Source organism: Thermobia domestica, chromosome 16 (genome assembly GCF_964235325.1).
Source record: "Thermobia domestica chromosome 16, izTheDome1.hap1.1, whole genome shotgun sequence".
NCBI lineage: Eukaryota > Metazoa > Arthropoda > Insecta > Zygentoma > Lepismatidae > Thermobia > Thermobia domestica.
The window spans coordinates 93,381,988-93,513,013 of record NC_137469.1 but is presented as its reverse complement, the minus strand read 5'-3'; the positions used below and the strand labels follow the sequence as shown (position 1 = coordinate 93,513,013).

At 35.1% G+C, this 131,026-nt stretch overlaps 2 protein-coding genes across 5 annotated transcripts in view; both read left to right on the top strand.

The window, feature by feature from the left end:
- The first annotated feature begins 23,623 nt into the window (after window positions 1-23,623).
- LOC145673246 (uncharacterized) lies at window positions 23,624-94,525 on the top strand. Of its 4 annotated transcripts, XR_014128736.1 has the most exons (6): window positions 24,050-24,199; window positions 51,835-52,685; window positions 72,248-72,480; window positions 78,881-79,116; window positions 84,052-84,152; window positions 91,152-91,287. XR_014128736.1 is itself a non-coding variant. In XM_081742758.1 (5 exons), the coding sequence occupies exons 2-5, from the start codon at window positions 51,880-51,882 to the stop codon at window positions 91,389-91,391; spliced, it is 1,515 nt and encodes a 504-aa protein (XP_081598884.1). In that variant the 5' UTR covers window positions 23,624-23,763; window positions 51,835-51,879; the 3' UTR covers window positions 91,392-94,525. The 4 variants fall into 4 exon arrangements, 3 of the variants coding, with proteins under 3 accessions (XP_081598884.1, XP_081598883.1, XP_081598885.1); XM_081742758.1 differs by lacking the exons at window positions 24,050-24,199; window positions 84,052-84,152 and adding an exon at window positions 23,624-23,763 and having other exon boundaries at window positions 91,152-94,525; XM_081742757.1 differs by lacking the exon at window positions 84,052-84,152 and having other exon boundaries at window positions 91,152-94,525.
- Window positions 94,526-126,583: 32,058 nt separating this feature from the next.
- The window catches only part of Ns1 (Nucleostemin 1), a 68,568-nt gene continuing 64,125 nt past the window's right edge, over window positions 126,584-131,026 (top strand). Inside the window, exon 1 of the mRNA XM_081742756.1 lies at window positions 126,584-126,663. The gene's annotated coding sequence lies outside the window, so the exon portion shown is untranslated. The remainder of the gene's footprint in view (window positions 126,664-131,026) is intronic.

The following is a 131,026-nucleotide window of genomic DNA, read 5'->3' as shown; positions in this document are numbered from 1 at the left end:
TTAATAATGTTTATTGTTGATAAAATACATCGAAATGCCGTTCTTTTTTTTGGGGGGGGGGGGGAAGGGGGGTCATACAAACCCCACGAGAGGCATTTATTGAAATCAGAAGTATCTTTGGTATCTATTTATGTATAAATGGGTCAGAGCCAAAGTGGACTCAAATAATTCTTATTTTTATTCACTTTTCTTATTGATATGCAAATTAAGTCGTATTTCTTTAACTTGGACTAAATTAGTTCTTCTGCACTTGAAGTATTTTGAAATTGTCCACATGTAATTCTGTATAATGGTTTCACTTGTGCAAATGTTTATCTTTTTGTCCGTCTTAAATGATTCTTGACAATTATATTAACAAGTAGGCCTATGTAAAGATCAGTACAACGTATTATTATCAGGAGCCCTTCCTGAATACGTCGGCAGACGTATCGTATTTGTGGCCAATTAGTCCCGGTTTCGAGTTCAAGTGGAGGACAATTTCTCTCGGATGTAAGCGGTTTGAATTCCGCTTTAAGCTTATGGGATCCCTTCCAGCATAACCTGGTTGTTGTATAGTAACACCAAAGCGAAACAAACTTATTTCTGTCCATATGTGATACAAATACATAGAGCAAATTATTTAAACCAAAAAAAAAAAAAGTTTAAATCAAAAAAGAACTTTTTTTTCTCAATAAAAACCATGGTTTTTGCCAACCCTATTATTTATGTACATACATCCCACTACATGTTAGCATTGATGATGGGAATGTGTTGTATGTTTAGCGACAGTTTTGGAACGATCAGAACAGCTATACCTTGTACTCAAGTTGACTGAGAACAGTCTCTGGATTTTTTTTTTTTTTTTTTTTTTTTTTTTACTTTACTTTACTTTACTTTACTTTTACTTGAGATATGAGCTAGTAGGTGCATCGTGTAAACACATTATATGCGCACTGGTGTTTAAATTATACGAATAACTTTTTGCGTAATTATTTGTTACTTCAATATTTACTTTTTAAAAATTCTCATTGTAACAGTTTGTGTAGCTCATACACCCTCTGGTTCCTTTGGACTATAGAAAGTGAGTGTGTGTTATATAATACTAATTGACGTGTACAAGAGATTACCTGGATAACGAAGTTATAATTATACAGTTTTTGTATACGAAGTATTTCTAATCTTAACTTTCAACCTATTTTTCTACTTCAGCTCATAATTTCGACTGCGACAAAACTCTTTCTGAAACTGGCAACCTTACTCCAGCTCTAAAAGTCAAGATAAGTAGGCTAGAACCTGACTTCGGGCAAAATACACATAATGTAGTAATACCTAATCTTTGCGCATATATGGTAAGAAGATTTCAATTAAGTCAAAGAAGCCTGATGTAATTGAAATAATAACTAATGGAAAGATTGTTTCGGAGGGAAATAGGAAACTGAAAAGAGAAAATCAGGAACGGAAGTTATCGAATGTGCAATTGGGACAATAAAAAAGCGGATTTAACAGGGTGGAAGTAATTATGTGAAAGCGGCTGAAAGAGAAATGTAATAAAAGAATTTGCAGATGTGAACTTATCATTGTCAGTTTTAAGGGGGAGATCTCATTGTATTACCAGCATGTACGGCGACAATGTAAAAGTGGATGAAAATAAGAAATAATACTGTACAAAGAAAAGGGTTGCAATGCTTAATTGTAACGAGACATTTCAATGCTGTTGTGAAAGAAAGGAAGATAATATAATATCGCTACGGAGAAACGAATGAGAAGAATTCTGGTAAAGTTCTGTAACTCACTAATAAATATGAACACTAGAGTTGTAAAGAAGTGCGCCGAAATTGTCTGCAATTTTTTTTCACAGAAAGAAAAGATTCTTTTTATTTCTTTCTTTGTTCAAGTAACATATGGTTATTATTACTATTAGTGCAGGAGCCATACTACTGACGACTGTTGCACGGAAGTGTATAGAGAATTTCTCTTCAAAACTTGTTTCCTATGTGTCTAAGAATAGTTTTTTAGCTTGGGTACGCATTTCTGGTATGGGGAGGTTTCTTCCAATATGGCCGACCAGCCAAAGTGTAACGTTGGTGGAAAATAGCCTTTTTTCCGAAACTATTGCTTTTAGCACAAACTTTCAAAGGACAAAAATTGATCAGCATATTATTTTAAATTAGATACGCCAGTGTTTACATGAATTACATAAAGTTTTATATTGACAATGAATATAATTCATTTTTTAACCATTAATTAAACTTGGTAAGAAAACTAAGTATGTGAGATTAATTATTTGATTTATTTTATGTTTTAGGATTTCAGAAAGCTACATCTGTAAAAAGACGAATAAAGATTATAAAAAAGTATAACATACTCCACCACCAAAGCGACAGAAGAAAATCAGTCGTTTTGAAATATGTTACATGTAAGACCCTATTTCATGTCTGTAGTGCATAGGCAATTCATGGAACATGCAAATCTAAACCTTTAATAACACATTTGAACCACGTTGGTTTATGCAGTAGCTATGACACTGTTCAAAGAATATGTCATACTTTTGTAGCAAGAGTGTGGAACTAACGATGGATCTCTGTGTCACATTGTCAACACACTTAGCCAGAGGTATTACGTTTCGAGCAGCCATGGATAACTTTCACCTTCAAGAGAATACAAAATCAGGCATTGGTAGTTACCATGACACAGTTCTAGTACTATTTCAGAATGTACATCATCATAATACAGTAATTCAGAGCTTAGATTTGAATAGTCTTACATTTGGTACACACAACAAAAACTGAATGATATTTTAAGCTGTTAAAAGCTCGTGCTATTTAACAACCCTAAAGTAAGAGAGAAAACTGATTATAATTTATGTCCAGTAACTGCTCCAGGGACGAAAACATCAGTTTCAAATAGATTTTACATGGTAAATGGCATGATTTTTATCAAATTATTATTTATCTACTAGCAGTTTCTGAGGTAATTGCTTTACCCTCGTGGAGCGTTTTGTTCACTTAGTACTAAAAAGTTGTTCTAAAAACTATTCAGCATCTGTTCCCATTCTCCCTTTTCCAGCCACTAATCAAGCATCTATATATACAACCATGATAAATTTTCAGGACTTTTTGATACAGGAAAATCAAGAGTGTGGAACTCTGTGGAGTGACAAAGGAGTATTATCATTTGGCCAAGGAACTACAGTTGTAGTTCCCTAATAAGTTTGAAAATATATTTTTTGGACTGGGTTAATTTCATATAACTAAAATCATAATAACCTATCTTGGACTATATCTCAAATATAGTGAACTATTTGAAGCATTAGTGGAGACTGAAGTATTTGGTCCTAAAGTGGTCAAAAGTGCAATACAAGGTAATCATTACTATAGAGGAGTTCGTGGCATGAACATAATAGTAGGAGCTGTACAACGAATCCAGTTTCAACAGTTTTTTATGAAATCTGATAAGAGGCCACCAGAGTAAAGAAAAGCCAAAAATTATTGATGTGAAAGTGGAAACATCTAATGCTGAGAGCAAAGTTGATATTTCAAGATATCGTGGCTCTCAATTAATAAACTTTTAACATTTGAGCTAACACCAGCGTCATTCTTCATGGCCAAAAATAGCAACCTGATAAAATCAAACAAAACAGAATTAGTAAAGGAGCTTGAAATAAAATTAAAAACCACACTCCATGTCATCCAAACACATCCTGCATAGTATTTGATTTTATGGTTCATGCTCACTGCATAGCTGCTACTGTTGTAAATTCAATGAAAAGCTTTGGCAATTTAGCTGAGAGTATGCTAAAGAAAATAATTTACCTCTCAAATCATCCAAAAGGGATGATATTGTCTTTTATATTTACAAAGATGATAGTATAAAAGCTGTAAAAAGATTGAGACGAATTAAAAAGGACCCAATTAACATAACAATTTCAAGCAGTGCTACACCTTTACCTAAAGACATGGTTGCATTTTGTGCCTCAATTCAAACCAAAACACAATTTCAACAGTTCTGTAGAATATTTTATTCAATAAAAGAACAGACCTTCAAGTAAAATAGTTTATTTTAGAGGTATGGATGGAGAACAAGCTCACAAATTAGAAGAAAGCAATGCGATAGAACATTTCAGTGTAGTACCCTCCAAGAAGCCGATGAAAGAATATTTCTTCACATAAATCATATTGCAAGTATCGTTGAGAGTGTGTTAATAGCAATATTAGACACAGATGTGTTTGTGCTGTTTATTATTTTCATAAGGAGTTTCAACCGAATGGCGTAAACGCATTTTTGGACCTTTATTGGGAAAGGGCAATGTACAAGGTATATCCCAGTATACGATTTATGTCAACTGTTTCAATACAAGTTATTGAAGTATTACTTGCGATTCGTTCCAGGCCGGTAGCCAGCCTAAAAATGAAAGGGGGCTGGTAGAAGTTGGGGGCCCCGACCCACCATATCACTATATTACAGTTCATTTGTAAGCCTACCGTAAAATGTTTAGGGAGCAAGCAAAAATTTAGGGGGCGGGCCGGTTCCCCTAGACCTTCCCCCGTGGATATGGTTCTGATTCGTTCTCTGAGTGGACCAGTAAATTTGGTACAAAACAAGCAGCTTTAAAGCTGGCAGATGACTAAAGACTTCGGAAAAGATTAAACATCAAGCTCAATAACTGAAAATGCTGAAGAGTTTTTAACAAGGATGTTGTCTAAAGACTTTAGGAAAATGGATGACTTAAGAGTCACAAAATACCATCGATTGTAAACTTTAGATTTCACAAAGCTTCCACCATTATCATCTAATACGGCATTACATATCGAGAGGGCGTATTTACAAGCTAACTGATGGTACGGTCTCTTAACTGATCTACGTGGTATACATAATCTTATTGAATATGGATATGTGGAATTTGAAACAGGATATATTTCTCAAATTACCGCACAACACCTTTATTCTGACTTCCCTCACATTTCTACTTGTCAGAAGAATGTAATAGTGTGTTCCAGATTCTGTAATCCTGAACTTTCAATTTGCCACAATGAGTGGAATTAGCCTCTGTTATATTATATATAGAGATTAGACCTCATTAATAACCATTTACTGCTTCTAGTTTTTAATAGGTTTAATTATAGAGATGCAAAAAAGCCGGCTTTTTTGAATCGATGGTTTTTTGCACATAAAAAGCCGGCTTTTTTGGGAAAAAAACGAGAATTTTGGAAATTTTGGCTTTTTTCATTTTCATGATTTTTCTGTTTAAATAGCTTTCTTATAGCATACTCTAAAGTTAAATAAGATTTCATGACCTGAATGCCATATTTCGCTCTGGAATTCATCATGATGGTGGATGGAGCACATGAGCACATGGTTTATGAATTAAAGTAAACATAAAGTACGTAGTATTTGAGGGCAATTTTAGAAGCTGTTTAACCTTATTTTAACTTCTGAATCATCGACATTTTTTCTTCTCTAGATCATTTCTTTTTAGTTATCCGTGTTTCATATCTTGGAGCTTAGAACCCTAGCTTCTAGCACATAATTAAACTTATGTTTTTCAATATATCCATCAGAGCGTACTTCCACATTTCCGTTATACTGTAGCTGTGCAATGATTTAACAATAATCTTCCGGACACAACCTTGAATACCATTTGATAGAAATAATCAGTATCGGATTTAGAAAAATATTTGGGAGGGTCTTTTTCTGAATAATGTTTGTTTTTTCTAAAAATTCCTTTTATTTAAGAGGAGTTTAAGTTTATGAGTACAGGCATAACAAATATTTCGTTTCGTTTGTATATTCAGCTATAATCTTTCAGATACAACCTTGAAGACCATTTTATACTGATAATCAGTGGCGGATTTAGAAAAGTGTTTTGGGAGGGGCTTTTTTATTAATGCTTAGTTTTTCTAAAAATTCCTTTATTTTATTTGAAGACAGCTTGAAGTTTATGAGTAAAGGCAAAACTAATATTTAGTTTGTTTTAGAAATTCTGTAATTTCGGGGTAGAGGCTTCAATCCGAAAGACATCCTCACCCCTAACCCTCTTTGCAAATCGGGGGCGCGGTGGCTCAGTGGTAGAGCGTTCACCTCTGGTGCTTGGGGTCCCGGGTTCGATCCCAGCCTCCGCCAAGTGAACTTTGTGGTGGACAAACACCGTGCTCGTGGGTTTTCTCGGAGTTCTCCCGTTTCCTCCCACTTTCTTCATTCCACCATTTCACTCATCTCTCATCATCACCGTCTCCTTTAGCCTAACCGGCATAACCGTGGGACGTAAAACTTAAAGATTTCATTTCATTTTTCCTCTTTGCAAATCCATCACTGCTGGTAATTACTAATAACAAAGATTTAAAAACGATTAAAAAGGAAGTCGGCCAGGACACACAGTACACGCACTATCTCTACATTCACAGATGGGATTAAGAAAACTTTTGTCAAAATGGTCGAATGCAGGGTTGAATCCCAGACTTCACGATAGAAGCGCAAAAGCTAACCACTCACTTATGTTTGTTGTGCTTAACTTAAATGTATTCTCTCTCTCTTTCTCTATGGCCACAAAAGCTCTCCATTGACTTCTGTCCTTATCCAATTCAATCCAGTTTCTACTCTGTATTCCTATTTCTGCTATACCCATCTTAATATTGTCCTCCCATCTTGGCCTAGGTTTTCCTAATGGACGTTTCCCGATTGGATTTCCAGTTAAAACTTTGAAAGCGTTCCTACTTTCTTCTATTATGGCTACATGACCTGCCCACCTGAGCCTCCTAGACTTGATGACTCTAACGATGTTTGGTAAACCGTATAAATTATGTAGTTCCTCCTTATGAAGTTTCCGCCATTCCCCATTCCCGTTCCTCTTGGGTCCAAATATTCGTCTCAGAATTTTATTCTCAAATAATTTCAGTCTGCGTGTTTCCCTCAGCGTAAGCGACCATGTTTCACAACCATAAAGCATAACAGGCATGATTATCATTTTATATATTTTAAGCTTTAAATTCCTTGACAGAATTCGCGACAACAACATATTTTGAACTGAATAATAACAAGAATTTCCTGATTTCAATCGACATTTAATTTCTTTGTGGGTATGATTTTGGTCTGGTAATACTGATTCAAGATATTTGAAAGTATCCACTGTGTCGAAAGTATTAATTGATATTTTAACGCACTCATAATTTGCCATATTACGATCCTTGTGAACTTCCTTGTATTTCGATTTCTCTGCATTTACTCATATCCCTGCAAGCGTTTAATAAAGCCTCTGCATTTCTTTCGATTGTTCTCCTATTAGATTTACATCATCAGCATACACCATAACCTGGTGAACACCGTTCAACTCTAGGCCGTGATTCCTATCTTTGATTTTTCTTATAGCGTACTCCGGAACAAAGTTGAATAATAACGGCAATAACGCATATCGTTGTTTCAGGCCAATCTCGACGTAGAAGCTCGCGTGGATTCATTTAAACACTTTGTAAATCTAGCTTTTTCGGTATTCCAAATTCTGTAAGAATGTTGTACAATGTTTCCCCCTAACCGAGTTGTAACATTAAGCCTTTCTAAAATCAATAAACAGTCGATGTACTGTGTAATATATTCCCATTTCTTTTCGAGTATTTGTCGAATGGTAAATAACTGATCGATTTCGACTAAATACACACTGATAATCTCCAATAATTTCATCTGCGTATGGGGTCAGTCTTATTAATAGAATGTTGAGAAATGCCTCGATAATTATTACAATCAATTTTGTCTCCTTTCTTGTGAATTGGAACAGTGATTGATTCTTCCACTCTTTTTAAATGTATTCCATAGTTTTTTTTTGGTAAAAAAAAAGTTTCGTAACGATATGTTGAATTTTCTAGTTAAAAATTCAGAAACCTTCAGACTGGGTAAACCGTGATGGTGGTTATATATTCTACAGCCTAGGAACCATACGCTGAGATAAACCGTCTATTACGTATATGATCCATGAACAGAAAATTCGATACTTTCCCGATTCTGAACAAGCTTAAGGAACAGTCAGTGCATTACAGAATTTAGAGCTTTACCGATTTTGCGGATCCGAAGCACCTGATAGGTGGTAACAGATTATTACGTTTGTGATTAATCAGTGAATTTTTTTTTTTCGAAATATTCATACAATGTATATGAAAGTTAAAACTTAACTGAAAAATTTTGAAGAATGTACAGAGCTACCCGAAACGAAGCTCTTGAAGTGCATATTTCTCTCATGTTTTTTTTTTTCCTTCAAAAAGAGGGTGTGTGATATTTTGAAGTAAAAATACTACATACAATTTTGCTAGTTATTTATGTATCATTTTTAAGTACTTATTGTATATAAGAGGCTAAAATATTATTACATATATTGGTTAATCCTTTGGAATTCATAACGTAAAAATGTTAAGAATTTTTTTAAAAAAATCTTTTTGAAATTCATGGTTTATTTTCGAGGTTTCATATTATTATCTGCATCAACCATTAATTAAATGAGTTTTTTGTTGTAGAGAAGCGAAACAAAGTCTGCATTATCAGTTTAAAGCAAAATTTTCAAAAAAGCCCAAAATTTCCGAAGCAAAAAAGCGAAGCAGAAAAAACCGAGTTTTTTTCCAAAAAAGCCGGTTTTTTCCCGAGCCCTTGCATTTCTACTTAATTATAATCATTCCTACGTTTAAGATTGTGTAAGTTATCAAAATGTATATTTTATCTTAGTAATGTTGCAAAGAATGAAGTGTCTTCATTAATAAAGCTTTTTATAATTTTTAAAACTATTTCTTCCTTTTAAAACTGCACATTATCCAAAAATATGTACTGATTAATTTTGGTACTTTGGAAATTTGAGCTAAAAGCAATAGTTTCGGAGATATAGGATATTTTTCACCAACGTTAAACATTAGCTGGCCGTTTTGGGAGAAACATGCCCATACCAGAAACGCGTACCCAAGCTAAAAACTATCCTTAAGCATATAGGAAACAAGTTTTGAAGAGAAATTCTCTATACACCTCCGTGCAACAGGCGTCAGTAGTATGGCTCCTAGACTATATTTTACCATGCGTGTGGCTAGTATCTGTGAAATACAGGACCTCTAAAACAGAAAAAAAATAAGAAAGTTATGTTTCTTTACTACACCATCATTCATGTAATCTAGACGATTTCTTTATCTTTCATTATATACATAAAATGTGCTTCTGATTCCTGCAGTGTTAGTCAACTAGTTTTTTATTTATTTATTTTTTTTTTTGTTTCTTCAGTGATGTAACTCCAGCATTTCATCTTATATACACTATGTGATCAAAAGTATCCGGACACCTGGCTGAAAATGACTTACAAGTTCATGGCGCCCTCCATCGGTACTGCTGGAATTCAATATGGTGTTGACCCACTCTTAGCCTTGATGACAGCTTCCACTCTCGCAGGCATACTTTCGATCAGGTGCTGGAAGGTTTCTTGGGAAATGGCAGCCCATTCTTCACGGAGTGCTGAACTGAGGAGAGGTATCGATGTAGATCGGTGAGGCCTGGCACGGAATCGGCGTTCCAAAACATTCCAAAGGTGTTCTATAGGACAAGTCAGGACTCTGTGCAGGCCAGTCCATAAGCCGTGCTGCAATCATCATCCCCGAATTGCTCTTCAATAGTGGGAAGCAAAAGGGTGCTTAAAACATCAATGTAGGCCTGTGCTGTGAGTGTGCCACACAAAACAACAAGGGGTGCAAGCCCCCCTCCAAGAAAAACAAGACTACATCATAACATCACCACCTCCGAATTTTAATGTTGGCAATACAGACGCTGACAGATGACGTTCACCGGGCATTCGCCATACCCACACCCATCGGATCGTCACATTGTGTACCGTGGTTTATCACGCCACACGTTTTTCCATTGTTCACTCGTCCAATGTTTACGCTCCTTACACCAAGCGAGGCGTCGTTTGGCATTTACCTGTGTGATGTGTGGCTTATGAGCAGCCGCTCAACCATTAAATCCAAGTTTTCTCACTTCACACCTAACTGTCATAGTACATGGAGTGGATCCTGATGCAGTTTAGAATTCCTGTGTGATGGTCTCGATAGATGTCTGCCTATTACACTTTACGACCCTCTTCAACTGTCAGCGGTCTCTGCCAGTCAACAGACGAGGTCGGCCTGTACGCTTTTGTGTCGTACGTGTCTCTTCACGTTTCCACTTCACTATCACATCAGACACAGTAAACCTAGGGATGTTTAGGAGAGTGGAAATCTCGCGTACAGACTTCTGATAAAAGTGACACCCAATCACCTGATCACGTTCGAAGTCCGTGAGTTCCGCGGAACGCCCCATTCTGCTTTCTCCTAATATCTAATGACTACTGAGGTCGCTGATAATGAGTACCTGGCAGTAGGTGGCAACACAATGCACCTAATATGAAAAACGTATGTTTTGCGGGATGTCCGGATACTTTTGATCACATAGTGTATATTTTGTAGAATAATGATGTGATGACGGTGGTCAATATGTTACTAGCCACAACTTGAGGCAAAAGTAAAGACAACTCAGTGAGATGATCTTCAGCTTCCAACCCTTAAGTCCCGAGAAAAAGAAAAGGCAAAGAAGAAAACAGAGGCTATGGGGTACTACTACTTGTCTACAAGATGTCAAAGAAATTAGACCGAGTTATTGCCTATCTTTTGGGACAGGCGAAGTAGAATTGGAAGTTGTTCAACCATCCAGTGTGAAACGAATTGGTCAGAACAGTGTTCCACAACCAGTGTGCCGCGCCAAGGTGAAAGATGTGACGCAACTTTGACCAATAGTAATTAATTATCGAGTTTATTAGTATCTTACTCCAGTTACTCCAGGAACCATAAAGATGGTGATCAGAAAAATGGAAACACCTGTAGTTGGCAACACGTGAGATCTATGGGTTGGCAGTGGTGTCGTGGCGCCCATAGTGCCGGACCGCTGGTGGTGGTGTGTTAGGTCGGTCTCCATACTACGTCAGGCGCAGTGGAACAGCAGTGTCCAGTGGCTGCAGCAGACGGAGGTAGTGTAAAATGGGAGACCTCTCAGATTTTTCAAAGAGGGCAAATTGTTGGTGCGCGGTTATGTGGAGTGTGTGTGACGGCAGTGGCTACTGTATTAGGTGTGTCGCGTGGGACAGTGTCGAAGGTGATGACGGCCTACACAACACACAGGAAAACCACATCGGGGAAGCGGAACAGTGGGCGGAAGAAAATCACGAGTGACAGGTCACGCCGGGTATTCAAGCGCATTGTCACGCAGAACCGTTGTGCCACTGCGGAGCAAGTGACGGAGGAACTCAATCAGCACCTCCCCCACCCTGTTTCGACAATCACAGTCCGCCGCGAATTACATGACATGAACTTACGGGGTCGTGTTGCACGGGCCAAACCGCTCATCAGGGGCCATAACGCTTTTGCACGCCGCAAATGGTGCCGCGACCATGCAACTTGGACCGTTGAGGACTGGAAACGTGTGATATGGTCGGATGAGTCATACTTCACCCTATTCCCTACCACGGGCCGTGTTTATGTGTGAAGAACGCCCAAAGAAGCTTATGATCTGCAGTGTCTCCGTCCAACTGTGAAACATGGCGTCGCCTCGGTGATGCTGTGGGCCGCCATATCATAGTTTCCATTAGGTCCTGTGGTCACACTTAGCGAACGAATCACTGCCAACGATTATGTCGAAATTTTAGGAGACCACTTGCATCCTATAGTCCGGATGTTGTTCCCAGACAATGACGCCATCTTCCAGGATGATAATGCACCCATTCACACAGCTGGCGTTGTTGCAGCGTGGTTTGAGGAACATCGGGATGAAGTTCAACACCTCCCCTGGCCCGCCCAATCCCCAGATCTCAACATAATTGAACATCTGTGGTCCGTCTTGGAAACACGACTCCGGCGACGATTTCCACCTCCAGCCTCTCTCACAGAACTGGCCGATGCCCTGCACGAGGAATGGTGTAAAATTCCACTTGCTACCATTCACGACCTCTATGCCTCCATCCCACGTCGCATCAAGGCTGTTCTGAAGGCGAAAGGTGGCCCGACACCATATTAATCTGGTAAGTTGCAATTTCGTTCAGGTGTTTCCATTTTTCTGATCACCATCTATATGTTTGCACGTTATTTCATTATCTTACGTATTTTATTCTCTGTACAGTATTGTCGTTGGTTGTCGGAAGAGAACAAAAAAACATTCGCAACTACTATAGTATGTGTTTCGAATAGAGTAGGAAGCTAGTTATAAGACAGCCAAACTCGTTATAAAAACCAAAAAACCACATACAATGTTGTTAATTTCTTCTTGTAAAAAGATGGTGAAAATAAGTTATAGGTTCAGAAACTGTTAGTGAAATTTAAAAAAATAGGCTCTTGCTGACATAATCAGTCTCCGAGTTAGTTTTCAACTACATATTTGAGTGAACTGGGCCTCTTCACCTAGACTGACATCAAAATCAAAAAAGGAAGCACTCGATTTCGTGCTAAAGAACTGAGACTTGAATTGTGAATGATTTCTCAGCGATCACACCCTCCTGTGTGCACTCAAGTATGCACAAGTAGTACATTGAAAGTATCTTTTTGGGGATGTGATAGATCGTACAAGAGGAGAATTCCATAGTGAAATATGTAGGAAGCTGAAGATACGTCACGGATTAGATTAAGATACTCGCAGGTACTTGCAAAAAAATAAGTTGTAATAGGCAAATTTCTATTGGTGCTACATGCACTTCACTAAACTTAATTCCAAGAAAGGAAGAACGCATACATATGACAGCCTCCACAAAATACAATACGTTAATAGATTGAAATATGTTATGTTTTGGTAAAATAAATAAATAGAAAAACTGAAGATTTCCACTCAAGTTGATGCCTTAAGCATGTGAATATCCTGTTGCTGCATATGTTTTAAGCCTCTACAGTTTCTGATAATGGATACACGATCAAGTATCCGAAATACTTCCTTAGAAGTACAAAAAAGGTTAGTAATATTTTATTAGAATGAAAATAAATTATATATGATGAAAAGGCAATCCTCAGTCAAAACGAAGAGGTCAGAATCACAACCTCGCAAATTTTCTTATGGTTATACACTGAATTTCTTTACAAAATCTAGAAGAAATTTTAACAGTAATTATTTTATTTTATTTTATTTTTTTTTTAAAAAAGTATGTGTACGTTAAATTATAGCCGATAAACGTGTACATTTTTCATCCAGTGGCATACGTAGAAATTCCTCAAAGGGAGAGGTTCAAGCTCTGAAATTAATATAAATGAAGCTGTTTGCATACATACCTTACGCAAAAATAAGCATTTACCATAGTAAGATCTTGCTGGGGGAAGTAAAAATCTGAAGCCCTATTCTCATCTCGGTGATTTGTTTATGTAAGTCAATGTGTCATCGTAGTTACATAGTTACACTATCCGCACTACAAATAATAGAGTGAATTGCAGAGTTATCGACGCAGCGATACGGAGTGGGTATGATATAATATTTTAGATTAAAGGAAAAGATAATAGAGAGTTTGAGTCTACTAATGAAATGTTATATATACGTGTATAATTCAAATAAAATAAACTGGAAAAGGTTCTGGGAAATCATAAAACTGCTTCAAACAGGAGACAATATTGCTTTTAAAAGAGAAGGAACTACAGAGAACTGAAGCAACAATATCAGAAGACGAAAGAACTGAAAGAAAACAGTTTGAAATCATATTTGATAGACAACTAAGGATTGGACAAATGACGTAATAAGCCAGAGTTCACAAACTATTGCCTCTTTCCACTTTTAGATGAAAATTTTACCAAAGGATGGCAAATCACAATAAAATACATCATTGAAAGATACTACACGGCGATCCACGAAATGACAACGAAGAACAGAAAAAGATGAGAACACAAATGGAAAACTTACCAAGTGACGATCAAGAAATTGAGACAGTAAAAAATTAAGTGGTAGATCCTTACGTAAAAACGTTTAATATATATATATATTTACAAATTCCCTTTAGGTAACAATGATATGTAAAGAGTGAAAGTGTGTGAGTGAGTCGGACTTTGATTTACTTCACGGGTGCGCTAACTACTACGCCACGTCGTCTATCTCCAGACCAGCCATAAGTATACAGAATAAGTTTGCGTTCCTGTGGGCGACATTGCAAAGTGTTTTCACTTTAGCATAGTTCTTACTTCTGTTTTTAAAATTACTTTTCGAGATCAGTTTCAGGAAAAAAGAAAAAACACGAAAAATGCATTTTTACAAATTAAAATATTATGAATATCTCAAACCTTTTTGCAAACATTATTTTGCCATTCTTTGATGAGACAACTGGACTAGGGCCCCAGCTGGAGCCTCACTTAGAGGGCCCTGTCTTCCCTTCCCATGTAGCATATACGAGGGCCATGCCGAAAGTTTCAGCAGCGCAATAATCTAACATCACAGCAACATTTTGTTTATTGCATTCGACACACTTGATATTTTGTGACTTTCAGCCATCAATGGCAACAATGGGTCTGTGATAGCATGGTGAGATAAGAGAGATAAGGAAGCGCGCGTGACCCATTGTCTAGTTAGCCATGGAGCTGTCAAGACGTGACTTTCACCCTATGGTTTCCTACGATTACAAGAAGGGCTTAACCGTGGAGCAGTGCCTTGAAACTTTGGGGAATCTGCTCCTTCGCGGGCCAGTGTTGGAAATTGGTTTCGGAAATTTAAAAGGGGACGTACGTCACTTGAAGATGAACCTCGTTCCGGATGGTCAAACACTGCAGTGACTCCCGAAAACATCGAAGCTGAGGCAAATGGTGAAAGATGATCCCCATGTATCTTTCCTGGAGATCGAAGCGACTCTCAACATTGGGTCAACAGCAGCGCAGACAATTATGCACGAACACTTGGGTCTCAGGAAAAGGTGTTCTCGTTGGGTCCCCCATTTACTCATGGAAAGGGAAAAAGAGGGTAGGGTGGAATAGTGAGAATTCATGTTGAATAAATTCAACAAAGGGGCAAGTCGTGATGTTTACAACATCGTCACGGGTGACGAAACGTGGATTTATCATTATGATCCACTTACCAAGCAGCAGTCGCAAATGTGGTGCTTCGAGAATGGTCACGTCTTTTTTCTCACGGAAGGGACATGTTGCAACTGTTGTACTTGACAATCGGCGTACGGTGAATACTGAGTGGTACTCAACAGTTTGTCTTCCCAATGTATTCAAGAAACGGAAGGCCCAACATCCAAGATCAAAACTCGGCCATCTTCTGTTGCATCATGATAATGCAAGTGTCCACAGTGCTGCAAGAACTGTAGACTTTTTGAACCAGGAAGGAGTCAGAGTGCTGCCACATCCACCCTATTCGCCGGACTAGGTCAAAGTGAAGGAACACTTGCGTGGACATCGCTTTTCATCGCATGATGATGCGATTGGTGCTTATTTGGAGTATGTGGACAATATAGACGAAAGTGTGTGGAATAAACAGTTTTCTAAGTGGTTTAAAAGGATGAAAAAGTGTATTCGTGTCCGTGGAGAGTACTTTGAAAAACTGTAAATATTTTGTTTCAGTTCGATGCTTCTTGTGGTCAGAGCTAAAAACTTTCGTAGAGGCCTCATAAAGCTGTCAACTTCATTTACACGTGATAATGGGACTCCAGGGTTGGAACCTGTTCTGTTTCTTTATGGTGTTGCAATAACTTGTCAAACGACTAACAGAAAGCCGAAGCAGGATTTTATAAAAGTCAGTCTCATGGGGCCCCAATACACATTTAGTCAAATTGCTGGGGCTCCATTCTTCATATTGTTAAAATATATCCTTACGAGGCCACAAACAGGACTTTATAATACTATTAGTTTCATTCCAATAATGGGACCCCAAGACTACATTCAATGCTGGAACCATCGAACTCTGGGAATGGAACAAACTAAAAGGAGAACTATGCTCCAAATAGCAGACATGTTTTATCTTACTTTCCATATTATTCAATGTCCATTATTATATATATACACCGGTATTTAGAGAGGGCCCCGACAGGGATTCCTGCCCTGGCCACTCCGAGCCTGACTATTACATAAAAATATTTCACGTAACGTATGAAACAAAACAATTTGTCCCCATTCTCACACACAATTTCAAATTGAGATATTCAAGATCAGCTACTGTCAGGCAGTGGAATAGTAACGGAAATTTTAACTAATGTGGTAGTACCAATCTTAGATTTTATTTTCAAGTTCAATCTGATTCTCATTTTAAGTTTATGAAATAAGAAAATACGGAAATTAGTTTACTTGTAAATAGTTGTATTTGAAGAATTAGATCACTATGTAAATTCTGCTATACAATCATGTCTGTGAATTTGTCTTATGCGCTTACGACAGCTTGACGTACATAATTGAACTCATTACGAAAAGCTAGCACAGACATGCTTCTTTCTTTCTAAATTCCGAAATTTGTTCTGGAACTTCTGGAACCCGAACTCGGAATACTTTCATTACTGCACGTGGCTTTACATCACATCCACGAGCTTTCTGATTAGAAACCTCAGCAAAGATCCTGATATAAAAGATTAGGTAATTTCAAGAAAGGGGAGTTCCGACAGATCTGAGTGTTCATGCAGTTTAGGTAGTTCGTGGAGTTGGTTCACATCTTCATGGACATAATGACTCCTTTCAAGTTTAACACCGCCGAAAGAGTGGGTATTCAGCATAACCACTATATGATTAGTAAAGGACTACTAGTCATCAGTACTCTGTCTCCGAGGTAATAATTCACCAACAAGAACTACATCAAGGTCGGAGCTGAGCAATGGAAAGCATGGAAATGGAAGTTTCATCCTCATCAGAACTTACCAGGTATGTGTCAGAGAAACCTGTTTGTGCTAGACTTTCCAATTGCATAAGAAAATTCATTAACAGACACATAAATTCAAATTCAAAATTAACTTTATTAAAATTCTTTTTAAGTTTGATTTATGAGATTTAATTATTGTACCTCTCGCTATACACCCCAAAATTAGAACCTAGAATTAGAACAATCTCTTATATCAACACTAATATTCACTTATTATGTGGGAAATCTAATTAAATTGTTATATTCCAGGAATGCTGTCGGCAACCAATCTTCCAGACATAATAAGGATTTTTGGTTTCTCAAATATTTTATTCAACTTAGTCCTTTATACCACAAAAAATAATAAAGTCGTCAGTCGAAGCTCTTCATTATTGTCCGGCTGTCAAGGGCAATAGGATTGGTTGGATAAATCATTCCAGGAATATAATAACCCGATTAGGATTCGAAGGGCACTCAATAGGTATCTTAGTTAATCTTAACAAAATGTGCCAGATTGTATCTGTGCTAAAGTAAGTCAGATTATTATTATTATTATTTTGTTTACCTGTTGTGCCGGTTTAATATATTTCATCAAGTTTGCAGGTGAAATATATGGAGGAGGGAATGTTCAGTAACTTATCTACTGGGGGGGGGGGGGGTCTTCAATGCAAGAGTATTTAGCATACACTTGCAGCCAGGTACATGTCTTGGCATCCAACAGAGAAAATTACAAATCAGTCGACTTGAATTGAGAATGGCAAGTGTAGAGTAATGCGTCAATAAAAACACACACACAAAACCAATGAGATTCGGAGCGTCGGTTCGTGATAAAATCCATCACAAGCAAAGAGAAGAAGCCTAAACAAATTAGAGAGCAACTATGCGCTCTATATAATGATGCTTTACCTTTACGCTACCAAGTGAAGTTTCGTGCCAAGCAATTTAATTGGAGGAAGAAATAGATTGAAGAAGATACATTGAGAGCGACCTCTCGAGACATTTTTAAAGGAAATCTGACAAAAGGTGGAGGCAATTATTATTATTATTATTATTTGCCTTGCACTGAGATGATTCCACGGGCACATCTCAGTGTTGTCATTTAATAGCGTACTGTCGGCATGTAAATGAAAAGAGGTTAATGTAAGAAATATTTCAAAAAGTTTGGAGACATTATTCAAAGTTTTTTTTTTCTTAAACCTAGTTTAAGGAATATGTAGTGATGGAGCTCCAGCAATGTTAGATTCGCAGTCTGGATTTATAAATCTGGCAAAGGACAAAAGTACTACAATTATTGGTTCACACTACTTAATTCATTGGCAAACCTTGGCTGCAAAAACGTTACCAGAAAACCTGAAGCAGGCATTAACACTGGCTATTAAAGATGTTAATTTTATAAGGTCAAGTGCTCTGAATACTCGTCTCTTTGAGGTTTTGTGTGACGATCTCAGTGAATAACATAAAACTTAACTTTTCCATACCGAAGTTCGTTGCTTGTCGAAAGGTAGTATGTTTAAGTAGGCTGTACGAACTTAAGTCTGAAGTGGAAATATTCCTCCTACGTGTAGGAAAAGATGAACTTTATACTTCTTTTACTGATGACATATTTGAATTTTTCTTTCGTATCTTCTGGATTTTTTTTGAAATATTAAATAAATCTCTAACTCCAAGATAGAAACACAAACATATCTACTAACCTCTTATGAGCTTTCATGGAAAAGGTCCTGCTATGAAAACGCCGTCTGAACGTTACTACGCCCAACCTTTTATCTTTTCCTCAATTAAATGAACTTATTTACAATAAGGAGTGTGATTTAACCATGTGGAGAGACAATATCAAGTTCAGTCTATGATGAATTCAAGCCATGTTTTCTTGATTTATGTGAAGAAGATGGCAGTGCAAGTTAGGAAGAACACTTTTCATCATTGATGTGGATTTACTTCCACATGAAATTCAGGGCGAAGCAATTGAATTGAAATGAGATTCAGGTGCCAAACAACCCTTTCATTCATGTAAAATATAATTCAGTCAACGTCTTAGGAACAATTTTGTAATTGTTTGCTGCCTCTTTATCCAAGGACAGCAAAAGAAGCCTTAAAAGTTCTCGACAACTGACCTCTGTGAATTAGGGTTTTCGACGTTGAGCACAATAAAATCATCAAAGTATCGCAACTGTTTGGAAGTAGAAAGTGATCCCAGGTGTGCTCTTTCGAACTACTCACAGAATATTACGAAACCTGTGTTGGAAAAGCAGTGTCAGCCATCATATTAAGTTATTCCTTTACCTTTACCTTATAAGTTTTCGAACTCCACCTTATACAATGAAGTAACATTTTGTACTCATTTTTTTATAATTTTGTATTTAAAAAAAAGTTTTTAATAAATTAGAAATCTTGAATAAGAATAGGGATGACAAAATATCAAAAGTATAGCGTTTTGAAATTTGCTGAAGTTAAAGTGTAAATGCTTATTACAAGTTCTGTTGTATTCATATTTTATTTTTGTCAGAGCTTGCGTCCCTTGCTCGCTCTCACGCCCCTACGATGGGAACTACCACTCCATACTGTCAATCCCGAAAATTTTGCCTCAATCGAAAATCAACTTCTTACCACGGATTTTAAGGAGCCAATACCATTCGTGAACTTATATGCAATAGACTTACAGGTAAACTTATATGTTTGCTTTTTGACTCAGTGGAAAAAGAAAAAAAAGTCTAATTAGAGCTTCAGCATTTAACTTAAGAGATATATGAATTATAAACAGCGGTTTCTGTTCTGTCCCAGCGTGTTTCCCTTGGGCTAAAGGAGAGACGGATGATTAAATGATTATAAAATTAAATTTTCTGCGTCCCACACTTGTAAGACACTCGCCACTCCGAGATCACGCACTACTTTAAGTGTATCATATACTTAAGAAAAGCACGCACAGAGTATACGCGATAATCATAGTACTAAAAACATTGATAGTATGGACGGTGTAGATTAGTGTTGTGGAAAATAGATCTATAAAAGGTGTATAAATAAAATGAGCATAAGTAGTAATTCGGGATTCGCAAAAAAATAACCTGGAAGGAGTAAGACACTCGGAACGAGGCAGTTACTCATTTTTGTAGTGGATGACTCATATTTATATATAAAGTATAGGCTTTTATTTATACAGTGATTACGAAGAGTGCTTACATGTGTGGCGTACCCTCAGTGACACTCGCCTATCTCAGCTCACACTTTCCACCAAGTCACAAAACAAATCTTGTATATATGTTTCCAGTAAAAATGAACAGTAGACATACAGGGAGCTTGGACCTATACTATAGATCTCTATACACTTCGTGGGCAGACGCCAATAAAACAAGAATGGTGAATGCATTGCGAAGTAATTTAGTGAAGTGGCTTAATTTTAATTATTATTACATGGAGGCACTCGAATTCTAAATCTACACGGAAATTAATATGTGGAAAAAACAGATCATTATCTGCAAGGACTGGCCAAGTTTACTTTACTTTATAAAATATAAATTATATCTTCGTTAATTTTCTGGAAAGAACCGCCTTGCAACAAGTGCTCGGGAAATTCCCGTAATTGAACGCACAAAGCATCGGAAGTGGGCTTCAACAATAAAACCATTTATTTTACTGGAAAATATTTATGTCGTATAACACATTTTGAAACATTTATCTTATATATATGAATTATATTTTTGTTTTAAATTAATATATTTGATGTTCATATTTGGCGAACATCACTGTGGCCGATTTTTTCTGGGGGTCAAGCATTAATACGTGTATTTCGGCCCCCTAGAAAAAGTTGTTTTACTAATTCTTGGGCCCCCTCTTTCTATCTTTCTCTTACTCTTTATGAGCCCTCCGAAGCCTGTGGACCCTCCCGCACGGCAAGGTCTGTGAGACCGTTAGGTACGCCCATGGGGCCGTTCCACACATAACAAATTAATTAAGGAGACAATATTGACAAATTTCAAAGCCATACGAATAAATATTATTTCTAGGGCCCCTAATAGTATACTTTTTTTTTTTTTACTAAGATGGGCCCATGACTCATTTTTGTTTTACTTACTTTTTGTGTGCTGTTCTGTTTATGTAATGTAGTGAACCTGTCTGATGCTTAATTTATAAATTCATGATCGTATCGTATATGGAGTAATAAAATTTTGTCTTAAAGTGCCCCCCCCCCCCCCCGAACGTCGGGGAGCTTCCTTGGGGACAGTTTCCGCCTGCCTACTTCCCCCACAAGTTCCGGCCCAGCACTGAGGCTACTGCGATGATTCGATCTACATTTGCTCGTTTGTCTGCCTGTATCATACATACTACACGACTTTCGGTCTTTTAAGTTTGCAGGGTACAAGCACGAGATACTAATTCCCTGTAGAGATTTTGGCAGCATACCAACGTAAAATTTCAAAATGGGTGCCATTTTTTTCAAAATAGCAAGTATCCACGCTACAAAGCACAATTTACGGTCTTTTAGTTGAAATTTTTAGAGTACGAGCACGAGACTAAATTAGCTGTATACATTTTGGCGACCAACGTAAAATTTCAAAATGGCGGCCATTTGAAAAAACAGTAGTGAATACAAAATTGTTGCAAGCTGTGACAATGATAATCTTGAAATATAAATCATATTTTAACAATTTGACCCAAAAGACACTGAAATATTAAAATAAATAAATAAATAAATAAACCCGAAAAAACCCGTATGGGCCCAGGTGGGTTGGGCTTTTTAAAAAAAACCCGGGTTTTTTCAAACCCTGACGACAATGTATTTCTGTAGTGTACAGAAACTGTAATTTCTGTTTAGAAGTGAAACGTTACTAGTATGAAAGCATGACAAGTGCTATCGAAATTTGAATGACTGGCAAAACCCACGTTTCCACAACCCTTGTTTAGCTTATACCCACCGTCACTGACGCGTTCCATGGCTCCGCGCGGCCCACCAGCTTCACCCAGCCCTGATTCGGTTAGACAGCATTCCTGCTTTTTTAGTGTCCACCTAGCACACGTTGCTTTGTTTTTTTACACTGTAGTTTTTAAGCCCCTAACCTGACGTAACTTAATCTAATGCAACTAAATATAACCGAATGCAGTATATTTTGTTACTTTTTTTTCAAATTGGTCCGGTGATACAGCACTAATGCCCTAATTTTAGCCGACGAGTATTTCTTCCTTAGTGAAGGAAAGCTGTAGGCTTATTTTAAATTTACAAGTGTAGGGTTACTCGTGTAAAACCATTATATGTGCTGTCGGACCTCGTATCACTGTGGAAATCAACATACAAGTCTAACCTACCCTACTCTACTAACATAGTAGGCTATGCCTTTCTCCAGTTTAATTTAATGTACTGTACCGTAGCACACGTTGGTTCATGTTTTGTATATGAACAATCGTTCTCGTGCTGTTCTATTGTAAATGTATATAATTATGTTAAATTTACGGAAGAAATATAGAATGTTATGTCCTGATGTCACAAGAACACGAAATCAACAATAGTTACAGGTCTATTGCCTACTGTGTATATGTTTTTTTATTATTACACATACTTATGAACTGGCGATCTAACCTCTAACATCCCTATGAATGTTTTAAGAGGTAATGTGCCCTCACTAGGTTAGTTACATTTCTTGCTTTTAGCGTCACATAAAGGTTGGTTCGTGGTCTTTTGTTTAGTCTATATTCGTTAACGCGCATACCCACCTTCTCTAGCGCGCCTGCTGTCTACGGACACACCCCTACAAATTTTACTTTGCCCTAACTCGGCAAAAGTAAGGCTATATATACACCAATAAAATATGGCAGTAAGCTAGTTTTCATGGTATATCAGTTTGCACGCGTATTATCTATCTGACCGCAATCATTTTCGCATGCGTCAATAAGTGCATAAAGTTTCAGGTGAATGTTCTACAGCCAGGAAATCGAAAGATTTTTTTCATTATTATTTGACATTATTCTCAATCTGCATGTTATTTTAAAAGTACGTGCCGGTATTAATAAAATTGGTTCTTGTATTTCGCACTTTTGGTGTTTACATGCCGTAAGTGTCTATTAAATAATGATGTGCAAGGATTATTTTACACTACATGATTATTTTACAGTTTCACTGACACAAAGAACCAATTGGATTCTAGCGAATATTCTATCGAGTTATATATTTCATAATTATTACATATTTGACGAATTTTGTAATGCTAGGCTATATTTAATTTGCTTGAAATGTCCATTTATTTTTTTAAACAACTTCACAGTAATCTCCTCCTCACAGCCACCTTTCCTTGCCCGATATCACACAATTATTGAGGATGATCGAGTAATGATTAAAAATTCCGGTTTGCCCCTCCCCCCGCAAACTTATTTTAAGATTAAATTAAAATAAATTGTAATTCTGTATTGCTTTCGTGTGTTACACCATATTTATAATAACTTTTAATAATTTTAATCACAGAAATATAGCGTGTAATTTATATTAATTAATTTTATATTTTGTGAGTTCGCGCTTGCGATGTTCGGCCATTCATTTTATTTAGGCTTAATATGTATATTATTATCTCTCCCTATAATCCAAATTACGCCAACTACAAGTAAGTTTCAAAGGATAGCCTTGCACCACTCACGCCATTTATTTGTAATTTTTGTTGACAATTTACTTACTGCTATTTCAACTCACACCTACGCATTCATTTCCCGCTCAGTTCAAAGCTTCCCTTCGTCAAGGGAATAATGGCATATTCCAAAATTATATTTTTGCCGCTAAAATATGAGTTAGGCTCTATAAAGCAACACATAAGCTATAATTTGCACATCTAGAAAATATTAAAATTACATAGTACACAAAAAATATTTAAGAAAAAATAAATTTATAATCCATGCATTTTGTTGCGATTTTCTCGTTTTCAATGTCTTCAAGTTGGGCGCCATCTTGACGAATGGAAGGACGGGGTGTGTGTGTGTGCGATATTGGAGGTAAATACTCTGTTTACACAATGCAAAACAACATCTTGTCAAAATAGATGTATGAAACATTGTTTTCATCAATGTAGAATATATTGTTATTTCATGATAAAACGTTGTTTTGAATCTATTGGAATAAATAAAAAGAGAAACTAAGATATACAATAAAACATTACTACCATGTGCAGATTTTCGATTTAAACATGGCCTCGAATCCATGTTTTCTTCCGTCCAATCAGGTTAGGCCTTGCAGATCATGTGCTTCCCCTCAGCCAATCAGAAATTTTAAATTTCAAATTTAGTCTGCCTTTGTCCGGGGGCCACAACGTAAGGTTTCGTTCATGCGATATTTGAACGTGCTGTGTTGTGCTTAATATTATTAAATATAAATGGTGGAAACGAGTGATATTTTAGGATAATATATCAGGCCCACGTAAAAAAATATTTGGTAAGTACTAATCATAATATGTGTTAAAAACAAGGAATGTTTAATTGAAGATACGAACAAAATTAATGTGGAAGTACGATTGTGTATCGGGATGGTTTTAGTCGTTGAAGTGCAGGGAATTTAAATCTTCGGTTTTTTAAGTAAGAAGATTTAATAGGCATAACTTACTTTGTGCATCATTTAGTTTATGTAGGTATGAACTCAGGAAAAGCTAAGTATAAACGAACCTTTGGGTTCCTATACAAATTATTCGTACGGACAATGAAATATAAGAATCAAGATTTTTGTCTCCGCGGGCTCTGAAGAATTGAAGTACTCAAAGGTTGCCGTGGAAGAAGCCGTAACTATGGCAACCGTGCCATTGTAATAAAGATAATGAAGTGCGATTTTTATTATATTTTTCTATATTGTAGATTTATTAGATTATTTTTTCAGATAACTGCGTAATGCAACTGTAGGAGTTGACAATAACAGTTTGTGTTAAATGAAAGTGGTGAATGCAACAAATATGTAGGTTTGCTGTCAGGCATGTGCTTTGGATTTCATTTTCCCGCACTAGTGATGTAAAGACCAAGAGCCAATTCGTTGCCGTATCTGAAGTCGGCCTATGAGTAAAATGTGAACGCCTACTGCAAATGTTAAATTTGTTTATTTTGCGAATGGGATTTCGCGCGATATGTTTGTTGATACTTAAAATCTTTTCTTCTCTAAGCGAAGTCTTACCGAACTGACAACATGAAGTTGTAATAGATGCAATTATATGATATTTTTGTGGAACTTGCGGAAATTATACTGTAATATACAAAGCTAATATAAATGTTATTAATGAAACTTGCATTAATATTTCCGGTTATCGTATTATTATAGGGGTTCGTAATGTTTGCAAATTATTTAAGATATATAATCATGTACTGATATTTCCTCGATATTTTACTTCAAAATATTGATCACAAAGATGTTTTTAATTCGAGATTTTATGAGCATATTTTGTAAATTATTACTAAAAGAAATGCCAAAATGGAATTAACAAATTAAATCAGTTACAACGATGTTGTCTTTGTATAGACAAGGAATTTGGAATATAATTTCGGAAGATTTGGGGAGGAATGATGTTAAATTTGAAATGCCAGGAATTTGCGAAATTTCGTTTAGGAAGTACTAGCAGCGTTCACCCCGCTTCGCTGCGGTCACCCCGGAACGCAATAAACTTTGTTACTTAGATAATTTTTACTTTTTCGCTTTCAAGTGATATGATAAAAACCATAGAAGATTGCAGTAAATCTTAACATTATATCGCCTGTCATTTATGTTAACCCGCCCCGCTTCGCTGCGGTCATCCCGGTGCTGGCATATTGTAAAAGTGTCTGTAAAAATAAGCAAATCAATTAAAAAATTTTAAACAGAAGATTCAAGCTATTTTCCGCTGTATATCGCCTGTCATTTATGTTAACCCGCCGAGTGACACGGTCATGCGGGTTGCATATAAATACGTTTGTTTTTACCTATGATGAACTAATAACAAAGGATTTGTACGTTATGGACACTTGAATGGTCAATTATCTCAAGACACTGGTAATTAAAAATTAAAGTGATATGATAAAAACCATCTAGGGTCCAAATCCTAATAACCCCCCAAAAATGAAAGAAATTGGTTCAGCCGTATTAGCGTGATGAGCGGACAAAGGATTTTGTACGTTCTCTTTTATATATATAGATAGATTAGTAAACATGTAGGCCTAATAGTTCATTGACTTGCATTCATGTTTCTAATTATTATAGAATGTGTTGGATATATGTATTAGAGGATTTAGATAAGTAGTATTTTTTTAATTAATTAATTACTGGGGCCACTGTGGCTCAGTGGTAATGCGCTCACCTCATGTGCAGGGTTCTTTGTTCTATCCCAGGCCGAGACTCCAAACAATATCGTGTCCATTGTCTCGGGTCTTCTCACAATCACACACCTTTAATTCAGTTTCATAAATCATTCGTTTCCCTTAGCCAATAAGGTACAAGTGGGATGGAAACCTGAAAGATTAAGTTAAAAAAAAAAAAAAAAGAAAAGAAAAGGTAAATAACTGTGTTACGGAGATTCTGATGGGAAATTCGATTTCAATTTAATGAGAGTTTATATTAACTAACACTTTTCTTCGGTTACTGGTTCATTCATCATGTTATAATCAATTTTTTCATTACTACAGCGAAAGCTCGCCACTTTTTTAATTGCTTTAATATGTGATTAGAATAAAGATTACCATAAAGTTATACAGTAGGCTAAGCCGGATTATTTATGGTAGGTACTATTCGACAAATTATTTAGGTTTCCATCTCAATTTCATATAGGCCAGAAGAGTAGGTACTGGGTTTATGATTATAATACCGAGCTCATATTTCTGCACAACGTAAAATATAATGATATTCCTTTAATAGCAATTTGTTGTATTAGGCTGTTGGGGAGCATACAGAAAACCTTTGATATCACGATGGTATTTCCATTGAAGATAGGTTTTCATATGCAATTGTCAATGAGGTTTTCATATGCAATTGTCAATGATGATGGACCGTTTTGCATTAACTACGTAGTAGAGGAGTCAACTAGTATGATGATATGGGTTATTGATAAAGAGTATTGTAGTTGCATCCCAGATTACATGAGCTAGTGGCGTACAGTATCGTGTTTGTGAGTTTTCTAGGGATTTTCCCCGTTACCCACAATGTTCCATCAACTCGTTTATTATCATATATTCTTAAATCGTCCCTCTCCTTTTAAGCTAGAAGACGTTAAATTAATTAGAAAACCGAGGGACGTTGAATTAATTTTTAATGTTTGTTTTGTTTTCAAGACTTGTCTGTACCGGGTTCAAGTACATTCAGGAAGCGGGTTTTGTATATTGTCGTTTCATTATTCATTCCTTCGATTGTGCTTTAAGCAAAAAGGGAGAAATGTGAAACGTAAAGTTTAAAAATACAATATGATACTGTTTTGCAACCTTCGTAACCTAAGAGAGAATAAAAAGTTTCTCGTAGCATCGTCAAGCCTCCGTAACAAAGTTCTGAATTCTTCAGCCACAGAGTTAACATTAATACCTTACATAGGTACTCTTCTCTATGTTATGTTATTACACATATTTACTAATAGGTTATTCATAACTTAAAAATAACCAATTAAAAACAGTAAATTATGCATACATAGATTGAATTACTGTGTAAGTAGAATCTAGCATTAGCTTGTGATATATTAACCACAGCTAAAGAAGGGTGTTCGAGGGACGTTCTCCTCTGGTCCCTGGTTAGATCCCAGCTCCCGCCAAGTGAGTTCTGTGCTAGAGAAATTGCACCATTATCATCTTTAGCCACAGTGTATAATTGTAACAAACCAAAATAGTTGGGGGAAGGTGGTACCATTAGATGTAATCTCTGGTTCGATACCAAGCCATGTGAATTGTGGTGGACAACATCGTGGATTTTTTTTTTTTTTTTTTCAGATTTCTTTCAAAATAATTTAATTTCGGTAATAATCATCCGTCTCTTTTGTCGTATAGGGCGTAATCGTCATACGTAAAAACTCATTTACGGTTAATAATGTTTTTCTATAATTTATATATTTACAAGATTTATTTTCGTATTTAGCTGAATTGCAAGTTTATCTGTGTTAGATAACACATTTCTTTTCAAGATTTTTATTCATTCAGTAATCGATGTTTGCAAAAATGTTGGAGTAGCAGAACGTGCCTGTTAGACAGTTGCAATTACAACCGATGGTAGGGTTGGGAATTCTACCGGTACTTGATGTAGACCTATGTTGATGTGATAATTTCATCTTACAATCCATATACAATCTGCAGGGATGCAACAGCGCTAGCATAATTGACTGCGAACCTTTAAGTCATTCGGGAAGGAAACACGTATCGTAAGTCAAATAGAATGAAATAATACAGCACGTCATTATCGTGGAAGATGAAAGTTATATGGTTGCCTTTTCTTAACCCTTTTAAGTTTTTTCGGTCGTTTTCGACTGATATTGTACTGTCTTAAAGATTCGATTAAAAGAGAACTAAGAATGCTATTTAGTTCCGGTATTTTTTTTATTTTCCAAGACAGGAGGCATTCAAGAAAGCCTTGGAAGGGTCTATACGCTTCCGAACGTCAGAACATAGAGTGGTATGACGTCATCATTTTTTTTATATATATATATATATATATATAACTGAGGTCTAACTGCAACATTTTTTGGTGAGCTTCTTTTTAATCCTAGAATCCTAACATTTTCCATAAACAATCAGTGGACCCATTAGTTTTTATGATAATTTTTTCGGATCTCTTCGTCAACATAGAAGGGGGGTTCAGATGGACAAAAGGGTAAAATAGGGATATTTTTTTTATACCAAAAATCCCACTTTCTCGATTTTTGCTTCGCTCGGCTACATGATAGAGACATTTGAGTGGTACTTTCTGAAAGCCTACTCGATACAGAAGAGGAAAATATTTTTCCCGCCCTTAGTATTGAAGATAGGAGATTGGTATTTGGCACAAGTAATTAGTACCATAAGTAATATTTTTTAAAGTGATTTCCGCGCCAGAGGGTCCCCAAAACGGGAAAAAAGGGATTTTTTCTGCAAAAATTCCTATTTTACTCACTTGTAACCTCCTTAGGAACGTCCTAGGGACATGCGGGTGATACCATCTAAAGGCCTACTCTATTCTAAAGAGAACGACGTATGTATCATCATCCTACGATGATTAGGGAAGTGTCAGGAAATTTTTGAAGTTTGTATAGTATCCTTGGGAAATTTCGGAAATATTCGCAGAAGAGGAAAATATTTTTCCCGCCCTTAGTATTGAAGATAGAAGATTGGTATGTGGCACAAGTAATTAACACCATAAGTAATATTTTTAAAGTGATTTTCAGATCTCTATGTTAATCCAGGGCCGCGCCAGAGGGCCCCAAAACTGGGAAAAGGGATTTTTCTGCAAAAATCCCTATTTTACTCAATTTTCCCTCCTCAGGGACATGAGGGTAATACAATCTGGAAGCCTCCTCTATGCTGAAGAGAATGGTGTATGAATCGTGATCCTACGATAATTAGGGACGTGTCAAGAAATTTTTAAAATTTATATAGGGTATTCTGGGACATTCTGGGAATATTCGCAGAAGAGGAAAATATTTTTCCCGTCCTTAGTGTTGAAGATAGGAGATTGGTATTTGGCACGAGCAATTAGTACACTACGTAGTATTTTTGAAAGTGATTTCTGGATCTCTATGTTTACCCAGGGCCGCGCTAGAGGGCTCCAAACCGGGAGAAATGGGATTTTTTCAGCAAAGATTCCTATTTTCCTCAATTTTTCCCTCCTTAGAGATATCCGAGGGACATGCGGGTGATACCATTTGAAAGGCTACTCCATTCTGAACAAAAAGACGTATGAACCATAATTTTACGATCATTAGGGACGTGTCAGAATTTTTTTTTAAATTTGTAGGGTGCATTTTAGGGACTTTTTGGGCATTTTTTTGATGCTGTCTCAACATGGGTAAAAAATTTTCTCGCCCTTACTATTCAAGACAGGAAATTCGAAAATGAATTGGCAAAAAAATCCCAATTTTCCCTCAAATAATTCCCTTCTGGTACATCATAGGGATATGTAAGGGATACCGTTTGAAAGGCTGTTCCATTCTGAGAAAAACAAGGTATGAACCATGATCCTAGGGTAAATAGGGATGACACTGTCGCTGCTTATCTGAGACTCAAGAAAAACGCCGAAAAAGGCAAGAATTTAAAAGGGTTAAAGAACACCAAATATCCTCTGAATGATATCGAGTGATTGCTGTGGAGGCGGGAATGTTTAAAACGGCATAGTATGTTAGAGAATGTATACACAGGAACGGAAAGCGTTTTTGAATCAATAAGGAAAAACTCTTAGCCGAATCATTTTCCCTCTCTTGGCGATGACAAAATAATGAATTATGGTTTATTTTCGTTGCCCGTATGCTTAGAATGAAGAGTAGATATGTATGTACCTACTTATATGCAATCTGAGAATTAGAGTACAACTTTATAAACTAGAGATAAAAAGTTACGTTTGGCAAGTGAGAGTTATCGAAGCAGCCTTAATTTTCTTGAAAGCAAAAACAGCGAATATACGCTGTATTCTTTTGTTGGTCCTATTTATTTATAGTATCCACACCGTGCATCAAATATGTATTTAATAACAAGTATAATAAAAATCTGTATAATAAAAAAAAAAATGGATTTATTGATCAGTAGCAATAAGTAGATGGGTAAAAATACATTGGAAATGTAATTAAATCAACCTTTTATGGAACCTTTTATATAAGATTCAGAAAGGTTTTCCGTTCCAGTGTAGACAAGTTCCTTTTTCACCCTTACCTATTAAGCATGGGTTCCACTGAAGATAGGTTCAATTATATACAAGTTTTTATGTTTTAATGTACCTCCTTTATTTTGTGTGGGCCATTAAATTAATAGGATAATAATTATATATATATATATACAAAATAAGCAAGTATATATAATCAAGAACTGTTGGTACATTTCAGTATTCACAGAAATGTTTCGAACAATCGAATATTATAATTAAAAGCCTGGTAATATTTCGGAAAGGCTGGTTTTGTTATCGGACCATTGAATGTACTATTTTTTTTTTCAATATTTCTGAAGGAAAACTGCTTGACTATGTAGCCTACATATTATGAACATATTTAGATAATTTCCCCAACGTTTTTGCTTTTTCGTATTCATAAGGATAAATAATATGCTTTGTTGATATATATATATATATATATATATATATTTGATTTGCTTTCAACAATAAGAAAAAGAAGTGTGGAGCATTCGAACCCAATCTTGACAAGTTCAGCAGAGTTCCATTGGACACGCTAGTATCAAGATAACACTTCAAATTTAGAGAAAAGTGTTAAGTATCTTAGGACTGCATAATATATCTTATTTACAAAAGGGGTGAGACTATAGAGCTGTAACCGAGGTTTCGTGTTGCCGAATAAATAGATACGTTTCTAAGTTTCATCAAACTTCTCGTTTAGTCAGACTTTACTAGGCTTTTATTTTTACCTCATTTTTAAAGGACGTTGGAAAATAAGTAAAAATCAATTATAATAAATGACCTTAAAAACTTGTATACTTAAACCAACTCGTGAGTTTTTGTGTAGTTGATTATTTGCGTTGTGTCCTGGTTTCGATTTGGAGGTACATTTCAGTACGGAGGCTACATGAGACTTGGACGTACAGCATGATGTGGAATCCGAGCCACATGAGGTTTTACTGGAAATTGAACTTAGGTCTTTCGCAATGAGAGTATGTAACAACCATATAGCTATGCAGGAACTGTGTCTGAAGTTAGAATGATCTGTCTGATTAAAGGCAATGATACATTGCTGAAACTATAACCTATATAATTAGTGCGTTGATTCCTGTGAGACTTAGAATGAAGATAGATAGTAATGGAGTGTTTACTTGTCATATCATGAGATAGGTTGAATTCAGTTAACGTTGGAGGCTCGGTTGTTTATCTCTGAAAGGTTGAGGTGTTAGTCTGCTAGCTACGGGTGACTATACTAGAGACCGAATCAATGAAACCAGGAAGCCCTTAGTTTATATATCACGGAAGAGAGTACTGAAACATGGAAAGGTACTATCTGTGGTATCTGAAATCCAAAATCTCGACGTGTGCATAAAAATGTCAGTTTGAAAGATATCCTTTAGCGTAATGTAAATAGGAGGTTCTTACAATTTGTTTAACTTAATAAACGGATAGGAAAAAAAAAAAAAACTAAGAAATCCACTTAATGGAAATAAACGTAAAGATTTCGATAAAGTTAAAATAGCTATTTCCATTGATAAGTCTGTGACTTTTATGAGGTGCACCCTGGTCGCAAATAAGCTTAGGATTTCAGTTGTCTTCTTTGTTACACTATTGTTGACATTTAACAGCATTTTAAAACGGTATGAGTGTTTAGTATGTGGAATTAAAAAGAAAAAAAAAAGAAAAGTACTTTCTTTAGTTTTAACGTTCCATGATTATGGGATCATGTTGTCCACAGAAATCCCACTTGATACGAGCTGGGATCGAAGGAATGAGTTTCGTGTACTGTCTAAGTACTATCTTCTGTGAGGAAGACTATTAAGGAAACCAAAGCTTGCAAAATATTATGAACGGATTGCTCCTACTCATTGGATGGTGCAAAAATAGTTTACTGAATTCGAACACGAACTATGCTGAATGTTCCGGAATAAAAGCAGACCACATCTGAGGATGTCAATTAGGTTTGAAGAATTTTCAAATTTTTGCTTAAGGCACAAATTCTTGGGTTTCTGAGGAAGTGGTGATTAAAGTTCATGATATTATGTTGAAAGATCAGAATGAAGACATGCGAGATAGCTGAGATAATTAAAGAGCACTGTTGAACGTGATTTTAACGTTTTTTATAAATACTTAGATAGCCTATAAGGAAATTGTCTGCAAGATGGTTGTTGCAATTGCTTAAAAAAGCGGAGCTCCTCCGTGGCTAAGCGGTTAGCTTACGCGCCTTTGGCGTGGGAGGCCCGGGTTCGATTCCCGGCGGGAGCTCATGTGGTTCGGATTCCATGTTAATCAGTAGGTCCACGTCTCATATAGCCTCGCTGCTGAACGGGACGTTAAACTCAAAATCAACTCAACTCAATTGCTTAAAAAAGTGGAATCACGTGAAGATTTCGGAACAGTGTTTGAACATTTGGAAGTGACCTACATGAGTTTTAGGGCTGTTATGTCGCTGTTAATAAAACTTGCATGCATTACTACGTCCCACAAGGGAAAGAGCAGATTTTGAGAATAGTAGATTTCAACAGAACTGCTTTAGAAAGCATGTTCTGTTCCATCGTCTGTTAAAAATATAGCTTCTTTATATAATAGATATAGAGATAGATAGATAGATATATTCATGGCATCGTTTTCGTCAACTACTTTCGAGAACGGTCAAACTGCTACGGGCCAGTAGTATTCCCTATGTAGCGAAGAAGAAAATAATCCTTTACCAATATAGTGCCATGGCGAAAATAGTGAAATTACTCTACGAACTCTTATTTCGTCCACCATATTCTGGCCTCTTCCGCCTTATTCGTGTAATGTGGTAACATTGATAGAAACTCCTATTTTGCAGCATTTCACACACATTATTATTTTGAAAGCATAAAATAAAAAAGAAATATATATATATTGGGCAAAGTATATGGAGCTAAATTGAGACTTGTCGAAAATAATTTATTTTCAGAACGTAAAGCAATTCTTTCATATCAAAGTCATGTACGTATCACTTGCATTTCGTATATAATTCTTTCCCTGTACGTACTAGATTCAGAATTTGTTCACGGGGACATTATGCGCTTCCCTATATTAATCCTTTCGGACTCGGGTCATTTTTGCATTTTCCTACATTTTCAGTTAGTGACTTATTGCTCAAAAATATTTACCCAATTGATATAGTTAAGGCTTTGTTTTTTAGGAGAGGGATATGGCTTTTTTGTGTGTAAGTTACATTGCAGTGTTGCCAACGGGAGGGAAATGTGGGGGTGAAAATTTGCAAAAAAAAAAAAATCCCTAACCGAATTTCAAGATCTTTTGTAGCTGACACCACTGTTGCCACATAGATCCAAGTCACCTTTTAAAAAAATGTTTGGTGTGTTGACAAGGTACAGTGAAAACCTGAAGTCGCTGGCTGCCATTCAAAGAGAGAGAGAGAAAAATCTTTTATCATACACATGAAATTTTAACACTTTTTGCTCCTCAGAAGCAGAAGGCAACAGATATGTCGAGGCTACAGCTTCCCTGATTATCCTATTGAAACTTTTTATGGAGCGTTCTGTAGGCCAAAGAGGAGACTATCAGGTATTGATACGTTTGTTCCAATGTAGCCAGCAAGAGAAATAATAGAGGGGAGGTAAAGGGAAATTTTTTGCCTGAGAAAACTGCCACCAGACAGATGCAAGCTATCTGAAGATAAATCTTTGTAGCCCACTAATATATCCTACAACTATCATGGCGATGTTTAACAAAGTAAGCATGAATTTTTAAAAAGAAAATATCTCATTCTATCTCAGAAATTCACAATTTTCTTACCAATTACAGAACATGGTTTATTATAAACATCAACTGTACTGTACTTCCCCTATTTCTCCTGGAGAAACCTATGGTGCGTTGTGTAGGCTAAGGACGAGGCTTTCAGACAATGGTACGTTTGTTCGAATGTAGCCAACAAGAGGGAAATAGACAAAAAAAGGATTTTTTCCAAAGTTTTCCCCTAAAATCGGAAAAAATTTTCTGTAGCTAGCAACACTGCTACCAGACAAACGCAAACTATCTTAAAATAAACATTGGTACACTACTAACATATCCTATAAGTATCATGGCGATATTTAAGAAACAAAGCTTCTAATTAAAAAAAAGAATAGATCACGGTAAGCAGAAAAGTAGGGGAAAACTAGAAACAAGGGTTAGAACCTAAGTATGAATTTTTCGTGCGCCCCTCAATTATCCCATTGTAAGGATATGTACTCGCTTCTGTTCACCAAGGACCAATGTTCGACTGGCGTAAGTTGACTTGCGCTTCGACGTATAGGTACGGATTTATAAACAAAAATTTTCAGTTTTTTTTTTTTTTTTTTGCCCAAATTTAGGGAAATTTTAATTTCCTAGTTGGCAACACAGCGCGGTCCGGTCCAATTGATGCCAACAATTAGGTATCCCTCCGAGGAGATATCTCTACAACGAAGAAAGTTATAGAGGAAAAGAAAGTTCGAACATTCTCGAATGTTTGACTTTGGACTGAAATTTGAGAAGAAAATTCGACACCCACAAGAAAAAGAGAATAATATGATAAAATATTAACCATATTTGCTCAGATATATATATATATCCCGATATGTTAATTAGTAACCACGCAGGAGCGGATTTAAAAAGTGAGACACCTGTATGTGCCACTTTGCCCACATGGGTCCGAAAGGGTTAAATGAATGTTAATGTCTGGTAAGTGAATATATATATATATATATATATATATATATATATATATATATATATATATATATATATATATATATATATATATATAATGTTCTACGTCCTTACGCAACACTAGTTATGAAGGACAGTTGCAGCTAGCAACGTGAGCTCGTACGGCCGGGAATTGAATCCAGTGCAGTTGCCAGGTCCGAAAACGAACATTCAAGATTAACCCTCACTATGTAGACACTTGCACAGTGTCTTCTGTCTTGCCTCTGAGAGAATTGGATTATAGGAGCTATAATAGCTCTTTGGATACGATATATATAATTCTAAGTTTTATATAAGCAGAGCTTGAAAAATCTTGCTTGCAAATATTAGCCAGACCGAATGGTGCACATCCTGTTTCATCTGGATTGATCGGACTCTACTCGCCAAATGTAAAAAGTACTTGCTACTGGCGAGTGGATTTCTCAAGCTTTGTATATATGAAAGTATGACATTTAAAGGAATTGATTAGCTTCTTCAGTTTTAATGGTGATCCTTACATTAGTTTCTATTTCGTTTTTCATACTTATTTTATTATTGTCCTTAATCGTTTCTTCTTGTCTTCTGAATATACAGTATTTTTTCTACCTATCCTAATAGTTGATTTGTAGTTCCCCGTGTCGGCTAGCCGTTTTTCTTTATTCCATTTTATACACTTCCATGTCCTTTAGTTTCATTGCGTTATCGTAATTTCTATTACTTTTCCACAATACATGTATGATTTCCAGTTGTTTTACATTTCATGAGTATGCCCCTGTAGACTGAAGAAGACGAAGTAAATTATTTAATAATAATTAAAAAGGGACCGCAGTGGCTCAGTGGTAGTGCGTTCACCTCTAGTGCATGGAGTTTCTGGTTCGATCCCTCTTTGCATCAGGTGGGCTTTATGGTGGACAAATACAATGTATGTGGGTTTTCTCTGCGTTCTTCATTTCACCACTTCATTCATTCTCATTATTAGTGTCTCCGTAGGCTATAGAGCATAACCCTGAACTTAAATAATTAGTGAAATTAATTGTGAGAGTCCAGAGGAAACTCAACGAACACAATGTTGTCCACCACAAACTAACATAACCTGGGATTGAATCAGGGATTCCTCCCACCAGAGATGAGTGCTGTGTAATTGTTAGTGTCCCCCCCCCCCAATTACTCCATAAGAACAATTTCATGTATAGAATTACAAATGCAAAGGGTTAACGTTAGCCACTGACAAACAGAACACACTCTCTTTGTTATAGGGTTTTTTGGTTTTGGTTCTTGCTTTTTATTTCCTGTTCATACTTCATATTTTTACTTGTAATAGAATACTCATGAATCCAAAAATTAAATACCCATTCTACGTTTTTGCTTCCAATTTCCTTGGGTCTAGTTAGGTTCTGCTGATTTTGTCGATTTAGAAAGATAAACTGTGATGTCCCGTTTTTTACATATTCATTTTATTGTACTGTCCCATTATTATGCTTGGAGAGTAAAGGAAACTGCGATGATGATGATGATGAACGACACACACATGGTATTTTTCCACCACAGAGCCCATTTAATAATAGCTGGAATTGGAATTTTTAATTTTCAAACATTCTAATATGTTCTGTAGTGAATTTTTCAAATTTTTGGCTATATATTTGTATTGAAGACTTCCAGGAATAACTTCCTACGTATTTTATTGAGAAGTTCTTTACTTGTATCAACTATGTGTTTGATATAATAAGTATACATCTTCGTTGCAGTCCAAATGAAGATAAGGAAATCGAACTCGGTGCGCTTGGCAGCTACACCTTAAAGACAGCGTACAACCTCAGAGATTTACGTTGGTGTATATATCATACTGTTACTAATTATTTCTTTGAGGTAGCTCAGTATAAAAAAAAAGTTTTGTAATTATGAATAAAAGACAAATATCTATTTATTGTACAAATTAAGTGCACATTTATTTTTTATAACCCAGTACTGATGCAAATGCGTCCTGATAATAATTGTTACGTACTTCTCTTACATAAATTTAGTGTTTTCATATCCAACTTATTTAATGGTGTTAATGCAGGGCATTCTTTTAATTTTGAAAAGCATTGTATATATATATATATATAGTTTTAAAATCCTCTTATCTTGTAGATAGTGTTGAAGCCATATTTTGCTATATGGGCAGAATGATACTTGTCTTGAACGTTTAGTTTTGACAGAAAAAATGCATTATACCCTTGCATCACGTACTTGAAATTATATTTTACTACATTGATTCCCAAGGTGATTTGTCTTTTGTCCACTGATTAGAGAAAACACACTTTCAATTGCTGCAGTACTGGTTGGAATTGAAAAAAATAAAAATGAATTTTAAGAAGTTCACTGAATGTTTACTATTATTACTTATGAAAAACTCTCACCACCGATCGTCAGGAATTAAATTTTGATGTGCACGAGATATACTTACCGAACGAGGGCGACAGTATACGCGATCTTAAATGTATATTATATGGTTAATTACTCAACTGTTTTAAGGATTTGTCGTGTAATATTTTTTAAGACAAAATGCAAAACAAATATAAATCTGATTAATGCTAGACAATTCAAAAGTTTAATGCTTGTCGGACGGATGCGACACTATCTTTATTCAAGTAGCGTTTGCAGGGTATGATCTCGTTAAAATATTATTCTAAGACATTGAAACTTTCATTTAAAGCATTGCAGTTGTATGTTGAACATTTATATCTAATATTCCCAACATTCCTAGAATGAGCATTGAGTTCTTTCTGTTATTATTCTGGGAATAAACAAAATATTATTCATTATAGTTGAACAGAGACCATCATTGTATTGGACATATTGTGTGATATTCTCTCCAGAGTTATCATTGTTACGCCCCATTGTATTTAACGTTACTTTATGCTTATTTTCTGTATCCGAGTTGCACGGATCGATTTGCTCCTTCAATTTTTAGTTGTGCGAAGTATGACGAACAAAACAAAGAGATAAAAGGGGAAACTCGTTTGAGAGTACGCAGTGTTGTGGCGCAGATAAGTGTACACTAGTGACATCTAGTGACCTATATGGTGAACGCTAGGTGGGCTGTCTCGTGCAGTATAGTAGCGACATTTGTGTTACCAGCATCGCAATGAGGAGAGAGGCAGCATCCGTTTCTCTTGAACGATCTAAACGCAATGAAATGGGAATAAGTAATAAAACGTTTTTTCAAGTGACTCGAGAGACAAGGAGATGCAATCTATTTAGTTTATTATGAATCCAGAAATTTATGAGTATCTCAAATGTTATTTGATGAATGCTTCACTGTTAATTAAAAGGAAGCATTCTATACGTACTCCTGAAGGTTTCAAGGGTAACTTATGCCAGAAATATAGAAACAACACAACTACAATTTGCCAGTATTTTTATTTTTTATTTATTTTTTTATTTTTATTTTTTTTTTGTTTTACAATCAGTTATATGGAACTTAGGTTCATTTGAACGCGAACTTCGAACATGTCTGCGTCAAATTAAATTGTACTCTTTGTCACCCATGATTGACCAAAGAAAACCACTATGCCATAAACAAGTTTCTCAAACTGTGGTCCGCGAACCACAAATAGTTCTCGAAATCTATCTTTGTTGTTCTCTAGTGTGGACGTTGGTCAAAAAAACCTGGGGAAAATCGTATTCCGTATCACACAAGTAGTTGAGAATGTCAATTTAGAAATTACGTAAGCAAGCATATTTCATTTTCTCAGAGGTGATGTTTTTTCTACTCTATAAAATATTCTTGGTAGCCTTAATTTATTTATTTAAAAAATATGTATTTTCTTGTGTTAATTCCAACATAAAATTAAGAAAATTTTAATATTGATTTAAGAACATTACTATACTAGTTTTAACATACGCTAGAAAGATTGTAAAAATAATAATTTGGCTTTCGAAGGGGACAGGAGAGTTATGGTCTGTAGAACATTAACCCTTTTGGGACCGAGTGACCAAAAAAGTGTCACAAGGGTGTGATAATTCTCTGCTGTATGAACGTTAAGGTATCGAGATGATTTTTTTCTATGCCAAATATGATTGGACCATAGTTTATCCTCATGATACTTTTTCTGCGTGTCGAATTTCCACTTTTTTCCACATAGCTTTCTTCGTTTTAGAGAGATCTACTTAGGACTTGCCAGATACATACCTCGTATGAATACCTAATTGTTTGATTCTAATCGGACCATCCTGCGATCAGTCTTGCCAACTAGAGAAATTGAAATTTCCTATTTTTGGTTGAAAAGTTAGAAATTTTCGAAATTTTTCTTAAATCCGTACCTATACGTACGAACGCAGGCCAACTTAGGCCAGTCTAACGTCAGTCCTTACTGAACAACAGCAAGTACAGATCGTTACCATTGAGCCCCATAGCAGAACATGCCGCGAGGAAAAAAAAAAGTAGCAAACAGAAAAGTATAATAACATGCCTGCTATGTGTAAATGTCTTAAATGCACGGACGACTCGCATAAATATAGTTTGAACAGCTTTTCACGTCGAGTAAAGCCATTTTTAACAATCAAGTGTTTCTTCTGCTGAAACTGGTCATCTTGATTTTCTATTTTGGAATTCCTGCAGAAAATTTTTTACTTACAAGAGTTCATCGCTGAAATACAAAGAAAGTTCTGCCATTGGTTAATTAAGAGCCGCACAAAAAATTGGAATTTACGCTTTAACCCTTGATTTTTTTACCATACTTATTTTTTTTAATTACAAGCTTAATTTCTTTAATACCGACATGATACTTGTAGGCTGTATTAGTGGTGTACTAAAGTTTATTCTGACATCATATGCGTCTGTCTGGTAGCAGTGTTTCCAGCCACGAAAATTTTAATTCCCGATTTTAAGTGAAAAATTCGGAAATTTTCTCATTTTTCCCTCTGTAATTTCCCTCTTGTTGACGACTTTCAAACAAACGTACCACTATCTGAAAGCCTCGTATTTGGCTTACACAGCGCACCCTAGAAAATTTCATTTGGATAATTGGGGGAAGTACAGTTGAGGTTTATATTAGTCCTTGTTTTCTAAATGGAAAGAAAATTATTAACTTCTTTAGGTAGAACGAGACTTTTTTAAAAAAAAATTCGTGCTGCAAGGAAAAAAAACTTGTTATAAGTGGAAATTAAATCTTATGTGCTGAGTATATTTTATAGTAATAATAGTTACGGACCGTACCTCGCTCGGGAGATGATAATTATGTTAGGCAACCCGCTTTACAAACCTCAATTAATTAACTCGAAATCTTAAGAATAAATGCTCCAATTCTCTTGCATATTTTAAAAGGTATATAATAAAGATATACAAATTCTGATATCCTGTTAACCCAGAGGATATCAGTTTCTGGCTTTGTCTAGGGGTATAAACTTTAATCAAATGTAATTACATACGGGAACATATTCTGTTAATAAAAGCCTTAAATTCTTTCCTCTCTATGTTTTATTTATGAAAGAAAATCTTTGGGTTTAACTTTGAATTAATCTAATTCGCAAAAAGAGTTATCGAGTCCACAAGTTGGCTCTCTGTTAAAATAGAAAAACGCAGAAACAAAAATAAATGGGGAAAGGCAGAAACTTGTTACTCATCACTTCTAAAAGCTTTAGGTACTTGCTGACACATGTGAAATAGTTAGCTTTATTCTCACTTTAGCTTTTATTCTTTCTAAAGCACAGTGGATGGTTGGTGGATACTTAAGCTCTCACAGTGGGGTTAAGAACCCTTCTGTGTCTATTCTTTCATCTATTATAATAGTCTTTTAGTTTTCTCTCGTAATAGTTAACGCTCTGCTCAACGTTGTGTCTGTGGTTCATCAAGTTCGTCTTGTGCTATGCTTCTTGTATGTTCTTAAGAGTAGGTGATGAATTTGAATACTTCATGGCTTTGAGAACTCTCAATGCTAAGTTAAATATAATGTCTGGGATGAAGAAATTCGGAAATAGGCCAGAGCTGGTTCCCCTTACTCAGAAGCTTCTTGCATCTGCTAAGTCTGCTTACCGTAATTACAAAGCATATTTAGAAAACCTAAGAAAGGAGGAAGCTCAAAAAGGAAAAAGAAAGAAGAAAAGATGAAACAAAACAACAAACAAAGAGAGAGATGATGGAGAAATTGACAAAGGAAAAAAGGAGGCATGATGAATTTTTGGTCACTTTTTAACTATTTACAAGAGACTAGACTACTATGAGCCATGTAATCGCCAGACTAAGCTAGCCATGACATATTCCACCGTATGCATCGTCGTTCTCACGTATTATTAGCATTATACTAAAGGCCTGACTGCTGCAGAAAACCCTAAAAGAAATACAAATTTAGCATTTAGCAAGATAAAGTACATTTACTCTAAATTCAGAACGATAAACAAAAAGTAATCTCTTTAAAGACTTACACAGGTTTTCCAACACTTTGGTAGGAAAAAATATAACTATCAAAATTAAACAAGGCACGTACCTTTATGTATTTAACTGCCACTTCCTGTGCTAAAGTATGTTGTTACGGAATTTTAGTTTGAAAATTACTGAAAAATTTATCAGATAAAGAAAAAAATATAAATCCAAAATTATTGAATGCGTGCACAGCATCTTTAGAAATATTTATCCATATGTGGGAAAGTACATTAAAGACAACTCAGTTCTCAGAAGAAATTGTGCCTAAGAAGACGGCAGACAGGACGAAATAGTTTAAATGCGGTTAACATACAGTGACTAAGAGCAGTATCGCCATTGTTGATTGAAGTTCCAACAATGAAGCAGTTCTGTGCTGCCGATTGAAGTATAAAATAGTCGCTAAAGCCATTTACAGGGAAAAATATGTTCTTTTGCATTGAAAGTGATATTTAAGAAATTATTGCGATAACATATGCCCTCCCTTGAGTATTTTTAAATCTTTTTTTTTTTTTTTTTTCCCTCTGGAAGCTATTGCTAGACAAATCTTCCTAAAACCTTCCGTTGTTAGGTTATACATGCTAGTTCATGCAGGTTGATCTTTATTTTCAAGCTGAAGAAGAAAAACCGGGACAAGCAGGCGTCCCAAAAGCCTTTTTCGGGAGTTAATTATTTTATTGAAACTAGGACTGTCCTGGGAAACCGGAGCGCTTGGCAACCCTAGACACTGGCGTCTCTGGCATGTAAAATTGGGAGGAGGGGGCATCAAAGAAAGTGATTTAAATGGTACTACCTAGCCCAACCTGTTTATTATCTTCAATTCCGTTTGTTACCTTTCTGTTTACCTTCACGGACCCCCTGAAGGATATCAAGAACTCTGTTACACAGCCTGAATATTACATTCCAGATAAATATAATTATTTATATGTTATTCTGTCGTTAGTAAATAAATTAGAATAAAATATTGAATATTTTGTACTTCAAAATGTCTGGGGACGTGTCCCCCCACCAGAGGCGCCCATGACCCTATATGTAACGCACGTCCAAAGTACCTTGGTGTCAAATAATACGGTCATTATATGATCTATTTCGAACAAGTAGAAAGTTATAATCTCCAGGAAGATTTATAAAGTCGCTGTAAATTGCATTATGTTCTTCACCCACATCTGTTGAAAGATATCTCTGCATTTGTATAAGGTACTTATCCAAGCAGTTTTTCGAGATAAAAGGTTTATTTTTTTTTTTTTTTTTATGTTTTCAGTCTCTTGTATTCCTATTCATTGTATATCCGTCATATCATGATCATAGTATTAAATACTAAAGTACTTTGGATATATGCTGCCCCATTCATCTCACTTGTGTTGTAGCTGCTATAGAGGCCACCAAAATGTGAAAGTGTGATATTGTAGCCTCCCTTTGTGGAAATCGTATATTGTACATTTTCTTTCAACATGTAGATTTGAAGTGTCCAATAACCCGACGTAATAACTTTTTTTCCCCTTTATTCCAAATACCTGGCTCACTTTTTAATCTCTCTTCTTCATTTGTGATATCTACTTAATTCGAAACTAAAATGTGAATGAATATAGCGAAGTCCTGTAGAAGGGCTTCACTTCAACCTTGTGGCTATAACGCTTAGTGTGGGTGGTCTGCTTCTCTTCTTTTCTTTCTTTCTCTCTTTTGTATCTCTGTAAGCATGTATTCGAATCTCATTCTGTATAGAGCCCGTCTCAGGGTGTAAGGCATTGTCAACAGTGTCGTCGTCTTCGTATAGTCTTTCTACAGCAAAAGCGAGGATAGCTCTTTTCCCAGTTAGTCATTGTATTACAGTACAGTTCAGGATTAGGATCATAAAAGTGATAACATAATAGTATGACATAAATTTTATTATTTACTGGTATGTACAATCGTGTTAAATATGTTTATCGCATGGGCGCGGTTAGCATTCTCACTTCGTAGTCGAGAAATCTCAGATTCAAATTGCCAGTAGTTTGTTCCCCAAAAGTATTCGTCTGTATCGCTGGTAATTATTAGGATGCCGTATTTGAAAACAAGCCCTGCCCTTTCTGTTTTTAGTGTATATTATTTTTCTGTAAAGCTGCTCCATACTAATTAGAACACTGAATTTCTTTATAGATACATTAACCCGATTATGATAAAATAATTTCTTATGATAATTGTTGTGCGTTATCGTTTTATTGTAAGATTAATTAAAATATTACAAATGTTTATGGATTGTCCGTAGGCAACGTCAAGTAAATTAAGGATTATTTAAATAAATAACACTAATTTGCAAGTAAAAGTGAATTCTCTCGTCGAATCATAAGATAGTAAACCAAACTTAATTTAAATTTTTTTGAATGGTTCTTTCTAAGTTTAGCTTCCAATGTAAAATTGATCTAATCTGAATCATGAATGAATATATACAAAATACGTCATACGTGAATGACTGATCATTATCCAGGCCATCCGCTTAAGATAGTAACTTGAACTTTTGACAGTACATAGGATTTGTGACGCAAGATATCACTAAGAAAGAACTTTCAGAAATTCGGCATAGAAGGGGAAAGGAATAGGTGTACTAATCATTACTTTAAAGTGTTAGTATCTCGGAATCTATTAAGGTTATATGAATGAAATTTGGAGTTCTCATTAAAAATAATTAAAGAGATGTCTCAGTAGTTGTTTATATATATATTATAGTGTTCGAAGTGGAAAACAAGCAGAGGCGGTATGTCTTTTTACGATTTTCACTCGACGTACCGGCTATCTAAATGTTGAAATACAGTGAGGGTATGTTGCCTAAAAGTTGACTGGAGATCTTCTCTGTAGTTACGGGGACATAGAGAGATTTTGATTTCTTACCAATAACTTTCTGGGGGAAAAAAATCCCCTTATGTTGTATTATAGAAAATTATACATGAAAATGCTCAAAAACCAGGTTTTTATATTCACAATTTCCTGCGGAAAAACTCCCGGATCTTCCACTCGGCTGAGGGTATTCCAAACCCCCGGAAGATCCGCCCCTCTCAACAGACAACCTCTAAATCTGCACGTGCTCTAAACACGATATTTACGTGTATTCAGACAAGAAGACACACACACATAGAAACAATTCAATATGGCACATCAAAATATAAACTAGACGAATTCTCATTTTAAAAACAAAAAGTAGGAAAAAGATAACAAAAATGTTGGTGTTGTCAACTTGGAAATTATTTCTGCATAAGAAACAAAATCTTTTTACGTGTAAAGCTATTCGCCAATTACTGTGTATAAAAATGGATTTATTAAAGGTATTCAGCATCTACTCTCCAGTGACGGTATGTCCTGATCACTGAGACATCAGAGGCGGTATGGCATACCAGTGCATACCGTCTCACTTCGACAACTATATATGTATAAAGGGGACTGCGGTGGCTTAGCGAACTTCATGGTATCATATATCAGTATCCTTCTGCTGATATTTGCATGGTACAAAATGACAGCCGTTGTGAGTTTAAAAAGTTACAGGTTCGCACGAAGATAAATAAGATTATACAGGGTTTTTCAAAACAACACAGACAAAGTTTGGGAAGTGATTCCTGACCTCAAGATAAGACAAAAAGTTTAAACCAACCTGTGTGCACAAATGCTTCCTTTCGGAGTTATAGACTGTCGAAAACATAAAGAAATAAACTTTAAAGGTCCATAGCTCCGAAACTACGGGACCTATTTTAGTCGGGTCAAGACTTCACGTAGGAACTATTGTGTGCCCTATCCAAATATCCAAGTTTCAGAATCAGGTATTTCCGCATTTATAGAGGTAGTTGGTAAGTACTTCAAATAATATGTCCGTAGCCGAACTCTCTATAAAAATTATTACGTGAGTAGGCCTACCTTTGGATTCTGAATCATGTATTTTTGGATAGCGCACATATGGTTCCTAAATGAAGTCTTGACCCGATTACGATAGGTCCCATAATTTTGGGGCTGTGGATCTTTAAAATTCATTTTTTCATGTTTTCGGTAGCCTATAACTCCGAAAGGAAACATTTGTGCGCCCAGGTTGGTCTATACTTTTGTCTTATCTTGGTGTCAGTAATCACCTCCCAAGCGTTGTCGATGTTGTTTTGAAATACCCTATGTATGTATACTGAACCCTATTACTATTATTACTGAATTCCTAGGTATTCTTAGTACGCACTTTTGGCATTGTATACCCGGGTTCGATTCCTGGCGGAAACTCGTGCATCGAATCCCACGTTAAGCTGTAGATCCATGTCTCATGTAGCCTTGCTGTTTGGGACGCTAAACCCAAAATCAAATAAAAATTTCATTCTTACAGATGATTGAAATCCAAGTACCTGTGTGATACTAGTGGCATATTCCGTATCACGTGTCCCATCTGGCGGTAATTCATCGTATCGAGATGTTCTTCGTAGCTATTAGATGATAATCTATATAAAGACAATACAAAACCATTTATAATTTTAAAATTTATGCTATTATTTATCAGATCGACTTTAATGTTAGTGCGTTTTGTTTTCAGTGTAGCATCGGTGTAAGTGAAGTATCTTGGAATTAAACGAGGTTTATTAGTGTCTTTGTAATTTCGTGCACGTCAGTGCTGTAGTTCAACTATGATTTGTCCTTGATGCTCTGTTGGTTTAGTTGACCTTGAAAGAGCACATCGCTCCATCACTGACCTTCGTGCATGTTCTTGTTTGCTTTTTTGTTTTTTTATATATGTATATATTAGTGGGAGAATTTTACGTTGTGTGATATAATTGAGATGGTTTAATTCAAATGCCTGTGTACATCCATTGTAATGAGAGAATGATTTGAGGATAAGACAAGAATTAAATGCAGAAATATGAGTTATGTGTAGAATTTATTTTGTGTCATTACTATTGAAACACGGAATATATAATAGAAGTTAAATAGTTAAAATTACCGCGCGAGGAAAGGTTATCAGTAACCGAGAATCGGCGAAAGTTTCGGCCCAAATCTGCTCGAACTTCTTTAGAACTAGTGGTTGTATACTTCTTCTGATGCAGGATTGGATTAAGTTTAACATCCCTTTTTAGCAGCAAGGCTATATGAAAGTGGAATCCGAACCACTACTCGTGTTTGTATCTTGAAGAAAGTAACTCCTCCCCATCGAGAATCGAACCCAGGATCACGCACACATGAAACACAAGCGTTAGCCACTTGGCCACGAAGGAGCACTTCTGCAGGGGATGGAGCCTAGTCCTAATAGAAGTAAGTATATTTGTAGTTTGGATATGTCGCTAGAGACTTACCTCGTTGCTGAAAAATAAGTTCTAGACAAAAATTAGTTCACTGGTTATTGGTATTTTGGCCTTACGTGCGACAGACATGTTTCAAATCGCAGTAGGTCACATGGTTTGGTCCGTTAAGCTGTGTATTCCATATGAGATTAGAGCTTCTTCGTGGCTAAGCTGTTAGCGTACACGCCTTTGGCGTGGGAGACCCGACGTTGATTCTCAGCGGAAGCTCAGTAGTTCGGAATCCATGTTAAAACTAGGTTCACGTCTCACACAGCCTCGCTGCTGATGGGAACGCTAAACAATATCAATCAAACCCATATAAAATATTATGTCGTATACGGCCTCCGTGCTTTAGTGAGACATCAGTTTGAATCAACCTATCAGAATCAACGTGTGTCCATATTCAGCGAGTCATCTGTATCACTTCTTTTGTTTAGCACAAAGTATATCGGACTGTGGATTGATTCTGCTGTGAGCCAGGAGAATCAAGTTACTATTATTATTTTAACAGTAGTTGAACATACGTTATAAGGTGTACCATGACTTGTTCAATAAAAATTAATAAATAAAAGAAGTAAATAGAAGAAATAGCAAGGCATAAATTCAACGTCGCTTTGTTAGTTCATTTAGATTTGAAACACTATTGTAAAGTCAAATACATTTTGATGAAGTCTTTGAAACATAAGTAAAATCATAAGCAGCACAAAAACGTTCATATAACCGTCAGAATTCAGATGTAAGCCTATGTTTTACCGCAGACTCACGAATATAAGAAGACATTAGGGAATGCATTTCATCGTATTCAATGGAGTGCTAGTTTCAGTGCTCATAGTAACACTTGCTCAATATCAAGTTTCGATCTCAGTATGCATTATCGATAAGAAACATCATAGGAAGCTTAGGGGTAGGACTTCCATCATTAGTGCAAAGGTTCCTAGTTAGTTCTCAGACATCTCAGTTTGTGGGGAACAACTAATCACAGCTTTTCTTCCTGGACTAGTGGCTAGTACGCGCTCTCTTAGTGCACATACTCCTAGGTTCGATCCGTTGTTGAAGAGCGCTAAACGTATTATGGTGGTTCGGTTCGGTTGTTTGTTTATTGAAATTTAGCGTCTTTTCAGCACCGGAGCTATGTAAGACAGCCTTAAGGTGCATTTCAAACCACCGTAATCTGTTCAAATTTTGATGCTTCCCCACCAGAAATCCACCCCAGGATCATTTGGACCAAAGGCCTATCCACATAGATCAGCGGAAAGGACTATGATAGTTCTTTCTCTCTTAGTCCACATTTCATTTCAGCCATATTTAGTATGGTTGGTTTCCTATAGGAAAACACACATACACACGTGTGAAGAGTTTATTATGATTAAGGCTTTTTACTAAGTTCATGTTACTATATTTTTTTTATAATTTGTGAATAACTTCTAACACAACGTGTATTTTGGAAAATAGGCTAGTAAATACTGTGTTGTTAACAGTATATTCTTGCTTATTTGTTATTATTTCGCAGTAGTAATATAGAATGTCACCACTGATGAACTGCCACGTTTCCACAAAAGTTGTAATGAGATGGCGATTATATGCTTTAAGATATGCCACATTATATCCTCACCAGTTTAATTTTTTCCCCTTGATAATTGAAAATTCCAGCCATTATTTGAGTTCTCTTATCGCAAACTGAGCAACTTTCATACAGTATATTCTTCAGCTAACCTCTTCGATTTCACTTGTAAATAAGCTTGCTTAAATGCCGTCCACCAACTGTAAACTTTCATCTCCTCCTTTTTCCCTGCCACCGTAGTTCCTAGCGCGTCCTAAATTGTACTGTTTCTTTTCAATCAATGCTTAATCAGTTTTTTTTTTTTTTTCTCTCGAATTTATTGTCCATAATTTCGTTGAAAAAGCCCCTCTACACAAAAGATGTTATGAATTCTTAACTTTTTATTCAAGAATCCCAAAATAAATTTTTTCCTGACATCAAAAGGAATTCTGAGGACATCACTGCATCGTAGAACTAAATGTTTAGCTTCAAATTAATGTTTTAATAGATTTGTTACATGTGTTTTCTCCCAATTCTTGTTGTAAATACCATTCTTCCCCCTGGAAATTTTACTAAGTCCAAACCCCAACTTCGATGGCACATAACTTGTCAATTAAAGGTGTGCAGAAAAAAGTATTTTACATACATTATAAGCAAATCAAAGTCTATCTACAAGCCAATTTTGATTAAAGAGTGTAGCTCTCGTACAACATAGTCTTCATTTGATTGTTAATGGAAAAATCTTATGCACATGGGAAACAAATATAGAGTAACGTAGTATAAATATAGAATAGCGTAATTTCCTCTCTTACAGAGGGGAAATTGAGCGTTAGCTTGTAAGAATAAACACAAGCTGATAATTTTTTAGAATAAAATTTTGAGAAAAATATTCTGATCAACAGTGATATATTCAAACAAATGCTTGAAGGGAGAGTGTAACTTTACGCAAAGACAGATAATTAACAGATTACATATAATTTTACTTAAAGACTTTCGGGAGTCCCAAGAAAAATATATAGGGTGGCCATTTATCTTACTACGCCCTTGTAACATTTGAACTAATAGACAGGGGCGGCTGTAGGATTTTAATTTTGGGTAGGCCCGCTTCCTCGCTAATGAATACACATACACATTTGATTGATTAATGACAATAGGAAATTACTTTTACAGTAGTGGTTGATGCTATTTGTTAAATAAATATCTACCATTAATATAAATAGTGGAAATTATATTTACTCCTTACTGTATCTTTAGCTTTTGGATATTTTTAAAAATTCTTGAGTAGATCCGTGCTTACCCGTCCCACCCGGTAAAGCTGCGACTGCTTAAAAAGAAAGAAAAAAAAAAAGCTGAAATTTTGTGCCATGCAAGTATCGGCAGGGGAATGTGGTTTGACATACTCTGTGATACTACAAAGTTAACAGTGCTGCCAACTCAACATAGATACATATTTCAGTTGCACTAAGGTTAATGTATATTTCAAATCTACATAACTCAAACTACAAACATACAAACTACATAAATGAAAACTCATTTGTTATTCAGTATTTATAACTAAGGACAATACAACATCATAAACATACCATTTTGATGCTCTCTATAGCAGTAGCAACACAAGTGACGGACAGGACAATTCATACCCAAAGTACTTCAGTGTCTAATACTATGGTAATGATATGACATTTCGAATTAGTAGGTACAAAGGTACAGGGCGATTGAAAATTTGTACCATTGAAAATTTCAAAAACTTTTACTTCGAAAAACTGCTTAGATAAGTACCTAATCTAATTGCCTACATGGTTTCCAATAGCTATCAAGATCATAATGCCGTTCATCAACTTGATAACTCAAACCGTTCTGGAAATATGGTGAATACTGGTAAAGTTTGCAGTACTGCTCAAAGTTATGTAATTCCGAGAATTCGTTGTAATTACACCTACCAAAAGGTTTTTACTTATTCGAAATGTGTCGAATGATGACCGTAGTATTCGACACTAAGCTACTTTGGATGTGCACTACGCCTTCCATGTCCTTGTGAAATTGCTGGTGTAGAACCCTGTAAAATTTGATTCGTGTTTTGATGCTTGTGATACTGTAGTGTGTATAGTGTCTTCGTAATTAGTGTAGAAATATAAGTTTTTGATTTGAAGTATAAAATCACCTGACGTAGTATATATATATAAAAAAAATACAACTTCTGGATTGGAAACACTATTAATCTGGTGGTCTTGAAGAATATGTCAGACAATATCCCCCTGTCGATATTTGCATGGTACGAAATTCCAGCCTTTTGTGTATTAGTTTAAAAGTTACAAGAGCGTATCAAGATAAATAGTCCACCCTATATATATATATATATATATATATACTAGCCAAACCTGCGCTCTCTACACAGCGCATCATTCGCATATGAGCATAAATATCCTTCTCATTTCTCACATCTGTACATGTCCCTTTACAGACACAAGTGAAAGAAGTCATGAAAAAAAAATCGGGAAGGCGCATCATAAAGGGGAGATTTTATCGATTATTTGTTTCTCAATATCTCGCACCGTTTGCAAGATTTGAGCGTACTTCAAGTTGGAGTTTCTAATTCATGCATGACCAGTGTTTTCTTTCTTCTTGCATGCAGTATGTAATAAACAAATACATTACATACACAATTAATTATAATGGTAGTTATATATGGTGTTCATTGGGCAAAACACTCCAAAAATATTTATCTTAGACTGGAGAAATGGTTATCCTTCCTTTTTCATTATTATTTGGCCATGAAACATACGCCTGAGACACATGCAACCCGTATATACAACAGTGTGGTGTTGGAATGTATAATGCGTAAGATATGCTTTAGTTTTTTTTCTTTTTAATTTCAACGCTTCCAGTGTACCCTAAAAAATGTAATAATAAAATAATGGCCATGTTATTTTTTTTTAATATTCAATTAGAACTGGACAATCTACGCAAAATTTCCAATCGATCAGTGAAAACGTAATCTTTCTAGAGCCTGTAGTTTCCGAGATCTCATTGTCGAAAGGATTGACCAGAAACATATAAACATAGTTTAAAAGAACGCGGAAGATGGAAGCACAATTCACATGCATTGATTTTAGAGAAGGCTTATTAAAATACAAAGGCTTTGAACAGTAATTTTATATCATAAACTTTATGAAAAAGATCTAGTTAACTAAGATATTTAAAGTACACATACTTAAAATGTTTGTCTCTGTTAAACGTGAAATTACACATAACCGTAAATAAAAGATTTGAAAGCAAAAGTTATAAGTTGGAGCTCAGGCGCTTTTAATTGCTATTGTAGCATTTTAATAGATAGATAATGATCGTTGTTAAAATTGATTTTTTTTTCTTTTTGTTTTAGGGTAGCCGCCCTGGCTCCAAGTTGGAGTGAAGATCCACCAAGAGCATGGATCTCTACTTGTCTTCGCAGGACAGCCTTTCCTTGCAGGAGATGCTGGACTGCGACATCAAGACAGAAATCGACAGTGTCTTTGCAGGCACAGATCTCAGTTTGAGTGATCTTCCACCCCTGGATCTGGGAGATTCTTTAGACAAATTAGACAATATGAGTCCTCTCGACGATCCTTTCGCGGCGTCTCCCAGTCCAGGCGACATGGGCACATGGTTTACTGGTAGCTCTGGCTCAAGTAGCTTCAATTTGGATTTGGACGCGGGTTTAATGGTAAATCCAAGTAGTGTTATGCCAGTTGCAGTGGTCGCACCACAGTTGTCGACCACGGCAGCTACAACTGTGTTAGGTTCCAGTACGGTGAACATTGTTTGTACAAGCCAGTCACCTTTAGTTGTAAGTAGTGCTACAGGAAATCCGTTCACCTCGTCTGGTACTACAGTTAGTTTCGTTAGAGCTGTAGGACCTCAACAACAAACTTTAAGGATTGCTAACAATGGCATTCCGCTTCTTAAAACTGTGCCTGTGACAATCTCTCACCATCAACAACAACAAAGGCATCAAAAGCAGCAGCAGCCTCAACACCACCAACAACAAAGTCAATCAAATCATGTTCAAAACTCTCAAACGCAATCAAGAATTCAAAGTCAGAAAAAGCAAAAACAGGTTTCAAGTTCAGATAGTGACTATGATCAGAAAGCTTATCCGAAACCTGCGTATTCTTATTCGTGTCTTATAGCAATGGCATTAAAGAACAGCAAAACAGGCAGCCTTCCAGTTTCGGAAATATACAATTTTATGTGGTAAGTACTACTGTAATTTATTATTTTAGTTTATTTTTACTAGTAGTTTTGTTGCGTTGCATTGGGAAAAGAAATATTTTCCCGGTAATTCGTGGTGAGACGAACTGAAGAAAAGTGTCATCATGCTATATTGAAAACATTACACTTAATGTTTTTACACTTTTTTTTTTTTTTGAACAATATGCAAATGTTTCCCAAAATTAATTTTCAGTTGTTTTTTTTAATCAAGAGTCTGTTTTTATTTATCACTTGTGTACGAATATATATGTATATATACGTAGATCAAAGTTATAAATAAAAACAAACACTTTTGAGGGTTGGCTATGTTAATCTATCCGCGGGAATATCTCCAATGAGATTATCCATTGATACTAAGCTTAATACACACCCTCCACCTCTTGGGAGTGGAATTCGGTCCCCACCACTAAGAGTGGGAGGAAGGGAATCCACAATTTTATTGCAAATTTGGTTTGGTTACACTCAGCTGACCTACAATTAGTCGAAATTATTGTAGTGTTACAAGAATAACGACGTGCGCGCAGTAGTTTTCTGTTCCCTTTGAGATGTTTGTTTCAAGCGAGTCTCCTCAAACTTTTTTTTTTTTTTTTTCTGGAGAATCCGAATCTGCAATAAAAACTAGGGGTTCCCATTTAAGGTTTCAAAATTGACCTTCCATTCCCCAGGGTGAGGGGTTCAACCACAGCTTAGTCTCTTTTTTTGTTAATAAGATCTAAATTTGTAATAAAAACAATGTGTTGTCATTTAAGATTTCAAAGTTGTCACCAGATTCTACCCCAAGGGGCGAAAGGGAGGGCAAGTTTGGTATCATTGGATGACCACTTTCGTAAGCAACAAATTTCATTCATACGGGACAGGACGTTTGGGCGCAAAGCCATTTTGGCGCCAGACGTTTGGGCGCGAGATACATAGTAAAAATCACAATTTACGACATATAAAGTAAGCTAGGCACTGAAAACTAAGCGCGAATCAAGATATATATATACATTTCCTACACTTCTATCTTTATTTCACTTCATTTATCTGTATATTTTCTATATCTATCTTATTTATTCATCTAAATTAAGTAGTTTAATGCGTTTGTGGCATTTGTTGCCTAACCTCGTCATGGATTGATTTTTCCCTTGTTCACGATTCTTGTACTTCTGATCTAATGTTGATCTAATTTTTGTATTATACAAGAAAGCTAGGAAATGAAGAACTCAGACGAACTGTTAAAATTTTTCTTAATGTTATTTAAACATATTGATTTAATTTTTGTATTTTTTTAAAAAAAGTTAATAATTACATACTTATGAATATTAAAATTTGTTTTCTTTCGTATTACGTTTGCCAAACGCTTCTCTTCCTTAAGTCCAATAAAGAACTGCCAATAAAAGATTTCCGCGCACTCGAGTTGAGGGAAGTGGCCCCGCGTAGCGTAGTCGCTAACGCCCTCGCCTTCGGTGCGAGCGGTCCCGGGTTCGATTCCCGGTGGGGGCACTCGGTCGGAAAAGTGTAACACGCTCTTTCAGGCTAGCCACCCTGAATGAGGTTAGGCCGCTTCCTTGCTACCCCAATCTTTTCTTCCTTCCCTTTCCCCGGATAGTGTGCTCCCTCAAACGTGACGGGCTAAATGGCCTTAGATGCCGAGAGCCCAGAAATCTAAAAATCCTAAATCTTAATAGAGTTGAGGGAAAGATGTTAATACAGGGTGTCTTAAAGCATTCAGTTTAGGAACTGCAGTATGCCGTATTACTTTTTTTTTATTAACATTCCAATATAAAAATCAAAACTTAACACACTTTTTTTCCCGCCCCATTATAAGCATTTAATCTGCATTATAGAAAGTGGCGAAAGGAAAAAAGAAAAAAAAAAGTTTTTAAAGTGAAAAATAATAGTTGAGTGTACATATATTGGTCATTTATCCACTGGAAATGTGTTTGACATTCACACTTATTGCATAACTACAGTAAAAGGCCTGCTTTAAGTTTTTTAATGGAATAGGTCATTATGTATTTAATGCAGTCAATCATATCTAGTCTGGTCTACTTACCTTTGGCTTGAAAAGTTATCAAATAAAAAACACACTTAACTTTGGTTGAAACTTAAATTTACAAAATTTAATTGTTAATTCAGTTTTTAGAATTTTGATTCCAGTATTTCTAGTATGTAAAACAAAATCCAGTATAATTCAAGGACTTCCACTACAGTAGACAACTTGTGATATCTTGATTCGAACTTAGTACTCAGCGCCTAACATAATGACTTTTTAATTTAACTCGCGCCCAAACGTCACGTACCTCACTGGCGTCTCTGGCATGTAAAATTTGGGGGGGACATCAAGGAAAGTTATTTAAATGGTAGTACCTAGCCCAACCCATTTATTATCTTCGATTTCATTTGTCACCTTTCTGCTTAACTTCACGGACCCCCTAAGTTATATCAAGAACTGTTATAATAGTTTCACAGCCTGAATATTATATTCCAAATAAATATAATTAGTATTTATATGTTATTCTATCTTTAGTAAATAAATTAAATTAAAAATAAAATATTGAATATTTTGTACTACAAAATATTTGGGGGGACGCGTCCCCCTCGTCCCCCCCGCCAGAGACGCCCATGCGTACCGTCATTCATAGGGGTATTTTTTTTTTAATCCGGTGTCGTTTTAGAGATATTCCATGGATGGATTAAAATCCACTCAATCGCTTGATATATTAAAGGACAGTGTCTGTCAGATAAAAATTGTTATTGTTTGGCGTACAGTAGAGATAACGTGTGTTACTAGGAACTTGGCGATTCGTGTTCAAAGGCCACTACGGATTCTAATATATATATATATATAGTGTGTCCGTAAAATCGCGCAACCCAAAGTTTGATTGCGTATATCTTTTAATCTAAGAATGATTAAGACCTGAGACTTCAAACAAATGAAGTATGTTCTATGTAGATATTGTCGAGATCATGACCAATGGTGAAACTTGTAACGTTTTTGTATAGTAACGAAAGAAAATATCGTAAGTGTAAAATAAACAAAATGTGCAAAATGAAGGAAATCAATTTTCAGCTGCAGAAAACTTATTTCCTGCGCGTGAATTCCTGTGTATATGTACAGTATGTATCAACATTTGAAGAGAAAGGGGAAAAAAGAAGGGAAGTCACAAAACTACATTTTCGAGAAAGCGGCGTTTTAGTATTGAAAACCGCGAAAAAAGAATAGGGTTAGTTATTTTTTTTTTTTTTTTTTTTTTTTTTTTTTTTTTTGCCCCTTTTTACATGCACATATCTACATCTACGCATGCATGGCATATACAGTGAAATAGTACTAAGAGCAACAGATAGGACAAAGAACCCGATAAAGCACGTACATGGACATTCCTTCTTTTTTTTTTTCCTTACTACCCTTCATTTATCCATTGGTGAAAAAATGTGACACGGTTGGTGTTGCCATATAAAAAGGCTGTTCAATGCAGATCCGTAAAAGAGGTGATTTTTGGCAGAAACGCGGCCCCTGGCAACATTGTTGTAAAATTACTGGAACAAGTGTGTTTTAGGTTAATGATAAGCAATGAAAATTTGCACATAATTGATAACAGGAATTCTTATTCCAAAATTTGCGGAATTTATAGGAAACATCAATTCAGTTGTTGAATTCTATGAATCCAGAATGAAAAGGTGCAAGTTCTAACAATTATCCCACTGTCCCATTCAAAGATACAAATTTTCACCACATTCCATCTACAATAAGATGGTGGACAAAACAAGAAATGTAAGGTCTCAAAAGGAGTGTTCGGAAAACCAGATCCCTGTTATGGCCATCATGTGCAAAGAAATCAAATTGCACAGTCATTTTTATCTGGAGGATAAATAGGACTGTTTTCGCCAGAGCGCCAAATAAATGTACACTATCACTGTAAGATTGCAGAAGGGAAAGTGGTGAAAATGAAAAGATAAATGACCCACAGTGTTAAAGAAATTTTCACCCTATATAAGAAGGAACATTGAGTATTCTAGATTGGAAGATCATAATTTTATGCACTACGACCTAAGTGGTTGGTTCCACAGAGATGTCTGGCTATGTGTGACGACGAGTTCTGTTTGTTTCAGGAATGTGATGACTGTCCTGGGCAGGGAAGACTTGTCTTATACACACTTGTTATGAGAAACATAGCAGATGACTCTTTTGAGGTTACATATGCTACATGGGGAAAAAATAAACTCATTAAGAAAATGGTTGCTATTGGTACCTTCATTGACGAACTTGGGAAATGGACCGTGAAGGCAGTAACACACCAATATCTGAAGAAATTGTAAGAACAACACAGTGCAGAATAAGAGACGTGTAGAAGCTGAACAACTATGTTTAGTGCCTCACTGTGATTTTGTTGAGAACTATCTGTGATTCTGCCACAAGAAGTGCCGTACAAAGATATCACCGGAGTAATTACTAAGTTTCAACTTTTACAGGAGTGACATATTTTCAAAACAAGACTTCAAGTGTTGCACAGAGGACATGACTCAGCATATGCATTGTTGGCAATATACAAAATTCTTCAACAGCTGCAACCACAAGCAGAAAAGATCAATATTTCTGATTGTTTCTCTACCCACTCCAAAAATTGTCACAAACTTTTTGAATTGGCGAAGTCCCTTTATTTTTATTTATTTTTATAGCTTTTTTTTAAGGCTCTGCTGTGTATGAACATTAGTTTTTGGCTGCATGTTAAGCAAATCGTCAGAAATCTTGCCATCTGTTCAAGATGATATTGAAACAAGAAAAAATATAATTTGTTTAATCAAGATCTCAGGAACAGCAGGAGAATATTCAGATTCACAACCTACAAGGAAGGATGTTTTGTGTTAGTGGAAACGGAAACTGGTTTAATATATGACAGAATTTTCAGATTTTATAAATCATGTTCAACTCAAAAGTGGAAGTTCTTCTTTTCAGGACATGTAATACTGTATGGTACTGATTAACAGGAAAAAATAATTGATATAAAACTGTTAAGAAATTCCAAATGCTACAGCACGAGAATTTGCACACACATTTCCAAACGGAGGACATACTTTGTATCAGCAAATCATCTTCCAAAATTCGCTTGTGAGAAATGGGGCTCGGTGTGCCATCTTTGGCTGCGTGTTGTTGGACAACAACAACAACAAAAAAAAAAAAAAAAAGTGTCTAGCTTTGTTCTAAATTTTAACGTCTGTTAAATTCAATAACATATGAGACTGTCTTACCAAAGTAAGATTTTTTTTTCTTTGCCTGCTTGAATTGATTTGGTCATATGTCATAGAGAAATTTTAAAGTAGTCCTTTAACTTTTCAAAAATAGAAGATGGTTTGATTTCTAAACAAATGGCGGAATTAATGTATCCAAGTAATGTGGTATGTCTTCAGGAAATTTGTTCTGATGTAACCGTAGTCTTATGTTCGCTATGAACAGAAATGTACGGTTCCAGTGTGTATAACCAACCTTCCATGAAATTTCGTTGCTATTGATAATCAACATTTCTTCGTAGTACGAATTCTTAACGGAATGTTTTCCTCATATATTATATGAAGTGCTCTCGAAGTTATTAGATGAACATAGTTGTTACATGAAGCACTCTATTTGTTACTTCCTGTGCCTTTAACAAAAATTAATTCTTTAAAATTAAAAAAAAAAAAAAAAAAAAACCGTAACTGTACCTAAATGTTTCATTTTTCAGTATATTTGGAACTTTTTTAAAAACTATACTTGCAGTAAATATATTTCGGAAATAAAAGTAACATTGTAATATTAACAGCAAACACTTGTTTTGCAACAGGTTTACACATGATGAAAGGAATTTCTTGGCTGTTTCTTCAGATTTAGAAGTCTCTAGTACTTCTTGCCTGCATAAATCAGTTTGGCGCGAAGCTCCCATGTCCTGTATAAGGTTAGAAGGAACGAAAAATTTTGAACGTGATAACAAACGGGGGACATCCGCTAATGTAAATAGATAACTCAAGTTGTGTTTAAAAGTACCGATGGCCTTATTCGGAAGAGACATGGGTTTAGAATAATGGTAGACTGAACTCGAAATATATCTGACTTTGTACATATGTTTGGAGACGCAGTGTCTTGATAATAGAACGCTCAACTCGGGTACGCAATTCTAGGTTGAATTCCAAGTCAACTTTGTAGTGGCCAAACCGTGAGAACGATTTTCTCCTACTATCATAACTCATATTTATCATCCATGAACATGCTTTAGACATTAAGACCTAAGCGTAGGACCTTAAATAGTTCAATATATCATTATAGAATGCAAAATTGCAACAGTGGAGTATTAATCAAGTTGATTTTGGTAGATTGATAGTATGATAGCTACATACAGACCTAATTAATTTTGTTATGTTTATTCTACAAAATTAATTTTGTCTGTATGTAGCTATCATATTACCAATCTAATTAATTTTGTTATGTTTATTAGATTCAGCAGAATTTTTAATATGACCATTTCCGATCGTTCTGGTACAATACGAGAGAAAATTTAGATTCCGCGTGCTTGATACTACTTCAGTTTGCTTTTCTTTATTTATTTTCGAGTAAAGAGTTGATAAGTTATTTTCCACAGAGTCTTTTATCTAATACTTAGTTGATACAACTTGTGCAAACATCAAAGCATAAGATTAACTATCAGTTTTGGTTCTTTTTTTATAGAGAGAAACACGATAAATGTTCTAATTTTCTTGGCGAATTGATTCTTTATATCTTCTAAAGAAAATTTAATTATTGTGTGTTGCGTTGCCAGATCAAAATACTACAAATTTTGGATGCGTTAAAATATCAAATAACACTTTCGATAAAGTGGATACTGTCAGATATCTAGGATAAATATTACAAACTAAAACCATATTCTCGAAAAAAATTAAAATGTCAACTAAAAGCAGGGAATTCGTGTTATTATTCAGTTCAAAATCTTTTGTCGTCGCGAATTCTGTCGAGGAATTTGAAGCTTAAAAAATCTATAAAACAATAATCATGCCTATTGTGCTGTGTGGTTGTGAGACATGGTCGCTTACTCTGAGGGAAGAACGTAGACTGAGTGTTTGAGAACAAGATACTAAGACGAATATTCGGATCCAAGAGAAACAGGAATAGGAAATGGCGAAAACTTCATAACGAGGAACTGTATAATTTATATCGTTTACCAAACATTGTTAGAATCGTTAAATCTAGAAGGCTCAGATGGGCAGGTCATGTAGCCAGAATGGAAGCAAGTAGAAAAGATTTTAAGCTGGAAGTTCAATCAGTAAACTACTATTACGGATACCTAGGCGCAGATGGGAGGACAATAAGAAACTGGATCCAGTTAGCTAAGGAGAAAAGTCAATAGAGAGCTTTTGTGAACGCGCATTGAACCTCCGGGTTCCATAGGCCATGGAGTGAGTTAGTATTGTGGCCTTTTTTTTTTTTCTTTCTTTCTTTTTTTTTATCATTACATTCTTTACTTAACATCGCTTTCTTTAGCCAATAAAAGTCTTTTGGTAGGCAGACAGATAATAGTTGTGAGTTCATGGACTCCCAATATTTCTGCTTGCTTCTTGTTTCAATAGCTCCTCAGTTGACTCATAATGTGTTAGTAACTTGAGTATAGTTCCAGAACCCTGTTCAAAAAGCGTCCCGTTTAGCAGCGAAGCTATATAAGACGTGGGCAGAGTTCAACATTTGCTCCCGCCGGGAAATAAACCCGGGTCTCCTACGCCAAAGGTGCGTACTCTATAGCGACAAGGAAGCTCCAGAACCTTGTTGGTATAACAAAGCAATAATAAAAACGGGATTAATCCGTTCCTAGGTCTCACGAACTAAATAGTAAATACACTTAATGTTAAGGTACAATATTAGCATGTAATATAAAACTGAAATACGAGGAAGGATCAGAAACCAAGATTGCGAGGCCGATATTTCTGGAGTTCCGTCTGTTATAGAGGAATATGGGTGTATGGTGATTTTAATACATGGAGTTAGCAACTGTGTAGTTTCACCCACCCGCCACCTACGGCACTAGTTGTAGGTAACCACAAATAGCAACTCATTTGGAAAACTGGTGTTGCGAAGAAGTCCACTCAGTTATTCGATTTCTGTCTGCGAAATATGTAACCGCGGTTGAAATTCACCGGCAGCTGGTAGAAGTTTACGGAAAGACTGTAATATCTCGTCAGTATGTCGCAAAATAGTGTCGAAAATTGTGGCTGGTAGAGTAAACGTCACCGACGAGGAGCGCAGTGGCCGACCAGGAACGGTATCTACAGATTTGAATACAGCTCGAGTGGAGGAGCTGATTCAGGATAAGAGGAGGATCATGGTACGGCATCTGATGGCAGAATTGGGAATGTCGCTCGGAAACGTTCGTCACGTTGTGCACGAAATTCTGCAGCACCGGAAAGTTTGCTTCAGTGGAACTGTTCTCCGCGGAAGGGAAATGTTTTCTTCACGACACTGTGACGGGTGGCGAAACATGGATCCACTATTAATCCCTAGTAATAGGTGGTTATCAAAGGAGTGGAAACACCTCTCCTCTCCAAAGACAAAGATGTTTAATGTGACGCCATCTGTCGGGAAGGTGATTGCTACAGTGTTTTGGGACAGCACCGGTATCATACTCGTGTAATTTCTGGAAAGAGGGCGCACAGTGACCTCTAACCGATACTGTTAAACCTTGACGCAATTGAGCGAAGCAATCAGGGGGAAACGGCAAGGACTTCTCACCGAGGGCGTCATTTTTCTCACAACGCGCGCCGCATACAGCCCAGAAGACCACCGCGCTGTTCACCGACCGCCCTTCATACAACCCGGACCTCGCTTCAGACGAGAAGGTGAAACAATTCGTGACAACGTAGCTGAACACGCAAGGACAATTTTTACCAGGAGGGAATCTTGAAACTCATCCCACGATGCGACAGCTGCCTCAACCTAGCGACAACCGGGATATGGAGACTATGTCGAAAAATAACCTAATGCAGTGGCGTAGGGAAGGGGGTCCAGAACCCCTTCCCCAAAGAGGTCCGACAATGTACTTTGATGTTTGTAATTTTTTATATATTTTTTGTTTGTAATTTTTCTTATGTACCTATAACAGCACCTTCCCCCCCCAAACACACATGCTGGTTACGCTACTGACCTAATGTATATACTGTTTTGTTGGCTGTATTGATAGTATGAAAAAATATATATACCTTTCACTGCGGGTTTTGTAACCTTACTTTCAGATCAGCCTTTATATAGCGGAACTTTTTTTAATTCGAAGTCCAAGGGGACTTCAAAAAAGTTCAAAATCTCCAAAAATATGTATTTTCAAATGTCTAAAACTAAGCGAACAAAACTGCCGTACCTATATGAAAAAATATCAAACAGTAGACTACCTTTAAGAGAGCATATTATTTGCGTGATATAACACCACAAACGAACAAACCGGATTTATTCGCACACGTACCATGCAAAACACACTTAACAGTACCACATTCACTGAATCAACCCACAAAACACCATATGTTGGGAGCAATTTTAATGGTGTTCTCACTTCAAGGAATCCGTGATCTTCGTTTGCTTTTTTTAAGACAGTCAACAAAATTTTCAGTTTTATTTATTACGTGAAACGCGTTATTAATACATTTGTTTGACATTGAATAAATCTTAAATTTTTAACCATTTCTGAATTTTCAGATTAGATTCGATATGTTCTTTCGTTATTTCATCGCCCTAGGCTGGCCCTGTGTAACTGAAAGCCAATTGAAACTGAATTCTTTAGTTTACAATATGTCAATATTAAACTTTCTTGTATCCAGGATAGTAGATAAATTGTTCTAAATCAGTAATGGTCAATTACAATGCAGTGCTGGGCAGGACAAAATAATAGCCATATTTGGGGATCATTTTCCATTTCTGTTATCTCATTTTCCCTGCTTCTTGTTTTATGTGTATAGTACAATTAGGACCTGAGCTACAAACATTTAAAAAGTAACTATGATGAAATCTGTCTGTATCTTTAAAACAGAAGCCGCCCCCAGTACCAAGGGCCTTACCTAGCAGTATTGGCTTGCTAATCAAAAAATGAAAGGAAATATTTTCAGAGTTAAAAGTCAAGTCTCACAATTCAGGTACCGGTACATCGTAATGGCCAGCTACAATTTTTTTTATTTTATTTTATTTTTTATTTTATTTATTTATTCGCTATCTGAATTCGGCCCGCAAGCCGCTACTTGGCCGTCACTGATCTAAACAAACTGCACGCGAGATAACAATGGAAACTAGTTGCTGACAATAGCAGAATTAACCTAATGTTATAGTTTAAAAAAACTGGTTATATGCCTGTTCTTCTAACAAAACACTAACATTTAAAAAGAAAAATCGTTCTATTCTTTTCCTTTCTAGTGCGACTTCTATAATTTTGTAACCTTAAATAAGAACCCTTGTTTCCGGAAGTTAAGGCTTTTAAATGATCAAATGTTATCGGAAATGCATGCAATGAGTAAACCAATTTCACAAAATATTGTGAGCCCTGCGGTAATCTTTAATGGTTAACTTCCGCACACACATTACCTGCCGTAGAATTTTAAACTTGAGTCGACGGTTAACTGTCAGTTGGTGTGGGAAAATTGAGTAGAAACCACGTGCCCCATTCTTTTTTTCTTTTTATATGTCCCCCATTTTAGGAAGGGAGGGGGTAGAGCTCAGCACGCGCCGGGAGGGTACACCTGGCCGAACAGGAGAGACGGTTAGAAAAGAAGTTCTCGTAACATTGAAAGTACTCTCTCCCCCATTCCGGTTAAGAACATTTAAACTTTTCTGTTACTAATGGATCCGGTCAGGCAGGTATGGTGATTACATAAGAAGTGCTCGCTTGAAACGTCTTGAGAAACTCATCGAAGTTCTCTTTAAAAGAAGAGGAAAAGGTGATGCTTCCCCCACTACGAGAATAACCGTCTTACCGTCTTGAATTCTTCGCATTCAATAAACCAAGTGTTGCCAACTATCTAAACAAAACTAAAAAAACTAACAATGTTTCTTAATAGGATGATTATATATATATATATATATATATATATATATATATATATATATATATATATATATATATATATATATATATATAAATTTAAGAAAAATGTTTATTAGGACAATGCAAGACAAATGAGGGAGGAGGACATGAATATTGATACATTAAGGTGAGTAATCCATAACTTTCAAAACGAAATAGTAGCGGAGGATCGCAGTGCGTAAAACATTCATTTTCAATCTGTGTACCGGGAGAAAATCAGCCCATTGTAAGTAAATATATACTTCATAAGAAAGTTTATATATAACAAAATAGGAACTACTACAGTGTTTCGCCATTTGATAGGCACTGAAGCAAAAAGAAAAAAAGAAAAAAGTAATTTTGCATTAGTTATGAATAAAATATAGCTGCGTTACAATTTTAAATTGCGCAATTAAGTGTGTTGAAAATATTGCAAAACCCCGGGGTATGTTTAAATTGTTTCAAGTTATATATCTCATTGTTGGGGGACACTACATGTTGATTTACCGGTATAGAAAATGCATTTAGCTGAAATATAGTCTTAAATTTCAACATTTAAAGGTATTGGATTTAAAGAAATGCAACAGGATTTTATAACGTAAAGTTTTGTTATTCACAATGTTATAATCAAAAAAGTAGCCGTGTTCCTAGGGAGTTGTACATAATGTATTGTGCATAAGACTTTCACACTCAACAATGAAGATATTGTTAGAAACATTGTTTTAGATTCTAATATTGGTAAGTATTTAAAGGTTACGTGATGTAAATTTTCACATCTAGTATTTTGAAAAATATGGAAAAATGCTGGAACCAAATTAATTGTCTTTAAACAATAGAAAGTAAATATATTTTCTTCAAGTGAAAGTAGCATTTTATTTATTTGATTAACTTGTGTAATTTAAAGTCCAAGGAGCCAACTATGCTAATAATATATTCCTTCATTCAGATGTATGTTTCGTGTACGCGTCTTCGGTGCAGGAGACCCGGGTTTGATTCTCAGCGGGAGTTCGTGTGTTTGGATCCCGTGTTCAGCTGTAGATCGCCGTCTCATGTAACCTCGCTCCATGCGCAAAAAACTTAATGCATATGTATTTTAATTTTTTCATCAATATCTTCATACATTATTCTGTCTGAGAGCATATCCGCAAAAGGGGTAGTAACTATTATTTTTCTAATGTTTATGCAAAAGTACTTTAATGTAAGAAAGTCAGTGAAATTTAAATCAACCCGGCAAACATGAAATTCAGGTACTTGAATATTCGGAACGTTAATAATGATCCTTCCCGCTTGTCTAGTGGCCAGCGCTCGTGTCTTTTAAGCATATGTTCCCGAGTTCGATTCCCGATAGGAGAGTTGAAATGTGAACGTATTGTACTGGTTCGGATTCTACCTTAAACTGGACTTTCATATCTCATATAGCTTTGATGCTAAAAAGGGACTCAAAATTCTATAATTTTAAAGAAAGATTTACACTGAGCATACTTATATCCGTCATTTATTCGTCATATCATATAACGTTCATCATCTTAACATACATATATATATATATATATATATATATATATATATATATATATGTATTTTTAGAAAGAAAAATCATAGATTATCATGCCATGTTCTGTGTAATTCTTGTATCGAATGCACTTGAGGCTGGTCGCACACTGAGGGAACAAATTGATAGAAGCTTGTGTAGCGAACCAATTTTGCCCGGAGCAATTTCGCTCTTTGCTCCCTCAGTGTGCGCGATAACTTCACATCGATGGCGCATTTTGACTCAAGTATAATGTCATCATATCACTTCGAGTGCATAGTTTCATCGACTGACCTACAATTTTCCAATCTTTGGCAGTAACATTCTGGTTGTAATGGTCTTCGCTCTTGATATCCTAAAATTCAAGCATAGCTTCAACAAATACTAGAAGTTTAAGGTGGATCACTAGGTGTTCTTGGTGCTATGCTAAACGCTGCTTGAATAGTCCGGCGTTGCCAGATAGTGTCAAATGTTTACTGGTGTCAGATAATAAAGGAAGTAATGATGGAATTCTGCTTGAATACTTATTCGAGAAATTAGTTTTCGATCCTTACCGCAATTCACAGCTAAGTTCCGCTTCTCGAACTGCAACGCTAGAATCCATGAATCTTCCTATTGTGACTACCACAGTAAACGTACAAATTTGGCAACAACGCATTATGGCGTTCTGCGCAAATTTCTTCTCAAAATCTATTTCCTTACATGTAAATTAAAATTTAAATAAAATGTGAAATATAACACGAAAAACGGTCAAACAATAGGGGCCTATATATATATATATTTCGTAATAAGATCGTTACTTTAAAATACTTTCCACACAAAAATGGAGATTTCATAAAACTGAGCACTTCTAGTAAGATCTAACAGCAAATGCCATCTTGTGTGCTCATTGTAAAACGAATCAAATATTTTCTTTTATTTGTTATCTTTTTCGATATCAGAAGACACAACCGAATGAATCAGTGGCTTGTGTTGTAGCAGAAACATAACTCTATCTTATATTACAATATTTATAATATGTAAGGTTTCATTGCGCAGTAATTAAGGGAATGAGCTAAAATATGTATTGACTTCCGGGTGGTGATCCACCTTAATTACATCTATCAATTCACCTGTATGTAGCACCTTACAAACTCTCACTGTTCACTATGGTGACAGATTCTGCAGGTGTAGCCATTGCATTTCACAACTATGTGAACTTCCAACTGTCCAACACAAGCATTCCAGCAAAACACAAGTAACAGATCACTGGTAGTTCAGGTCTCGTTCAGTAAATTTGCCGTTCGAAATGCCCCTGCAATTTTGTCATACATCAACCATATGGTGGTGTGCATCTGACCTATTTGAATGCCAGGAGAGCCGGTTTTGAACTAACTTGCATAAAGCGAAAAATTGACATGCAACATTTACTTCCATTCGTTTGCGCCCTCAGTATGCAATCAGCTTAACATTTTCCCTTTTGGGCTATGCTATGCAAATTCCAGCTTTCTTGCAGTTTATTGCATTTTTAAAAGACTATTCTTGGTAGGGGTATTAAAAAAAAAAGAGAGGGGTCATTGCACATACATCTTGAAACATTCTATTTCAAGATACAGCATTTATTGGGATTGTTGGATGGAATTGCCCAATATTACTTCAAACAAATTCTGTTTCTCTTACATTATTTTAAATTCTGTTTCTCTTACATTATTTTTAACAGAAATATAATATGAAAAAGTGTAAAACATAAGGGGATTAGATTTCTGGGCTTTCGGCATCATGACCATGTTAGCCCATCACACACATGAAAGATGACGTCCCTCGACAGTCATACTGCCCGGGAATTGGAAAGGAAGGAAGGAAGCGACCTGGGACTATTAGGTAATATTCGGGCATTTGCCTGGTGTGAATGAGGGAAAACCTCGCTTAGGATGGCTGCCTGAAAAGTTGTTGCAACTTTTCGACCGAGTGTCCCCACGGGGAATCGAATTGGGACTGCTCGTGTAAAAAGCTAGAGCGTTAACGACTATGCTACACGGGACTACAAAAATGCTAAACTTTCTTATTATTGTCATTGGATGAAACTAATACAATGTGCGCTATTCTTCACCCGTTTATGTTCTTTCATGTATTACTACAGGAAAAAAGCAAAACGATCTTAACGAACAAACAAACAAATACATTCATTTATCAGCAAAGTACCACAAAACGATAAAACTGGCATCGTCTTTCCTCACATAAAATCTTCATTTCATTGCTAGATGTCAAGTAAATGGTGTTTTCTTTAGGTGCGAGCCCTCATAAGTTTTCACGCAACCGAAAAACGACCACCACCCGCGGCAGGTATCTGAAAGACTCATGCATAATACCCGAGTTTGTCCTTCTGCATTAGTAAGGTACCCCGAGTCCTATTCTGGCTTAGGATTAAGAGTGTTAATAGCCTTCCGTCATAGAATAGTGGCGTGTGCGTCTTGTCTAGAATACTTTATTTATTTTTTGTATGTGATAAAATAACAGCGAAGTGTAACGTATTTTAAACAACTGAACATAATTATGTTTTCTAATACTTTCTATTCTACCAATTTCATGCAAGATCATGTGATTTTTTTAAATGTAAGTTATTTTTATTTATGTTTTTAAGTAGTAGTACATCAAAAATTTAGAAGTATCAAAATGCTTCACAAAGAATTACGGTCGTCTGATTTGGAATTTAGTCTTCATCTTCACGAAATGTAACCAGTTTTCCGTTATTTATCACATGCACAAAATGTAATCAGTATTAGTTATTTACCTCATGTTAATGAATACAATATTGAGGGCAGTATTATACTCTATAACATTTTAGCGCATGAAAAAGGATTTGATTTTGATCGGAGTTTAACAACCCTTTTAACAGCGAGGCTATGTGAGACGTGGGATCCGAGCCATATGAGCTCCCATCGGGAATCGAACCCAGATCCCCAATACCGAAGGCGCATACTAAGAATACTTACGAATTCAGTAATAATAGTAATGGGGTTCGCTGTATGGGGTTAACAGTTTATCTTGATACGCCCTTGTAAGTTTTAAACTGATAATGCTGACATTTTGTATCGTGTAAATATCAGTAGAGGGACGTTGTTCGATGTATTATTTGATGCCGTGAAGTTAAGTGTTGCCAACCTAACGTAGTTTTTTTTTTTTCAAATAGCACTACGTCAAATTATTACACATTTCAAACCTTAAACATTTAAATTTTGGTAGCTTTAATGCAGTAACAACGTAAGTGAGACGATGTGGTAATGCATATGTAAAGTACTTTAGTGTTTAATACTTTGATCATTATATAACAATTTCCAATGAATTAGCTTTTTTAAAACGCCTTTATTTAATCTTTTACCGTCCAACGTTCCCATTTTGGGAACATATACATTTTAATGTTCTAGAAAGACCATACATTTTATTTTGACCTCTGTACTAAAGCAAAATACTTAATAGATATTACCACATCTTACGACATGATTTTGAGGTCTCCAGCGTTGTGGGTAATGACGTCATAATTTTTACAAATTTCATTTTTTTAAAATATATGTTGTTTTCATTTGTTTTACAAAAAGTATTCATTTATTTTATTGATTCTTACTTATGAAGGATGCTAATATTACATAATGAAAGAATATTACAATTATGTATCTTTGTTTTCACTCAGTACTGGTTTATATTAGGATGTCCCAAAATGGGAACGTTGGCATGTTTAGCTAGTTGAATTTACGGAAACACGGAAAATTTATTGTTGCTTTTTTCTCTGTATTTTGCAACTGTGGAGGAATTTTACTAGTCAACACTGCGCGATGCGCTCTTGTTGATAGTCGCTGAATACAGTGGTTGTTAGCAGTGGCGTAACTAGGGGCAAACGGGGCTTGTGCCCAGGCGCCGGATTAGGAAGAAGCAAAATAGGCACTAAATTGGGGAGCGTTTTGGCTTGGTTGGTCAGGAGGGTAATAGGTCAAGTTCTTGCCCCAGGCGACAATTCGCGTATTTACATCGCTGGTTGTTGGTTTGCTGTTCCTTATATCGGATCGAAATGAAAAGAAATTGATTAACTTGATGGGTTTTTGAACTTGCAGTTTTGTTTTTGAAGTCGCTAAGTAGATCCCAACTCTTTTATGGGTAAGTTGATGTTTCTATTTGTACTTTTTTTGTAATATAGCTCAGGGGCGGATCCAGGATGGACTTCTAGGGGGGATGGCGGGTTGTAATACTGCTACTTAGAGCTACTTTAAGAGCTCCAAACTCTGGGGGGGGGGCGCAGTAAGCTATCGTCCACGGGTACGTTGCAAGAAATGGTGGTGGTGCTTATTTGCAAATGGACTTAACTTGGCAGTTATTGCAGCTTTTAGATTCTACGTATGTCTTGATCCTGAATCCAAAATACCACAACTCGATTACTGAAGAACGATTGCATTAGCACTGCTAAAGTCCAGTACACTCTCAAGGAAACGTCTAGGAGGCCCAACAGCACATCCGATTTGATTGAATCAATCATAATCTAGGTGACACTTTACAAGGAAGATGTGTTGTTGTGCAAGACAAAACGAGGCTGATGTGTGTGAAATTTGGAAAGAGGCTACACAAGAAAGTATGTTCGGGTGTTATACTATAATAATAATAACTTGTATAAATTATCTTCTAACCTATATAGCTTTTAAAAAAAAAATAAAATTTGTTTTATATTATAGTCAATCTTATACATTTTCTACCCTTTAACATACGAACGTTCCCATTTTGGGAACATAGCATATCTCGGAAACCCCAAAAGATAAAACAAAATTTCAAAAATATTGTGTTATTGTATGACTAACACAAGTTATACACGAGATTTTGTCAAAATTGAACGAGTGGTTCTTGGTTCAACCTTTAAACGGTTAAAAGAAACTGCTTCAGTAAAATACCTCATCTAGTTACATGAACGACTTTCAATAGGTGAAGATCGTAATGCCGTTCATAGCAACGTGATATCTCGAACCGTTCTGAAAATATCGTGAATGCTAGTAACGTTTGCAACACTACTTAAAATCATCACAAACTGTTTCTAAAAATTGCCAAATCTCCGAAGTGGTTTGAGATATTAAATTGTTGTAAACGAGAGTATAATCTTTATATCTATTGAAAATCACCTGTGTAATTGGATCTGGTACTTAATCTAAACACTTTTAAAATAAAGTGTTTTGGAAAAAGTCAAATTTTCAATTCTTTGTAATTGAGTTTCTGCTTGTTCAAAATACTATATAATAATCATAGTATTCGACCTACGATACTTTGGATATGCGTTACACCAACCGTATGAATTGCGTAATTACTGTTGCAGAACCCCCCAAAGTTCTGTTGTTTCTCGATACGTGATACTGTAACGTCCTTAGTTTGCAACAGTGTATAACTGTGAAATTGTAACTTTTCGTTTTAAGTGCAGATTTGAAATATGTAAAACCCTGACGTAGCATTATTTTTAGAAAATACAACTTTATGTTGGATTAGCAACATTGTTAATCTGGTAGTACTGTATTGAATGATATGTCAATGTCCCCTGCCGATATTTGGATGGTGCAAAATTTCAGCATTTATTCGTTGACAAGTTTAAGATGTACAAGGGCGTATCAAGATAAATGGTTCTCTCTCTACTGTACATATCGCTCATTTGTTGCAACTGTGACACAACTCAAAAATGACCCTTATTCAGTTAATGGAAAGAAAAAAAACTTTATGCATTTACTTTCTATTGCTAGAGCAAGACGTCTGAAATTGCAAACTTGGCTGAGAGGAAGCAGTTTCTTTATGTAAATTACTGTTGAAATTACAGCATGTCGAAACCTTTAAACTCTTCTTCCGAAAAGTTGCGATTTTTGAGTTGTGTCACTGTTGCAGCAAATGAGCGATATATATATATATATATATATATATATATATATATATATATATCAGAGACAAAAACGTAAAATGAACTAACTGGAACACCCGTTCTTCGTACTGGAAGAATACATTTATGACATTCATTGCGAAAAATTTAAACCCTTTTTCCCCTCAGAATTTGCATTCTGATCAAAGTAAAATTATATATTAAAAAAAAAAAAAACTCGTCTGCCAAAGTGCTATGTTGAAAAATTAATTTCAAACGGTTCACTCATTCTCTAGTGATGACGAGAGAGACAATATCGAAGTCATTTTTATGTACCCCCCCCCCAAAAAAAAAATCCCCCCAGTCGTTTAAACCGGAGTTTTCGTAAACATTGTAGAATATGCCCACTTACATTGAATAGAGAGTTTTAATGCCAAATTTCATCTCCCTAACATGTCTCTAACCTTGAGGGATTTTGAGATATGACAATCTTATAACATTTACAGCCCCACTTTTTTCTTTCCTTCTTCAGGAAATATAAAAAAAAAACGCTGAAAAAATTAAAATCTTTCAGTTTTACAGCTCACTGTTATGCCGTGTAAGCTAAAGGAGATTGTGATGATGAGAATGAATGGAATGGTGAAATGAATATAGTGAAACGAAATAGGTCTCTGAATAAATGTACACAGACAGTCCAGCACGAAACCCTGTTGGCGGGAGCGAGTATCGAACAAAAGACTTCACGTTCTAGAGGTGAACGCTCTATCGTTGAGTCACCGCGGCCTCTCCTGTAAAGAAAATACTGAAACATGTCTAATTCTTTTAAATGAAATCGAAATACCTAATTTCATGTGTGTTTCCTTAAGTCCTTAAGTGTACACATATGGACCCAATCAATCGGGAACAGTTTATCCACTCTTCTCAGTTTGCAGATATAATGAAGACTATCAATGACTGGATCATTCAGACTCACTAAGTTATGACACTATATCTCTAGTTGGTATTTCTTAGATAGCTACTTATGATCTGTTCACAGTGAAAACTATTTTTGTGCAGCTGGGAACTTTTTCTAAAATACCATTACATATTTTGTAGATTAAATTTATTTTTCGTCTCTTGTCTTTTTCAGTGAACATTTTCCATACTTTAAAACCGCTCCTAATGGCTGGAAGAACTCTGTACGACACAACTTAAGTTTGAACAAATGTTTCGAAAAGATAGAGAAACCTACGGGAAATGGCAGCCAAAGAAAAGGGTGTTTGTGGGCGATGAATCCGGCCAAGATCTCAAAAATGGACGAAGAGGTTCAGAAATGGTCGCGAAAAGATCCAATGGCAATAAAGAAGGCTATGGTCTGTCCAGGTAAATCATATCTTTCATATATCAGATTTACAAAGTTTCAAAATTAGGTTGCAAGTAATTGGTAGTGTACTGAATACCGTAGTTATCAACTGGTTGATACACATACGGGTATTGTCATTTCGGCATAAGATAATGAAGTTTAAGACACTTGTCGGATACATTCGTTAAATGTTATAATGTCTTTGACAAGTGGAACTTTAAAGTCCATAATGCTTACTTTTATTAAATTACATAACATTTGGCAATTAGCTTCATGGTCCGAAGCATTTAATATTGTAACGACGTAAAGAAGAAAATCAATATTACAAATTTAATGCAGAGTAAATAATCAGAAACTAAGTTTTAAACTTAAGTAATTTTCATCACAATAGGAATCAAATAAAGTCAAAGGAGGAAGCAAGTAATTAACAATAATTTGTCTATTAATTTTCTAAGTTATTACGGTAAGAGAACACATCTGACTTGAAACAATGTAAGATAAAACTAATTGCAGAATGTTGATGCAGAAAGATTACAATATACAGAGTGTCCGTTGAGTAAAGCCAAAGATTTTGGGAGCTGATAGAGGAGGTCATTCTAAGCAAAAATGCTTATGTGAACATAGGGTCTATTCTCCCTCGTTCCGGAAAGGGGATGGGCGTAACTTTTTTGCTTCTTGCACTTGCCGATTTTCGTTTGAAACATTCAGGCACATCCTGTAGTTATGGTTATGTTACATATTATACCTCGTTTGAAAGCTAATGAAATAGACTTGCAACTGGTATGCAGATTGTTCCAGTACTGCATACAAGGTAGAAGTAACGGAGGCAGTTTTGTGGCTTTCCCTGTAAAATTCCCTTTTTAAAACAATTTTGCATTCTTCTTGAGTGGAAACCCGCTAGAGGAACAGGATCTGATTAGGCGAAAATGATACTGTATACAAAAGATCCAGGTGAGGTGTCAAGTTTTTAACTTCATTAGAAGCCGAAAAAAAATCTTCCTAATTCCACAGCCTCCTTTCTCTAATAACATAAACAATGTTCCAACTTTCCGCAGATGACAATGGTTACGAATATTAATAAACGAATGTTTTGTGCAAAATTGGAAATAAAGTACTATTCCGTATTATACGAGAGCTCTTTCTCTGTTTCAGTGCATAAATTAACCCTTTTAAGATCTTGGATTTTCGGAGCATTTTTTTAGACTTTCAGTCAAGCAGCTACTGCATCGTCACTATTTATCTTAAGATCATGGTTCATACCTCATTCTCTTCAGAATAGAGCATGCTTTCAAATGGTACCACTTACCATATAGCAGGAGAGGGGAAATTTCCGGGAATTTTTGTCACAATTTGGGCCCATCTGGAACGGCCCTGTGTGAACGTAGAGATCTGATAAATACTACTGGATAGACTAAATGTGTGTTCCAAATTTCAAGCTTTTATCTTGAATAGTAAGAGCGGGAAAAGTTTTATCAATAATCCCCACAGTGTCCCAAATTACCGCAAAAGACTCTGATCTCAGGTAAAAAAATTTCCTGGGACATCCATATTCATTCTAGAATCATTGTTCGTCCACCATTCTCTTTAGAATAGAACTGCCTTTCAAAGGGTACCATTCACATGTCTCCATCATGTATCTGAGGAGGGAAAATCGCGAAGAAAGGAATTTTTTGGTTAAAATATCCCTATTTTAAACTTTCTGCCCCTCTGACCCCCCTATTTTAACGCAGAGATCTAAAAAAAAAAAAAAATCTGATAAGTACTACTAGGTGGACTGAATGTTTGCAAAATTTCAATCTTCTAGGTGCAAAAGTAAGCCCGCCAGTATATATATATATATATCCACAATACCCCAAATTCCCGTATAAAGAGGGATTTTTGGTAAAAATTTCCTGAGACATCCCTAATTATCCTAGAATCATGGTTCGTCCATCATTCTCTTTAGAATAGAAATGTCTTTTAGACGGTATCATTCACATGTCTCCGCCATGTATCTAAGCCGGGAAAATCGCAAAGAAAGGGATTTTTTGGTTAAAATATCTCTTTTGGACCCCCTGTTTTAACGCAGAGATCTGATAAATACTACTCGGTGGACTGAATGTTTGTGCAAAATTTCAGTCTTCTAGGTGCAAAAGTAAGCCCGCCCAAATATATATATATAATATACCTACAGTACCCCAGATTCCCGTATAAAGAAGGATTTTTGTTAAAAATTTCCTGAGACATCCCTAATTACCCTAGGATCAGGGTTCAAACACTATTCTATTCAGCATAGAACTGCCTTTCAGACGGTACCATTCACATGTATCTGAGGCGTAAAAATAGCGAAAAAGGGATATTTTAGTAACAAAATATTCTTTTTATATACCATTTTTCCCCCTCTGGACCCCTCGTGTGCTGTTAAATGTGTGTGTATATATATTACTTATCTGACAAATCCGTGCGTTTGTTTTTATAGAGTCGCTGCTGTGTATGTGTGTGTGTGTGTGTGTGCGCGCACGCAGTTAATTATGTCAATAATATATTGTATTCATTCGGCAAAACACTCCAAACAATAAATATTCATCTTAGACTGCAGAAATGGTTATTCTTCGTTTTTTATCATTTGGCCATGAAACAAACTCCGGAGAGAAACGCTAACCCCGTATACAAATGTGTGGTGTTGGAAGGATATCATGCTTTACTTATTAAAATTTTAGTACTTTCAGTGTACCCATAAAAAGTGTAATAAAGAAATAACGGTCATATTTTTAAAACTGAACAGTCGACATAAAATTTGCAATCGATCAGTGAAAACGACATCTTTCTAGAGCTTGTGGTTTCCGAAATATCATTGTCAACGGAATTGGCCACAAACATATAAACCTATCAGTTTAATATATAGGTTGGTATATTCTATTTAACCATACTATTCAAAGTGTACGCATAAATCCACACTACACCAGTGGCATAGGAAAAGGGCTAACGCGCTTAAGCCTATCCCCTCTTAATGTATTGATATCAAAAATTGATTCTTCTGATACGCAGTTCTATTTGTGATATCCGATATCACTTTTATTATTATAATTTATCTCAAATAGTGTTCAGTCATGTTAAAAACAAAACTTACTTCCCAGAAGCTCCCTTTAACCTATATAAGATTTTAACAAAATTGATTATGTACTGAACTCTCTTCTTTTGGAGAGATTGGCTTTTTCTCGTCAGCATAAGCATCATAAAGGTTGGTTTCCAAGTGCGAATAAGAACATCAAAAAAGAAACGGGTTGCTCATTTTTTTAATTAATTAATTAATTTATTTATTTATTTATTTATTTATTTATTTATTGACTTGCTTAGCTGAATTGTTAGTGCATGTGACTTCGTAGTGTGCTCCCTGGTTCTACTCCCAATTGGACCATTAACATTTTCTGGTATTGACCCATCATCATGAAGGGCCGCAGTAGCTCAGTAGTAGAGCGCTCCCCTCTAATACTTGGTGGACGGCTACCATTGCGTGGGTTTTCAGGTATTCTGCTTCCTTCTACTTTCTTCATTCTACTATTTCATTCATTTTCATCACCTCCCTTAGTCTCCAAGGTATAAACGTGGTCGTTAAACTGAAAGATTTCATTTAATTTTTCATATCATGAAACAATTGAGGAACTACATGAGTTAACAAATAGCGAACTCAGATCCAGAAAGTCAGAAATAATGACGTTTGAGCCATGACTCTAGGCCAAATAGTAATGATAATACATTTTTATAATGTGGATATATATATATATATATATATATATATATATATATATATATATATATATATATATATATATATATATACGCATATCGGGCCTAAATTCAGACTTTCAACATTTTTTCCCGCCCTTTGTTTTCAATATACACGATTGAAATTTTGCATACGTATTATGTACATAACAACGTATTATTTTTTTTTTTTAAAAAAAATCAGATCCGTACGTGAACCCAGGCCGGGGCCAGAAGGGCAGTGTTTTGGTGTTTTTTTTTAAAAAAAAAAATCTGGACGTTTTCCAGTTCAGGTGTATGATACGGACATGTGAATAGTACCATTGGGAAGGGCTCGTTATACTGAAAAAAATGGCGTTTGAACCATGACTCTAGGTCAAGGGTCATCTTCAGACTTTCGAAGATTTCACCCGACCTTAGTTTTTGAGATACAAGATTGAAATTTTGCACACTTATTATGTACATAATAACTTCTTTTATATATATATATATATATATATATATATATAAATCAGATCCCTACTTGAACCCAGGCCCGGGCCAGAAGGGCTCAATTTTTTTTTCCTCGAAAAATCTCCCGATTTTCCGTTTCTGGTGTGTAATACAGACAAGCGAGTGGTACCGTTGAAAAGTATGCTCTATCCTGAAAACAGGATTCCTACTGGTCAGGGAAACTCAGGGAAAAAGACTGGAAATCAGGGAAATTTTATAATATTTTTTTTTTCTTACATTAATTGTACACCATTTTCAGCTTAGCCAATCATTAATGATCACAGAATGGAAGGTTGCTCAGATTTTTATGGGTGGTAAGTGGAATGTACTTATGACCAATGAATTATTTTGTCTCAATACAATAAATGTTCTCATGTGTAAATATTCACCGTTATTTATTCCTTATTTATGTCAGTCATCCGACAGCTATCATGAAAGTCAGGGAATTTCCTGCCAAAGGTCAGGGAAATAGATTTCTCTAAATCAGTAGGAAACCTGGAAAAGAAACGAAGTATGAATCATGATCCTACGATCAAAAGGAAGAAAGCAGTAGCTGTTTGAGTGAAACTCTAAAATTTACCTCATAAAGTGGAAATCCTAAAAGGGTTAAAAACAACTCATGGTATTTTGTCCATATTCCTATAATGTTAAATAAATCACTTCCATAAGAGGGGCCGCGGTGGCTCAGTGGTAGAGCGTTTACCTTTGGTGGATGGGGTTCGTGGTTCGACCCCAGCTCGCGCCAAGTGAACTTTGTAGTGGACAGACACCGTGTGCGTGAGTTTCCCTTAGCCTAGTCGGCATAATCGCGGGACATCAAACTTCATTTCAATTCTGAAAGAAAGAAAACTTGTCGTTCTTAAGATTTCATTTCAAATCACTTACATTAGAATATCCACAGGGAGTGAGTTTTTTGTGTTTTTAAAATACGACTCATGAGATTTTTATTATTTTATAAACAAATATTTCATTAGTAACCCTAACAATGCCATAAGTATATTTTACGGAAAATTACCAGTAATAGTTTATTTGCGGAGTGTTTTTTTTTTTTTTTTCTCGCGAACTTTTCGAAAATGCCTTATAATTTTGGATTTAACGGCCCTTTCAGCAGCGAGGTTATATGAGACGGGACCTATTGATTAACGTGGAATCCGAACCACATGAGCTCCCGCAGGTAATCGAACCCGGGTCTCCTACGCCAAAGGCGCGTACGCTAACTGCTTAGCCACAGAGAAACTCCCTCTCAATTTTGTTCGTATTTCACAGGAAAATGTTACAGTACATTAATAACTGCACTACATGGTTTAGTTTAAGAAATTGGAGTTAGAAAGTTTAATTCAGTTGGCAGCCCCTTTTATTTCTGAATGTGCATACACCATAGAAATTTCCAGATGCGTGTGCAATTCTGCATTTAGTTAAGCATTGGTAACTCCATATATGTTGCTCATTAAAAGTGAGACGTAATTTTTAAAGCAAAATGTTTATAATATGGAATGACTTTTTTTTTTTTTTTTTTTTTTTTTTTTTTTTTTTTTTTTTTTATTGAACGGAATAAATGGGATGTGTTTCATGTGCCAGCAAATATGGTAAATCATTATTTTTTAATGTACCAATGTTTGTTTAATTTTCCATTTGAGTTGTATACCACAAAGAATTAAACCTAGGAGATCCCACCAGAGGCGAGTTACATCAGGAATCTTTTTTATTAGTCTACTGTTATGGAGTTACTGAAAGGTGGCCTCTGACAGATAGCTGCACATGTTGTAAACAAAACGAGAGGGAGGATTGTTCGCCAATCACAGCACTATTCTTCCACGCTGTTGCCGGTAGTTCAAACAACTTGTTAAACTTCTTAAGTTTGTCGCCAGACCTGCTGTGTCTGGTGCGGAGCCTCTGGCAACAGCGCCTCCAATACTCCACGTGCTCTACTCAACTGTCACAAGCCACCTTTCCTTGCACACACAGTAATGCGTGTTGTATACGTTTTCCAAAGTTCTCAATCAACTTCTGCTAGAAGTTTGAACAAGTAGCTATATCTTCTCTGAAAACTATACATTTGCCTCTATGTAAGCTGCTCATTACAAGTAAGAATGCCATGTATTATAGATCTGAATATATTGTTGTGCCGTGGTATTTGGAATTTTGGCCAAATAACCAATCAATATATTTTATTTTTCTCACTAGAAAATTTGGAGATGCTTGAACGTGGTGAAATGAAACGAGAGGTCAGTGCAAGTTTATCTTGTGAAGAAAGTGAAGAGGAAGAAAATGGACCACTGTCACCACCTACTCCAGCATCCTTAACCCAAACATCTTCTGTTGGTGAATCGAAAAATATGGATGGACGCTCGACTCCGGAATATATTGATATCCACAAGTTGGGGGATTTGGGTAGCCCAATAACGGAATTTGACATAGAGGTATGGAGTAATATCTTTCTATTTATCGTAGTTGATGATTATGTAAATCATAATTACCATAGTTCATCGAAAGATTAAAAGAAATTTTCGATGCGGCAGCTTGTTTGCCGAAATTTTCTAAAATCCCTTGTGAAACTTTACGACAAATATCATTAAGCTCACTTATTGTTTTGTGTTTGTTTTGTTTTGTGTTCTCACTTATTTATTTATTTTATTTTGTCATACAAGTTCTCGTATTTGATTGTGATAGTCACAATTTACAGCTTATGTAGTTAAGGGAATCTCTAACGTTGAGAACGTCCTGGCCGTAAGAATTATTGCAGTAGTACATTACAATTTTGAATAAATATTTCAATGACTATTCGAAAGGAATTGATTGTTCTGCTTTACAGTTATTTCGTCCTATTTAATTGGATTTTGTCAGTTAAAATTCGACAACAGTACATTAAAGCTCATTGCTGGTCATAAGACAAGAAACTGGTTTTTTCTTCGTCTCCTCTCCTTCGTATTGTTCTGTGCGCCAACACAAAATGTTTATCGAAGGTTTTTATTCTTATTTATTTATTTATTCATGAAATGTATTGCTCAACGCCATCTCTGGAACTGTTTGAGATTAAACTCTAAGCACTTCCTCGAAGTTTTTTTAATTAATTAATTTCTTGTAACTTTGTGCATTTTTATTCGAAATACATTATATAGTCATTGTATCCGTCACTAAGTTATTTCGAATATACAGTGCTCCGTCCGCCTCAGTTGCATTATTGATGTTCAAAATTTTGATATCTGTAGTCTCAATTGTTGTAATTGTACTGCACTGTTCATCTTTAGCTCTTGCAGTATTGACTGATAAATGTGGTATTGTGGATTTTCATTTAACATGTAGATTTGAAATCTGACGTAGTTCCATTTGAAGAAAAGTTTCATATTGAATTGTTAACACTGGGGTCATTCCTGTGTTGGGCTGATGTGTTCTTGCAATTACAATATTAGGTGTTTTTTTATCTACAGTTTTTTGACTTACTGATTATTTTCTCTTTTCCATCTACCGTTGCGAGAATAGCTTTTGTGTATCTGTAAAGTACATTCAGAAAGGAAACAAAAAAAAAAAAAAAGTTTCTGCGTTAACTTTAAAGAAAGTTGCACTCACTTTTCCATGTGTACTTCGCTCTCGCAACTACTATTTCTCATGTTACAGGCTACAATTTCAAAAGTTCATAAGTCCAGAACCAATGGACCAATTTTCAAACAGTTTGCATTTTTAGATTCAGCATCACAAACTACATAAGTACATGAATTTTCATTCCATTCTGAGATACGTCAAATGAGACAAATCGTGGTTGGAGTGACGTGGAATGTCCCATTGTTAATCTGGTGGTATCGAGAGCATGCCAAACGACTTCCTTCTTGATATTTGGTTTCTACAAAATTTTATCTTCTTTTAATAAATTAATTTAAAAGTTACAAGGACGTATCAGGATAAGTGGTCCATCCTGTATAATACTGTAGTAAAGAGTATTGTTTACAAATTAGGTTATCTATAGAAACTTACTTAATTTCATCCAATATATTTGAGATCTGCGGTGGCTCAGATGTAGAGTACTCACCTCTGCCGTGTGGGATCCCTAGTTCGATCCAAGTCTCGCGGAGTGAGCTTTGACAAACATCGTTTGGCGGTTTTCCCGTGGTTCCTACGTTTCCTGCTACTTTTGTCACTCTGTTATTTAATATCCATATCATCATTGCTGTCTCCCTTAGCCTCAGTGCATAATTGTTTGATTTTTTTAATTAGTCTTGTATAATTGTGCAAATGATTAATCTTAAAATAACGTGTAGAGAAATACAGTGTATTATATGATTGGTATAAGCCTATATAACCGTTGCGTTTAAGCGGCTTTGTGTAAGAGACAGTAAATAAATAAATCGAGTACGCAGTGGCATGCATCTAATAACTACTACTTTTCCGTATGAAGTGTGTACAAATGCACTCCTTGTAATGAAAAAGACATTTAATTTAAAGTAAATTTACTTTTTATAAAGATATTTAAGAAAGTTCTGTCGTTTTTTTGGAGGTTCGTGTTCAATTGGTCCTCACACCGTGAGTTGAATGCGAATGGAGCTACGGCGAAGGTCACTTTTTGATGTGGATATATCCAACATACAACTTGGTTATGATCGTTTAGTTACACCGTGAACTTGCATAAGGACAGGGTGAACATGGGATCTCCACAGAGCGTCATAAGGCCATGTATGCTATACGAGTTTAAACTGGGATCAAACGCCACTCCAGCGGGGCGGAAGATATGTCAGGCCTTTGGTGAGGGTGTCGTGACTATGCGGACAGTGCAGCGGTGGTTTAACAAGTTTAAGGATGGTGAGGAAACACTCGAAGACGCACCGAGTGCCGGAAGACCAACACATGTACAAAATGACGATCTTTAGGCAGTAGTTGAGGCGAACAGTGAGTAACTGGAACTACAATTCAATGTGAGTGAAGAAACCATTTGGCAGCACCTCCATCAAGTTGGGTCGATAGGTCCCACATGATTTGACTCCGGGCCAGAAAGCAACGCGAGAAGATACCTGTGTTCGTTTGCTGTCTCGTCTGAGGAAGGAGCCATTTGTGGACAGGGTGTTGAGATGTAATAAGAAGTGAGTCCTGTACGAAACTCCACGGCGCCGTCGCCATTGGTTAGCATCCCATGAACCGGTACCAAAACAGCCGAAACCAGCAATGTACACTCATGTCCAAAATTATTGTTGCATTTCTATAAATATGTTGTTCTAGGAATATAATTTGATAACGAATTCGCCCGGTATTTCTTACAATGTTTAGTATGTGTATAATCGGCAAAGATATATATTTGGCACATTTCATGTCAAAAGAGCAGTAAATAAGAACAGTAAAATGAAAATAAAACTTTATTTAGCAACATTTTGGTTTACTCATTCGAATTTTCGTATTTATAATTCTTTTCCTATGAAATTTACCACAAATATACATTTCCCGATTATACACATAGTATCAGTATTAAAAGTGCCCTACATCATCATTATAAAATTATATTCTTACAAGAAGACAGTTATAGATATGCGACAATCATTTTGGACATGAGTGTACGTACCAGAAGAAGGCCCTTCTGTATGTTTGGTGGAATGCTTGCGGTGTCGTGCGTCAGGAACTGCTACCAGTTGGTCTGAGCGTCAATGCAACTGTGTACTGTCGGCAGTTGAGCCGTGTTCAAGAAAAACTCAAAACTCTGGAGCCTACACTTCTGAATCGCAAAGGGATCCTCCTGTTACAGGACAACGCTAAGCCCCACGTGGCTAGGATATCCCGGAACACCATTCTACGCCATGGATGGGAAACACTATTGCATCCGCCACACTCCCCGGACATTGCACCGTCCGATTATCATCTGTTCCATTCCTTGAACAATCACCTTAGAGAACACCAGTTCAAATCACTAGTAGAGGTGCAAAATGCACTTAATACCTTCTTCGCTTCACGGCCCGCCAAGTTCTACCGCGATGGAATCCATGGCTTTTCAAAAAGTTGGCAGAAGGTGGTCGATGCTGATGGGGACTATTTTTGATATTCCAGGTACGTCTTAGCTAATATATCGATGTTCGAATTTGTGGGTGAAAAAGCGACAGAACTTTCTTGGTTACCTTTATAGTACCGGAGCTATATGACTTAGAACCTACTGTTTAAAAGTGGGATCTGAACCACTACTCGGGGATGTATCCGAGACATATACCCCCACCAGAAATCGAACCTCAAATCGGGAAAACCATAGTAATAATAGTAGTCCATGAATGGGCTAGAAACCAAATGTGAAAGTGCGAGATGTGACATATACACATATAAAAGCAATATAATATGTTTGTTCAACATAATACATTGAAACGTTTTTTCTCAGTACCTCAGTATTTTTCATATTCGCAAAAGCCGATACCGTGCGAGTTATTTATCTTTACGTCCAGATACACCAAAGACGTAACGTGAACAATAAACATAGCTCCTTCGTGGTTAAGCGGTTAATGTACACGCTTTTGGCGTGGGAGACCCGGCGGGAGCTCATATGGTTCGAATTCCACGTTAATCAGTAGGTCCACATCTCGTATGGCCTTGCTGCTAAAAGGGACGCTAAAAATCAAATGAAAACGTGAATAATAAACCTGTAAAAATGAATACTTGTCCAGACTTTATGAAATTAAAGAGAAACAAATTAATTCCATGCTTTAGGTATATGGTTTATTCTTTTACTTCTTGATTGCGGGATTGCTTGAGTTTAAAAGAAGAAAAATGAAAGAGGGGAGAAACAAAACCAGTTTTTTGTGTCCGTGGAAGAAGGAAGGACCTTTATTGCTTTGTAGTCAAACTTAATTGACAAAGTCGATAACAAAACAGAATGTGTAATCTGTAAAAATGAACCATCACAATCTTGAGATTGGTCTTTGAAATGTTTATCTAAATTCGCAATGTGCTACGTGTAATAGTACTTGACCTATTCATGAACTAGATTTATATGATTTACATACGGAAGATGTAGAGCAATTGTGACATTAGAGATTTTTTTAAAGACTACTGTATATTATTAATATATCATATTGATAGATTGTTCATTAGTTTCGGATTATTATTATTATTTAGTGTGTAATGGATAAACCGGCTTTGATATCTCATTATTTTGTAAGTATAATGGATAAATTACTTCCTTTGTGATTATGTAAAGTTTATTCCTTGTATGGTATATGAAGAGAGTTTTTACTTAACTGGTGTATTAAAAGGTGCCAACCATTATTTTTTTGTGTCATAATTTACGCTCCGCGCTGTCCACTTATAGCTGCCGTTTGAGGAAATAATATAGTTAATTTGCTGCAATGTAAAGCAGAAATTTCCAAACCTATTTGATTTTGCTTTTGTAATTTTAGTTGTTGGTGTGGAAGCAATGTTTTGCAAATAATTAAAAATCATTGGCGACCTTTTTGTTTTGGCGAGTAAACTGATACTTCATAAGAAGAAAGAATAAAAGGTATGTTTAGTAGAGTATTTTGTCGCTTGGCAATACATGCTGAATTTTTACTTTTTTCAACTTCGGTTTGTATTTACATTTAAATCTTGTTGAATGCAAATGTGAAGTTCAGAATGTCTTTGTAGACTTACCAGATTTCTCTCTGCTTGTGTTTGCTGAATGGTTGGCACCAGTGATATTGCAAATTAGGAAGTCAATTTGACGTAAACTTGATAAGGTGTTATCGGTGGATGCATTTTAATATTATAGAAATTACATGGAGTCCACCAGGTTTGCTGTTCTTGATATATAATACATATAATATATATGTACGTATATATACTCGTATTGTGTACATAAATTTAGTATAGATTTTCATAGATCCAAACGTGTATCTATTCCAAACGCTTTATTGTGTTAACAAATTACTCATGCCACTTAGTCGGATTCCGCCAACGTATCAACAGTATTGTGTGTTGTTGTGTTCCACGACATATTCAGCGAACTTGTATGGTCCTCTCTTTTCAATTTCATCAAATTAAATCATCATTGCATGGTAGTGCTTACCATGGTCTTAACTAAAAGAGTGATCACTTTTACTTTGGGGCACCGGTAGGAAAGAAGAAACTGTGATGACCGAGTAACAAAATGAAGTGTAAGAGTTCAACGGATTTACACGTTTCACGGCCCCTACAATTCGAGAAATGGATTTTTAAATTACAGTACTATTTGTCTGTTCGTCCCAATGTAGTATGTTCACGCGTCTAGAGGCAATACCGTTCAACGTTTCTATACTACTTTAAGATTCTCTAGAGGATTTTAATCTTCCAAACTCTAGAACTAAGGTTAGTTTACTGAAGGGAGAAAATCAAAATTCGCGACTTTATCGAAAAACTACTCTAATGAATTTGTTCATATTTCATAAATCAATGTTTCATTAACAGCCCTATAATACGTACGTTGTACGTACCGTAATCAATGTTACATATCGTATTTTTAGTAAGCCCAGAATGGGTAGTTTAGTCTTTGGGGGTTCGTTCTTTCTGGATGATTTTCTCTAAAACGTCCCACACAATTTTTGTTTATATTTCATAAATATATATTTTAGTAATAATATTACAGTGAGATGTAAATGATTTATTTTTTACCGGTAAGCATCCATAAAAGGTAGTTTACTCTTGGGAGTGATTTTTTTCCGCCCATTTTCTTTTTGAAAAAAGACTGGCGATCTTATTCTTATTTAATAAATAAATTATTAATTAATAACGTGATAATACTACATAACTCATTTGTCTTTTTTGAAAAAATACGAGATAGTTTACTCTTGGGGGTGAGTTTTATTATTATTATTATTGTTATTATTATTATTATTATTATTATTATTAGGACGATCTTCTCAAGATAGACTAAGGCGATTTTGTTCGTGTTTAATTAATTATTCTGCAATACGGATTAAATTATTTTTCATGAGAAAATCCACAAAAGGTATTTTATTGTTGGAGGTGAGTTTAGTTTTCGATGGTTTTCTCGGAAACGATTCAGGCGATTTTTATTCATAACTGATTATTAACACTATAATGCTGTGTAAATTGCTTCTAACGAAAATATTCAAAAGAGTTAGTTTACTTTTTTTTTTCTTTCTTATACTACTCATGCAATTTTGTTAACATTTCATAAACAAATGTTATTCATAAGTCATTTTTATGAGAAAGTTCACTGTTGGGACTGACTTTTCATCGAATGAAGTTATCCGAAAATGTAATTTTATTTGTATTTATAAATAAAAAGTACAGCATAACGTGATTTAACTTTAAAAAGTTTAGTACATGTTCCGTACCTTTTATCAGGTAAGGATCAAAGCCTTCGGTATCAGAAGATGCGGCAATGATGAAGCAAAATAACAAAACTACTGTCAAAGATCTCGGAATCTGGCTAATCTCAGCTCTGTTGGTAGCGTTTGGCTGTTCTCGCCACGCGAAATGGCCCTTAAGAGCGTGTAGATAGTGCAACCTTGCTAACGTTTGATAGCGCTGCTTTGTTAACGTTTGCTTATTTTCAACGATAGAGTAATTTGTGTCCAATAGATATTAGTAACAATAATAGCTATAATACTATGGAGAATCCGAAACAAGAGGGTTCAGTTGAAACAAAATCTTAAGATTCTCTTACGTTTGAAAAAAGCTTGACATTTTGAAGTGGCCGGGAGTTTATTATTTCATACGTGTTTGGATTAATGTAACGTAAAATTTGCGTTCGAGTTGGCGATAATTGACGTAGTAATTATTAAGTATAATTTGTTTCTTTTTTTTTCCATTGCATTGTGATTATATATTTTTCGTAAATTTATTTAATTAAACCTTGAGCCTGCCCTCCACTACCAAATTTCACAGCTAGGTTACAGAAAAAATAATCCTGTTCTAAGCATATCGAAGTCTTAATTATGAATTTCACAGTTCCCTCTCTGCTAATGAGCAATTATCCAAAATGTTTTCAAGTAACGGTATCTTTCATTTTTTTCAAGGAATATTGTTACTTCCTCTTTTTTCTTTTTTGGTGTGTGTGGATTATATGTTATTTAACTGGGTTTATAAAATTGGCCAAAGCTAGTGAAAAATCAGAAAGTAATATTTAGTGGTTTGTAGATTTGAAGCCTCCTTACGTTCTGTCAAGAATTAGCAAAATTTTGCATCTCGCATCCTAATGCGAAGGATGCAACAATCAATTATGTAAGTACTATGCCGATTAACGCAAATTTTGCGTTGCGTTCACGCAGATACGTAGTGGGGTTCTCTTATAATTTTAGAAAATAAAGAGTGGACGAGGTCGTGAACAACACATTAGCAAATTGATAAATAAAAAAGTGAAAAACAAAGGAAAGGTATTAAAACATTTAACTGATGTTACGTATTTCTTTCGCAAACAAGAGCTTCGTTTCATATTCACGATTAAAAGAACTAATCTTTAATTAAATGAAATTACATAGACACTGGATCCTGTACAACTCTGGAATCCTTATAAGAACACATTAACATGGCATTTATATTTAAAGGGATATCCAGCGATCTACAAACTGTCCCAATCTAAATAATTTATAAAGCATTAAGAAAAAAAAGAAAGAGAAATTGGAAAACTCTAATTTGGTTCAGTTACGTTAGATTAGAACTAGCTCTCAATTATCAACAGTTTTAGGTATGTGCATAAAGATAAAGACTGTGTTACGAAGCAAAGACCAAAATTAAGAGGTTTTTTTCTCGATAACTCATAGAATGTGTCCTAATTTAATGAAGCTTTTATATGCCTCCTTCCAACTTTCCAAAGTAATTCCATTTTTGAGGTTCATCGATCAAGAATAGGGAAGGAAAGGGAGTAAAATCTACCCAATATTACAAGTTTGCATGTGTACATACAAAACAGTTTTACTGTATAAATTACAGTAAAATTTCGATGTGGATTAAATGTAATGTATTGTCTATAGAACATCCCAATCATTCCCATTGGTTGCAGTTCAAATCACTCCACAATAAGCGGGTAAACGATAATAAGTTTCCCCGAACTTCGAAGGTTTCTTATTTAAATACACTACAGTCCGGTTTAACCAAATTTCCAGGTTAACCGAATCGCTAAATAAACGTTCATTTAATCTTTAAAAAAAAAAAAATTCACTAGCCGAATTAAACCTCATTGTTTAAGTCGTACGGCTTTAGTTTAGCAATGTTCAGTTTTGAACGTGTCATATGTTAATAACGTCTTTTCACGCTAGTATCAATGCAGAGTACTGTATATAAAAAAAAATCTATATTCTGGTTTAACCAAATTTTTATTCTAGTGAAGCGCCATCGGTCCCATCAAATTCGGTTAAACGAGATTCTAGTGTAATGTGATAAGAATATAATTTTCGACAACAACTTTGCTCAAAATTACAAAGTGAATTGTAAGCCTTGCAGTATCTCCACAACTCAATAAGCGCTTCTATATACCGTGATGACCGAATGCAAGGTTCAACTGGCCCAAGAGGTAGTGTGGCAAGCGAACTACTAATACGGAGCCCACCACTCCGTCAGTATCTTCAGTCAATTTTTTGTAACTGACGACGAGTGTTCAGCATCGTCTGATGTGTGAACTGTTGCTGTAGGAGCTCGAACTCGGGCATAACACTGCAGCAGCAAGCCAAAACCACAATACAGCAAGCAATTCGTTGATTCCAGAAATTTCGTGCAAGATGTAAAAATGTCGAAAATCAGCCAAAGTTCTGCCACTGAAGTCATATGACACTCCATTGAGGAAAATCATCCACCAGCACACAACGATTGTCAAGCCAACTCGGTATGTCACACTCAGTTGTAGTGCGTCACCTTTGCGAATTCGATGTAAATCATCAAGTGCTGCCGCCTTTGATGTAAATTTTCCGATTCATAAGACATACTCCACTTATCCCTACATCGTTGTTTAGCCGTAAAATTTATTTCTAATAAATATTGTTTGAAAAAAGTTTCATAAAGTGAAAATCTAACGATTCTTCATTTCTGTAAAAATGTTTCAAAAACATCAATGTATTCTTCCCTCAGAATTCCTCTTTGAATCTCATAAAATCATATTTTGTTAATTTATTACGTGTAAGTCGATGTTTTCTCATAGCTTTAAACACAATAAAATCAAAGCATTTCTTCTTATTTTCTCTTACAAAGATAATCGTTATAAGGAACTGGTGCTTATTTTTTAGATTGTTATTTCATTACACAGGCAGGCTTATATGTGAAGAAATAGTGGAATTTTCTGTTTTTGGAATAATTGATAAATTCACAAAAGTTTCTTTTTGCTTTCTTGTTACATTTTAAACAATGATATGATATATTCTACGAAATCGAGAGAGAGAGAACACTATATTAGTTTTTCCTTACCAACTGGAAATATTCGAAAATTTTCCGGTTCCTGAAAACTAATTGGAAAATTATAATTTGTTACTAACTTTCCTCTATAGGAATTCAATTTTATAGCTCAATGTGCAGCTAAATATAGTGGAAAATTTTTCACCTCACTTTACTATACATAATCAAAATTGTCTGGGTTATGAAAAGTTTTTCCACTTGTTTCTACAGAGAATTAAAACTTCCTGATTTATAAAATGTTTTACTTTTTGCTTTAAAATGATGAAAATAAAAATTTTTCACTTGTTCCTACATAGTATAGGAAATTTTCTGAGCCATGAAAAGTTTCAGATTCTTTAAACGATCTTCCATTTTTTAACATTTCTATACATAAGTCAATCAGTTTTATGGTTACGAGGAAGTGTTACTTCATCACTGATATTTGTTTAGAATGGAATTTTTTTTCGGAAAATATAGGGGAAAATTTTCCACCTCACATCACTAGCTGCCACATTGAGCCACATGAGTTGACTCAGCTCAAGCCCAGAGGAGAGTGAATGTATGCCGACAACAGAACCGGTCGTCAAAAAGGGCCATTTCGAGCATCGTGTCCTCTGTTTATGGTGGAATTACGAGGGATTAATTCATTTTAAGCTCGTTTCTGATAGTCTTACCGTCAATGTCGATCTTTATTCCGAACAGTTGAAGCAGATATATATGCTGCACTAAGCCAAAAGTATCCTGCATTGGTGACCCAAAAGCGCGTCCTGGTGCAACAGGATAACTCAAAACCACAACCACACACGGCTTGAAAAACGCTGCATAAAATTCAGGACCTTTATGGCATCAAACTGATGCCACACCCGGGATAAAGTCTTGACTTTGCCCCTTCGGATTACTACATGTTTCAATTCATTTAGCACTTCTTGAATTACGGTGCTCTACCAAGCAGCAGGAGCTGGAAACAACACTGATTGACTAAACCAGGCGTGGTAACGACGTGGAATCGAGGGACTGGTAGGAAGGTGGCTGTATAGTCCAACACCAGGTACTGTACGTTGAATGTTAACCTGCTTCCATTATACTATCATAAATACAAGTACGTTGTATCCAGAAAATTGTAAGACATATCTCGGCCTTGTATTTGATCTTAATACAATATGCTATATCTTTTGAGGCTTTCCAATCATCCCTACAACTTTACCCCTCCCCAGTTAAAAAATACATTCCATGATTTTCATTAACAAAGATTATTTAGTTGTAACACTGTGTGTATTTTTGTAAAACTTCCCAATTAGCCCTTCGGAGTTAAAATCAGTCAATTAGGGAGTAAATTACCCCTTCCCCTTATAGAAAATATGTTCCGCGGAATCATAAAAATTCTTTGATTGTAATAAAACCTAGCGAAACTAGTAAACGGTATGGTGATGAGAATTTCAATTCAAAAAATTATCTTGATTCTATAGTGTACAGAATCAGTAGTGGTATAGCATTAGCTTTTAAATTTTGAAAGGGCAATGAATGACATTGATATATATATATATATATATATATATATATATATATATATATATATATATATATATCACATCCTGTTCACCATTCAGCGATCAACCTTGACATTCGGTAAATATTGCGATGATTAGATCAAAGTGCCACATCCCGCCACTGTATTTTATATTGATACGGGAACTTCGTGTAAATAGTTACCAAAGTGAGTCCGTTTAAATATCTGTGTATCTGAAGTCAACCAGCAAAGTGAAACCATTTCGTAAACTATTCTTACAACGTTCATCCAAACCACAATTCCATTGCGTCTTCTTTGTCCGCAATTTTTGTTCTTATTTTATATTGTCTGCTTTTATCGATACCTCCTACATCAATATAGATGTAGTCTGAAGTCGCAAGAAGCTCATTCGCAGCTAAATATTTAACTCTCCGTTCCTGTGAGGAAAACCTTAATGTTCAGGTTTTCATCTTCTGGCCTGAACTAGTCGGCTATTGGCAATATTTTATAGATGCAGTTGTGGTCGTGGATACCCAAAATAAATAATAAAATGGTTAAAGGTGCTTTAATCCAAATATGAAAATAAAATATAGTCAAACATCTAATTGTGTTACTGATATAATTGTTAATCTTGCATTATTATTTCAGGTTGCCGAAGGAATGTACGAGACTTTTGAAGACGAGAAACTTAATCTTGGAGTAAACATTACGTCAGATATTTTGACGCTGCCTGTAACAGTGGCTACATCCACTTCGTCTACAGAATTTTCTACGAACACTATTCAAGGCAATTATGTATATACCCCTGCAGTGTCAGTTGTGAATGGAAATAGTGAAACTGAAGATTCAAAAATTTTACTAAGCGCGGCGGCGTCGCAAAAGTTATAACAATAGAAGAATGTCTTCGAAATATGTTTGATTTCTTTCTACAAAAGAAAATAATAGCCGAGCCTAATGTGCCTTATGATGCCCATTGGGGCGTAATACTGCGTATGACAGTTTTTGTTTTTTTTTAATTACCATTTCTTTTTAGGAAAAAGAGATAATGCAAATAGCTTTATATTTTTTATTGTGAGAAACCCAGTCTTTATCATTAGGTACCTGCCTTTGAGTTTGTAATCACTTCGGGGGGACTTTGAAGTGCGTATAGCGTGGACAGTATTTGAAGTGTCCGTGGTGTGTAGTAATCATTCTAGAAGGAAAAGTGCCTTCAGAAAGCATTTTGGGACCAAAGTTTTGCATTATTAAATACCTTGATCCCGCTTTTTTCTTTGCTTCAAAATTATCTCAACAATTACTAGCCTGATAGTCATATATCTCTATAAGAGAAACTAGCAGGTTTTTATCCAAATAATTTAAATCTTTCAAAAACTGTTCTGAATTTTTTTTTCTAAGCATGAAAATAAAATAAATAGGTGATGAACTAAAAGCATATAAGGCATCGTAAGGCGATGAGAATGATTCATGTTTCAGGTATATTGTTGTTTGTTGTGCTAGATTTATATGGTTGTGTTTATTGATGTTTTAAGTCAAAATACAATCCTTCCTCTGAATTTAAAAAAAAAAAATGTACATTTCAAGCAAATGTTGAAATGCGCGCCTCAAGTATCGTATCTTAAAAAGTAAAACATTTTTTTTCAACATTAACTAAAAGCTAAAATAAATTTTACCATAAGGTCAGTTCAGTGAAAGAATGTCAACAGATATATCTGTCTTTAAACACTTAAGATCCACGTCAATGGACGCACCACTCTACCCTGTGATCCTCTCTGATATTCATTTGTTATATTTTGTATATTTCAGCTATCATCCTTGGTCTTGTTCATACATCTTTAGGTAGCATTAAAATAGGAAAAAGAATAATAAAACTTGAAAAGTGAAAGAAAAAAAGTTATTTAACGAATTTTTACCATCTACCGATTCTTGTGTTCCAGGCGCCACGCGCAGTCAGTAACAAGGTTGAGAATCCGGTACATTACTTTTTCTATTTCCCACTTTTTCCTCTTTTTCGGCCTTGTTTCAGCCGTACCTATACATTGTGAACGGGTCGCAGACAGTGACCGAAATTCACAAAATGTAGAAAGTGAATATCGTGTTAGTTGACCAGATTGCCTTAGATCCGAAGTATTTCGCGCAGATTTTCACAATTCATCAAGTACTAGATCGCACCTGGTAACTAAATTTATTAAATATACCATTATATCTATAGTTCTTAGTGCAAGTGAAGCGATTATTTTTCCCAAATCTGTCATTCGAAAGGAAGATTTGGTCAGCAGAATAAGATACGGCATGAAAACTGTACTTATTCGCATCATCAAAACAATAGTTATTTCATGGACGACACCATATTGATTTATCATCAGTCCATCCATATACAAATATCACTTAACTTGGCGTTTGTATACAAGTTTATATGTGTACCTGATGAAATGTATAGACCTACGCAAAAAATTGTCATTTTTCACTTAACTGGCATATTGTAGTCTTTATTTTGCTTTTAGTATACCAACGTAGGGCGACATGTGTCACCTATACAAATTTTCTTGGTTTTGTGTTAAATGTGTTTATTCGGCAATATTTCTTATTTTGTAGGAGATTGTATTCTGCTTAATTCGTGTGATATGATTTTGCTATGTGTTAGGAGGGAGAGAGCAATATTTACAAATTTTAATATTACAAAAATCGAATGTAAGCCTTTATGGACTTCCATAACTGATTGCATCACATGCAACGTTTTAACATTTTTATGAAAGGTTAGGGAAAAGTTATAACAAAAGTACAAAGTATGTCTGAATTTTTTTAAAAAACGGTAAATATTGTTAATTATTCATAATATTGACACAATTTCTCTTGTAGAATTATATTGAAGTCTAGTACAAGATGTTTCTTCAGCGAGAAATTATTGTATTTTAATGCATAAATACCCGAGCAGTTTATGTAGATGAAACATTCTGTGCGAGAACGAAGTGAAAACCCCTTTAGTTTATTCCAGTTTGGTAAAGAAAACTAATCGATACTGTGAGTATATCTGCATTAAATACATAATACTTTCTTCGTTGGGGAATCGTAGCGCGTATATGACTTCTCTTGTTAATTCTGTTTCTAAAACAAATGGACGAATGCTGTCTTCGACAGTTGTGATTTTATTAATTATATTTAAACATAGTATATTCAGAATAATTAGATGGCCTGTCACAAATCGGAGCTATTTGACGAAAGAGGTTGGAACGAAAGCATCATTTGATGATTATGTATTTAGTGCAAAGTTTTTTGATTGTATGTGAATACCTGGATTAGTGTATGTCAAGCTTGAGAAATGTGTGAATGGTGTCTGAAGATCTCAAGTAATACCGGCAGAGACAGGTGGAATTGTGCTTTGCCATATTCCTAGTCTTTTGATATCTCAAATTTTTATCAGAAATGTTGTAAATGTGTTTAAAAGAGTGTATGTTTTATACCTATTGCTATATTTTGGTTCTCTGCGTCTGTATATAGTTAATTTTTTTTTCGTTGCTGCAGAGTGTAAAAAATACTGATTGAAAAAATATTGGAAATGATTTTAAACTGAAACATATATATATAAATATATATGCTTAAGAGAGAAATCTGGAATCACCATTTCTTTTTCAAATAATTTACAAGAAACAATACTTTATTGGAGAAAATTCTTTCCATTATAGTGCTTTGTATTTGTTGTCTTAGATATGCATTGTATAATTGAAAATGTATATCATTTCTTCTCTGTAGTAATGTGTGCACAACTTTCCAAACCCCATTTGAAGAGTGTCACATGTTGTGACAACTGTTGCGCAATATAAAAGTGTGAAAGAAACCGTGATTTCATATTTTATTTGATGTATTGATTTTGTGTGTTGCGTCTCCCATAGTCCAAATTTGTGGGACCAAAAAGAAAATAGCTAAAGATAATGTGTCAAAAAATGTTTGTATGAAGTATTGCGTCTGTACATGATATAATGTTTTGTACTTTTTCAACATGCTTGAAAAATAAATGAGTGAGTATATTTCGGTCTTCTATATTCCCCAGTCAAATTATTAGATATGATTCAGTATTAACAACTATCAGACATCTTTAACATTCTTGTTTAATTGATAATTTATTACAGTGAATTGTATTCTCGCTTTTTCTGTAAATATAATAGTTTCATTATTAACATTATGCTTTCGTAGTAAGAGGGGAAATAGAGAAGTTGTTGAGCTTTTATATATTATATATACAATTTCCAAGCGTGTAACATTTTAGTACAAAACCGAGATCATACGATCCGGTGAGCATTTCGTGGAACAGCCGCAATGTAACTTACGATTTCTTTCACCGCACGGCGCTGTTACCAGTTGCCGAAGGTGGTCGGAGTACTCAGGCCGTACATACAGTATGAACAGCGAAGTGTTCTTAGTTTTCTGTGGTGCAAGGGAATACTGCCATAGATGTCCACAGGGGAATGGAGCTGATGTAGTAATGCAAGGAGTTTGAAAATGGAAGAAAAAATAAAATCTTTCAGTTTAACGTTCCACGATTATGCTCTATAGGCTAAGGGAGACAAGTGAATGATGGAAGAATCGGTGGAATGATAATGTGGGTGAAAATGGGAGTATTTTGAGAAAACCCATGGACACGATGTTGTCCACCACAGTTGTCTGTGGATTGAAGCCGGGACCCCATGCAATAGAGGTATGCGCTCTATTACTGAGCCATTGTGCCCTCCTGAAAATCAACAAGAACAATGTGCGATCGGACCGACCTCTTTCCTTGCTGACACCGGACATTATGCGTGTTGACGAAACTGAAAGCGGATCGACATGTTCATCTGAAGGACATTACCAGGCAGCTTGACATTTCATATGGTTGTGTATATGACATTGTCCACGATTCGGTGGAATATCGCAAGGTGCAATGTCGATGGGTTCCTAAGCTTAATGTCAACAAGAGCAAGCGAATGGTCATGTTGCTGAACCATTTGCAGCTTTACATTAAAGAAGGTGACAGTACCTTATTTCGCTGGTGGTGAAACGTGGATACTGCATTACGCTCCCATGTCAAAACAGCAGAGCATGGTGTGGAAACATCCCAGCTCGCCAGTAACAAAGATATTCCGAACAACACCATAGACAGGTAAACTGATACTCCTAGTGTTTTGGGACAGTCGGGGATGATGACTTCTGAACTTCGTGCCAAGAAAAACCATAAACACGGAACGCTACTGTTGCACACTCTCCCATCTGCGAGCAGGCATTAGTTAAAAGCGTCAGGGTGTTTGGAATGTAGAAGTATTTTTCCTCCATGATAACAAAACTGCATGTGGCAAAAACAACAATCGCCAAACTTAATTTTTGAAGGTGGGAGATTATGAATCATGCCCCCCTATAGTCCAGACCTTTCCTCCAGGGATTACCATCTTATTGGTCCATTGAAAGAGGTCATAGCAGGACAGTTTCACATATGGCACCAAAGGGCATAACGTTGTTCGTCTTTGGTTCGATGATCCCAAACCTTCTAACGCAGCGCACATCGAGAAACAAATACGGTGGGACAAGTGTCCCCATAGATATAATGATTATGTGAGTAAATATACAAAGATGCATAGAATATTGTGTATATCTTGCTTTTTGTTTGTGGTTTGTAATCGGGCAATAAATTACTAGGCAAAGACTTCGATTTTCCTTCGTATTTTGTCTGATGTCCGTTGGCTTTTTTTAAGTGCGGAATGTACTTTATCTTAAAACGTCGATAGGTTTTGTAAGTTTTATATTATTACGAATCAAATATTAATAGATGGAAATCATTTGACACGCTCTTAATACCACCATATAAACGTTATAATCATCACAACATTTAGTTTGATTTTTTTAACTGATACTGCATCAGATTATTACATATTTCAGATCTGGATGCTAAACGACCACTGATAAACTAAATACGGTATAGTATCACGAACATTCAAATTTTGCAGATGTCTACAACACAGCGAGAGCAATGTACATGGAAAAAGTTTTTAGTTTTGATTAGTATGGTTATAATACGGTACATTATGAATGAATAAGAACAAACTACAAGGGATTCAAAATTTGATTTCTTTCAAAGACGTAAATGAAAAAGAAATCCAAAATTAGCACTTTCCACATGTTTTTCAATGGATATAAAGATCATAATCCCGTTTAGAGCAATTTGATATCTCAAATCGTTCGAGATATGGAAAACATGAATAAAGGTTCCTTATATTGCTTGAAACCGCGTATTTGTGGGAAATGTGTAAAAGTGTCTATCTTTGCGTTGCCTCTGTGACTTATTTTGGTAGTTGTAATTATGTACATAATTTTAAGTATTTTTCCAAACTTTATGAACGGTTTGAGATAAATTCCTGTAAACCTAATGGCTAAGTGGATAGCGTACTCGTCTTGGACGCAGGAGACCTAGGTTCAATTCGCGGCGAAGCACGTGGTTCTGTTGCCACATTAAGCTATAGATCCACGTATCATAGCATCGCGGCTGAAAGGGATGTTCTAATAAATAAAATGAAATGAAATCTTTAAGTTTTACTTCCCATGGTTATGCCGGTTAGGCTAAAGGAGACGGTGATGATGAGAGGTGAGTGAAATTGTGGAATGAAGAAAGTGGGAGGAAACGGGAGAACCCCGAGAAAACCCACGAGCACGGTGTTTGTGCACCACAAAGTTCACTTGGCGGGCTCTGGGATCGAATCCGGGACCCCAAGCACCAGAGGTGAACGCTCTACCACTGAGCCAATAAATAAAATGTAAAGACATGTTTTTTTCTCTGTTCGATACATTGAAGACCATAAAAATGGTTCTTATCTGAGCAGTTCTTTTTTTTTTTTTCTATGAAAGCTTTTATAAAAATCCAATTTTCAAACCATTATAACTTTGTTTCTATATATTCGAAATTTGTTTCATTGTTTCTATATATATATATATATATATATATATATATATATATATATATTGTTTAAAACCTACACCGTTTCAGGATCCCCCCCCCCCCATATATGCAGAGGTTGTTTCTGATCTATAGTGTTGTAAATAGAAAAAACGTATTTTTTAGAAATGTACGTTTTTTTTTTTTTTTTAGAAAAAATACATTGCCTCGTTTTTTCTAATTTTTTTTTTCAAATACTGCATTTAACGGACTTCGAAAAATTGCCTCCAAACAGGTGCATGTTATACTCGGAATTAATATAAAAATGTCCAGTGTTTGATTTACAACTCGTGCCAGTCTTAAAATGGTTATATATTCGATGCCGTGGGAAACCTATCTCTATCTGGCAGCAGCAGTGCACCGATGCCATGAACATGAGTTGCGGGGATTCACAAGCTTGCTAACAGTGTCTGGCTTTGCAATCTAATAACGAAAATGATAAAATTGTTACGGTATTTAAAAAAAAATCGCTTAAAGATTAAAGTGCGTCTTATAGTCCGTAAAATACGGTAGTCATTTGTAATTATCTAGCGTATGTATAAGTAAGAAGTATTTTTGTGTAGGTAATTACCATAAAATGAACGCTAGATACTGAAACGATACAAATATTTTACAATATGTATGAAAATGAAATCTTTGAGTTTTACGTCCCATAGTTATGCCGGCGAGGTTAAAGGAGGCGGATATATATATATGAGTAGCATACCTACCAATAATTCGGGTTTCAGCAGTGTTTCACCAACATCAACCAAGAAATAAAAGTATAAATGAAAACTTGTTTTTTCGTGAAAGCAGGCCTTTAATAAGTACGAAAATATCATCACGTACGGTATAAAATGCAAATAAGTTGTCTAAAGGTAAAAACTAATACTAATTTGCCTATTAGTATTTTTCTGAATATCACACACAAATAATTTGTCGACTTGATATATATGATATGCAGGGTCGGCTCTACCACATGTGCAAACACGTACGTGCATTTGCACGGGATGGCAAGTTTGGAGGGGCGGCAAAACGCCATAAGTATATTATTTAAATTAAATATTTCTTGTTAGAAACAGACTTCATGACGGTGGTAGTTAAATTTGCTAAGCTGGCCTTCTATTTGAATACTACATTCATAAATCATACTTAGGTCGCATTAGTTTAGTCACATGGACAGTACTACAGCAAATGGTCAAACATATCCCAGCATGAGTTGCTTGATTGTTGCCAAAGACAAGAACACAATTCTCGAATACTTCTTCCATTTAGTTAGTTACCACAGTTCTGATATGAAAGCTAGTCTTGTCTTTGTCACAAAATAACAAATGTAGGAAGAAAATCAAGAAATAAAGATAAAAAAGCTAAAGTCTATCTCAGACAAGTTGATAGGAGCTTCTATCCCCACCACCCACCTGCTAGCTGCCTGCTGTTTGAGACGGGGGTTGTGTTGCTGTTCTCTTTAGCAATACAAGCCCCCATTCGCTGCTATGTAGATATTTTTAAAAAACACTGTGTAAACAACGGATTGAAACTCTCAGGTAATCGTGTACGTAATTCTTGGTTCTTAACACATTAAACAGAGTAACCAAAACGGGTAAACAAGTAACTGTCAACTCAATTTAAGTATGCTCATTAATTCAAAAAGCGGGGGGTGTGCAGAAACGTTGGAATAGCGGACTATGTCTGCTACTCGAGTGCGCATTACAACTGATGGCAGGGTTGGATCTTGTACTCAATTTATTGTGTCGGCACGATGATTTCATCAGGTTTCTTTTTTGTTAATACACCAACATATGCATGAAAAAAATGAAAGGACATATTTAGTTAACGTCTCGCACGTATGCCATATAGATTAAAGGAGACTATGATAATTGAAAATGAATGATAAGGAAGTATTGATGGAAGAGGAAAGTAGCAGCAAAGGGAGAACCCCGAGAAAACTCACTGACACGATGTCATTAGCCACGAATTTACATGACCAAGGACCGGACCGGAAGTAAGTAATTTACCACTGAGCACCCATTCCTCCGTAACATATGGCAACAAAAATATAACAACATATGACAAGAAAACTAAAAAGTGTGTCGACTCCTTTTCAGGCCCGTATCCAAGGGGGGTCTAGGGGCCGGGCCCCCCTAAATTTTTACTGGCTTTCCTAAACTTTTCACGGTAGACTTTAAAATGAACAATAATATGTTGATGAACTATAATGTGATTCGATCGCCCCCCCCCCTAAATTCTAGAATCTTGCTTAACACACACACTAAAAACACGTTACAAATAAATAAATATATTTGTGTGTGTATTACACATAAATCCACTAATACACTTCCTACTATATACAAGCACTACTGTATTTTCACACACTACAGAGTTCACACACGCTAAATTCATACAATCTTCACAGCGATATTCCACGTATTCGATGTCCAATCGAATATACAACTATTTTTGTTTCTTTCTTTACAGTGGGAGCATATGTCAACTATTCCTCATAACTCTCTCCCCCCTTCTAACATCAAATAAAAGAATCAGCATAAATTTGGTTTATACATAACTTGTTATACTGTTTTTTTTTTTTAAATAGTCAAATCAATATTTCTTAGTCCTATAAAATACATAAACAATGCTATATCCTTTTCTTAAAATAACCATATTAATTGAAGTGAATGATGGATGGGTTAAGAGTAGCTAAAAGGAACAGCAAACTCCCTCATATTGACAGAAAGCGCGCGCGTAGTGAAGTGGAAAATTTAGATTTTAAACAATACCGATATGAATGTCTCAAACGTTTCCTTCCCTGTCAGGGGTGGTATACCTGCTTTCCCCTCTTGCGGCGAGAAAGAGGAGGAGAGTAGGGGAGTTTTTTTGTTTTCCTATCAACTAGTCTGAGATAGCGTATAGTTGCATTGGAATTGCAAACTGATATATTTGAGATTGAAGCTCGATATTGAATTTTATAAAAAGGGTTACCATCTTTTAGGTGTGCTTACTTTATCTTTCACTAACATAATAGATTATTATTTAAAGAAGAAAACAGACACAATAAGATTGTATTTGTAGTATTTAAGCCTTTCTGAGTGCGGCAGGGCTTTCCCTCCCCTTTGTCGTTCATTCTGGAATAGCATACTTAAAATCGTGACTTTTAAGACTTGTTCTTTCTGGAGAAAGGGGAGGCGTTAAATGATGCCATTGAACGGGGCAGCAAATTGCCCTAGGGCCGGCCCTGATATATGCAGGGCTCATAGTGGTCTGGTCTTTTATAAATAGAGATGCAAGGGCTCGAAAAAAAAAACCCGACTTTTTTGGAAAAAACTGTTTTATCTGCTTCGCTTTTTTGCTTGGGAAATTTTGGGCTTTGAAAATTTTGCTTTAAACTGATAAAGCAGACTGTTTCGCTTCTCTACCAAAAAAAAAAAAAAAAAAAACATTTAATTAGTGGTTAATGCAGATAATAATATGAAACCTCGAAAATAAACCATGAATTTCAAAAAGATTTTTTTTTTTAAATTCTCAACATATTTACATTATGAATTCCAAAGGATTAACCAATATATGTAATAATATTTTAACCTCTTATATACAATAAGTACTTTAAAAGAATGATACACAAATAACTAGCAAAATTGTATGTAATATTTTTACTTCAAAATTTCACACCCTCTTTTTGAAGCAAAATAAAGAAGAACATGTTAAATTACAGAACTACCCGAAACGAAGCTCTTGATATGCATATTCTTGAAATTTTTCAGTTAAGTTTTAACTTCCATATACATTGTATGAATATTTCGAACAAATTTTTCATTGATCACATACGTAATCTGTTACCACCTATCAGGTGCTTCGGATCTGCAAAATGGGTAAAGCTCCAAATTCTGTAATGCACTGACTGTTTCTTAAGCTGCTTCAGAATCGGGAAAGTATCGAATTTTCTGTTCATGGATCATATACGTAATAGACGGGTCATCTGAGTGTATGGTTTCCTAGGCTGTAGAATACATAACCACCATCACGGTTTTCCCAGTCCTGAAGGATTCTGAATTTTTAACAAGAAAATTCAACATATCGTTACGAAACTTTTTTTTACAAAAAAAAAACGAATACATTTAAAAACGAAGAATGAATCACTGTCCCAATTCACAATAAAGACGACAAAATTGATTGTAATAATTATCGAGGCATTTCTCTTAACACACTATTAATAAGATTGACCCCATATGCAGATGACATTATTAGAGATCATCAGCGTGGATTTAGTCGAAATCGACCAGATATTTACCATTCGACAAATACTCGAAGAAAAGAAATGGGAATATATTACCCAGTACATCAACTGTTTATTGATTTTAGAGACGCTTACAACTCGGTTAGGAGGGAAATATTGTACAACATCCTTACAGAATTTGTAACACCGAAAGAGCTAGATTTATTAAGTGTTTAAATGAATCCCAGAGTAAAGTACGAGTAGAAAAATGTGAGCTTCCACGCCGAGATTGGCCTGAAACAAGGATATGCGTTATCGCCGTTATTATTCAGCTTTGTTCCGGAGTACGCTATAAGAAAAATCAAAGGTAGGAACCAGGGCCTAGAGTTGAATAATATTCACCAGGTTATGGTGTATGCTGATGATGTAAATCTGATAGGAGAACAATCGAAAGAAATGCAGAGGCCTTATTAAACGCTTGCAGGGACATGAGTAAATGCAGAGAAATCTAAATACAAGAAGTTTACAAGGATCGTAATACGGCAAATTATGAATGCGTTAAAATATCAATTAATACTTTCGACACAGTGGATACTTTCAAATATCTTGGATCAGTGTTACCAGACCAAAATCATACCCACAAAGAAATTACATGTCTACTGAAATCAGGAAATTCTTATTATTCAGTTCAAAATATTTTGTCGTCGGGAATTCTGTCAAGGAATAATAATCTTTCCTGTTATGCTTTATTGTTGTGAAACATGATCGCTTACGCTGAGGGAAGAACGCAGACTGAAATTATTTGAGAATAAAATTCTGAGACGAATATTTGGATCCAAGAGGAACGGGAATGGGGAATGGCGAAAACTTCATATGGAGGAACTACATAATTTATACGGTTTACCAAACATCGTTAGAGTCTTCCAAGTCTAGGGGGCTTAGGTGGGCAGGTCATGTAGCCAGAATGGAAGAAAGTAGGAACGCTTTCAGTTTTAACTGGAAATCCAATCGGAAAACGTCCATTAGGAAAACCTATGCCCAGATGGGAGGACAATATTAAGATGGATCTAGCAGAAATAGGAATACGGAGTAGAAACTGGATTGAATTGGATAAGGACAGAAGTCAATGGAGAACTTTTGTGGCCATAAAGAAAGAGAGAGAGAGAGAATACATTTAAGTACAACTGCACAACAAACATGAGTAAGTTGTTAGCTTTCGCGCTTCTATCGTGAAGTCCAGGATTCAACCCCGCATTCGACCATTTTGACAAAAGTTTTTCTTAATTCCATCTGTGAATGTAGAGATAATGGTGTACTATGAGTCCTGGCCGACTTCCTTTCTAATCGATTTTAAATCTTTGTTATTACTAATTACCAGCAGTGATGGATTTGCGAAGAGGGTTAGAGTGGGGATGTCTTTCGGATTGAAGCCTCTGCCCCGAAATTACGGAATTTCTAAAACAAACTAAATATTAGATTTGCCTTTACTCATAAACTTCAAGCTGTCCTCATATAAAAAAATTAGGAATTTTTAGAAAAATTAAGCATTAATAAGGAAAGCCCCTCCCAAAATACTTTTCTAAATCCACCACTGATTATCAGTATAAAATGGTCTTCAAGGTTGTATCTGGAAGATTAACTGAATATACAAACGAAACGAAATATTTGTTATGCCTGTACTCATAAACTTAACCTCCTCTTTCGTGCTCGTGGGTTTTCTCGGGGTTCTCCCGTTTCCTCCCACTTTCTTCATTCCACCATTTCACTCATCTCTCATCATCACCGTCTCCTTTAGCCTAACCGACATAATCGTGGGACGTAAAACTTAGAGATTTCATTTTTTTAACCTCCTCTTAAATAAAAGTTAGGAATTCTTAGAAAAAACAAACATTATTCAGAAAAACCCCACCCAAACATTTTTCTAAATCTGATACTGATTATTTCTATGAAATGGTATTCAAGGTTGTGTCCGGAAGATTATTGTTAAATCATTGCACAGCTACAGTATAACGGAAATGTGGAAGTATGCTCTGACAGATATATTGAAAAACGTACGCTCTGATAGATATATTGAAAAACATAAGTTTAATTATGTGCTAGAAGCTAGAGTACTAAGCTCTAAGAAGTCAAACACGGATGACTAAAAAGAAATGATCTAGAGAAGAAAAAAATGTTGATAATTCAGAAGTTAAAATAAAGTTAAATAGCTTCTAAAATTACCTTCAAATACTACGTACTTTATGTTCACTTTAATTCATAAACCATGTGCTCCATCCATCATGATGGTGAATTCCAGAGCGAAATATGGCATTTAGGTCATGAAATCTAATTTAACTTTAGAGTATACTATAAGAAAGCTATTTAAACAGAAAAATCATAAAAATGAAAAAGCCAAAATTACCATTTTTTTAAGCCGGCTTTTTTGCATCTCTACTTGTAAATAGTTGAAAAGTGACCAAAATATCATCATGCCCCTTTTTCTTTTGTCAATTTCTCCATCTTCTCTCTCTTTGTTGTTTTGTTTCATCTTTTCATCTTTTTGAGCTTCCTCCTTTCTTAGGTTTCTAAGTATGCTTTGTAGTTACGGTAAGCAGACTCAGCAGATGTAAGAAGCTTGAGTAAGTGGAACCAGTTCTGTCCTATTTCCGAATTTCTTCATCCCAGACATTATATTTAACTTAGCATTGAGAGTTCTCAAGGCCATGAAATATTCAAATTCATCACCTGCTCTTAAGCAGCATAACACAAGACGAACATGATGAACCACACACACACAACGTTGAGCGGAGCGTTATCTATTACGAGGGAAAACTAAAAGACTATTATGATAGAAGAAAGAATAGACACAGAAGGGTTCTCAACCTCACCTTGAGAGCTTAAGCATCCAGTAACCATCCATTGTGCTTTAGAAAGAATAAAGCTGACTGTTTCTGCCTTTTCGCATTTATTTTTATAATAATTTTCTTAGAAAACTGTCAATGCAAAACATAAATCACACGAAAATCACTTTACCTCCCCAAAAGGAACTTTTAGTGACAAATTTGAAAAAAAAAAGTAACCTTTAATTAAAAAAAAAAAGTGACTCGCTATGAGCCCTGTATGTACACTCATGTCCAAAATTATTGTCGCATGTCTATAAATATGTTGTAGGAATATACTTTGATAACGAATTCGCCCGAAACTCTTGATGTTATGTAGTGATGTACCAAATACCAATAAAAAGGCTCACAGAATGATTAATGAGGACATGAAAACATTTAGGAAAAGGGGTTTGTATGATATAGGTACATGTAACATACACAAAATTCATAACACATTCCAAAAAGGACTCTTAAAAATTTGGAATTAAAATGAATGCTTTTGTATACTATTTTTTCAAGGGTTGGCCATCAAGATTTCACTAAGATTGCCAGTAAGTTAAGACTGCCTAAACATAGATTTATCAAATATGTAAGTTCAATATGGCTTACACTTAAAAAATCATGTGAAAGAGTTCTTGAACTCCTGAGTGCTCTGCAGGAGTATATCCTCAAGTTTCTTCCTCTAAAGAAATCAAACCTCATAGCTACTGGAAAATACAAGTCAATTTCTAAAATTTTGAAAGACCCATTAACGAAAGCGCAGTTAAATTTTGTCATCTCAATTGGAAAACTTTTCAAGGATATCACAGAATTGATTCAGGAGGAGGAGCCCCTTGTATATGTTTTAAACTTCTAACTGTTACTAAGGTTTTACTGTTGCGATTTGAGAAGAAAGAAGTTGTTAGGTCTTTGACTGAACTGGATAAGAGTGCTGTAAGTGAGGAAAATCTATTACCTGTTTTAGAGTGTGGAGAATGAAGGAAGCAGCTGGAAGGAAAAGGATATGTTTAGTTTCAAGAAAAATGTAAAATCTCACTACGTGACAGTGTATACACATACAATGAAAACCATTGAAATATCCCTAGAACTTAAATATTTGTCTTCATTCGGAAAATGTGAAGTCATTATTGAATGTGCCACGTGTATTACAAATCTGGCAAAAGTTCTTCCCTCAACATTGACTTGGATTTACTGAGTGATGAGTGGCGGTTACTTCTACTCGAGAATTTCTCAGGAAGTCTTTGCAGTTTCCGAATAAATGTCTACCAATCATGTGGTACCAAGACAAAATTTGTAACAAACCAATTGTTCTTCGGGGGACACTTCTAAATGGTACAGCCATATGGAGATTTACGGCTAAGGTGTACCATTTAGAAGTGTCCACCGCTGTACAATATATATATATATATATATATATATATATATATATTACTAGTTCATGGTAAAAAATATTACTAGTAGATACTATGTATTAATTACATTAATTTTGTTGAAAATAAAGAAATTTGGCCTTACCCATCCAGATCAAAGTTAAAATATAAAACCGTGCAAAGTATGTAATTAATAATGAATCTCTAAACACAAGTAATCCTTCTTTTTTAATTAGCTGACAAACTTAAGTAAAACAATTTTTAATCTTAACATGTTAAAACATTACTATTTCAGGTATGATCCAGCCGACCCAATTTTGGTTGGGAAAAAATTGTAAATTTCAATTTATGCCCAAGTTTGGGATGAAGTTTTAAAGTTACTTTTTAATGAGATTTTGATCACTTTTCAACTACTTGGAAGAGACCAGATCACTACGAGCCCTGACATAATGTTCGCATCTGGGGGTCAGCAAATCCTCAGGAGATTGTACAGCTCCAACGAGACTCTTCTAAATTGAATGTTTTGTGTCATATGGCGGAACGTTTATGGGCTTTTCTCGCCTATCGACTTAATATATGCCGTGTAATGAATGGTGCTTACATTGAACATTTGTAGCAAAAACTGTTTGAGTTGCTCTTTTAGTTTATGTATTGTTTATAAGTACGTTAAATGCAGGGTGGATTGATTTAAATCAGTCTGATTTAAATCACGATTTTAATCAAGATTTAAATCACTTGATTTTTTTAATAAAAATCGTTGATTTAAATCAAATTCCGAAATGAATTAATTTAAAGTGAAAGTAAGTAAAATCCCGTTTCTGTTCTGTTATTTCGATTATGGAAGATAATAATCATAATACAATGAGACTCAAATGTATGTAAGCACAATATGTAAACGAGTATCATGTAGGGAATGATCAGGGAAAATCCCGTTTGAACGGGTTACGGGTGAACCCTGCTTTCTTCTCTTTGTAACACAGGGTTTTAAAATTTCTATTCCAACGGTGAAATCACCATGGACATTTAAGATGAAAACTCTTTTGTGTCCACGTCTATTTGTTTGTTTCCAGATAATAGGAGCGTATTTAGAGGGGTCCGATCCCCTCCCCGTAACAAACAAAAAAAAATAGATTTTAAAATTTTGGGCGAAATTTATGTACTAAATACATAGAAGTTCCTCGGGATCGTAATACGACAAATTTTGGATGCGTTAAAATATTGAATAATACTTTTGATAAAGTGGATATGTGACCCCATTGCAGAACATGCCGCGATCTGCGATGTGATCGCAGAAAATTTGCCGCGTCTGTGCAGGAAAAATTGTCGAGGAAATAAAATAGCCAACAGAAAAGTATAAAAACGTGCCTGCTATGTATAGATGTCTTAAATGCACGGACAACTCGCATTTGAACTGTTTTTCACGTCACATAAAGCATATTTTTAACAATCACAAGTGTTTCTTCTTCTGGAACTGATCTTGATTTTTTTTATTTTGGAATTCCTGCAGAGAATTCGTGTTGTTATTCAGTTCAAAATCTCTTATCGTCGCAAATTCTGTCGAGGAATTTGAAGCTTAAATTATATAAAACGATAATTATGCCTGTTGTGCTGTATGATTGTGAAACATAGTCGCTTACGCTGAGGGAAGAACGCAGACAAATATTTGAGAATAAAATCTTGAAACGAATATTCGGAACCAAAAGGAACGGAAATGAGGAATGGCGAAAACTTCATGATAAGGAACTGCATAATTTATACCATTCACCAAACATTGTTAGGGTCATCAAATCTTGGAGGCTCAGGTGGGCAGGACATGTAGCGAGAATGGAATAAAGTAGGAACGCTTTCAAAGTTTTAACTGGAAGTCCAATCGGAAAACGACCATTAGGAAGACCTAGGCGCAGATGGGAGGACAATATTAAGATGGATCTCGCAGACATAAGAATACAAAATAGAAACTGGATTCAGTTGACTAAGGATAGAAATCAGGAGAGCTGTTGTGAACATGGCATTGAACCTCCGGGTTCAATAGGGCATAGAGTGAGTTAGTTAATTTTAGGCGAAATTTATGTACTTTATATGTATTTCGTGCCGCTAGTTAGTTCCAATTGTTTAAGAATATGCCCCTGCCAAATATCAGTAACTTTCGTGAAAAGAAAAGTGTCATGTTGATATACATTGCTGTACTTTTTCCTTAATGCTTAAGAAACATTGTTTGGGATTGAAATAGGTTAACGATTGGGAATTAATTCAAAATTAAAACCCAATACTTTCACTTAAATGACATAATTAACATTTAATACTAATTCATAATGTTTTTTCTTCAGTTCGCGACTTGTATTATACGAAGAAAAAGATTTGATTTAAATCAAAAAAATCGATTTAAATAAAAAAAATCAACAAAAATGATTTTTTTGAAAAAAATCATGATTTTTTTCCACCCTGGTTAAATGTAATAAGTACTACAAACACTTTAAACCCCAATATTAAGAAACACCCTGTATTCCGAACAGCACTATTGTAACTAAGGTGTAAAAAGGAGAGAAAGTTTTTCTTACGAAATTATTGAAAATGAAATCTTTAAGTTTTACGTTCTACGGTTATGCCGGTTAGGCTAAAGGAGGAGATGATGATTAGAGATGAGTGAAATGGTGGAATGAAGAAAGTGGGAGAACCCCGAGAAAACTCACCAGCACGATGTTTGTCCACCACGAAGTCCACACGGCGCAAGCTGGGATCGAACCAGGGACCCCAAGCACCGGAGGTGAACGCTCTGCCACTGAGCCACCGCGCCCCCTTATGAAATTATTGTTTACGACAACGAAACTATTACTAGTCGAGACTATAACTACTACAACAATACGAGTTATTAGTGAAGAAAATGTAATCAAATGGGCAATAATCACACAATTTTGCTCGTATAGGTACAAAAAAAGAATTTGTAAGTTACAAGAGCTTCGACTCATAATAAATAATAGTTATCAGAAAAAACAGACATTTGAAAAAACTTGAAAAAGAACGATGTTTTTGTGGAAAAAAAGAAAAAATCTTAGTTTTTACAACACTACTTATCTATAGTGTCGATTTCGATATGTACACTCATGTCCAAAATTATTGCCGCATGTCTATAAATATAATTTGTAGGAATATAATTTGATAACGAATTTGCCCAGTATTTCTTATAATGTTAGCATGTGTATAATCGGCAAAGACATGTATGTGGAAAAATTCATGTCAAAAGAGCAGTAAATAAGAACAATAAAACGAAAATAAATCTTTCTTGTCCATTTAGTAACATTTTGTTTTATTCATTCTAATTTTCGTATTTATAATTCTTTTTCTATGAAATTTACTACAAATATACATTTCCCTATTATACACATAGTATCAGTATTAAAAATACCCTGCAAAATCATTATTAAATTATATTCTTACAAGAAGACAGTTATAGATATGCGACAATCATTTTGGACATGAGTGTACCTACTTCAGAGGAATTCCATGGCGCCGATCACACCGACGATGCTGTATTTTGTAACCCTGCATTCTGGCTAGCTTCCGACGTCATTACAGAAGGGTGAAACCTAGTGTAAACAGGTTCAGTGACAACTACTACTCCCAACAGACGTTCCACTGGCTGGCAATGATGCTGTGCTAAGGCTTGTTGGATGAAATCAGTGGCGCAATAGTCGATTAGGAAGCATCCTGAGATTTGTCTAAAATGTGGGTGAATGAAGCGGCATGGATACCGGGTTCATTTATTGAAGAGGACCGTCGAATGATTTGTATCGCTGGATGCCTCGTAATATAGCTATACCCTATTAGTCTCTCTCGCGTATAGACCAGGAATGTCATGGCGATAAATTGGTACCAGAACGTTAGTTTGATAATAATTAGAATTCACTTTGGCATTTTTGGGGACACGGATTATTTTTAATTTCCCATATATAAAAAAAATCAGCAATGATAATGAATTCATGGCTAAAACTTTTCCTACATTCACTGTACCATCTTGATCTTGGAAAGTTGTCAATAGTAATTACACGCGATCTGTTACAATCATTAAGGTACGAAGTGCATTCGAAAAAGATGGAACTTTTTGAACAGGCTAACAGCGGATTCAGGCTAGCATGCATCTTAGCAGCATAACTTGATTTTAAAAATGGCTTTTACAGGATTTTGATCTATGCATTAATTTTCGAGTAACTACCTACTGAGTGACGTGTATAAGCTGCTCCGTCGGATTAATTAAAAAAATTGCACTACGTGGTCAGACAATAAGCAAAAAAAGTCCACCAGAAAATTCTAACACGATTGAGAGATGCTGAGCCTAGGAAAAGAACTGAACTTGGGGCAAAATCGGTCGTGGATGTTCCATCATGATAACGCTTCACCTCACACATCTCTCTTCGTTACAAATTATGAGTGCACTTCCGTTGTGTCCCCCGCACTCTATTCTCCAGACTTGGATCCAGCAGACTTTTTCTACTTCCCAAACTTAAACTTACTTTGAAAAAACGATGTTTCCACTACATAGAGAAAATTCAGAAAAATGTGGCGAGAGTACTGTACTATATACCATGGAAAAAATATTTCCAGTAGTTCCAAAATTGGAAGACACTATGGCAACTGTGTATTGACAGTAGAGAGGAGTACTTTGAAGCGGATAGTGGTTGAAATTTTGTACGATGACCAATAAAGCAAAAGCAGCTGAAGTTTGGTCTTCTTGAACACACTTGATACATACAGTATACTGTATGCCTCATCCAATGTGATAATACGTTTCTACCTGTCACCCATTGGCTCGTAGAGCCGTTGATGATTAGTGCAATCTTCTGCAATCTGTTTTGGCAAGAGTTTCTGAAACACCTCTTTTGACGTTTCTTCAATCCTAGATAACAATGAATTGTGGAATGTTCCAATATTCATTTTTATTTTATTTTTTGTACGAGGGAGGATTTTATTAGATAAACGTATATATTCCATGATCTATTTATACAATGATGTAATATCTATAAGTAAAAGAAGTCCTGACTGGCTGACTGATTGATCAACACCAAGTCAAAAAGTTAAGCTAGAACAGTGTTTCTCAAAGTGTGGGTCGTGGGCCATTTTTTGGTGAGTGGCGACAAGATTTTCCTTTTAATTATGAAAATTTTAATTTGATGTGCAAACATGTGAAGAAAATTAAAATTTGAAGCGTTTGTTAATGAGGTGAAGAGTAAGTGGTTACTCAGACTCCGGCCCTGTTGTACCGTTAGAAGAGATGTTGGGTTGGGATTTAAAGAGAGTGAGTGAGACAAAATCTGTTACGGGATAAGGCATTGCGTCGGGAGAAGTGTTTCCTCTGTGTACCTTTCTATGGAAACATGTAACCCTCATTGCGCATCCGTGCAATTTCATATGATACAGTTATTGAGAAAGGATTTCAATGTGTATTTGAATAAAAGTAGATGGGCCACAAAATACTTTTACTATTTAATGTGGGTGTAACAACAAGTTTGAGAACCACTGAGCTAGAAATTTGGACAGGGTATAGGATTTTGACGTAAAGTCCCATTAAGGAAGGATTTTTGGAAATTCGACGGGGAAGTGGGTAAAGAGGGGTGGCAATCATCTTTACAATGTCCCTTTCTCTGAATCTAGGAAACATGCAATTTGATGTGATTTCTTATTTACATTTATTAGACATGTCTTCCAGCGTTTTTTGATATTTGGTCTAGAAAGGAAGGAAACAATGTGGGGTTACAATTATTATAAATTCGTTGAGATTAGAGATGAAATTTGGTATTTAGATGTATTACTTAAAGATATGTCCAGCGTTTATATGTATCCCCCAGAAGGGAAGAAAGGCGAATAGTGAAAAAAATGTGACATGAAAATTCGTGTTCAAGCTTTTCATTTAAAATAAAGGCTTTCTTTTAATGTTTCCGTTAGAGGCGTTAGAGGGGGAAGCAGACAGAGTGGGGATTGCAATTATTATAATTATTTAAAATAACTAAATTGTTTTTCATCATTATATATATATATATATATATATATATATATATATATATATATATATATATATATATATATATATATATATAACAAATACACCCATCCAACAATGAATGCAAAGTATGCTACTTTGAACACACTCATAAACTATTGTTATTGTACTGGTTTATTTCTGAGGAACAAAGAAAAGTTTAAGCATTCATATTGCTCAATCAGTCAGTACGAAAATTTCCTTGGATTTTCACGTTTTATCAAAAAAATCCCTTTTTTCTGTTTTGCTAAATTTACGAAATTTCCCTCAAACTACGAATACTGCCTAAACCTACAGAAGATCATGTATGGCCGTGGTGTGAAAAAAAAATGACAAGTTAGGTGATCTTGCAACGCATAAGGTCAAGAAAACCCAAACGAGTTGCAAAGACAAAAGGTTGAAAAAGGAAAGTTAATTGTTGCAATTGCTTGACTTTTCTGAAACCCAAATGATAACCTGTAGTATACAGAAGTATATTTTTCTGCTCCCTGTATATGTTTCTTCCAAGCCATAACAAAACACGCCATTTTCATATTTTACACATCATGATGGAGAGAAAATGCATAAATTAGCAGAAAAAAACTTAAAATAATGAAATTAGTACCGTTTGTTCTACAAGAACCACTTTAACCATTACCGTATTAATGAGATCAGGTAACCCTCATTTTCAGTCGAAAATGTAGTCTTCTACCACTAATTTCTTGAATTTTGTTAAAATTATCTTATTTCGTGTAAAATTGTCGTTTGGCAACCTTTCAACAATAAATGTCATTCTATATACAGGGTGTTTCAAAACAACACCGATAACGTTTGGGAGGTGATTCCTGACACTAAATTAAGACAAAAAGTATAAACCAACCTGGGTGCACAAATGCTTCCTTTCGGAGTTATAGGCTGCCGAAAACATGAAAAACTTAACTTTAAAGCCCATAGCTCCAAGACTACAGGATCTACCGTAGTCGGTTCAAGACTTCACTTAGGAGCTAATATGTGCCCTATCCAAATATCCATGTTTCAGAATCCTAACGTACTTCTGCAACAATTTTTATACAGGTATTTTGTGAGCTTCAATTTATATACCAATAGTCAAACTCCCTCTGAAATAGAAACAGAATTTACGTTAAAAGAGCTTAATTCATAACAACGATAGAGAAGTGTCACTGACATTGATGAATTTGAGAAAATTGCTCGAGAGAATATACAGAAACAAAACATCAATGAAATAATTCATACTTATTTTCAATTGAAAACCGCAGAGTAGTGATTCTCAAACTTGTTTTTACTGCGACCCACATTAAATAATAAAATTTATTTTGTGGCCTACCTACTTTTATTCAAATACACATTATTATTTCTCTATAACTGTATCATATGAAATTGTACGCATGCGCAAAGAGAGTTAAGTTGTTTCCATAGCAAGATAACAGAGTAAACACTACTCCCAAAGCAGTACCCTACCTTGTGACAATTTTGACTCACCCACTCTCTTTCCATCCTAACACACAATCTCTAGTGACTGTACAACAGGGTCGGGCTCTGAGTAACCACTTCTTGTTCATATTATCTACAAACGCTTCCAATTTTCATTTTCTGAATAGTATGCGTATGTTTCTGCACCAAAATAAAATTTTATATTTAAAAGAAAAATGCTTACGACCCATCCTCGCGCCCCACACTTTGAGAAACACTGGCGTAGAGGATGTTAGAAACAGAAAGTATATTAGTAATGCAAGGAAAGTTGCCAAGGTAATTTATTTCACAGAAAAAAAAACTTATTCAGAATCGGGTTCTGAAACATATGAGGAACTGAAATTAACTTGTTTATAAAATAAAATGTATTTATAGATAATGATGATGTAGATGAAGTTGTTTTGAGTAGAAAAGAAGTATGTTAGACTGGTGTTAACGCGGATAAGTGGTTTCATTATGACTATGATTTAACTAAGCAAAACTAATTAAAGAACTTGAAAGCTTGAAGAACAGTTCTACTGCAGACGATAACATTTCTTTGTCGAGTCTGCTGGTTATAGCTTATTACAGCAGATCATAATTAACCGCTTCCCGGATTAACCCGAGTTATTTCGTTTTACTAAGTAGATAAGTTCTGGTCGAATTTTCTTCCCAAACGTGACTATGTTGTACACGAAATATCTCGCAATAAATCACGAAAGAACGGTCGACGAAACAAAGTTCGAATTTACTCGTCCTGGTCCAAATTGAAGCACATGCGGAAATCTTAATAACTCGGGTTGCTCCGCCAGGACCTGGTTACCTCGGATAAAATGGACCGGGAAGTGGTTAATACCAGTGGCAGCTAATGTTAGTGTTGCAGCGTTGCGCAACGACCGAAGTATTTCAAGAAAAAAATATTGTTAGCAGTAATAGTAAAGAACAGAAAAAATGCTTTCTAATACTCCCTAAATAACGTATTTTTTACTTCTATAACTGTCCGTTCCATTAATCCATTTTAAATAGCGAAAACCAATTCGTCACAGAATCTCTTAATTTATATTGCGTTGAAGCGAGCATACAACGACCAGATTTTTACAGCACGGCAATTGTAGCGTATGTTAAGTTTTCTTTGTCCTATCGCAGAAGTTAAAGGCTCTGGACGTTGCAGTGCTTCTGCAACACGGCACGGTTTCCAGTGAACGAGGTTTCTCACGCTCAGTAAAATTTCTAAATTTTATTTCACTACCAATTAACAAATGAAATTTATTTTTATGCATTCATATTTTTAAATTGCGGGACTATACTGAAGCAAACCAATATCATGACAATGTTTTTAAAAAATGTGTGCAGAATTACAAAATAAGAAGGAAAATATGTAGTAGAGCAGAAAACAAATGAAAGTAGACCCGCATTTACAAGTTAATTTTAGCTTATATAGATAATAAGCTAAGTACAGTACAGTAATTTGTGAACCAAATATTAATAAGTCAATATGTAGAATCCTCCTCTGTGGATAGTATTTTAGTAAATACATATTTCTTTTATAAAATAAATGTATTTTATACTCTTTGTAACTTTGCACTTAGTATCATGGGAAACGCTCCATTGAATTTGGGACTGGTTAGCAATGGGAAGGGGCGCAGCCACGAGGGGTCCACTGGGTCCGGAACTCCCCAAAATTTCGAAACTCAGCTAACATTTGTACACTATCTTGACGAACTATACTTGTTTAACAGAGAGATGATTGATATAGACTAAATATTTTATTTTATGACTCATCATGTACTCTTTCTTTTGTTATTAAAATAATCGTTCTATATTTTTTTCTAAAAATATAGGTGACAGTAGTTAATAATTACTTATCGTCTTTTCGAGTGCAGAATAAGACAGGTTCGATATTACATACACGCATTGGACCCCCTCAAATACTTTGGTCCCCTCCCAGCAAATATTTCTGGGTATAGAACTGGCAATGTTGTTTGTTTTGACGTTCTTTGACTTTTGGTTTCTGTTAATGCTAATCATACATCTGTTGGGTTTCAGAGTTTGCTTTCCAGAACGTACGGCATATATAAGCGTTGTATCGCCTCATGTGGAAGTATATTGTGTTCATCGTGCATTGCTTAACAACCAAAACGGATGAATTGTAATGTAGGTGGGCCGCGGTGGCTCAGTGGTGGAGCGTTCACCTCTGGTGCTTGGGATCTCGGGTTCGATCCCAGCCCCAGCCAAGTGGACTTTGTGGTGGACACACCGTGTGTGTGGGTTTCCCCGGGGTTCTCCTGTTTCATCTCACTTTCTTCATTCCACCATTCATTCATTACTCATCATCACCGTCTCCTTTAGCCTAATCGGCATAATCGTGGGACGTAAAACTCAAAGATTTCATTGTAATGTAGGTTTTCTTTTACGTACGTGTGTGTTTATGTATGTGTATGTGACATTCGCAATTCATATACTGGTACATCTTTTGTATAAACTATTTTGGTTTTTATGGAGACCTATTGGGTTTAATTGTATTGTGTGTGCTCTAATTATGTAAATAACCTACAAATTCTGAATGAATTCTGTACCATGACTTCTGTAAATAACTTACAAAATAAATAAATAAATAAAACAATTTGTCCAGCTTTCAACTGAGGAAAAGCTTGCAATTAATTTGAAAAGTAATTATCAAATTATATTCTTGCAAGAAGACAGTTATAGATATGTGATAAATCATTTTGCACATGAGTCTACATAGTTGCAATTTCATTATTTTAATGTTCTAACCCTGTTGTTAACGTTAATTGTTGTAATATTATTTGATCTCCTAATCTCCGCTCTTGCCCATTCCTAGCTACGTTATTGGCTTTGAATATCTTCCATAAGAAAATTATTCATTGATTTAATTGTTTTCCAAAAATCCAGTTTTTCAATTTACAAATATTTTGTATCTTTCTGTTTTTTTTTTTTTTTTTTATGTAGCCTAATTTTATTAATCCGCTCAATGAATTTACGTGAATATAAATATACTTTACAAAAAAAAAAAAAAAAAAAAAAAAGCTAGCGACAAATGCGTTCCTGCATAACATTAGTGTCAGTCTAAAACATATATAATTCTTACTTCGATCGATCTCTTCATTTCTAGAAACGTTAACTCCTGTCCGTTGATATACCACTTGCAGAGTAGCACTTACCAACTGAATCTGGTGTAGGCTTATTACTATATACTCATTTCTCCTTATTGAAGAGTAGGTACCTGTAGGTGAATGACCGCTCAAGACGTTGCCAATTTCAGTCATCTGCATCTGTCCATCAATCTCTTTTCTCGGAAACGACCGCGGAGCCCAGGAGGGTAGATATGAGAGGGTTTGTTTTGTCAATTGTTTTGATCGAAACACCATCCGAAACAATGAGGTCATGTGGTTCTCGAAGCCGTACATGGGAACGAGGTCGCTTCGTATTTTGAATTGAAATAAATAAATAAGAATATTGCCTTCTTTCCTAAACGCTAAACCTTTTTTTAACTTGATGGAATAAATAACCTATATGATACTGATTGATACAATTGGATTTGGAGGAGTATTCCTTTTACATCCAGGGGTGTGTGTAAAGAAATTTGAGAGGGTGTTGGGGAGGTGTAGATTACTCCCTGGATATTTGTTTGTCTTTTTATTATTCAATGAGAAAACATAGTACTCTGGGATTTGGTTGACTCAAATACTTAACACAAGTAAAAATATAATTGAGCCAAGTAAGATAAAAATAAATAAAAATTTAAAAAATGACGAAATTTTTAAATGGAGTAGCCTAATATCTTTGCTTCTACCTTTTCTCCACTTTCTACGGAGATAGTCGACACAAATATAGCCGGATTATCCAAAATGAGAATGGCACAGAATTCCTTGATACAGCAGAATTATTCACTGCAACAAGACAAGAAACTGTATCAAAAATTGTAATGGTAGTATCATATTTTACTACAAATGGTATAGATTACTCCACCAATTATATACTTCTTTACGAGTGAAATAACTAGCATTAACATTGGAAACTTATATGTGAGTAAGTAAAAACAGAAAAAAAGTAAAACAGAATAAATGCAAATAAGAAATTTAAGCAAAAACACTTTAAAATGTATACACCACAAAGAAAGATGATAAGAGCGCTCTTACTTGTACACAGAGTTTCACTAAGACATTATTAATTGGTACATAATTTCTCTTAACATTTCCATTACAACATTCACAACCGGAATTTGCTTAATGGCCAAAGAAATATTCCATCTTCAAGCAAATAGAAAACATAATTGCCGTACAACTTGAAGCCGTACATAACACTCAGTGTTGCAATCCAGGACAAGATACAGATAAAGTTGAATCAGTTAGGATGCACGCAAAGGCCTGTAGACATAAAAAAGCTTGATATGAAAGTCAAGCACTCTTGACGTAAATCGTGGACGCTCCAAATGGCTGATTGTCGCCAAATAGAGATGTATGGCGAGAAAAATCAGGAAATCACCAACTGAAATCCACATTCCTCCAGTGCGAAAGAAGACAGGGACACAAACAGCTTCTGTTGGGGTAATAACCAGTAATCAGGAACTGGCTAAGTACGAAGGATAAGTAACCGATAGTATAGTTCCATAAGTAAATAGCTTAGTACAAAGGCTAAGCAACACATAAGGAATGTCCCATAAATAACAAATGGCTTAGTACGAAGGCTAAGCTAGCAGTAAGGATGCTCCATAACTAATAAATGGCTTAGTGCGTTGTCTAAGCTGATCATGAGTTCAATGACTAATAAATTGCTTAGTATGAAGGCTAAGTGACCATGAGTTTCATAACTAATAAATAGCTTAGTATGAAGGCTAAGTGACCATGAGTTCCATAACTAATAAATAGCTTAGTATGAAGGCTAAGAGACCATGAATTCCATAACTAATAAATAGCTTAGTACAAAGGCTAAGCGACCCAAAGTATCCAAGTTATCAACCATTATTAAGGATATCCAAAACTAAGAGGAAATTGCACGATACATTGAGGGTTCGTATACTATTACTCCTATCGCTGAACTACCATCTTTCATCCCCTAACACGTCACTACCCTTAAATTCCGAGGAAAGATAGAACATTTTTACAGAGTGGCCAGATCAATAATAGAAAAAGTACTAAGGTTAAAAATATTACAGACCAAAGTTATTGAGAATGTAGTTGGCACTACAACCTCATGTCTTCGCTTTAAATCTTGTAACTACCTTATTATTATTATTATTATTATTATTATTATTATTATTATTATTATTATTATTATTATTATTATTATTATTATTATTATTATTATTATTGATCGCTTCTCGGCCTTTGGCCCCGAGGTTGCTCAATTCTTTTAAGGTCTTTTCCTTTTTTTTGGCCAATTATCGTCAATGAGCAACTGTCCCTTCCTCCACGAGGTGGGGCTGCAAACACCGTGAGCAGTAAGTCGAGGTGCATTAGTATCTCGTAGCAGGGTTCTATGGTGGCTAAGCAGGGACCTTTCCATCTTCTCTGTTCCTAAGCTTCACAATAATAGGTTGGGTCGTGAGGTCTTCAGTGATTTTAGATCCTCTGGCAGGTCGAGAAGCTGATTTCTTTTTTTAAAAAATTGTGAACAGATTCCTTTTTGGCTGTTTGGAGTCTTTTGTACGTCTGTGTGTGCGTTCATTGTCTTTTTTATTTTTCTCTTTTTCTTTTTTTAGTGTCATTATGTTTATATTAAATGGCACCTCTAGCAGATGATTGTCCACAATGTAATCAATGTATATATGGAAAGCAGAAAACTGTTAAATGTAATACTTGTCAGAGAAAATGTCACTCAGCTTGTTTTGAGCAAATTAGTAAAAAGTAACATATCCAATTAAGTGAATTTAAATGTAGTGCTTGTGCTCAAAAAGATATTTTTTTTTTTGTTTGTGGTAGTGCAACTAGTGGTAGGCAACTACGTATCTCTGAAAATGAAAAGAGACAAGATGACCAGTTATCTTGTTGTAAGGGTTCTTCTATGGACTTTGAAATGATATCAAAATTACTTGAATTTAGTGTAAGCAAGATCAAGAGTGAACTTTTACATGAACTTTTTGAATTTAAAAATGAAATTGTAAGTTTGAGGAAAGAAAACTCTTTGTTTAGAAGTTTGTTAATTGGAGAACAAGTGTACACCCAAAAGATCTCAACTTCTAACCAGGACTTTGAACAAGAATTTACACCGACTCCTAATATCAATGATAAAAATCATTTCCCACATTTAACGGATAATAGTGAAACTGGAAAAGATGAGCAAATATCCTCTAAATCAACACCTTCACTCTGGTCTCAAGTAATATCCAAAAATAATAAACCATTTCAAGCTCTGAGAGCTAACAATTTGCCGATTTCAGATTCTCGGAGACAACCAAGGAAACTCACCGTTGGCTGTGGATCAGGTAATTCAAACCTGGTATCTAAAGCAAGAAAAAAAGCACTGTTTGTAACAAGACTTAACCCGTTAGTTACTAGTGAAGAAGTTGAAGGAATTGTTAAGAAACTCAACGTGAAAGAAGTGGTTTGTACCAGATTGAAGACTAAACATAATTCTTACTCTTCCTTTCATATTGAGGTGAATTAATCAGATTTTTCCCAAATTAACGATCCTAAAGTGTGGCCTACAGGTATTCTCATATGTCCTTTCTATGGTAGATTGCGTAATTATGGCGAAGTTACTAATCATAATTCTCCTACTAAGCATGATGAACCTAAACCTTAAAATTTGGTATCAAAATGTTTGTGGATTTAGAACTAAAAGTAGTGATTTTTTCTCTTCAATTTCTGACTGTGAATATGATATAATCGCAGTAACAGAAACATGGTTACCCGATATTCATAGAGACTACGATTATTTCCCAGGTACCTATACATGTTTTAGATCGACAGACTATATAGTGAAGAGTCATGTCAAAGAGGTGGTGGATCTTTGATAGCAATAAGGAAAAACCTCATGGTGAATTGCAGGCCTGATCTTAAACTTATAAGTATGTGGATTGAACTAAAATGTAATACTGGAAAGAATCTCTTAATATCGTGTGTTTATTTTCACCCAACTTTTTCCACTGTGAATTTTGAAAATTATTTGAACCATATTTCTAGTAGGCTGAATCCTTTGGAAAATGATATACTGATTCTTGTAGATTTCAATATATCCAAAGTTGATTGGTTAAATAATGAACAGCTTCCAGGAATACATTATTACTCCAAATTGAAGTTTCAGCAATTGTCTGTTTTTTCTTTTTTCTTTTTCTTTTTCTTTTTCTTTTTCTTTTCTTTTCTTTTTTTTTTTTGAAAATACTAACCTGTGTGTTGAACCTTCAATTTCTGCTCTTGATCTTGTTATCACAAATGCTACTTCTATGTCAAGAAAAACTAATCAGTGCATGGTCTGTCCTGATACTTTTCATTACCGATTGAAATCATTGTGTTTTTACCTAAAGGTTTTAAAATAAATAAGTTTTCTGAACGTTTTCAATTTGTTAGAGGTGATTATTAAGCATTATATCAACAACTGGCTAATATAGATTGGTATATGATCTTGTTAAAACCAGATATAAATGAAGCTATTTTCGATTTTGAAAAAGCAATTGTATTAGCTATGGAAACAACTATTCCGAAATCTAGGCCAAGAATATCTAAATATCCTTGTTAGTACTCCAAAAAATCTGTTTCTTTATTAAAAGCAAAGAATTTAGCACACAAAAAGTATAAAATTACACTAAAGCATGAAGACTATTATTTGCTAATTACCGCAAGGCTTTTAAGACTCAATTAAAAGATGACAAACGTATTCACTATATTAAAATGGAAAATCAATTAAAAAGCAATCCTGAGAAATTTTGGAGACAAGTATCTAAGGGTAAAAATAAGACTGCAACTGAAATTGTAGTAAATGATTCTTTGGTTACCGACTGCGAGTCGTTGGCAAATTTATTTGCAGAGTACTTCGCATCAGTCTATCAGACATTTTCAAATATTAGCAATACAAATAATTATTCAACATCATCACAAACTTTCTGTGAAACGAAAATACATCCTATTACAACTAGAAATGTAAGAAATGCTATTAAATCCTTATAGACTAGATCTGCGTCAGGTATAGATGGAATACCTGTTTTTATTATAAAAGGTGTAGCTGAGGTAATCTCACCAGTGTTAGCATCTTTGTTCAATTGGAGTTTAAATGAAAATATTTATCCTGAAGCCTGGAAAATTGTAGCCGTAACACCAATACCTAAGACTAAAGGTGACAAAATAAATGATTATAGACCAATTTCTATAATGAATGTTATTCCTAAATTTTTTGAAAAAATAATGTACAACTATTTGTATAATGCTGTACGTGATCAGTTGGACATAAATCAAAATGGGTTTATAAATGGTAAATCAGTTATTACAAATTTGGCATGCTTTGTTCATAGTTTGTTTTCTGTTATTCGATCGGGTAGTCGGACAGATGTTATTTACTTTGATTTTGCCAAAGCTTTTGACAAATTACCTCATCACTTATTAATAAGTAAGTTGTATGAGTACAAATTATCGAATCAAATAATAAAGTGGCTGAATTCGTATTTAAATAATAGGAAATTTGAAGTAAGGTATAACGGCTGTATGTCTTCTATTCATAATATAACACCTGGTGTGCCTCAAGGCTCTAATCTTGGTCCGTTGTTGTTTCTGTTATATGTAAATGACCTACCTGAGAAGTTAAATTGTAGATATCTGATGTATGCCGACGACATAAAAAATTTTAAAGAAATTAAAACCTTTCAAGATCAAGTAAACCTACAAGATAATATTGAATTAGTGGTCAAGTGGTCTGAAAACAATTTTTTGCCTTTGAATATTACCAAGACTAAAGGTATAATTTTCTCAAGGAAAACTGATCTTTTGTATAATTACACAGTCGGTAAACAGAGAATCGATTTTGTAGCCTATGCCAAAGATTTAGGAATAATTTTAGATAACAAGTTATTCAACAAGCATTTACAGGTAATAACTTCTAAGGCTAGGAAGAACTTAGCTATGTTAAATTGTCTATGCCGTAATTTTTCGAACGTCAACACCTGTAAGACTGTACATTTGCAACGTGCCATCCCATTTGGAGTACGGCACTGATATTTGGAATAGTGAAAGTAAGTATTTTGTAAATGCTATAGAATCTGTTCAAAACAATTTTTTTGGCTTGGTTACGATGGAAGTTTAAAAACTTCAAAGATATGAGTCTGTCTTGTATATCTAAAGAACTTTATTTGTTACCTCTAACTGATAGGTGGTGTATTTTTTATTTGAGTTTCTTTCATAATATTCTTCAAGGTGTCTTTCTATTGATGGTCTATGGTCCATGAGAATTCCATATCGCAATGTTTGTAATTTTGTACCTTTTGCTTCGAATGTTCCTACCCTGAAATGTTCAATTTATAAAACTATAGATACAGCCAATAAGTATTACTATGCTATAGATATCTTTCAAAGTAATTTTGTTAAAATCCGTTCACAATTAATTTAAATTCTAAAGGATATATAATTTTTTCTCCTTAACTTGTAAGGTGCCATTTGATAATTTTTAAAAGTTTTTTAAGGTCTTTTAGGTGGTTTTTCTTGCTCTCTCTCTCAATTTTCTTTCTCTTTTCCTATCATATTTTTCTCTTTTATCCTTGGATACTACACTTCTTTTTTTCTTTTTTTTTTTAAATCCTGGTTATGAGTTTTACATTCCATATGCTTATTTTGTATTCTTTGTCTTTTGAGTGAGTGTATTTTAATTAAGGTGTTAATTGATTTGAAAATTATGCTTATATTCTTTTATGATTTTCATGTATTTTGGTTTGTAACTTTATGATTATATGTATGTTTCTTTTTTAATATGTTATATACTTTTTCTCTATTGTATAATTATATCAATATGTTATTATTTTAGTTTCATGACTGGGTGTACTTTGTTTGAGATGTACTTGGGATGATAATTATGTTTATTTGTTTTTTCATTATTATTTTCATTGTATGTTTATCTGTAATACCCATTGCATGTTTTTTTCCGTCTCGTTTTTATGTTATGTTTAAATGTAAGCGCCATATATTTGTATAATCTTTTTTGGGGGCACTTTGTTGCTGTAGCTGTTTGTCCCTAATAAACATTTAAACATTATTATTATTATTATTATTATTATTATTATTATTATTATTATTATTATTATTATTATTATTATTATTATTATTGTTTCATTTTATGAGGAGAGGAACTCAACTAAATATTAGTTTAAATTGGTTCTACGTTAATCTAATGTTCTCGGGATTGCTGCCAGAGTGAATGTTGCTGTGCTGAGCTTTCATTACCATACAGCGGTATCATCTTCAGAGCTATGTGTTGGAGTATGCTGGTCGTATAATTTATATTGTAGTCTTAAGGAATTGCTGTGTTTCTATTGGTTGTTGTTGTTGGCCAATGGCGTGCTCTGATTTTGCCGGTGGAAAAACTTCAGTCACAAACTTTAGACACCAGCAAAACTGCAAGACCATCGTTGTTCTACGTTAGTTTAGATCTTTCGTGTCAGCCAAGAGCATTACAAAGGCGGTAACAATTGCTAAAATAATCCTAATAAACATTGTGTTATAAAGTATCGGTTATATATATATATATATATATATATATATATATATATATATATATATATATATATATATATATATATATATATATATATATATATATATATATATACCGTAAGACGGGGTTACTTTGTAAATTAGGGGTTACTTTGCACAAAGTATGAAAAGAGTTTCACAGTCCTCTATCGGTAAAACCATGAACTGTAAAGAGGAAGTTTAAACTGCCACCGTAAGATAGAAAATCTAACTGTATTCTGGTTATATTGTTGGGGGTTAACACCAGTTCTAATTACCCGGAGGGTTTGTTGTTGTAAAGGTATGGAAAGCACTCACTGTAAAGACCACCAAAATTTGAAAGATATCACCTACAAGAATTTCAGTCAAAATTAAGTCACTTTCGTAGAATACTATTGCATATACTGGGACTTTGATGCAGTAGTTGAAATTGAAATGTGAAACCTTTTAGTCATAAAAAAGTAAAACTGGAAGAAGGCGGTTTCAGCCTCTAATCGGGGTTACTTTGCACAGGTCCAAAATACCTCTTAGATGTGAAATTATTACTACTTAAACCTCGTGCATTCTAAATTAAGGTAAATTTCCTATTTAAGTTGATGTAGGAATGCATTTCTTGTTGAAAAACAAATTATGAACAGTGGCGGATCCCGAAAAATAATTTGAGAGGGTCTATTAGAATATGGTTCCTGTGCCGGTTCCAGAAAATACATAATTTTCTTCAGAAATATTGGTAATTCATACTAAGTATCGATACCAGTGCCCTTTGTAAACTGTATGCAGTTTTGTCAAAAGTAAAATGTATAAATACTGTAGGGAAAACTGCACAGAAACGTTAAATTCGTATTTTGAACATACTTTTTTGTATGTTATGCAAAGTAACCCGAACTATGGAATTACTTTGCATCAAAGTTTATATTTCAATAACTATGATCATACTGAATGTTTACTAATTAACTTGCACGAATGTTTTTCACATATATCTAGCTACTGTATGTTTAAAATACAGTGTTCTAAATCATTACGTTTGTAAGTTACATGCGATTTTCTTTAAAATTCCTTAAATCGCGTGCAAAGTAACCCAGTCTTACGGTACAGAAAAACTAAGAATCTCTACCCGAGGAAACCGGCGGGCAATTGACGATAATGGTCTGTATGTTTGTCTCGTGTCTGCAAGTAATTTGAATTTCACTTTGAACAAACTGTATATTCTGTAAATAATTGTGTAGCTGAAAAATTGTGGCCATTGGATGACTATGAAAATTTTGAAATGAAATTTGGGAAGTTTTCGAGGACTTCCAAGTTGTGTAATCTACTTTTCAATCTTCCAAGCAGTTTATATAAAGCGATCGCTTACATGGGGAAAGACTCAAATATTGTAGCTCGTTTTCATGCGGCACTTGGTTCATCTGGTACCGAATTGGATTCTAGATAGGGCCGAGTGATTCAGGACCCATGTTCAGTTATAGGTTCCGTCATTATACAGCCTCGTTGCAAAAATGGGACATAAAACAAGAAAAAAGTACAATTGCGCCAAAATTTGGTGCATCGATACTGTTTCCTTCAACAACCAACGGCGCCGACTTTCCAAAATTTATGTGGATGCATATCAATGACGGGACGTGTTAGCCTATATGCTTTCAGAAAAGTCTCGATATTTGATTGTTTTATTTTAAGTTAGAATCTTTTATGAACACTGTCATAAAGGACTCTGCTGTGATTAAATAAAATATACCAGTACTATAAGGATGTTAGGGCTGCCCTAGCTCAGTCGGTTACACGGCTGATTTAAACGCAAGAGAAACGTGTTCAAACCCGGATCCAAACTAAAAATCTTCTGGGTGCGGCGGTTGGTCCTCGAGCCCCGGAGCACCTACGTAGTCGGCGCGCATGTCAACAACAATAGTACATCTACCTTAGTTTAGCGTAAAATATCAATGCGTTTTGTATTGTTTTTCAAGTACCGCAAAAATTATAAAGTGAAAAGAGGGCTTTGCGTGGACTCGAACTGACGTTCTTCAGATTGGCAATCTGTTTCCCCATCGATAAGACCACGACCACTTCACTCCGTTTAGCTTGTCATTTACGTCCTGTTCATGTCTTTACTGCAGTTCTATTTTGTGTTACTACTGCTAATCTTCTTCACCATTTTCTATCTTTCATAGATTATTTCATATTTTCTTATCTTGTTAGTTGCTTATATGATGCAAAATTTGTATTTGTTAGTTCTTTTCTTCTTAATCTTGTGTTTCAGATTTTCATTACCCTTCCTCACGAAACTAAAGTCTTAATTAATTTAATTATCATATTCAACACACCAGTCTATACAGGGAAGCCATACTTGCGCAAAAAAAAAAAAAAAAAATACTTTCGGGTTTTACAAAGATTGTAGAGCGTAACGCATAGCAAAACTTGCTAGTATCAATTACACCTCCAGTACTTATTATAAGCTAAAATGTTGGATCCAGGCTGCATTGATGCATACCAAATCAGAATAAAACCTTTTTCCTTTTTTTTTTTTTTTTAAAAAAGAAAGAAACAAACTATATTTATATAAATATTTAGTCACAGTATTTCTAATTTAAAAAGAAGAAGAAAAAGTTATGTACTGCAACTGCAAGCTCCACATGGTTCGTGCGGTACCGAAGGGAAGATACAAACATGTTGTTGAAAACAAAAGCAGGGTGGCAGTGATCAAAAACTAAATAATCAAATCTCAAACATTCCTTTCGTAATAATTTTTAATACTTATTTAATTAAGTTTATTATCAATCCTGATGATAGCAAACACACCATACAATAATAAGCACATACTCCAACAATTTCTAGAACTCAATACTAATTCTAAATTACTAATTTATATTTTAATCCTTTTTTATATCATCAAAAAATATGTCCAATATATGCAAATTATTAATCTTTCTATTATTCCATTTCTTGTTGACTTCACATATAGTCAATATCAGACATTATTAACCTCACATACTAAGTATCCAGCTTTTCACATTGCTTTTGTTATCAGAAGCCAACAAAACAGGAAACCACACTCAGCAGTCCGCATACGTTAAAATGAAAAACGACCGAAAAATCATACCTCACATAATTAGCTCTGGCTCTCAAATTTTGCCCTTCAGTCAAAATATAAAATCAGTTTCGGTATCTAGGAGAATCAATCAAGTGGAAAAGCAAAGAAAAACACATTTATTATTACACATATTTATTCAATTTAATTTAAAATTTAAATATTCCAATTTTGAATCACGCTCTAGTAAAAACATAACTACAGGCTTTCTATTAATCCATTTCTTGTTGACTTCACATAGAGTCAATATCAGACATTATTAACCTCGCATGCCAAGTATCCAGCTTTTCACATTGCTTTTGTTATCAGAAGCCAACAAAACAGGAAACCACACTCAGCAGTCCGCATACGTTAAAATGGAAAACGACCGGAAAATCATACCTCACATAATTAGCTCTGGCTCTCAAATTTTGCTCTTCAGTCCAAATATAAAATCAGTTTCGGTATCTAGGAGAATCAATCAAGTGGAAAAGCAATGAAAAACACATTTATTATAGCACACATTTATTCAATATAATTTCAAATTTAAATATTCCAATTTTTAATCATGCTGTAATGAAAATATAACTACAGGCTTTCTATTAATCAATTTCTTGTTGACTTCACATATAGTCAATATCAGACATTATTAACCTCGCATGCTAAGTATCCAGCTTTTCACATTGCTTTTGTTATCAGAACCCAACAAAACAGGAAACCACACTCAGCAGTCCGCATACGTTAAAATGGAAAACGACAGGAAAATCATACCTCACATAATTAGCTCTGGCTCTCAAATTTTTCTCTTCAGTCTAAATATAAAATCAGTTTCGGGATCAAGGAGAATCAATCAAATGGAAAAGCAAAGAAAAACACATTTTTTATTACACACAATTATTCAATTTAATTTAAAATTTAAGTATTCCTATTTTTAATCATGCTCTAATGAAAACATAACTACAGGCTTTCTATTAATCAATTTCTTGTTGACTTCACATATAGTCAATATCAGACATTATTAACCTCGCATGCCAAGTATACAGCTTTTCACATTGCTTTTGTTATCAGAAGACAACAAAACAGGAAACCATACTCAGCAGTCCGCATACGTTAAAATGGAAAACGAAAGAAAAATCATACCTCACATAGTTAGCTCTGGCTCTCAAATTTTGCTCTTCAGTCAAAATATAATATCATTTTCGGTATCAAGGAGAATCAATCAAGCGGAAAAGCAATGAAAAACACATTTATTATTACACATATTTATTAAATTTAATTTCAAATTTAAATATTCCAATTTTTAATCATGCTTTAATGAAAATATAACTACAGGCTTTCTATCAATGAATTTCTTGTTGACATCACATATAGTCAATATCAGACATTATTAACCTCGCATGCTAAGTATCCACCTTTTCACATTGCTTTTGTTATCAGAAGCCAACAAAACAGGAAACCACACTTAGCCGTCCGCATACGTTAAAATGGAAAACGACCGGAAAATCATACCTCACATAATTAGCTCTGGCTCTCAAATTTTGCTCTTCAGTCCAAATATAAAATCAGTTTCGGTATCTAGGAGAATCAATCAAGTGGAAAAGCAATGAAAAACACATTTATTATTACACACATTTATTCAATTTAATTTCAAATTTAAATATTCCTATTTTTAATCATGCTCTAATGAAAATATAACTACAGGCTTTCTATTAATCAATTTCTTGTTGACTTCACATATAGTCAATACCAGACATTATTAACCTTGCATACCAAGTATCCAGCTTTTCACATTGATTTTGTTATCAGAACCCAACAAAACAGGAAACCACACTCAGCAGTCCGCATACGTTAAAATGGAAAACGACCGGAAAATCATACCTCACATAATTAGCTCTGGCTCTCAAATTTTTCTCTTCAGTCCAAATATAAAATCAGTTTCGGGATCAAGGAGAATCAATCAAATTGAAAAGCAAAGAAAAACAGATTTTTTATTACACACAATTATTCAATTTAATTTAAAATTTAAGTATTCCTATTTTTAATCATGCTCTAATGAAAACATAACTACAGGCTTTCTATTAATCAATTTCTTGTTGACATCACATATAGTCAATATCAGACATTATTAACCTCGCATGCTAAGTATCCACCTTTTCACATTGCTTTTGTTATCAGAAGCCAACAAAACAGGAAACCACACTTAGCCGTCCGCATAGGTTAAAATGGAAAACGACCGGAAAATCATACCTCACGTAATTAGCTCTGGCTCTCAAATTTTGCTCTTCAGTCCAAATATAAAATCATTTTCGGTATCAAGGAGAATCAATCAAATGGAAAAGCAAAGAAAAACACATTTATTATTACACACATTTATTCAATTTAATTTAAAATTTAAATATTCCAATTTTGAATCATGCTCTAATGAAAATATAACTACAGGCTTTCTATTAATCCATTTCTTGTTGACTTCACATAGAGTCAATATCAGACATTATTAACCTCGCATGCCAAGTATACGGCTTTTCACATTGCTTTTGTTATCAGAAGCCAACAAAACAGGAAACCACACTCAGCAGTCCGCATACGTTAAAATGGAAAACGACCGGAAAATCAATACCTCACATAATTAGCTCTGGCTCTCAAATTTTGCTCTTCAGTCCAAATATAAAATCAGTTTCGGTATCTAGGAGAATCAATCAAGTGGAAAAGCAATGAAAAACAAATTTATTATTACACATATTTATTCAATTTAATTTCAAATTTAAATATTCCTATTTTTAATCATGCTCTAATGAAAATATAACTACAGGCTTTCTATTAATCAATTTCGTGTTGACTTCACATATAGTCAATATCAGACATTATTAACCTCGCATACCAAGTATCCAGCTTTTCACATTGATTTTGTTATCAGAAGCCAACAAAACAGGAAACCACACTCAGCAGTCCGCATACGTTAAAATGGGAAACGACCGGAAAATCATACCTCACATAATTAGCTCTGGCTCTCAAATTTTGCTCTTCAGTCCAAATATAAAATCAGTTTCGGTATCTAGGAGAATCAATCAAGTGGAAAAGCAATGAAAAACACATTTATTATTACACACATTTATTCAATTTAATTTCAAATTTAAATATTCCTATTTTTAATCATGCTCTAATGAAAATATAACTACAGGCTTTCTATTAATCCATTTCTTGTTGACTTCACATATAGTCAATATCAGACATTATTAACCTCGCATGCTAAGTATCCAGCTTTTCACATTGCTTTTGTTATCAGAACCCAACAAAACAGGAAACCACACTCAGCAGTCCGCATACGTTAAAATGGAAAACGACCGGAAAATCATACCTCACATAATTAGCTCTGGCTCTCAAATTTTGCTCTTCAGTCCAAATATAAAATCAGTTTCGGTATCTAGGAGAATCAATCAAGTGGAAAAGCAATGAAAAACACATTTATTATTACACACATTTATTCAATTTAATTTCAAATTTAAATATTCCTATTTTTAATCATGCTCTAATGAAAATATAACTACAGGCTTTCTATTAATCAATTTCTTGTTGACTTCACATATAGTCAATATCAGACATTATTAACCTCGCATGCTAAGTATCCAGCTTTTCACATTGCTTTTGTTATCAGAACCCAACAAAACAGGAAACCACACTCAGCAGTCCGCATACGTTAAAATGGAAAACGACCGGAAAATCATACCTCACATAATTAGCTCTGGCTCTCAAATTTTTCTCTTCAGTCCAAATATAAAATCAGTTTCGGGATCAAGGAGAATCAATCAAATTGAAAAGCAAAGAAAAACAGATTTTTTATTACACACAATTATTCAATTTAATTTAAAATTTAAGTATTCCTATTTTTAATCATGCTGTAATGAAAATATAACTACAGGCTTTCTATTAATCCATTTCTTGTTGA

Coding starts and splice junctions, on each gene's coding strand:
- LOC145673246 (XM_081742758.1), top strand. CDS start 51,880: ATGGATCTCTACTTGTCTTCGCAGGACAGCCTTTCCTTGCAGGAGATG. Junction 52,686..72,247: donor GAAATATACAATTTTATGTG/GTAAGTACTACT, acceptor TGTCTTTTTCAG/TGAACATTTTCCATACTTTA. Junction 79,117..91,151: donor TAACGGAATTTGACATAGAG/GTATGGAGTAAT, acceptor TTATTATTTCAG/GTTGCCGAAGGAATGTACGA.